The sequence below is a fragment of the Eleginops maclovinus genome, chromosome 6 (assembly GCF_036324505.1).
Source record: "Eleginops maclovinus isolate JMC-PN-2008 ecotype Puerto Natales chromosome 6, JC_Emac_rtc_rv5, whole genome shotgun sequence".
In the NCBI taxonomy this organism is placed as follows: Eukaryota; Metazoa; Chordata; class Actinopteri; order Perciformes; family Eleginopidae; genus Eleginops; species Eleginops maclovinus.
In genome coordinates, this window is record NC_086354.1 from 18,063,814 (window position 1) to 18,185,103 (window position 121,290).

The window sequence follows — 121,290 nt, forward strand, 5'->3', positions numbered from 1 at the left end:
GAAAAAAATGGTAAATAAACAGAAACCTGAGACGAGTAGAGTGTTTATATAAACTCAAATATTATACAAATATAGTATTAAAATATCTTGGTTTGTCATTCATAATTGATCAAATGTGTCAATCTTAATTGATAAACTAAATAATTGATGTTCCAAACAGTTTGTTAAATGCAAAACAATTCTTGAATGTTATATTTTATTTGATTGTTATTATGTGTTTTATTTATTTATTGTCTCTGTTAGCTTCCAACTTAACAGGGTGTTGTTTAGAGCTGATATTTTATGCAAATATCTCATTGTTAAATTTAAATCAAATAAAAAAAGACACTCTTAAAGGTGTTTACAAAGATTTGCCTACTGTTCTTAACCCTTAGATGCACGAGTGACTGGACCCTACACCCTTCCATAAGTGGGTCAAAAATGACCCATATTAGAATCAATGTGATTTTATGCCATTTTTGTCAATTTGGTTAAGAATAATCACTTGTATAATATTTAGTATTATATTTAGGACCACACAAGAATGATTTCATGTTTGAAATATCTTTATTTTTCACTTTTTAACATTTTTGAAAAAGAAAATTACCCAGAACAGCAATAGAAAAATGTGAACATCCATTGTGTGTGTGTGTGTGTGTGTGTGTGTGTGTGTGTGTGTGTGTGTGTGTGTGTGTGTGTGTGTCTGTGTGTGTGTGTGTGTCTGTGTGTCTGTGTGTCTGTGTGTCTGTGTGTCTGTGTGTGTGTGTGTCTGTGTGTCTGTGTGTCTGTGTGTGTGTGTGTCTGTGTGTCTGTGTGTGTGTGTGTGTGTGTGTGTGTGTGTGTGTGTGTGTGTGTTTGTGTGTATGTATGTGTGTAACTGTCCAGTCATTGACAGTTCCTCTGTCTTTTCCCTGTTTTGCCTTCTTGTCTCATCACTGTATGCAGTTTGTTTCTGGCTGTGATCATTGCACACAGGTACATTGCATTTCCCACACCTATTGTTGACTTTGCGATCTTTGTTACTTGGGCAGATCTGACACCTCTTTCTCTTTGGTTGGCCCTGTCTGCTTCTTTCCTGTGGCTGGGTTGTGGCTTTTGTCACCCCACACCTTTCCATTGCTTCAATAATCGGGGTTTGCAGTTGGGGGCAGCCTTCCAGTCGACTCCTCATGTGGTATGTGACAAGCTCTTTTGACAGCTCTTTGAGGAAGAGCCGTCGTGCATTGGTGATGCCGCTCTTGAATTCTGGGTGCTGGTCCTCTTATCATCGAAGCGCAAGGTACGGCGAATGTCTTCAAATCTTCCAACAGCCATAGTGGCCTTGTACATGGGATTATGTAGAGGACTCCCAAACAGCTCACAGACTGATACATCCCAGTTCTTCTCACTTCCTGCAAGCAGGGTCAATCCAATGAAGGCCATGAATTCATCTTTGGTGACATTTTTCCATTCTTTTCCTCTAGCTGTTGCTACTCTCCGTCCTTCCAAGTTTGTGCACTTCATCACCTCTTGTATTATATCATCAGTGATAAAGAGCTCCCATGCATCTTTTGGTGAAACAGTGGTGGTAAGCCCCTGACAGACTTGAGGATATTGTGGCTCTGTGTTCTGCCCTGGGTGGGAGGTAACTCCCTCCAGTATAAGCCCTTCCGACTCATTCTGTTGGACATGATTTGGACACTTTCTTCTTCAGAAGACACAGAAGAGGAATCTTCTGAGTCAGATTGATCCTGTTCAGTTGGATTTCCAGGTGGACGACTGCCACTGCCACCTTGACAATAGTCTGGGTCCTCATTATCAGAAATTTCAGACTCGGAGTACAACCCCGTTACTGCCTCTCCATCATCCAGCATCTGTAGGACCATTTCAGCTGTGTATCTAGCAGCCATGACACCTTGGATGAGGAAACATAAGAGTAATGTTTTCAATAGATCAATATGTAGCTATAAATGAATACACTCACACACACACACACACACACACACACACACACACACACACACACACACACACACACAGCACACACAATACATATAGTAATGTTAGCCATCTTAGTTAGCTAGCTAGTGTTAGCTAGTTATAAAGTAGGCTAATTTGTTGATACATAATAATAACAACAGTCATGAAAGACACACACACAATATTATATGAAGATAATACTTACACGTAACAGCTCTTGCTGTGTAAAATAATCTTCCTGAGGGGTGACAATTCTGATATAGTCTGTGTGGTCCACAGTTAATGTATTCCTGACAGCCACAGTTGATAAGAATCAAAGGTTCCCATTGGATTCCATAGAAAATGCATGCGGGTCATTTTTGACCCACTTATGGAAGCTTGGGGTAGTAATACAAAAACTACAATTTCTTAAAATGTATAAAAGGTAAGTTAAAAATGTAAATGGCATTATATCAAAAACATGTTTTTTGAGGAATACCTGGAATATGAAATGATAACAATTTTTCATTACGAAGATATTTCAAGAAAACAACCTCACCGGGTCATTTTTGACCCACTTGTGCATCTAAGGGTTAAGACAGAAAAATAATAATAAACTATAGCCCAACTGTGTACATATTAGAGAGGGGAAAAAAAACACATTTAATACATGTGTGTAAGGAAATTGGAGAATGTATAACAAGTTTAAAGGAGAAATCCACACTTGGGACAGTGCTGTTCGTGTACTTGTGGCACACCTAAAAGACAAATTCAAATGAATTAGAATTATTTTTACTTGTAGTTCACTTCTGAAAACAACAAAAACAAATACTGAACAAGTATGGTGATGTCGGTTGAAACCAAGATCCCCAGCTCTGACGTTATTTGATTTCGGTTCACCTTTGGAGTAAATACTTAAGGAACAATTCCCTATTCCAGTGATATCTGCAGGAAGGACTCTGGTGTGTGCAGGTACCTACAGTAAGTTTCTAAATTTCTCAACTAGTTCTACACGGATTCACTATAATTTTTAACAATATCTGACATTTTGTCTATTTAATGTTTTTTAGTTTAACAAAAGTTATGTTTTACTTAAAATGTTTGTCTTTTTTTAATTTCAATCAGTTACTGTATATAAAAAACATGGACATTGAAGTATGAATACTTGAATGCTTTTTCAGCACAAATATATATATATATTTTAATGTATTAACCTTCTCCCTTTCCTTTAGTGGTAGCCATGCAAACAGTTTTTTGGGGGGTAGATTTGTGAAGAATAGTTATTAAACTGTCCAAATGTTACCGTTGCCCTGAAGTGCAAGTCAAAACAACATTTCACAAAACACTACAACATTTCACAAAACACAATGACCTTTCAAAAAACACTACAACATTTCATAAAACAAGTAAACATTAAAACAATTAGGGAAAGAGTATTCCTTTAGGGCAGGGGTGTCCAAACTTTTTTCCTCGAGGGCCACATACAGAAAAATATACGGAGAGCTGGGTCACTTATAGAGGTGAATATTGCCTCATTATAAATTATAAGTTAGCAAAACAAATCAAATGTAGGTGAATAATGCGCAATACTTGGAAATGCTTGAAGGAAAAAACTGCCTACATCCCGTCGGTCTTTAGGGTTTTATTTATTTTGTTGGCAGCTCATTCCTTAAAACAGAAGCCCCACATTGCTTATAATAAGAGTAAATATGGAGGTTCAATTTCAAGCTTGTTATAGAAATAAGTTATTGGGCTTATTTTATCAACTAAGATTTGTTAGAAAATGTTTAAAATGTGAAATGACTGATTTTATTTGAAAATTCGGGCTTATTAATTTATTTGAACACATATATTTGAGAAGTACAATATAAGACAAGCTAATTTGTTTAATTTGTGGGCCATATTCCATTATACTTTTAGAAATGGCAGGGGGCCGATTCAAAATGGCCTGCTTTTGGCCCCCGGGCCGTAGTTTGGACACCCCTGCTTTAGGGAGAACACTCCTTGTTTGTGATTGGACAGGGATAGCCGGAGAAACACTGCTGTGATTAGCTGTTTGACAGCCCTGCATCTTTCCTGTTTGGTAGTACTCAGCTGTGTCTGCACACATTTTAAACTGAGTTGGAAAAAAATACAGGAGGTGAATTATGTATAGTCACTACAACATCACAACATCAACCCGTCCCTTAGAACTCTGAAAGCGTAAGTAATAAGACCCGCCAAGATCAGATAGTTTCACACAGTGTCCGAACTACGGGGGGACTCGGGGGATCCGAGACCCCCTGAAACTGACACGAGACCCCCCGAAAACATGATTTGGGAAATGTTGTGGGGTCTCTAAAATAGTGTTTTCGAGATCCGCGCTCTGAGTCAAGCACAAGAGCAAGCGCCCCCCCCCGAGAGAAAAATGGGACCCCCCGAAAATCTCGGCATAGTTCGAACACTGGTTTCACAGCCTGCAAGCAATACTAGCGATATACATTTATTATGGTGCACAAATTCCCAAACTCTTTCCACTACGCTTTCAGGGTTCTAAGGGACGGGTTGATGTTGCGATGGGTTGACAGCATGTCTAGGACAACTTCATATGTTATTCTTTTTATTTAAATATATTCCCTTAAGATTTCCATCTCTTCTTCCATTCTTTTCAGCTCCGTTTAAAATGTGTGCACACACAGCTGAGAAGTACCAAACAGGAAAGACGTAGCGCCGTCAAACAACCAATAACAGCAGTGTTTCTCCAGGTAGCTCTGTCCAATCACAAACAAGGAGTGTTCTCCCTAAAGGAATACCCTTTACCTAATTTTTGAAATGTTGATGTGTTTTTTGGAGGGTTTTTGAAATGTGGTTGTGTTTTATGAAATGTTGTGGTGTTTTATAAAAATGTGGTTGTGTTTTAAGAAATGTTGTGGTGTTTTATGAAATGTGGTTGTGTTTGAGGAAATGTAATGTTTCGTGAAATGTGGTTGTGTTTTAGGAAATGTTGTGGTGTTTTAGGAAATGTTGTGGTGTTTTTTGAACTGTCACTGTGTTTTGTGAAATGTTGTTTTGACTTGCACTCCAGGGCCACCGTAAAATGTATTAAGACTGTGGATAATTCAAAATACAGAAACACTGATAATGATAAGAGCCTCTTGTTTAAACCTTTAAAATCAGGTACTTCAGTTGCACTGTGCTGGAATAAGAAAACATAGAGATGTGTATCTCAGAGTCTTAGCACATAAAACTAAAACTTTCATGGCTAAATACCAACCGTAATACTTGAAAACTTGTAGTTTTTGACATATATCAAGAGAATGTCATATAAGAATGTTATGAATATATGGACATATTAAACTGTGGAAAGATTTTAAAATGTGATCATCTCATATCGTACTTTAACATTAAGTCTGTTTAACCCCCTATACTTCATAAAACCCTTTTTTCTCTTCTTACTGAAGGAATATGGCAACAACTGACTCAGACTATGACCAAACCATAGAAAGTTATGACTATGACAATGGAACCGTGGATCAAATGTGCAACATATCAAGCATCATTCAGTTTGGAGAAACCTTAACTCCAGTGGTCCTCTCTATTGTGGTCATCCTCAGTCTGTTCGGCAACATCCTGGTCATCGTGATCCTGGCCAAGTATGAGAATCTCAAAGCCCTCACCAACGCTCTGATCCTGAACCTGGCCATATCGGATCTCTTCTTCACCGCAGGTCTGCCCTTCTGGGCCTACTATCACATCTACGGATGGACTTTAGGGCAACCTGCTTGCCAGATAGTCAACTTTTTCTTCTACATTGGTTTCTACAGCAGTGGGATCCTCCTCATCCTGATGACTGCTCACCGTTATGTAGCCGTCATGAACCCTCTGTCTGGCATTGTCTCCACTGCAGGCTCCTACAGTCTTATAGCGTGTGTGATTATCTGGGCAGTGAGTATATTGATTGCCAGTCCGTCCTTCTTCTTCACCAAAGCCGAACAGAATCACTGTGTGTGTGCGAATTCTTTTTGGTGCTTATGGGGAATCTACCAGCAAAATGTTCTCTTCGTCTTGAGTTCAGTGGTGTTTATTTTTTGCTATTCTCAGATAATCTGCAGGTTGCTGCGTCCTACTGCCAGGAGAAGAAAGAACAAAACTTTAAAACTCATTTTTGCCCTCATGGTTGTTTTCTTTGTTGGCTGGGGACCTTTCAATATAGTGATATATCTAAAGTCATTTGATTACTGGCCCAAACCACCTGTTGACCCAAATACTTCGGAGGAATTGTGTGAATTATCAAAGCCACTTGATTACACCTTTTACATAACCAGACTTCTGGCCTTTTCACACTGCTGCCTCAACCCTGTGTTTTATGTGTTTGTGGGAGTTAAATTCAAAAACAACTTGAAGAAAATGCTGAAGGGCTGGGGACAAAGCAATGGCTTCCGCAATAGGAATAGCCGACTAACAATTACATCGATAACAAGTGGTGAGGAGTTTTCTATGTAGTTGATATGGAGAGAGGTGAAACCAGAACTTCTAAACCAGAAAAAAAATACAATCTAAAATCTCATTGATATTTGTGAATTAATATGGAACAAAAATGTAAAAATCCAGACTTGTGGTAGTATTTGTCATGGTTCCAGTGCAAAGAAAAAAAAAAAATCTTGTGATGTTGTAGTGATTACTGTTCTAAGTTGCTTTTAGTGAACACTATTTAACCAGCCCTAGACCTTTGGGATCTTCATGCACAGGAAGAGCAAGAAACAGTATTTAGCCGTTTTTCTCAGAGACTTCACAATGAGATGGCCTTTTCTATAGAAAAACACCTCCCAGAAATTCTGAAGAGTCATTTAACACTTGCAAAATAGCCCTATACACAAATCAACCTGAACAACAAGCTCCTCCTACTAAACAGGGCAAGCATGGTCCCTGCTAACCATTAGGGTTTTTTGCCTTGTCGTTCAGTATAGCAGGCTGACGTTGACTCTGCTTCAACTATAGGTATATGGCGCCACATTCCTTTTTTTTATTATTGAGTCAACATCTTCATCATCCTCATTGACATCAACATCATTCCACAATCAACTGCACATCCGTCTATTGAGTTTGCAGATAATCTTACAAAAACATTCAGTTAAAGCTTATTCTGCAGTCTTATTACTAAGAGAGGTCAGAGGAGAATAAACTGGTGCAAGCTGACAGAAATGTGGCACTAACTTAAATGCCAAAATGATAAAGTGGAAGGGCATACAGCAGACGGAGAACAGGCTGGTTTTAGTCTTGGCCCACCAAAACTGGGTGGAAGATTATAAAAAAAGCGCCGGCTCTGACAAATCTCCATGTCTGCTGCTGGTCAGGAATTGGCGTAAACAACATGAAGCCATGAATCCACCCTGCATTGTGTCAACGGTTAAGGCTGGTGGTGGTGGTGTAATGCTGTCTGGGATATTTTGTTGGCATATGTTGGGCCTTACAAACCAGCCCTTAAATATTATCAGTATAGGCAACCTTGTCCCAGAGTACACATCTTACATGTGTTGTAATACACGCACTGACTCTGTAAGATATTTAATTGGTCCAAAAATCATGTAATATTGTCAGAAATATTTAATCAAAATTGTAAACCAGTTCCATTTATTTCACTTTTTCATTTCCAATCAAGCTGTGCTAACCCTAACCCTAACCTGTCCAAATGGCAAACAGCTCTGTATCATTTCAATAATATTTATATGAATTCAAATGATTGTTGATACATTGATTATACAATACGTACTAAAGTTAATATGTGATACATTGTGTTTTACTGCATTTTACGTTATGGGTTCATATTAAATCATTTATCTCAGTTGTTCGTATGGTCATCTTCAAAAGCTTTGCATGCAAGAAACTAAACATGTTTTTCTTTTGAACATTGTTGAATTTCAAGCAAAAATGTGTTTATTTGTTATTGATTATGTCATTATCATTTTTATACTTTACAATAAAATAGACCAAAAAATATTTCTCGAATGTCACCTTCCTGTTATTTTTAGATCATGTTAAATCTGGAATGATGATGCAACACCTCTGATTAAAGTGAAACCAAAGGAGGAGCTTCTTCATTAGTTTGCTCTTATATCGCACAGCTTCTCCATCACAATGAAACTCACCACATGAAGTGACAGTCGTTGTTCAGGGTAAGTTGTTAATATTTACTGTACTTGCTTTCCATATCTAATGGTGATGTTACTACATAATGTTTTCCATATTGTAAGGATGTTCAATGAATTACTTTTTTTAAAAACTTCATTTCACTGAGGGCCATCTTCTCATTTATAATTACACTTTGCCAATTGTCGTTTTCTGCTTATGTTTCCCAGAATACAACGTACAATGGCATTCAACAACTCCACAGTGAACAGCGATGAACATTGTGAGAGGTTGTTTGACTTGTATAATTTTAGTGGTGCCTCATTAATTTTGATCTTCATCCTCAGTATCATAGGAAACTGCCTCCTCTTATATGTTCTCTTTCTCTATGAGAAGTTGAAAAATGTCACAAATCTATTTGTCCTGAACCTTGCCTTCTCCGATTTGATGATCGCATTCACATTTCCGTTCTGGGCCTTCTATAGGCTGCAAGATGACTGGATTTTTGAGAATTTTGCCTGCAAACTTGTGACTGCTGCAGACATTGTTGGATTGTACAGTAACGTCATTCTACTGACTGCTATGACTGTGGACCGTTTCATAACAGTGGTGCTGCACAACATGCCAAAAAAACAAGAAAAGAGGTGGAAGTTTGCGGGATTTAGCTGTGCAGCTGCATGGATCATCAGCATTTCAGTTTCTGTATATGCTGCTACCAACGTCAGTGTTGAAACACTCTGGTTTGGTCGCTCCTGCTATCTTACGACATCTGATAATGACGAAGCATTTTATCTTGCAGTGTCTGTGCTCTTCTTCTTCCCATTAGCCATCATTGTTTTCTGCTATTCTGCCATCCTCAAGACAGTGTTGCAGGCTTCAAACAGAAGAAAGCACAGGACAGTAGTGGTGGTGTTATGTATAGTTGCTGCCTTCATCATCTGCTGGGTACCTCACAATATTATGGATATAATCGTGTTGCTCTATAAACCTAAAGAGTGTTATGCACAGAAACGCTTGACAATTGCCTTTCATATTTTTCTGATACTTGCTCATTCTCACTGCTGTATGAATCCTTTTCTGTATATGCTCTCAGAAAAGTGGCGAAGGCATCTTTTGGATGTTTTTAGCTGCAAGAAAGTCAGGAGGATGAGAGACAGGGAGAAAGGCACTGGCTCCTCTGTGAACCAAAATGTAGCTTTTATATCATAAAGCTCTGCTGTTGTGTTGGAACCCACCTGCAGCTAGACATTTATTGCTAAAAATGAAAACATCAATGAATACTTGATATCATTTTTGTTTTGAACTTTATTTGAACCTATGGTGTTCATATTTCCTTAAGGATATCAGGGGGTCTATTTCTATATAAGTCTCCATGTTAATGCTCAACTCTGACTACATTTTGCACATTCTTGCACACATGTTTGCGCAGCCCTCCACCTTAAAATACAATTCACTGTAGTTTGCCATATATTGCCATGTCTTCATTGTTCTCTCGCTAGTTAATTTAGCTTCAGTAGCTTTGTGAGTAGGTGGAAAACACTGTCACTGGCTGTCTTAAAGTTGTACAGTTTTAAATGACTCATTTAAAAATGTCAGTCTCATGAAAGGGTCTTTAATAAAGACTTGATGGCTTGAAAAGACTGAGGCTAAAGATTTGCAAAAAGGTAGTTTCCTCACCAATTGAGGATCAATGTAAAGGAACATTAAAGGAACGTTTATAAAGCTAAAGTGACTTTGTTTCATGTTCGATGACAGGAAAAAGCAGCACAACTACATGTGATTAAACAACTGTAAAACTGTTATCAAATCAACTCTTAAAAGGTCATGGTTATAATGATTTTACTGCACTAAACAAATCAACCTACTAGATGGAATTGAACCAGTTTTCGGTTTCTAGCTAATTAATTAAGCTTCATTGGCTTTGTGAATTGGTTCTAAAAATGATATGTGATGTACACTTTTTAATCAAACATGTAAACCAATTCCATTTATTTTCCCTTTTAATTTCCACTCAAGCTGTGTGCTGAAAAACAACAACAATCAGCTCTGTGTCATTTGGTAAATATTCATGTGATTTCAAATTCTTGTTGATACATGTGTCATGCATTGTACAGATAATATGTGATACACTGTGTGTTACTTCACTTAACTTTATGGTTTCATATCAAATCGTTTATCTCAGTTGTTAGTGTAGTTGTTATATTGTCACCTTTAAGAGTCTTGCAAACAAAACAGAACATATTTTCTTTTCAAAATATATATTCTTTTATCAAATTGGAACTTGTAACGTGTGATTTATACATGTATTTTAATAGTTGCTAGAACACATTATCATTATTTCCTTGCTAGGATAAAAAAGATGAAAACATCTTTCTAGCACGGACCCTTCCTTCCTGTTTTGTCTACGTTATGTTTTATCAGCAGAACATCAGGTTACCATTTTTGGTTAATCTAAAAATATTCATGCTTAAACTGGAATGATGATGCAACACCTCTGAAAAATGTGAAACCAAAGGAGGAGCTTCTTCATTAGTTTACTCTTACAGTGGGGCAAAAAAGTATTTAGTCAGCCACCAATTGTGCAGGTTCTCCCATTTAAAAAGATGAGAGGCCTGTAATTTTTATCATAGGTATACCTTAACTATGAGAGACAGAATGAGAAAAAAAATCCAGAAAATCACATTGCAGGATTTTTAATGAATTAATTTTCAAATTATTGTGGAAAATAAGTATTTGGTCAATAACAAAAGTTCATCACAATACTTTGTTATATACCCTTTGTTGGCAATGACAGAGGTCAAACGTTTTCTGTAAGTCTTCACCAGGTTTTCACACACTGTTGCTGGTATTTTGGCCCATTCCTCCATGCAGATATCCTCTACAGCAGGGATGTTTTGGGGCTGTCGCTGGGCAACACGGACTTTCAACTCCCTCCAAAGATTTTCTATGGGGTTGAGATCTGGAGACTGGCTAGGCCACTCCAGGACCTTGAAATGCTTCTTACGAAGCCACTCCTTCGTTGCCCTGGCGGTGTGTTTGGGATCATTGTCATGCTGAAAGACCCAGCCACGCTTCATCTTCAGTGCCCTTGCTGATGGAAGAGGTTTTCACTCAAAATCTCACGATACATGGCCCCATTCATTCTTTCCTTTACACGGATCAGTCGTCCTGGTCCCTTTGCAGAAAAACAGCCCCAAAGCATGATGTTTCCACCCCCATGCTTCACAGTAGGTATGGTGTTCTTTGGATGCAACTCTGCATTCTTTCTCCTCCAAACACGACGAGTTGAGTTTTTACCAAAAAGTTCTATTTTGGTTTCATCTGACCATATGACATTCTCCCAATCCTCTTCTGGATCATCCAAATGCCCTCTAGCAAACTTCAGACGGGCCTGGACATGTACTGGCTTAAGCAGGGGGACACGTCTGGAACTGCAGGAGTGCGGCGTAGTGTGTTACTGATGGTAGCCTCAGTTACTTTGGTCCCAGCTCTCTGCAGGTCATTCACTAGGTCCCCCCGTGTGGTTCTGGGATTTTTGCTCACCGTTCTTGTGATCATTTTGAACCCACGAGGTGAGATCTTGCGTGGAACCCCAGATCGAGGGAGATTAGCAGTGGTCTTGTATGTCTTCCATTTTCTAATAATTGCTCCCACAGTTGATTTCTTCACACCAAGCTGCTTACCTATTGCAGATTCAGTTTTCCCAGCCTGGTGAAGGTCTACAATTTTGTCTCTGGTCTCCTTTGACAGCTCTTTGGTCTTGGCCATAGTGGAGTTTGGAGTATGACTGTTTGAGGTTGTGGACAGGTGTATTTTATACTGATAACGAGTTCAAAAAGGTGCCATTAATACAGGTAACGAGTGGAGGACAGAGGAGCATCTTAAAGAAGAAGTTACAGGTCAGTGAGAGCCAGAAATCTTGCTTGTTTGTAGGTGACCCAATACTTATTTTACTGAGGAATTTACCAATTAATTCATTAAAAATCCTACAATGTGATTTCCTGGATTTTTTTTTCTCATTTTGTCTCTCATAGTTGAGGTGTACCTATGATAAAAATTACAGGCCTCTCTCATCTTTTTAAATGGGTGAACTTGCACAATTGGTGGCTGACTAAATACTTTTTTGCCCCACTGTATATCGCACAGCTTCTCCATCACAATGAAACTCCCCACATGAAGTGACAGTCGTTGTTCAGGGTAAGTTGTTAATATTTACTGTACTTGCTTTCCATATCTAATGGTGATGTTACTACATAATGTTTTCCATATTGTAAGGATTTTCAATGAATTACTTTTTTTGAATTTCATTTCACTGAGGGCCATCTTCTCATTTATAATTACACTTTGCCAATTGTAGTTTTCTGCTTATGTTTCCCAGAATACAACATACAATGGCATTCAACAACTCCACAGTGAACAGCGGAGGTGAAAACTACAGCGATGAACATTGTGAGAGGTTGTTTGACGAGATTACTTTTAGTGGTGCCTCATTCATTTTGATCTTCATCCTCAGTATCATAGGAAACTGCCTCCTCTTATATGTTCTCTTTCTCTATGAGAAGTTGAAAAATGTCACAAATCTATTTGTCCTGAACCTTGCCTTCTCCGATTTGATGATCGCAGTTGCACTTCCGTTCTGGGCCTTCTATTGGCTGCAAGATGACTGGGTCTTTGGGAATTTTGCCTGCAAGCTTGTGACTGCTGCAGACATTGGTGGATTGTACAGTAACGTCATTCTACTGACTGCTATGACTGTGGACCGTTTCATAACAGTGGTGCTGCACAACATGCCAAGAAACCAAGAAAAGAGGTGGAAGTTTGCAGGATTTAGCTGTGCAGCTGCATGGATCATCAGCATTTCAGTTTCTGTATATGCTGCTACCAACGTCAGTGTTAAAACACTCTGGTTTGGTCGCTCCTGGTGTGTTAGGAAATATAATAATGACAAAGCATTTTATCTTGCAGTGTCTGTGCTCTTCTTCGTCCTATTAGCCATCATTGTTTTCTGCTATTCTGCCATCCTCAAGACAGTGTTGCAGGCTTCAAACAGAAGAAAGCACAGGACAGTAGTGGTGGTGTTATGTATAGTTGCTGCCTTCATCATCTGCTGGGTACCTCAAAATGTTGTGGATATAATCCTGTACTTCTTTGGACCTAAAGGCTGTTATGCATGGCAACACTTGATAATTGCCTTGAGTATTTGTCAGGTACTTGCTTATTCTCACTGCTGTATGAACCCTTTCCTGTATTTGCTCTCAGAAAAGTGGCGAAGGCATCTTTTGGAACTTTTTAGCTGCAAGAAAGTCAGGAGGATAAGAGACAAGGAGCGAACCACTACCACTTGTATTAACCAGAAGGTAGCTTTTATATCACAAAGCTCTGCTGTGGTTTTTGAACCAACCTGCAGCTAGACATGTATTGCTAAAAATGAAAACATCAATTTATACTTTGAATATTAATTGTTTTGAACTACTTCAACCTATGGTGTTCAAATGTCCTTAAAGATATTAAGGGAACTATTAATATAATTCACTATACATTTTAACCCACCATGTTCATTTTAAACAGTTAACGCTCTTTTCAGTATTTTTTTAATTTGCTATCCTTGATTCGGGACAGGGTGAAACTTGTTCATATTTTTATTCAAATTGTGATTCATCAGCATGTTTGTTTTTTTTACAATTTTTCGGTTTCTAGCTAGTTAATCTAGCATCATTAGCTTGGTGAGTTGGGTGAAAACACTGTCACTGACTGTGATAAAGTTTTAAAATTTAAAATGAATACTTTTAAAATGAGTCTCATTAAAGAGTCTTTAAAAAACAGTCAATGGCTTGAGGACTGAGGCTTTTCAAACATAGTATCCTCACCAGTTGAGGATCCATGTAAAAACTCAGTGTCAATGTTTATACTTTCATCCAAATGTTATTTGGAAAGACATTAAGCAATCCCTGGTGAAGTTTGCTGCATTTTATTTTCAAATACAATTAAGAACAGTAGGCTACTGCCGCTAACGTTAATCCAACTCTGATAGCATTTATGGCCAGCTTTTATTTGTTTTTTTTTTGTTTTTTTTTAAGCTGCAAACAGTTTGTGATATGCTGTTATGCTACATTTTAATGTAAGAAGCGGGCAGGTGCTGTTGGCGTAATAGTTTTCTCTTGTGTTTTTGCTTTTGTGTAAAAAAAATATATATATATAAAGACACTGTACAATTAAATAAATACAAAGCTTGACTGACACTGCTAAAATGTCCTAATTTGGCCAAAAGTTGATTACATCAGAATACTGAGAACAGGCCGGAACAAGCACATTGAGTCAGACTGATGAGGGAAATTGTAAAGCGCAACACAGAAAGCAGCAAAACGGAAACCTCTAACCTTATCAGATGAGGGAATGGCCAGCAGTGTTCCTCGTGCACACTAACTCCAAGTTAACATTTTAAAAGTATTCGTTCTTCTTTCTGGCTCGTTTTTTACAGAAGCATTTCCCTCTGGAGTAACCTTGTCAATGTGACAACAAACATCTTTCTGCCAAAGTATCAATAAAACGTACCATTCTGCATTTTTGTGATTAAAATCATAGCCAGTCAAGTTTGACTAACTCAACCATCCCTATGCTTGTAGTTGTTTTCCTTAAAAGTTGTGAAAGAAATCCCGACAGTTTTAGGTAATTTGGCTACATTATTTCAGTAATTAATATATTTTACAAGCCCTTTTTTTTTTCCTTTTCTGTGACCCAAATCTTTTAACTATTATATTTAGTGTGTTTCACCAGAGCCCTGTCAGTGTACTTGAACATGGTTGAGTAGCGCGGCCCTGATGGCTCCACGGGGGGTCCCGAGAAGAGTGTATAGGGACGGCTCAGTGGGCCACTGTAACAGCACTCATATCCCTCTCTGGGGGTAGATTAAGCTTAATTAACTAAACCATCCAGCACGCTTGGATGAATGGATACAAGTCAAGGGCAGAGCAGTCACGGGTGTGCTCACACATCCCCTAGCAGGCACTGGGAGACGTTTTTTTTCCCGGATATTATCTGTGTGTATTATTGCAGCATTGAATTGCATACTGTAGTTATAATAAAGTTAACAATATTAATGTTTATTTGTATTTAGACTGCTATGTGTGTTTATTCAGTCAAAACAATATTGACCTCTGAATAGAAAATAAACCTGTGTTGTACGATGCACTTTCAGTGAGATGTCCTCCCATAATCTTGAATAGGGTTCTTAATGTAACACCAAATTATCATTGTTTGCAAACAGCTTTTAGAATAATCAGAAGGAAGGGATCATATTAAGCATCAGCTAGTGGGAAAATAAGTCACATTTTGCTTTCAGATTTTCTTTCTAGAATATGCTAATGAAACAACATTTTGTGAGAATTAATACCATTAAAAACCACAGAGAAAAAACTAATGAGAACAATACCTAATAAAACACACCCAACTGAGCAAAAAGAAAAAAGACATTCGAAGGCATCCCATTTCATATCTTCGAGTCAGAACAATCTCTTTTCCCGGATCATTTTCTTAGCAAATGATGTTGTTGTTCCATCCTGTTTTTAGCCACAAGCTAAACAGCTGTTGTTGTTTTCTTATGTCGTCTCTGCTACTAGCCCTCCTTAGCCCTATAACATTCACTCCCTGCTCTTCTTTTCTCCAGGGCAACTCATCCTCCTTTTCATATTGATATCTCCCCTTTAAATCCAGCTATCTATAACGATAATTACTCCAACCATATGTGAATTTAATTGATGCCTTGCAAATGTGTACGTGTTTGTGTTTGTTGCATATTGCTAATAAAGTCTTATTGCCTGTTAATCTGGACTGTCAGGGAAATGCGTGCAAATCGTTTAAGTGTGTCAGCCTTATCATTACAAACAACTGTTTTGGTGAACAAATATAGATGACTTAATCCTCGTATGACAAACACTGGCATGTATGACATTCTGCTAATGCACCTTATCCTTATTGAATTTGTCACGGGAATAAAATGTTTCAAAAAAGGATTAGATCCAATGTTTAACACACCTGGACAAACACATCTTTGTTCAATCATGAAACCGGGACGATGACTGCTTTGGAGTACATACTTTAAAAATGTGCATTTGAAATATTGACAAAAATATCACACCTCTCATGCTGCCTCTTGACTTTTCTTTTGTCACTGCATTGCAGCATGTCTCCACTAGAGGGGACATGGGTATTGGCATTGTGTGGTTTGTTTCAGCTGGGCCACATTAACGATATCAATCCACAGCTTACAAAGAATTAAGACAAGAGATGTACTCTCTTTTGGACAGACAAAAAGACTATGAATCCACACAAAAGGGTTGCACGTAATTAAATTCATGTTCACATTTGTTCCTTTTTTTAAAACATTTTTGGTTCTGTGTGTTTTTGAAAATGTTCACCACAAAGAACAAATGCAGCTTGTCTCACAGCATATCCCACACCATACTTTCTTTGTATTTCAGGGTCATTGTCCTCTACTTACCTGCTGTTGTACAATAGAAAAACACAATGATTAACTACCACGGAGACTTAATTAACTAATCAAACATCTGGATATTCAGACTAGGCCTACTGCAAAGGCTTAGCTGCCTCTTGTAAGACTGGCCATTTGATGTATCAAACAGTGCGTCCTGATGTTTCTTGTTACATTTTTCCCATCTGGCTTGTTTTGTATCCTAACATATTTATTTTTTTAACAGCATCTCTCGCTTTGAAACTTTCACTTTTAATGTTTCTTATTTAGAAATAGTTCATGTGTTTTTGTCCCTTTGTGGCATTGTTGACAATGACTGGAGGATTGTGGACGAGGACAAGGCTCTAAAGACAATACAACATAACATTCATGGCATGGGAATATATACCTGAAATGTATGTGGTTAAGCTGCATATGGGCCTCCAATTAGAGGCAATAGCTGTATTCCCAGGACATTATATTTTATTTTATTATCTTTTACCCTCACACCAGATGTTATGTTTCTATACACATTAGTCAAAGAGTACCATACCATACCATACCAACAAAACCTTCAAATTACTGATGTGTAAGTTATTTTATATTTTTTTGGTAAATGAATTAAACAAAATGTGTGTACAATTATTTTAAATACAAACGTGTAGGCTATTGAGAAACAGTAAGGCATGTAAAGGCATACATTGCTTACTACTGACATATTGACAATAAAGAGATCAAAATGTGGAACCAAATTAAAAAAAGAGAAAATTAAATAACAAGTAACCCTGAAAATACATTAACTTAACGTGAAAAAATGTACTGATTTTTACAGAAAATGACAAGTGAAGACAACAATCAGATCAACAATGAACAGAAAACTATTGCAATATTGTGTAATATAAAACACAATTACACCAGAAACTATAAGGGCACTTCTGAGTGTAGACCTCTGCCAAGGTTGTTTCCATGAGCGGGAAATCATTTGTGTATCCGCCCTGTGATTCTGCTCCAAAATGTAATGTTTTTTTCATTGGCCAGTATTACACAATTCTAAAAATTTAAAGAAATGCACTTTAGTTTTTTCCTTTATCTTGCTGACAAACAGACACACACACACTAAATAAATAACCTCACTGGCAGAGTCCAACATCATATAAATGCTATCACATGATCTCTAATGGTTAGATTCTCATTGCCATTATTTCAAATTAGTGTTAAGATTAAGATTGCAAATCAATCCTCTTAATTTGTTTGAAGAAGCTATTAGTTAGATGAAAATTAACAGGATGAAGCCTGAAAACATTGTATCTTGATTAAGTTTAGTCATGTAATAGATAGCACAACAGGACATGACATAACATAAGATAGCATAAAATGACACAACACAACTTAACCTAACATGTCAAAAGATAACATCACATCACTTCAGATATCATAGCATAACACAATGTGACATAAAATAGCATAGCACAACATAACGTAACGTAACAACTTAACATAACAACAATAACTTAGCATAGCATAGCATAACATAACAGAGCATAGCATACAGTAGCCTAGCATATTATAGCATAGCAAAGCATAACATAACGTTCCATAACATGATATAACATAACATGTATTGTAATATATTTTAAAATGATGAGGTGAAAACTTACAGTAAGGCTATTAATATAGTAAAACAGCTGAATAACCAAGATGTGAAGTGAGTAAGTGAAGACAACAATCAGATCAACAATGAACAGAAAACTATTGAACCAAGATGTTGTATGTATTTTTTCATTTAGCTCATAGACATAATGTCCAACAGTATTGCCGTCCTCATATTTTCTGTCTACCATTTACAACCTGACATCATTAAACATCATATAACTGAACATGTTTTGGTCTCAAGAGGTTTTGCAGTGCTTTGAAAGGAAACATTTTGAGAACTGGACCTCCAGACCTGGCACTGACTCTTTATGCTCTACCCACTGAGCTAATATCCTACAGACCTTGCTTTTTGGCTTCCTCTTCCTTATCCTCAGGCTGCACCAGCTGCCGTCTACCTCCGACCACACTCCACGCCCCTGATATGTTGTCCTCTACCTGCTTTGTCCCTCCTCCTCCTCATTTGTAGGTGTTCTATCCCGCTTTTTGGCCGCAACTTTCCAAAAGGTGAACAGAAGTGATTTTCAATAGCACCGTGCATGACTAATGGTGGAAACATGTTAAAATCATCGCAGAAATGTCCTTGGGAAGACAAATGAATTTTCAGCAGAATAATTAACTTAATTAACAAATTTGCATGCATATTCATCAGGGCCATTGAAGTCTTTCCAGCTCAGCTTGATGAACGTTGCTGTGTAATAACCAGCTCATTTACATTCTGCCATCCACTGCCATTTGTGTGGATTACCGAGAAAAGGCAGTGTGTGTTTGTGTGTGTGTGTGTGTGTGTGTGTGTGTGTGTGTGTGTGTGTGTGTGTGTGTGTGTGTGTGTGTGTGTGTGTGTGTGTGTGTGTGTGTGTGTGTGTGAGATGCAAGGGTTACATTGTATGTGCACACACTTTTCTCTTTCCCTTAATATGTTGCAGAGAAAGGTTGATGAATTGATTTGAGATACTGTATAGTTGGATATACACCCCAATATTGGTCTCAGGTGCCACACACACACACACACACACACACACACACACACACACACACACACACACACACACACACACACACACACACACACACACACACACACACACACACACACACACACACACACATTGATGAAGAGCAAGCATTCATATATGCACATATTCATGCACACATACCTTGCGTGAATATAACTGTGTGCTCCACACCCATATCTCCTTGCATCCTCATCCCCCCCCTCCCCTCACCCCCTTCTCTCTGGTGGGCAGTTCTTGGCACCGATCCTGAGTCGTAAACCCTCCTGGGTTGCCAGACTGCGCGTTGTTAAAAACGTGAGGCCCTTCGTACCCCCTCCCCGTCTCTGCAGGGCAATCTTTAAAGGCAGCAAGGTGTGACGGCACAGACTGGCAGCTTGGCAGCCATGCCCGAGGATACCAAGGCTCCGTCAGCCGTGAACGGGCACCATCACATGGGCTCGCCTAACTAATACGCTCGCCGTACATGTGCCTTTCTCATGCCTCATCTGTGCCAGTCAGAGACAAAGGAATTCATTAAGAAATTTCACATGGCGTTGTTTTGTGATTTTGCCGGGATATAGTTAATTGGGAATTTCACAAGAGCTAAGGTAACTGAGGAAGAGATTAACCAAATGAGTTTGAAAAAAGTTAATTACACTCACTTGGCTGTGTGTGCTCTTGATCAGGTTGGGCAGGGAACAACAGGAAAAGTTATTTTACGGAAGCTTGTGCTGGATAATACCCTAACAATATGTTTCTCATTCTCGTCATGGAGTTTTCCTCAAATTTAGGTACCACTGAACAGTGTTAGAAAGAGACACTTCCCAGCAGGTTACCTACCAGCCTGTCAGAAATCTGCTGCATTACTAACATTAACATACGAACATAAAAAGAAATGCAAAGCAAATGCTTTTGGCACCTTTAACATTACCAATATGGTGTGCTGTCCTGATATATTGCAGGAGCAATTATCACATTTATTGAAGAAGAAAAACAGGCATTAAAAAAACAGCATCACCTGACACATAAAAACTTGTGATATTCAGCATACTTTCTTCCCTTTGCCTCTCTGATACTTTCTCCTACGCTTTTTATGCAGACATATGTTGACACTTGAAGCTGTTATCATAGCTGGAAGTGTGAAAGAGGATTGTTGCAGTAATATGCCGCTCTTGAGTGTTATGACAGTAAGATGCTTTTCCGATACAGAATTGGCATTTTCAAGTCTTGTCTGACAGTGTTTGTTTCCATACTGATAAAAGCAAAGCCAAGTCCTCAGATTAATTCCTCCAGAAATGCTTTCATAAATTCTTGGGTAGAAAACTTGTGTGATAAAATAATTCCCACACTCATAGAAGACTTATTGTCATTTTTAATTACATGTTTTACTCATAAAAAAAATCTCATTTATTGCGTCGCTTGACCCTCTTTGTTTTGAAGCTTCCACTGAAGCAAGACGAATACAAAACACAAACGGACCATTAAACTGACCTTCAAACTGGGCTCTATGAAAATCAAATGGCTGTCAGTACACCGATGGAGAAATTTACAGAACTACAGACCGTTTCCCTCAAGTGAGAAATACGAAAGATAAACATCAGATGCTCGTTTTCATGATCCTCCTTTTTGAAGTAACAACAACTCTCACAGCTCGGGTGAATAAATCTATGAAAGCTTCCATGACAGAACATGAAAGCAGGTTTTGCACGGATGGCAGCAGCAGACTCCCCTGCAGACTTGCTATGTTAGCCTGCTGATGTGATTGTTGCCTTTTTTTAATAGCTGCAGTACATTTTAAAACTTGCCGTCTGATCCCCTGCTGAGCTACACACACAAACATAGCCAGCCCTGTTTTACTGTGTTATACGAAGATAAAACGACACCTGGATTTGCCAGGACGGGATGAGGATCGTGCCTTCGAGGTAGATCTGCTGTCTGTCAGTTCCACAAACACTAACAGAAAAGTGTATTTGCAACATTAGCCGCAGAACTTGGCAAAGTCTAACAGGAAATAAAATGTTGTAACTTCTATGCATTCCTGCTTTTGATGTAGAGGGGGGGGGGGTGTATTTGACGATGGTACTGTTTGATGGTGCAATTGATGAGAAAGTTCTGAAGAAAGTCCCAAAGCCTCAGAGGAATTTGATTACCTCCATCCATTATCTGCACAGTGAGCAATCGCGAAGCTCACCATCTGTCATCCGTTTCATTTGCATCGTCAACACCTGCCCTGCCTGTTTATGCCTTCACATTTTTTATAAGCTGTCTTTCATGGCAGGGGGAAAATGTTGACTTTTCTTTCTAAATACATTAATTCCACAAGTTCAAAGAACATACTGAATGCAAACAACTTGGTTTATATCTTATAGAATATGGGATCTCTCTTTTTATTGCTGCAGATTTATTTTGAATATACATTCAAACTGCTTTTACAGCTTAGTGAACAATAAAGTGTAACATTTCATGGATAAATGGCCACAAGATAGAACAGATAGATAGATGGATGGATGGATGGATGGATGGATGGATGGATGGATGGATGGATGGACGGATGGATGGATGGATAGATAGATAGATAGATAGATAGATAGATAGATAGATAGATAGATAGATAGATAGATAGATAGATAGATAGATAGATAGATAGATAGATAGATAGATAGAGACAGACAGACAGACAGACAGACAGACAGACAGACAGACAGACAGACAGACAGACAGACAGACAGACAGACAGACAGACAGACAGACAGACAGACAGACAGACAGACAGACAGACAGACAGACAGACAGACAGACTGACAGACAGACAGATAGATAGATAGATAGATAGATAGTTCACTCAGTTTTCTTATAACACTCATCCTTCTGTTGTTATGAACGCATTGTGCTGCATGCACTCCCTCCTCTCTTCCTCCCACCCTTCTCAATCCTCCCCCATCCATCCATCCCGTCTCCCATATCCCCAGGTGGTGCCGACGGCTGCGGGGCCCATTAGCGACAGAATTCCTGCCTCCAGCAGGCCATGCGTGTCCCGAGTGACACATTTTTGGACCGGCACCAAGAATCCAACCCTCCGCAGACAGCTCACTTTCCTCTGCAGTCACCACAGTATGTGCATGTGTGGTGTAATACATGTGTGTGTGTGTGTGTGTGTGTGTGTGTGTGTGTGTGTGTGTGTGTGTGTGTGTGTGTGTGTGTGTGTGTGTGTGTGTGTGTGTGTGTGTGTGTGTGTGTGTGTGTGTGTGAGGGGGAGAGAGGCCTTGCGAACACAGCATGAGTCCCATAGGAAATGCTTGAAAGGCAGTATGGGACAGATTGGTGATGGCGCAGAATGGGCTTGAATATTAAAAAGAAACACCAAGATTTTCTACTACAGAGATTGTACATCGATGAGATGATTCTCCTGCTGGGTGGGAACATTTGTTACAGTCTTAACCTCTACAAAATCTCCAAATGTGCCTCTGCATGTCTTACACTGCATAGAAGTACTATCTTCGATAAAAACAACAACATTTAATTGGATTCTGCTGATGCACATTGTTGTTTGGTGATGCTTTTTGCCAGCTGATGCTTGTGTACTAAACCCTGCAGGGAAGAAGAGATCTACCTCAGGAGGAGATTGTTTATTAAACTTTGCATTCATTGCATTGAGTTCAAAATAGCAGTAGAGTGATTACCTCATCTGAATTGGGTGATATTTGATGGTCTATCAAGATTCTTATCAATCATAAGGGGAAGTGATTATGAAACAATACGTTATGAGTTAAGAAAGAGCAGCCAGTCTTTTTAGTATAGATATTATGAATGGATTCTTTCTCCATACTAATAGATAGTTAATTGTGAACCTAATGACTCCTCACAAAGTATTAAATAATTAGTCTAGATGAGCCAAGAAAAGTTCGTACTTGTTCTAACATGTTTAATGTAGGTGATTTCTCATTTCCAAATGTGGGAGATGGTGGTAAAACATTAGTGTCAGTAGAGCTTTCTAGAGTACTCATGTCTATCTATCTATCTATCTATCTATCTATCTATCTATCTATCTATCTATCTATCTATCTATCTATCTATCTATCTATCTATCTATCTATCTATCTATCTATCTATCTATCTATCTATCTATCTATCTATCTATCTATCTATCTATCTATCTATCTATCGTGGCGAAGTCCCTAGGGAATTGGCTTGGGAATCGGAAGGTCACCAGTTCAAGTACTCAGATCTTGTACTTGAATAAAAGTAGAAGTACCAGAGTGAAGGAATAATCTGTTACAAGTGAAAGTTGTGTATTTGACTTGTGTCCTCAAGTAAAACTACAAAAGGATTAGTATCAAAATATACTTAAAGTACCAAAAGTAAAAGTACTCCTTATGTAGATTGGTCCATTTTAGAATAATACATATTACATGTTTTGATGATAATTATTGATGTGTTTATCAAGCTAATTTTAATAACTTAAATTAGCTTGTGAATTTACTCCAGGTCTAACTAAAGTCTTATTTAAGAGTTAATCGAAATGTAACTAACAGTATTTAATAAATGTAGTGGAGTAAAGTAAACAATTTACCTCTGAATTGTAGCACAACATGAAAATACTCAAGTAAAGTACAAGTATATCAAAATTGTACTTCAGTAAAAAACTTGAGTAAATGTTTAGTTACTTCCCACTTCTGGTATTAATGTATAAATTATGACAAAGTGAAAACAAAACTTATAAAGTGAACACAGTGCAGTGCTGAACCCTACCAGGTGAGTCCCCTCCCCTCCCAAACAAGGAAACGTTAAGTGTCACTCAATTGTCCTATCTCGGCTTCCCTACATTGATAAAGGCTGAAAAGGTACAACAAACAAGTATTTATTCAACTCGCATCATGCCTAACTTCAGTGTATCATAACTTACCAAGAATCGGATTCATCAGATGTTACCACGGATCAAAATGAGACCATATCATCTATGAACGTCAGTTTTTAAACGACGATAAAGAGCAAAGTTGGCCCACAAAAGACCAGGTAAGTATTGTTTTTAGCCTAGCCGACTATGGGAAACGCTTTTGCTGTGATGAAGCAGTCGTGGTTAACTTGCGGACCCTATCGGCCAGAGGAGGGAGCAGTCAGCGGTTAAGACGTTATTAATATAAACAGTCATTTAAACGGTGTCTAAAAATCCCGCATAAATACAGGTTGTCATTAAGGATATACTCATAATAAGCAATATATATATATATATATATATATATATATATATATATATATATATATTATGCTGATGGGTCCGGTAGACGCAAGAAAATCCGTATTCAGACAGACAGTCAATCACAGATCTCACGAACTTCTTTTGTTTATGCCTGACGTTGATATAAAATATAGACAAAAAAGAAAGAAGTTATCCTGCAGAGTGACGGTAGTTATGTTAAGGGTTGTTATTATCTCTAATACGAAAGCTTCGTTTTCTCATTCTAAAATCATCTTTAGCCTATACAAAAACAAGGTAGCAATCTGAAAAGAATGAGATTTGAGATCTTAAACAGGGGCTATAGGTTTAAGACCCCAAACAGAACATTGTTGTATTCTTTAAACTTCTAGACTTCATATATTTTTTAACAGGAGTGGAAGTTGGCCATCTATCTATCTATCTATCTATCTATCTATCTATCTATCTATCTATCTATCTATCTATCTATCTATCTATCTATCTATCTATCTATCTATCTATCTATCTATCTATCTATCTATCCATCCATCCATCCACCCACCCACCCACCCACCCACCCACCCACCCACCCATCCATCCATCCATTTTATCTAAGTGTAATTTTTCCTAACTTTTTAACTTCCAATATGTTGATGGGTTGTTAAGTGGTAGTCCTCCACCTGGCCTCACTTGGACTTGCACAGTGCAGCCCAATGTGTTCATAACAACAGAAGGGTGAGTGTAATGCAAATTCCCGTTGTAACCTGCAGTTGAGTGAACTGTCTATCCATGTATCTTTCTAGCATCACTTTATCAGTGACATTAATGCCGTTATTGTTCACTAAGCTGTGAAAGCTGCTTGGATGGATTTTTAGTTCCCATATTCTTCTAGATATAACAACATGTTGGTGTTCAATGTGCTATTTAACCTTGTGAAATTAATACATTTAGAAGGAAAAAGAGTCCATATTTGTCCCTGACATTTCTCACACACCACAGTGCAGTCATGACTACCACACGCTCCTGTTCACAGTCGAGGGAATCGATTCCTCTCCACCCAACAGCACCGTGTCTCTCAGTGTGCCCTGAAATAGGGTGTTGCTGGGGTGTCAGAGGATCACACCCCTGTCTGCCTCCCACCTGCTCTAAAGCCCACCCGATACTCTCTCATAATGTAGCCACACACACTTTCTTACACACATGCGTGCACACACCAGTCGGAGTACCCCTAGACAAAGAGCACAAAGCACAAAGGTGATGTAGTGACAGATGCTCCTGTCACATACTTAGCATATCTCCACCTCCAAAATAGTGCAAGTGGAGTCTGACTCTCTCACTCCTCGGAAACCAACGCTCCTATTCATCACTCATTAATTTCCCGGATGGATAAAAGCAGCTCTTAAACCACAATCCTTCACCCAATATTTATCCAATCTGACCAAATATTATAATTAATGCCTCTGCCTCTCCTCTCTCCTTCAGGCCAATATATTCCCCTCTTCCTCCCTCCCTCTCTAACCTCTCAGTGCCAAGTTCACAGATAGAGAGAAAGTACTTCCTGTGAGAGGCCGGGCCGTCTGCCAGAGAGACTGATCCACCAATCTGACACGTTAATGAGATCCTGGCCCGTAGTACCGGAGTGTCAGGCCTCCTCTGCTGCAGCATCAGCCCTGCCGTGACCTGCAACACACACTCGCACACACACGTGTCTATACTCATGTGTAATTCTTTCACACATGCACCCACACACACAGAAATATAGGCATAAATGAATCCTAGTGAGTCTCTTTTCCAACACACACACACACACACACACAGTTTGAGGGGGGGTTCAGCTCCTTAAATCTGTCTAATTAAAACACCAAATCCCTCTACTCCCCTCACCCACAAACCCAATCCTCACTTCCCAGCCACACACACACACACACACACACACACACACACACACACACACACACACACACACACACACACACACACACACACACACACACACACTCGCACCACACCCTCCTCCATCCCCTCTGCCACCACCCCCGATTCCGCGGGAGAAATGATTATTAGGAATTTAATGGGGGAACGTTTCCCATCCCACACCATCTGGGGCTTGGGAATGGCACAAAATTTGAGGATGCTTGCCGACGTGGCGGGAACCATTATTTTCATTTTTTCTTGACTGGTGCTCCGATTTTCAGACATTGCTGTAAAAAAAAGCTCCTAATTACAATAAATTACCATGATATATTTCAAATATAAAATACATATACAGATTCATTTGTGTTCGGGGTTATAGGTGATTTCATAAAACTTTTCTCAACTTCTGAGGTGACTGTAGTCCTTCTGTAACTTCTCCCTATAGAAACACATTGTTTGTTTTGCACTAATTATGACATTACATCTCAGATTGCAGATTCACCTCTGTACGATATATATCCTCCATTCCTGTCCTTCACCTCCCACACAGAGCCGGGCCATATGCTCCCCCTCTCTCTTTCCTTATACTTATTTCTCCCCCTCCCTGCCTCGCTCTCTCTCAACGCAGCTTTAATGAGCTGCATGAATGTAGGGGTACGTGTAGACGTTTGACCCCTTGCTAAACTGCTGCACGCCGCCCTGTGGACCCTGTGGGCGTGAAACTCCCCCTCCCCTTTCTCCCTCAACTCCTCCTCACCCTCGTCAGCCTCTCTGTGAGGCCCCAGGAGGGATTTAAATCCTCCCGTGCATACGTATATTCACACACACACAACGCCTGGTAGGAACAGCAGTAAGACTGACATGGTGAGAATTTTACTGAATGGGATAAATAAGGCCTGGTAGTGACGGATGGAGGGGGCTAAACAGCTGATTTTAGGGCCCCAGAGGGACCTCCTGTAACCCGGACTTCCAGTTTAATGATGATATAGGGGAGAGAGGGATGAGTGAGGGAATGAAGATGAGAAAACAAAACCTTTTCTCAATAAAAAATCAAAAACCTTAATGTTTCTTTTTTTTTTTACAAGTTGAGTTGCTGGAAAATCAATTCACAAAAAAACAGCACTGATATCTAAATCAACAGAATGCAAGCTTTAACACCGTTTTACATTATTTGAAGTTAAATACCCAGTTTTCTGGTTTGTGAAATCAGTATCAGTAAAACTGATTCATTATATGAGTAGTTCCATTAGGCTTACTTTGGGTTTCCATAGTTTTTTAATTAAAATGTTTGCTCTTTTAGCTCTCAACAATTAAATTAGCTCAAATGTTGGTACGGATTTGATCTTAATGTCGTGTGCATCTTTAAAACAGATATGATGATGTGATTTAACGCTAGAGCACTATCAATTTCTCTATAGAGATTAAAGAGAGCAAGAGTTTTACGATTATTTGCAAACCCTTGTCCATGATTCTCATTAGTTCAACTTCCACGTAATTTAATAAATGCTGAAATAGGTAAATTTCTTCCTCTTCCTGTTTCTCTTCTTATCCTTTTTCTTTTTCTTGTGTCATGTCACATACAGGTCTGTAGGTTCTTTCTCAAACTGCTTTTCATGTAGTTCACACACTATTTCTCACATAGCTGTCTTCCCCTTAAAGTCACATTTAACTCATTATCAAATGTCAAAAAGACAGCCAGGGTTCATTACAGAAAGGTGCTGAAAGCTGTTCAGATGTTATCTGAGGTTAGTTTCTTGACGTTAACTTTAATTTCAGTGGCGTCTTAAGCTTTTAAATATTGCTTTATATTAAAATGCATTTTGTTCCTGTGTTATTTTAGATGTAGTTTTTGAATTAGGAATACATTAAGACTTGGATATATGTCGGTGCCTTATCCAAATGGTTGAATGATCCGCATCTTTCGTGTGGGTCGCTGAAGTTTCTCTGAACGCTTTCCATGATTGGAGTGAGAGTCACATAAATGAATTTAGCTGTTTCACCCGGTTTTAATAATGACACATTTGGCAGGAAACAATATTTGTTAAGTGAAACCATTTTGCGTGTTCTTTCTTCCACTTATTATATACAAAGTATAGTTTTGTTTACTATAACATGCAAACGGTGCGTATCACCAGGCGTATGTTTGTATATAAACCCGATTGTTTAGGATCATCTAAAGAGCAGGAGAGCGAAGTCAAAGAGATTTTTACGCATACTGGAGGAAAATAAACTTTTAGTTTTTATTTTAGAGACGCGGGCCAGATTTAACTGACGTATCTCCAGGGATTACCAGAGGACTGTGATCTCTGGCTGACATCCAATACCTCGTGGGCAATTTTTTCACAAATCAGCCATCTGATCAACTGAAATTAAATTAAATTATATCGACAAGCCCATTTCAGACAAAGCATTAAAAAAACTCCGCGTTATATTTTTGTAGCGTAGCTATCACAGATGTGTGTTTTTTACGTCAACTGTTTCATTTAAAATCCCAATTTAAGTCAAGCTACATTTGTCTCGTTTTAAAAGATAATTGATAAATGCCTTCTTACAGTTTGAAACTCAGCATATATTAAATATATACCTTATCCACATCGTGTGTTGCTATTGGCCTACACGCAAGGCCTTTACGCACTGTCACCTGAAACCCATACGGTTACAATGTTATTAAAAGAATCACTTCCGCAAAATAAATACAATTATGCCCGGGGCTTTTTTTTTAGATTTATTAATATTACATTTATTCAATTGCCATTTTCTTCCTGTCGATCGTTTCATAGAAAGTCAAGAAGCTGCACATAAAGCCCCTCACAGCCTCTTCATTTTATTGAGACAAACACATCACAAAACATTAACACATTACTTCACGAATATTTCGATCCATAACGAGTTTTCAAGAGTGTGTGTGCTAAAGAGAGAAATGAAAGTTCGAAATATCATCCAATAATCATTCTTCAATCGGGTAATGTTACAAAATCAATTTATGGGGGCACAGTCACCAACATTGTGCAGGAATACATGAAGTGCATCACTCTGTAAAAAGTTCACATCAAACTATCCAAAACTGTCAATTCGTTGCATATTGATGTCAGCATCTCTTTTTTTTTTTAAGGCATGTTTTTCAGATCCATATAGTTTGGAAACATCTTGTTCACCTCACACAAAATTATTTTACTTCCATCTGCAGTGAAATATACAACAATGCAACAGAAACAAACTTTAACTGTATGGAAATTCACATGTCAACTTTTGAATTTTACAATATTTGTTTGAATTATATATTATCCACATTCAAATTGAAGGACTTTTAATAAATAAGCTTAAATAAATAAATGAATACAATAATAATTTACATTCACCGAGATGCCACACTATTTACTCCAAACACAAATGCATTTAGTTTCTAACTTTCTTCCCCAAAAACCTCCTGTATTTATAGGACCAGTTCAGATGACATCATCATCAGGTCTCCTAAACACGTGCACCAAACAGCTATTTTTATAATTCATTTTGTGTAGGCCCTAATTGTCATCATTTTTTATATATATTACATAATGAGAAACGCCTTGTGAATGGAAATAGACATATATCATTGTTCAAGCAAAGATTGCATTTGGCTGCCTTGCATAGCTCAATTGACCTTTATTGCTAACAGACTGAATCTCTGAACTCCAATCATGTTTCAGCAAACTTCCCTGATGAGGCGAAGCGTAAATATTCTTCCCCGGTTGTTTTATATAGCCGATTCTATTTCGCCACGAAAATCATTTTACTGACTGCTGGGAACCTTATTAAGAAGCAGAACATCGAATTAATCGTCACGATATTAGCTTCAGATAACCCACATAATGGCTTACATCTGCAGTGCAGCCATTAACAAATACATATAATACATTCCTACTGTAAAACAATGTGTGTACTTAACGAATTTCTCTCCATTTGTGGTTTTCCATATGTAAAACAAATGGGCCAGTGAGCGTTTATATTTTAATGTTCGTTGATTGAATCAGAGATCTGCCTTTTAGATGGAAATCCTTTCACTTGTTTCCAAAGCAAAAGCGTCCGTTGTCTTTTTTTCCTGCCTTATTGACACACGTTTTGAGAAGTAAATGATCATATCGAATTTGCGGACTTATCATGGCTCAAAGTAAAAACAAGACATCATCATACAATGACTTGTTTAAATGGGCATGTTTTGCAGTGCATCAGCGTGTCTGGAGTCCACTCTTGAAATCTGCGGGGGGAAATTGCATCGCTTCTGAAACCTGAACTTTGTCCAGCTGATTGATTAATTGTGGAAAGAACCATTAACTTCCCCTTGTGCTTGGAAGGACTGGCTGCGGACGTGCAGATCGTAGGGGAAGCGGCCCTCTGGGGAGACTCGGTACATGGAGTTGTGCGCAAGAGCCGTGCGTCCTGGCGCACTGCAGTAGCGCATGCCATAGCTGCTTTTCCCGTAGTCTGGCGGATCATCGTGTTTAAGGGAGAAGATCCCGTTAAAGTTCATCGGGGGGCTCATCTGCCCGTCGAAATGCGGACTCCCGCTCTCAGGGGATGGGTTTTCGTAGTAGGGCTCATACGCACCGCTGTAGCTGTAGTGTCTGAACGGCTTGGCACCTCCGTCCACGCTGCTGCCGCTGTGTCCAGGGGGCGTGTTCACGTCTGAGCCGGGGTACGGGTACATGGCATCGTATGGCGATCTGCCAGAGAACATGACCTCTCCGTTGTGGTCTGTGAGGAAATTTCTCGCGTTCAGCTGCAAACAACCGGCCACCAAGTTGGTCGTGGGCTGAGATAATCCTTTGCACAAAGTCTGAACGAAGGCGAGCAGGTCCGGTCTCTTCCCCGCGCTCAGAGTCTCTGACAGGGCCCAGATGTAGTTCTTAGCCAGTCTCAGGGTCTCGATCTTGGACAGTTTTTGAGTTTTTGAGTAGCAGGGCACAACTTTGCGAAGGCTCTCCAACGCGTCGTTCAAGCCGTGCATCCGGCACCTCTCCCGGGTGTTCGCTTCATGCCGCCGTACTTTGGTCCTGTCGAACTCCTTACCGGACTTCTTTTTTCGTGGGCCTCGCTTTTTAGGAAGCCCGTTGTCATCCTGCTCGCTCTCCCTCTCCTCCTCCTCTCTGTCGGACATGTCGTCCTCTGCCTCCCTCATATCAGAGTTGGACCTGTCGTGTTGTCGCTCCTTCTCCAGGCTCTCAGGCAGGCTTTCACGGGGATAATTGGCACCGAACCGCGGCTCACGCATCATATGAGGTTCCTCGAATGGCAATGTCAACATATTTCCTGTAAAATCAAAGCCACAAAACATAAACCATGAGGACAGAGTACAACACAGACTCCGTTTGAAGGTTGCCAGTTAATTACATAGGTCCTCCCAAGAGGAAGAGGAACAAATTGGCAAGCAAGGCCAATGTCACCTTTTCAAAGACAACCAACTTCATTGTAAAAAAAGAACCTTGTTTAAAGGCTTTTGTCACATATTTAGTGATAATACTTGATAAAGCCACATTGGGTTTTTTTTTGCTTCTGTTTAAAAACAAACATCTTCATTAATAAATAAGACACATATTAATACTAACCTCAAGTCAGTTTGCACCATGCATGTTCCCAAATATCTCCTCTGAATCTGCGCTGCAGCTTCTTCTCTTGCAAACCACAGATTATGAGAAAAAGCAGAACTGTGCGCACTCTCTTCTCTCTGCTGGTTGTGTTGAGCTCTCCCTCTTCCACTGCTCTCTCTCTTCCCCTTCCCTCTCTCTTTGAGGAATGACACTCATGCCAACAGCGGGTACCCATGCCATCTGCCGCTGACGTCTTGTGGCAGGCGAGACCACGTGTTCACTGTCCCACGGGATCTCCATATCGTACCGATCATCTGGCAGCTCCGGTAATGGGCACCGGGAGGGCCGCGTTTACCGTCAAAAAACACAGACCGGAGAGGATAACAACTAATATCTGCATCTCTGTGTCTAAGAAAGATAAATTAATGTCGTATTGCCTGAAAAAAAACGGAGATTGTGCGAGTTTGAAGGCATTTTCAACAGGTCAGATAGACAGATACATAGATAGATAGATAGATAGATAGATAGATAGATAGATAGATAGATAGATAGATAGATAGATAGATAGATAGATAGATAGATAGATAGATAGATAGATAGATAGATAGATAGATAGATAGATAGATAGATAGATAGATAGATAGATAGATAGATAGATAGATAGATAGATAGATAGATAGATAGATAGATAGATAGATAGATAGATAGATAGATAGATAGATAGATAGATAGATAGATAGATAGATAGATAGATAGATAGATAGATAGATAGATAGATAGATAGATAGATAGATAGATAGATAGATAGATAGATAGATAGATAGATAGATAGATAGATAGATAGATAGATAGATAGATAGATAGTTTTTAATTGAAATAATAAATAGAGAACACATTTAATTAAAGACAACTGGAAACAGTGATGATTAAGCTTAAACTAAAACGACATAATTAATAGAGCAGAACTCAAGTTTTGGGGTAAATAAGCCCCTGCTATCAAAACTGAATGTCTTCTGAATAGTTGGAAATAGAAATCCTCTTTCAACACACATGTGCACAGCCCCTTACACACTTAATATGTTTTCTCCGCATAGTATTAAGAGTAGATATTAGAACATACAGCGCCCGGGAATCCGTGTGTGAGGGGTGCCTTGCTCAAGGGCACCTGGTCAGTGCCTATAAGAACTGGCACCCCTCATAGTACTCGTCCACAGTCCTTACTTGGTCCATTCTGGCACTTGAATTGACCACACTTAGGTTTCCAAGCCAAGTCCCTAAAGGCCATGTATTTTTTTCCAAAATTATAAAAACTAGCAACAACACACACACTGTTTAATGCTACCATACAGTATAACATCGGTTGGAAAAGCAAGATATTACATTAAACAAAACCGATTAGAAATGCATTTCTGACAAGAAGCTCAAGGAAAACACAAGGCATGTTGGTACATGGAAGATTGAAATTATAGAGAGATATACTCCAGCCTAATAATTCTAATGTTGTGTTCAGGGTCCTGTTAATCAGCTCTTAAAGGACACCAAACACTGATTCTTAATTTTATGAGAATTGTTAGATACAAATTTAAAATAGTGAAAAATGTCTGTTACATTTTCCCGGAGTAGAGAGTTTTTCTTATCCAACCAACAATTTGAACCTAAAATATTCAGATTATAAGAGAAAATCATGACACCCTCACATTGGAGAAGCCACAACCAGAGAACCTTTGGCATTCATGCTTTAAAAAACGCCTTCAACCATTAACCAATTATCAAAATAACTGTATTTTAGTTTTGTAATTGATCGCCTAATCGATTAATTGTTACACTTTTATAATTCCTGCTGGCCCTTCCCGTGCAGAGGATGGTGTGGTACCGGGGAGGCGGCACAGTGTTGGTACCTCAGGACCGTACACATTAAGTACACCCCGTGGAAAAGGCCCAGTGGCACGCTGCCAAATCCACACAGGGGCACAGCTGGCACTCGATATGGGTATATGCACTCCTCAGTTATGTGGAACACACACACAAGCGCACACACAATGTCTTCCGGTGAATGACCTTGTTGCAAGGAGAATCAATTACAGCGGCTTATCAATCTCTCTGTATTGGACATCGATCAGCAGTACAATGATGACACCTTAGTGTGAGGTCAGAGTATAAAGGGACCACACCGAGGCAAAGATAGTGAGCAACAACGACAGCATATACACACACTGGTGATTCTACATACCTGAGACAGAGCATGACACATGTGTGTTAATAAAAATACAGGCAATAGTGTGTGAGCGTGCATGTGGACAAAGATACTGTACACACACCCAAAAAAGAAAAATACTAACAAAAAAAATCCTTTCATCACTGCCTCCCCCCAAAAATGCCTCAGCTGGTCTGCTGTTCGTTCTGGTCGAACACACACACACACACACACACACACACACACACACACACACACAGCACACACACACACACCCACCCACACCCTAGCATCTGATGAGTCAAACTCCCCATCTCAGACTAATCAGTTGACTGCACTAATTGCAAATGCAAATATGCAAATTTATATTAATTAATTACTCCACTAATTAGTTCTCTTGTCTTTTCAGGTAATAAATCACGGTGTGGTTGAGAGGGAAAGCGAGAGACATGGCAGTGATCTTTTGTCTGCTAGAAATCCTTTTTTTTAACAGGTCCGAATCGGATGTTTTGAAGATGTATTTTTTTATCAAAAAACTGTCCTAACTTTTTTTGTTCCTAAACTAGTTATTTACTTCAATTGATATTTTAAGTGTCCTATTTCAAGAGTGGAAGCTTTGTAATTTGAGAGGTATATCAAATAGCAGAGGATGGTAAATCAGGGTATCTCGCTGACAGTTCTTTGCTGTCAGCTCTTTTAATTATCACATTATCAGCTTTTATAGGCACGGTGCGTGGTGCGAAGCTGCAAATGAAGGCGCCACTGATCGCACGCTGAGACGCAAGCGTTTCTCAATCACTGTCTGTAGCTTATGACAGCGAGGTGGAGTGGTTGAGGGTGTAGTAATGGTGATGGTGTGGTGATACAAACGTGATTCTGTCCAGGATCTAATTCACTGCATCACTTTTTATAGATCATTCCTTAAGTGAGGCAGAAGAAAGCTGGAAAATGAACCCTAAAGGCAAAGCATGTCTTTTTTTAATCCTGACACTTACTCCATAATGAGCCTTCTGCTGTCAATTTTCAGTTCCTCAACAATTTAACAACTCCCCCTCTTTAGTTTGCATTGCTTTATGTTGATGTGCGTGTTCACTTTCACAAAGCCAAATAAGGATTTAATTTACTGGTCTCTAAAAGAAGTGCAACGCATTTATTCTGAGTACTTTATTATACCTACTACGCGGATGAGTGCCTCTGTCTCTGCTGTTAAATTTAAAATGCTCGCTCAGACACTATAAACCTGTTGTTGCAGGATTAATATCTTATAAAATGCTCGTAACATTAATGTGTTAATAGATAACGGCATTATTCTTCCTGTAAAATCAATTTGCTGTTGCAGATCAGTTGTATATAAAAAAGTGTATGGCAGACAAAGTTGTATGAAACATATCAGGTGACATAACGTTGCAAATTAAACTAGTTTAATTAGTTAATGTCTCAGACTGGGTTGGTTTTATATGCAAGAAAAATGAACACAAACAATGCATGAAAGAGCTCAAACAGTATTTGGTTGAAATGTACTGTCAGGTATTTAGGGAAACCTAGCATTTGTAAAAAAAAAAAAAATCTCCCATGTTTAGAGTTTTCTTCATACAGAATAATATGAGGGAGACACGACTTTTACACAACATGTATGTTAAGGAACAAGAGCTACATACTTATAGTGTGTTTAGTGATAATCTATTAGTTGTACAGGGATTTCAGTGGGACTGTTTGGTCAGAAATAAGCCATTAAATTATAAGGAAAAAAACCAGTCAATTTGTAGGGGATTGCAAGTCATTAAGAAGAACAGCTAAATGTCCAGGATGTAAATGACGTGTCACTATTTTAATAGGACATTGACATGATTCAAAAGGTAAAACACTCTTAAGTGGACAAGTTTCCTCTCGGTTTCAGGAGTGAAACACATCCCCCCACCAGCCAGCGAAGGCACGGTTGCAGCGCGGTGGATGTGCAGAGGAGGGCTGAGGATTGTGGGACTGATTACCAGAGGCCAGATCCTGGACTGGTGTCCTCCAGCTGTGCTGTTCTACCCAATTAGAAACTCCATATGCTGCCCCACTCAGCTGCCTGCAGTGGCCACACCTCCCACCCACACAGGTGGGAGCACTGTGTGTTTGTGTGTGTGTGTGTGTATGCATTTGTTGTGTAGACAAACAACACAACAGTCCGCTCACAAGGTAAGAAGCAAAGTTTCTCCTGTGCCCAATATTGTATCCAATATTTTTCAACATACAGCAAAATAATCAACCCACAGATCTAATTTAATTTTGTGTGATGGCCCATAGTACTCTCTTAATCCCAACCCGTTTCCTTACACCCAAACAAAGTAACTGACTGTCACTGCTCCTTTGATAGGAAACACAGGTATTTAGGTGGGCGGCATAGAAGTGCTAATAGTATTAAAATATGGGGATATGAATAATGGATATGTTTTTGAAGATGTATAATGTAAAGATGTTAGTCCCATTTTCAGACAGAGATGGGATGCAGACGTGAAATGTTGCTGCAGGCGCCCGTTTCTTTTTCAAAGCACAATCTGTTCACACACGTTCAAAGTGGCTGTGACAATCTGTTGTGGTAGAAAGCGACACTTCCATACCCAGAAAGTGATAGGATAAATGAAAGTGTGTCGGATATTTTACAGAAAATAGTCAGAACTCATATTGTTATTGTTTGAAATGTATGATAAACTCGGGATGTCTTTTCTGACCGTGACTTACAGACTAATGTCAAGAAATGTCAATAAGGGAATTAACAAAGACACATTATTTATATTCTATGACACCAAGGGCGTTTTTGTTGGTAAAACTATCTTAGTTCAGAAACAAGAAGCTAAGGAAAATAGCTTTTTAAAAGTGTTGTATGTATTTGTTTCTACTGACTTTTACGCTAGTAGCAGCTCTGGTTTTTTAACCTGAGCCTGAAGCCAGGATAATTGACAGGGCTGCAAAGTTGTTTTCTCACCTAATCGACACTCTAAGTGTTGATATGAAATCTTTTTCTACTTCAACTGTCCTCAAATCCCCATCGCCTTGTTCGTTTGAAACTATCTACTCTTAACAGGGTGGCACAGGAAGAGTTTTGTGTGTTCAGTGCAAATTAAGCTGAAACCAAGTACATTATGTTAGTGGAAAACAGTCATCTGTTAGCTTACATTTATACCATTGTGTCACATGCTGCCATTGGGATAATCCACATTGAGTAGATATTGATTTTGCTGGCACCATAACAAAGACAAGTATTGTTTGAAATGCCACTTTCCATCTTTTACTGCAGAGACAAGGCAGAAGCTGTTGAATTACCTTAACTTTCTTGAATGATAGTTCACAGTGAAGCTACAGCCTGGACACTGTTAGCTTAGGGCAAAGACAAGAAACAGGGAAACCACAAACCTTACTCCATAATCATAAAACCTATTTCACACGTCTATTTTCACCAGTCCTGATGAGAAGATCGCCACCACTGTTAATGTTTAGACTATAGTGTAAGAATTTAGCTTACAATGAATGGAAGTAAACACACATCTCTTAAACTCACCAAGTTATCATTCAGAATTAAAACAGCCCTGCGTTGAGAATGAAAGATTGAAAAAACTCATCATTCATTTCCACTATATTCACCCCTGAATGTATGGAATACCTCCAACTACTCCTCCACTCTATTAAACCCCATTTTAATGCTGCTGGAGATATCTCGACATGACATCACGCCATCTGTGTTTAACCCGTTTCAGCGAGAACGAGCAACATGGCGTGGCTGTGTTAAATTGGTTTGGAGGTTTATTTAAAGCTGAATGATGAAAAACAGATTTCAAATAGGGTCAACTTAAAGACAGAAAGTTAAATCCATAATAAATGTTCTTTGTTGGCTGTTTGTTTGAATGTTGTGAGTACCTGAATCAGCGGCTGATGAGAGGAGATCTTTTGGTCAAGTTAACAAAAGGTGGGAGAAGTAATGAGATCATGTGGTAAAGAAAACAGTACAACACTTGAAAAATGATCAAACAATGCAACTTAACTGCGGCTGATTTGCATTGTGGTTGATGTAGGTGCCAGATACTGAAATATATAGAGAAAGAAATGAAGACAAACATTTAAATGAACCAAACGAAAGCCCTCTGCTTGCTTGAATGTCTCTGATCCCATCCAGTTTATATGAGTTTTACATCCATCAGTTGATTTGATATAATCAGTCGATAATGTGCCTTTTTATATCCGAAAGGACAACATGAATCTTAGGTAATCTCCCAAAACATTCTGGACCAGGACAGCCGGGGATTGTCTTAACATCCACTTAATTTTATATTAGCAAACCAGCCTAAATCACAGTAATCATGAAATATGTAGCAGAGAAGTAGTTTAAAGTAATGGAATTAGTCAAGTTTAGTGAATCAAAACTACACTGCAGTACAGTTAATGTACTTCTAGTGCTCAGAGTTAATGCCTAAACACATTCGGTAACAACTTTTCATTTTTCTAAATTAACTCCTCAAATATTTCTGTACTTCTATCAGTGCCATGGATTGTACTGGAGAGATTCCCACTTTCACAGCAGATCTTTGTCTGCAGACATCAGGGAGTTAAATGCCCTCTGTAGCTTCTGTCATCTGCTGTGTCTCAATGCTGGAGCCATGACGGGGATCCGCCCGGCCCCCTGTGCCCACCTGAGGGGGGGGTTACAGTTGGCAGCCACGGCCCCTCACCTGTCAGGCTTCCAGAGAGGATCCTCTCCGCTGCCAGCAGAAATAGCTTCTTCCTGTTCGGGGTTTGCCCCCCCAGTCAAGATGAGGGACGCTCGGCTCTTTAAGAGTTGGGCCAATTCCCAGACACACCAGCAGCTCGTGCCACAGGGCCCTTTGATTCTGGGCTCTCGATCAGTCACTCTAAATAGTGCTCTGTGCTTTTTCCAGTCGATAGACAGGGTTTAATTTTTATTAAACAGCTTGATATGCGATGTCTACTTTACATGTTGCGTGATGTGGCCGTGTGTAGTTAAGTGGTAAGAACATGCTGTCCGTTCTGGTTAGGTCAGAGGATGGGTTCCCAAAAGGCCAGTCAGTCAGCAGCCTTGCTGTGATATCATTAGATTTTATTTACAGTATATATTTGCTTTATATTTGGCCGCATTTATTTATGATTTTTTATTAAGTTAATAATAATGCCAAATATTTTTAAGTTCCAGCTCTTACATGTGAGGACCTGCTGCTTTTCTTTTTCTTATTTGACAATAAATGAGGTGATATGTGGGTGTTTGTTGGACAAAACAAGCCATTTTCAGACTTCACATTGAGCTATGGTTATTTAAATGAAGACTTTTTACATTTTCCAACATAATTTTATAAGAAACTTTTCGTCAAACAGATTATCAGCTCATTGCTCCATCATGAAAACAATCTTTTACTGCAACTATATGTTATTTACTGTAATATCTACCATGTGATAGGAGGACAATAATTGAGAGTTTTTTGTCTTTTTAGATGCCTTCACATTTGCATGCCTGCATATGTTTTACATGTATAATGTGCAGTCGAGCTCATCCTTCTCACAGGTGTGGCTGTTTTCCTTTTGATGAAGGAAAAGCAAACTTATTAGCAGGTCCAGGTAACATCAGAGCAGCAGTTCCCGCCAGTGGCCATGTGATTAAATCACAGCGCAAGTCTCAGGGAGCCGGGTAATGAAGGGACAGTCTGGATGCCTTCACACCCCTCCCTCCTCCTCCTCCTCCTCCTCCTCCTCCTCCTCTTCCTCCACCAAGTCGTACTGGAGCTCAGCCAGAGCATGGGACAGGAGGTGGGGTGGAGCACAAATACCAACACTCTCATAATGGACAAACTGCATTTGCATGTATGAGAGCAAATGAGGACCAAGACATACATGTTGTCTGTTCAAAGCGTGCTAATACACACAGTCTTGAGTATATAAATCCACAAGAACACACACAAAGAAAGAGATTTGATGTATCTGTAAATTGGCTTTCACAAAATCATAGTACTGCCACCACATGACACACAGTCGTGTTTATCCAACCACTCTTGACTGGAGCTAATACCAGGAAAAGAGAAACTAATTTGCACATTTTACTTCCAAGCAGATTGACTATTTAAAAGAATAATGACCAAAAACAAAAGCTTTATAAATCAGCGAGCCAAAACTAAAAAAATAACAACCACAAATCTTACTTTGCAGCCTCACCATATTCCTGAATCATGCCAAAAATAAGCATTAAAAGCTCTTTAAAATACGGTTGATAGCTTTTGGTTACAGGCAGTCTCCATTTTCATGCCTGGCAATGGTCTTTTATGGCGAGGGACCTAATACAAGATTTCTGTTCTAGTGCAAACACAGTGGCCATGGGCACCAAGGAACAGCTGCCGTATAATTGAATTAACATTCGCCTTCTGCTGCGGCACTCAGCACTGTGCTGAGAACTCGTACACATCCCTCCACCAGCTCCATCAACCTGCCCATGAATATGCATGCTGCTTGTGATAAATATGCGTTGGGTGTGTAATGTTTGTGGAGCTGCCTATATGGTGGATAAAGAGCTATATACTGACTGTCTTGGGAGTGTGACACGGTATACATCAAGTCAGTTGATCATTTTTTAGTGCTGCGGGCCTCTGAGCCGGAGAGACGTGGAGCTGGTGGAGATTCAGTGGGATTTAAAGTCTAACAGAGACATCTAGTGGATTATTGCATGCTTAACAAATGTTCAGTTATAGACGCTGATGTGTTTCAGTAATATAAGTACTCCTGTTTTAATTCTAATAATAGATCAATTATATAAATGTATCTTTACAGATTAGTTGCATGTTTTCTTTAAACAACTACTCATAACATATCTGAATGCCTGAATTCTTCCTGTCAACCCACCACTGGCTTTGTTTATATAATGTTTCGAAAAGGGTCAAATTTTCATATAAAAACAATGTAATGATGTAATCTGAAGTATTTGACACAAACTCATACGAAAAAGCTACTTTTTAAAAATAGCTTTTATGTGATTTTATTTCGTTTTATTATTTTCTATTTATTTTAGATGCTTTTGATTGGTACATTTTTTGTCTGTATTTTAACAGTGTTCTGTTTTATATGTAAGCTAAAATATGTCAGGAATGCATTAAGCAAAGTTCACGTCTGAGTTCAGGGATGAAAGGGTGCTAGATGTTTACGCTAAAGTAAAAGTACTGTGTTACTTATTCTAGTACAATTGTATGAAAATGAAAGGGAAACTATCAAAATGCATTGCAAGTAAATGTTGCTGCATTATATTTGGAACGAAGTGAAGGGCCTTTGAATGCACCGCCGTTTCCAGAGAACTGCAGCAATTGAATACTGCCTCAGTGTTTATGCAGGACTTTGCATTTGTTTTATATTAAAACTTGAATATTGAATGTTTTGTTTCTACCACACATCAGAAAAACGAAATCAATCAATCACGGTGTTAAGTGAATTGTCTGTGGTCTACAGAGTGCATGAAGGCCTTTTTTCCCAGGAGAAATGGTTAAAATGCCGCCTAGAAACAGGTGTAGGTAATCAAATTAACGATGGCTGATTTATCCATTTAGCTTCCTGGTTCCAAGGTGCTGTTATTGTGCTTGCGGCTCACTGTCACTCTCACTGGGACGCTCGTTAGAGTTATTAGTAACACCTGAGCTTTCCTAAGATAAGTCAAAATGTCTGCTGTGAGAAAAGGCCCATGGTGTGTGAATACTAAATGGATATTTTAAAAAGAATAAGGGGAAAACAAGGGTCTAAAGCCCACACTAAATGGTATTGTCTCAATGACTTTTTTAGCCAACCACCAAACAATATTAGAGTTGTTTAAATTATTCTGACTTTTAGCGTTAGTGTGGGGGTCAAGCTTCAAAAGGAGAGAAACAATGCAGAAATGGTTGTTGTTTAATCAACTTTTCGACCGATTAAATGAAAATGAACCAACAATTATTTAAATAATGGATTGATTGTATGTTTATCAAGCAGAACATATCGAATATTCCCTGTTTCCAGCTGCTTGAATGTGAAGATTTTATGGTTTTTTTCTGTCATTAGATATTAAAATAAGCAGCATTTTGTTTGACATCACCTTGAGCTGTTGTAAGCCTATAAGCAAAATGAGGAATGTGCCATCCTTCATACTGACAAATATGAAGCTCAAATTGCCCTTCAAACGGGGGACCGACAGAATGCAGTTTATCTGAAGTTAATATGGGACTTCAGCATCTTGTTTCTGTACCAACTTCCATATTTGGCAAATTAGTCTTAAAATTCTTAATAATTTAATAAAAAATGGTGGTCATAGCTTACTGTAATACTACAGATCTGAATGTCAATGAAACTATCGACTTCTTAAGTTAAGGAAAGAATTGTACACTTGATTGAGAGGGAAATGCACTCGTTCTGCATAAGTAAGACAGATCAGATGCCCCAAGTGAACAATCGACCTCACTAAGCTCTAAGGAAAGAGCATAAAACACACTCTGTATGGCCAGAGAGAAATCACCAAGCTGCTCTACCCCCTCACACTCAATCACGGAAACACTGTATGTGAAAAACTCCAGCACATTAGGATGAGATCTCTCAGGAGTCGTTACGAATTATTACAGCAATTAAAAAAATCCAGTTTTGATGCTATGGCCACAGTTTAGGATATTGATGGACATTTTACACAGTTGATTGATTAATTCCAAGAAATGTTGCAGCCCTAGATGCTACACTTCCCAGATTGATGTTTAATGTGTGCGATCAGCAGCGTGCCTCTTAAATGTCATATATAGAAATAAAGACAGGCGGACATGATCTGAGCCCTTTGAATCCAGATTTATTGATACAGCTGTGCAGTCACAGAGCATGGTGGCACACACGGCCGCCCGGCCGGCATGGGACAGTGACACGCACATGCATGCACACACACACCCCCATACACACTAAGCCTTTCTTTCTGTTCATGGATGTAGAGGAGAGTTTAACCCAAGGCGGTTTTTTTCTTCTGTTAGCTAGTTTGACTACTCACCTTTTTATTACCATCACTTTTTATAATTTAAACTTTATAATACATCTACTTCTGATGTATATATGAAATCAAATTCTATGGCATAAGTCTAATATGGTATATACAATATATGAGAATTAGATCTTAATTTTTAAATGTTTTTGGCGGTGAGAGTTGTTTACCAGCTTTAAACAGTCCACTGCGTCACTTTTTGTTTCTCATTCAATCCTTCATTCAGACACACACACTTGTTTGTGTACACACACACACACACACACACACACACACACACACACACACACACACACACACACACACACACACACACACACACATTCAAACTCTCATCGATAGAGCAGGTCACAGTGAGGAGATCAGAAATGCACATTAAGTATTTTTCGGCAGTTTCTCATACACACACACACACACGCTTTACATCCATCTAACCTCAGTCACTAGAACAGTTTGAGATCGATCATTATAGAGTGATTCAGACTAACTAAACAAGGAAACAAAGCATTAAACAAACAACACAATCTGTTCCGTAGTAACAATTACAAAACACCGTGTTTAGAAGTCTTTACAGGTCATAAATACAGCTATGTTTCTGATTATGGTTGGTATAAACTCTTGTTAAATATTCATACAGTAGGTTATCACAGTAGCAGGTGAAAGATTGAGCAAACTACAAGACTGTACATGTGTTGGTCCCTTGGTACAGAAAATATAATCTGCTTCACCAAGTATCAGGCAGGCTGTTCGGAGCACACGATGCGTTTGTATTTGTTCTATTTATAAATCCATTTTTTTATATGATTGTTACATTTTAAATGTACAGCTTTGAGCCAATTACATTTTTCTGACTTCAGAGCTGGTGGAATTAAACATATCCAACAGACACACACTAAACTAGACACTAAAGGAGACACAACTTGAAAAAAAAGAAGTAAAATGTCGTTACACGTTGAAGACGTCATTTTGGACAATCCAGGGAACAGTACAGTAGAACTAAAATCAAAATACACAGCTATAAAATAGATGAAAAAGAGCCAAATAAACCACTATAAATACTTCTGCAACATCAAACAGACTTTTCAACAAAATAAAAGTCTTGACTCAAGACTGGAGTAATTGTAGGAAGATATGAATTGTTTTGTTTGACTGTACCTGGATCAGCACAGATTCAAATGACATCACACAATTAATTTTCCTACAGGTGTCAAATGGAAAGTACATTTATATAGGCACACATTCAGCCAGCTGGCCTGCTAACCACTGACTGTGTTCTTTAGGTAAAAGTTGCATGTGGTTACATTACGTGATAAACTGCTTTTTATCCATACCAAAGTCGCTGGTATAATATAAAAACGAGGAGTGTGTATTAAAACAAAGAGGCTGAAAATAAATCCTACATTTGTATATAAATGTTTAGGTGTTGAGTTGCTTAACCCCCATATGCCAGTATACTTTCAAACAATAATAATAACATCAAATCCAAAAAGTGCCCTTACTTGATATTGGCACAATAACAACAATTTGGGGATTTTTCATTCCAAAATCATTTAAAACAAAAGGGAAAAATAATAACAGTGCACAATTTATAGGGGAAAACATGTCAATCATTATGCAAATACTGCCAAAATTGTATTTTTTCTTCCAATTACACATATTAAGTATATAGTAAAAGCTTAACCAGCATTGCGGAGGTTCAATATGTTACATATGCACAGTAAGCAATATTTGCATCTCCTATACACAACATTACAAGCCTTAAAAACCAGGCAAACGACCAAGAAGCAGATACAGGTTGGACTCTTAGCCTCGGATGCATCACAGAAGCATGATGGATTCAACTGGCTGACAGGAGAGCGAGCACACTGTAAATATGTCGATCAAAACATCACGCCAGCAGCCTCGTAGGCGAAGCTGCTGTAACATATCTGCAAAATAAAAGACATATATTTCTCTAAATCCGCAACCATGTTGACTCTTTGCTACAGCTTAAATACATATAAGAAGGCATCGAGAAGAAGTCTTTTGACGAAGAAATTACATACAGTGTGAGGATAACTAGTGCATGATTCATATGGGAAACAAGCAAAACAGTTTTACAAAAAGAAAAGGACTTTTTTTATAATACAAAAAAACCCCAAAACAATGTGTGATATGTTTGAAACGCAGAAGTTGCATTCTAATTTTTGGACATTTCTCACAGCGATATCTTACACTAAATCCAAAACAAACAAAAAACATCTGTTGGTGGATTGTATTCATACATGTACAAACGTTAAATATTTACAGTAAAGAGGACAGAAACACACACACAACAAATATAAACATGGCTGGGAGAATTTCACCATGTCTGAAAGTCATAGGAAAAGAAAGTATTAAGGGACATAAAACTGGACAAGCTAGCACAGGAAAAAGTCAGGTTTTCTACATAGAGTGGATGAGTTTTCTAGTAAAATAGTAGTGCTTTTAACCTGTGAATTTAACTCCAACGTACTCTACACATAATAGCATGCTGTACATCCTGTGTAGCAGCTACAGAAGTCCTTCTGCTCCGATACGTACCAAAATAAATAATCGTGATCGTAATTTTGTCTCTAAATAAACTTTTTTTAAACTACAAAGTTCTCGAAGTGTTCAAATCTAATAGTGAGTTTAGACAGCGATACATAACAGCGGTGGGACAATGGCTACATGTCTGTGGCTGAGTTACAAACACAACCCAAAGCAAGATTGGCAAATGAAAAATAAGCCCATCATCGTGTCGTAGTGAGGTCATCTTCTTCTGTATCATCTTCATCAGTAAGCAGGAAGGTAGGATTAATGCACGTGGGTAGAGCTCTGCGAACAGGAGCCTTGCAGTAAAATAAACAGTTGCTCACAGAGAGAAACGGAAGAGAAGGTGTCAGTTTTCTTGGTGGCCTGTAGAGGGCGACACAGCCCAAACAATGGACTTTCCTCTGGTCTGAGTTTGAGTCCTCTCAAACAGCAAAGAGTATCTTCAGCAGCGCAGCAGGGATGCAATGCAGCTCATTCCATCGTAACCTCTGCTTTAGAAACAAAAACATGGAATATTAAAGATGAGATTATCATTTGACAAACTGTTCTGAATTTCAGGAGGATGGCTAATTATCATGGATTGTGTTTTCTTTTAAACCATAGCGATACAAACTCAGAACAACAGCATTAGGTAGCTCCTCAAACAGTGCATTTCTCCTAAAGCAGAGTACTCTTCTGTGCATATACTATCTCTTTATAGTCCAAAGAAGAATTAGGGAGATTACATTGAAACAGTTCAAAATACACCTAGTGTTTTGTTTATTAGTAACGTTTTTTTGTTTATTTAGCTCAAGAAATTATTATTTATTATTTATTATTTAGTTAAGATTGTTTCGATAAACTCCATATTATTATTATTCTTGCAGGACTGATGCATTAGACTGTATTAGTTATAGCTGGCTCTACCTTAGAAAATGGCATCCCAGTGTAGACACTTGTGTTTATTTAATTCTTTGTCAGAAGCCGTGGGCTGCAGGAATAAACTCACCATCGTCTCCTTTGTTCTTGTTTTCTCCCCCCTCTGGAGATTCAGTCCCTTCAGACAACTCTCCTGAATGAGTGAGAACAGTCGTGTTATTCGTCACACTGACTCACATTTAGTGGCGGCAAACATTTAGTCTTTGTAAACTACAAAACAAAATCCTCAAAGCATCCTCTCCACCTCCACCTTCCTGACCTGCCAGTCAGCCATTATAAATCCATGCTGTGCAGCTAAACACTGTTCAAACCCACTGTTTAAATGCTAGTGGAGTCTATTCTAGCATTGAATACATCTGGTAATGAAATCCTTTTCTAACTTAATAGTGTATAATATAAATACACAACAAATCTCCTACAAACTTTGCTATAACATACGGAGACCCATTTATATAAGGGTCACACAGGATTTGTTTTTTCCTGTCGTTCTTTAACTTTCATTACGACAGGCTGACTGTTCCTATGGATCGTATAGGCCTTCTCGAGGAATCGCCTTCTGTCACATCATGCTATGGGATTTAACATTTAAAGGGACGCACCGTTCTGCAGGGGGGGAGTCTTGTGTGAGGCGCTCTCAGGCTGCTCATCCAGCTCCGTTTCCTCCGTGTTACCATCTGGTGTTTGGCTGACCTCTGGTGACTCAGGCTCCTCCCCCTCCGGTTGGTCCTCCGTTGGTTCAGGCTGTTCTGGTTCTGTCTGGACCTCCTGGGGCTCCATAGCCTCTTCCTGCTGGGCTAGCTCCTCAATTTCCCTTTTAGCTCTCTCCTCTGCCTCTGAGGTCACATGGAGGGGGGAGGCATGTTAGCATATGAGTGTGCATTAATTCAGCACTACGTAAAGCTAAGTTAAAGTTGGAGATATTTGTTCTGTTTATGACCTGATAAAAGACTTCTATGATTATTTACCTAAACCTTTAAAGACTTGGAGGCAGCACAAACAAGCTTGCGAACACATTCATCACCTGTTAAGTTGACATAGTAAACATCTGCCTGTTAACACATCCTGCAATTAAAGAGGAACTTCAGCATTCATTCAGAGTTTCGTTTTTGTTTCTACCAACTCCTGAGGGAAGTATCTGGATCTCTAGCTGCTAAATGCTTCACTAACTATTCTCTTACTGTGTCTCTCTGCTGTTTGGTGCTGGGCAGGAAGTATACAGTGGGTTTTTTGAAGCTTTTTTGGAGGAACAGACTCTGTTGGTGAAAGTTAACCAAACATTAAAGTTGGCTTGAAACCGGAGCTGAAAGAAGCTAGAACACTGTGTAGATCCGCAGACTGGGTATCACTACAAGCAAAAGGTTTTGCTTACAGATTCAAATCAGATGATACAACTATTTATAAGGCTTTAACTTACAATGTATGAACTCCTACTTGTGGGTGCTTAATTAGAAAGTTGTGCCATCTTGATTATGTGAATATTCAAATAAAAACATATGCAAGAGGACGCGCTGTTCTGTGAATATCCCAAACTAACGCAGGTCCGTTAAAAGGTAAGCTTTGCAGATGTTAAGAGCATTGCAGCTTCATGAAAAATATATCCCCATCCTTGTGAATCTCAAATCAGGCTTACCTGGACGGTAAATGTCCCCAAATGACCTTTATTTTTCCTGTATTATATTTTGGTGGCTATAGGGGGTGTACTGTACCTTTAGCAGCTTGAGATTTCCACCTCTCTCTGTTCTGGTAAACCTCTTCGTTCCACAAAGCCTTGAAGTTCTTCAGGTCCACCATCAGCAGAGAGCTCTGTCCCGACGAGCTGCTGTCGGAGCTCTTCACACTGTGCCTCTTGGGCTCATCTGAGCCAATACTGTTTAGACTGGGGAGGAAAACAAGAAGAAGGAAGGAAGTTTAAGTTAAAGTAATGCATTCACTTGAAAGAATATATTTGCTCTATTTTAAACAAGATTACCTCAAAACTCAGAGAACAAGTTTTGTGTTTGAATATTTGCTTGCTTTTCTGAATAAACGGGATGTCATAAATTCCCAAAAGGATCTCTAATTAACTTGAGAGCTCAATTTCACGGAGTTCAGGTTTGAGACACTGGATATACCGGTGTCTTTAATCAAAGAAAGATTGAATGTAGATGGTACGGTTTACATAGCGCTGTTGGAGACGGAGGTGAGTTCTTCTGCCATGATTTTTGAGATAAGTAATCTATTCAGAAACAAGCGCAGATTTTTGACACCGGATGAAAAGTTAAAGGAGGCACCCGGTATTGTTTATTCGTCATTAAGAGTGCTACTCAGCTAATCATGTCCAAAAAAGTTTAAGAATGTATCTTGTTCTTCTGGGATGAGCTCTAAAAAGTCTCAGAGCGTGGTTTGAGAATCAATATCTTTAAAAGAGGCCTGCTTTACAATAACATAATAAAAGAAGCAGGTACTTAAGGCATATGTCTGATGAAAGATGAACCTGTCCCATACTTTGCTTTATGTCGCTCTGTGCTGCTTCAACTCTGTTCCTTATATTTCCAAATATGTCTCTTGTGAGTCCCACATCTTTATGGACATTTCTGTGTGTTCCTTTTAGGGATTAGTTTTTTCAATTCATCTCATGGGGCACACAAATGCCTGCTGGAGGACCAACAGATCAACAGACTGACATTTCTATTCCTAGATCTGCTAAAAATAACATGAGCTTTTCAGATTCAGAGGCACATTAAAAGAAGAAGAGAGACAGACAGGTAGATAATCCAAAGCAGGCCGGGAAAACAGATATAGTTACAGATGATTGAAGGCAGCTATAAATGTTGTGGAGAAACAGTCTGAGAAAAGTCCATAAGCACCCAGGTGTGTACGAGGAGAAGGAGAAAGGACAAATGGTAACACTATCTGAGATTTCCACGCTGTTAACTCCGGCTGGAGGCCCACTGAGTGATGCTAATGACTGCTGTTGAGGAGAACAGGGAGCCTGGTATTGATGTGCAGGTGCAACGAAAGATGCAGAGCCAGACTCCCCCAGTACTGCTGTATTTCTTCAAAAGACTCACTTTAAAAGACACCAATTACAGTCTTAACTTATATTTAAATACCTTTCTCTGGATGGTTTAACGGTTTAAAAAGTAATGCCAGAGCGAGTAGAATTTACTTTCCTATTAGCATGGTTTCAAAGCCTTGCACATATCTGATTAAGTATGCGAAAAAAGAAAAGTATTCAGCCAATTAATTAAGCCAGTGAACACAAAAAAAGGTTGTTTTGTACCAGGAGAGGCTTTTGTGAATGCCAAACCTTCAATGAAGCCCACTCTTGCTCAGAGACGACGAGAGAAGGGATGATGAGTTTAGCATCTCTAAAGTATCAATTTCAAGGTGTGTAGCTTTGCCCAAATGAAAGGTGGAGACATTTCCACGCACGGAAATGGATTATTCATGGCAGACTCATCTGCTGTTCTCCCCTCTTGCATTAGATATGCTGTTATTGCAGAGAGATGTTGAGGTTTAATCACGTCATTGAGCCAGCAGTTACTCAGACAGGTACGAGAGGTGAAGGGTAGAAAACAGTAGATTTTCCATCCTTGATTAAGCTGGCTGCTTGATTAAAATGTGCCCAGATTTGCATACAGTCACCCCCCATCTGCTTAGTCCTGCTACTGAGCAGCATCCAAACTTGTGGGGATGCAAATGATCTCTCAGTGAATGTGCTGCAACCTACCTTGAGCGTCTAAAGCCAGCAAAACCTGAATGGGAGGCTTCGTCGATGAGCGGTTTGACGATCCGTTCCATCATGTCCGTCAGCACAGTGAAGGTGGGCACCACGATGAAGTCGATGAACCCTGGGGACAAAGATATCAGCAAACCAGTTAATCTATTACAACTTTTTTAGGTGTTTATATTATTTCATGCAGACTTTCACGAAAAGAAGAACAGAAAAATCCCTGTAAGGCTGGAATTTGTAATATTAAGAATAATAAACAAGATCCTCTGGTGAGCGTTTCAAAATGGCTTGAAACTCTTCCAGTCCATATTAAATAATAATGTTGTTCTTACAAGAAACTATCATGACTTAGAATTGTGTGGAGGTAGAGCCGAGTAAACTTTGGTGAAAGCCAAAAACGATGACTAAGCGAAAAAAAGAAACAACAACAATTACAAACTTGACAAGAACAGCAGAGCGGCTTACGGCAAGGAGGGGGAATGAATCATTGTGAAACCTAAAGAATAAATCATCTCAAGGTAAATTCCGGTTAAATTCCAGCGATATGACACCAAAATAAAACAGCCTGGGCAAAGAGAGCATGTGAATGATGAAACATATGCCCAAGAAGTAAAAAGACATATTTAATTCTCAAAGAAAAAACTGATTCTACACATCATATCCTGCAAAAGCTGAAGATTTAGTAGAACAAGCCATGGTTGAGTGAATTACGGAGTCTCTGCCCTGGATTTGGACTTTCAGGCAACATCCAGGCTGCTTTATCTTTTTGATGGAAGTTGTTGTGTTTTTTTCACAAACTGAGAGGAAATCTGTTGATACTACTCAGGGTTTAAAAAGTCCTGCCACAAACCACTGCAGCCAGTCAATAAATACATTTAAACAAACATCCAGTGACATTTTATATTTACTCTTTAAAGACCCATAAAATATATGCTGGTAAAGAACAGAGCTCTTGAAGAACAGACAACTTTATCATAAATCTGGTCTCTATTGAGTACACTGTTCTCTGTCCTTTTTGTTATTTGGCAGATCGAAATACACACACACACACACACACACACACACACACACACACACACACACACACACACACACACACACACACACACACACACTCACACACACACACACACACACACACACACACACACACACTCGTGCAGGTGGTGTAGGTGAAGATGAAGAAGACACTCACCGATCTGGGACTGGGCCACCATTGTGGACTTTCTGTCGCAGAGTGGAGAGAACGGCAGGCCCAGCTCTGATTCTTTGTCCCCCTGAAAATACAGCAGCCACCTCAGTCAAAGCCAATCTCAGTTTCTCTATAAAAATGTGCCGCAGCCTCCAGACATGCACATTCAGATACACACTTGTACACACCGACATAATACCGCATACACTCACACTTCCATCATCAGGCTTTGGATTTGTCTGGCCCTCGCCCCGAGTGCTTTTGGGCCACAAATGTGTTTCATTTTCTCCCCTGACTTTTTTTGTCACAAAGAGATGAGATGTGTAGTCGGGAGGCAATGTTCTTTGGCGGAGCTATTTATCGGGGATTCGTATCCCGGGAGATAAAGGCATCGTGAAAAAAGCCACAATAACAATAGCACTGATAATGAGAACAATGTGGATTAATAATGGAAGAGATGAAAGCAATGTGACCCCAGTTAGACCCCTGTCCTTCTGTTTGACATAAACAAATCCACAATCTATTATTTATAGCTGAATGCTTTGTTTTGTCAAAGAGGTCCTACACTTGAATCTGCCATGGAGCAAAAATAATGGCATGGTTTCTAATGATGACAAGGAGAAGAGTGTCTGCAATTAAACTTATAAATATGACTGCAGATCAAACTAATGTGGAGTCCTTTGGGGGCTATAGTTATTTAATCAATGTATAATTAATATAACCATTACGTTATTCCTAGTCTGAACACACATTGCAGTTTTTGTTTCATCCAGCACCGAAGGAGCGGCTAAAAGTATTGAAAGTGAACTACTGTGAAAAAAAAGTGGAATCAATATCAAAACTAGTGTTTCATCTTTTGGCAATCCTGCCAGGAGAATCGTTTCTCAACAGATCGTCCAATAGCGGATTTTGTTCACATTGCAGGAAAAGCACAGGTGTGACATGAAAGTCAAGGATTCTCCGTCTCAACTTTTGAAGCCAAAGTATATAACGTTTTTTTTCAAAATATCTGAAACTTACTGACAAATGGGTTGAACTCCTTCTGCTGATGAAGATCATGTGACACAATCAAAAGCTGAATTTGAGCTACTTTATTTAGGATATTTTCAACAATAAGAATGAGGTCTTAATGTCAGGTTAGGTTTTACAATGGTGAACTGAAAGTGGGCCCTTCAAAAGTGTTTTATTTGTCACAAAGCGTATAGATTTGTTCATCTTCACGGGCATCTGTGTTTTGTAATGCCGGTTTATTTCTAGTTTTATTTTTGAGATGTTTTATAGTAGATAGTTTATTTCTACTTTGTCAATGCCTTTTCTTTTTTTATGTTTTTGCAACAAAGATTTTCCCAATTTTTGGAAATGAATAAAGTACATCTTATCTTAGCCCATTCAAGGGCTCTATAAGATTGCGTGCTTACAGTAATGGCATCATTTAAATGGTTGTTTCTCTATGAAAATGTTTAATATCTATGTCTGTGTGTGTTACTAGTTGAAAATCCCGCCATGTTACCTCTACATATTCAAAGCACTGAAAAACACACTGGACCAGCCTCATATGGAGCACTTTGACCTGGCAGAGAACACACACTGACCTGTCTGAAGAACTCCTCCAGTAGAGAGGTGGTCCAGCGGTGGTGGAGGTCCCAGCTTTTGGCTGGATGGCTGATGTCAGCTGTGTGCAGCAGCAGGGACAGGGCTTTGGGTTTGTCAATGCTGAAAAACAGACCAAGATATTCCAATTTTGTATCAATTAAAACCTGCAGGAAGCCTTTGAATATGACACCTCAATGACTACAGGTGCAGCCCAATGGTTTTATTGTTACTACTGTATAATAACTCATCTAAATTGTGAGGCCAAACACCTTCAAGACAAAACCTGCATCAAGGTCATTGAAAAATACCAAGCAAGGGAAGTATACAAGAACATTTCTGAAACACTGAGCGTCCCTGAAGACTGAAGGGTCAATCATAAAAGAAAAATGGGATAAATGTGGCACAGCTGCGAATGTTTTTCCATCAATCTGTCAAAATGACACTCTGTGCAAGAACAGCTCCAATAGAATATAAAAAAAATTCAATAGGAGGAAAACATTTCCAGTCTTGTATATGTTCAGTAAAGTCTTGAATTTTGCCATTTTATGAGGTATGTATTCAGACTGATATTACGTTTAAAGGATAACGTCCTCATTTGGCTAACTCTGAATACATTTGTTAGTTTTGACCCAAGTTAAAATGCATATTTACGCAAAATTATTATAGAATATATCCCCCATTACTTAAATTGGAGTTTCATGAGAGAGGGATCAACTAACAGTCAATGTGCATGGATATTGTTTTGTAATAGACTCTGCAAAAATGTTAAACCTATTATCCTAGCGTGACATGTGCAGCGATAATCTCTACTGCTATATTAAACAGTTTCAGAGCAGAGCAGCAGATGGAGTCCCACCATTGCAGGTTGCATATTTCAAAAGACCAGCGATATACATTGACATCTATTAGCATGTGCTTTGAAACGCAGATGCACAGACATCTAAAAAAAAAAGAAACTTCCATCGAAAGTGTCTTTTGTTTTTAAACCCATAATAATTCCCCATCATACTGCCTCCAGCAAATCGGTTCTCCACACCAGAACAAGTGTGAAGACGCATCATCTCACCTCATCAGACATCAGTGGTGTCTGAGATATCACCTGATAATAACCATATCAAAATATCATGTTAAATGGACTGACGCATGAATGAGCAGACACAGTCCAATATGGAAATAGGCACACGATTGAAAACACACACACACAGCACAAGGTTAAACAGAGGTGAGAAAGACCGGCTCAAATTTCCCCTCATTCCATTTGCGGCAGATTGGGTCTTAAAGTGCACTCAAAGCAGGCCGGGATCGGATGGGTCTGAATTACCTTACATTAAAGTCTATTCAGCAATACAGCTTCCTGCCGACTGCAATCTTGTTTATGTGCGCTTGTGTGTGTACCCTATACCATAGCTTGGTGATTACTTTCCTGTCAGCACTCTTTATAGCATATACTCATGAGCAGGAATCTCAGTGTTGTTGATTCGTACATGTTTTCTCGGGAAGCTGCTTCTCGCCACATCACTGCTTTCTGAGCCTTTTTCTAAATCATGATTAGCGCTGTGCAATATCACAGTGAAAAGAAGTACCGGTACCCAGAGGTCAACGGGTTTCTTCCAGCCTCCTCTCAGTCAGCGTTGCAGCTCTATCAGCAGTGATGACTCATCTCGTCATATGATAGCTTGCTTGATAGCTCTCTCTTATTTCTTTTTTTTTGCAATCTGCTTTTTTTTTTGTCTGCATGTTGAGCAATCTCGGCTTTCAGTCACTGTGGAAAGTGCTGTGATAAAAATGTGTGAAAAGGAAGTACTGGCTGCAGTCTGGCTGCTCCGTTCTGTAAGGAATATTTATCTCTGCAATAAAGCCTTTTTATTTGACACAGGACACTTTACTACAGAATAGGAGCAAAAATGTCCCAAAAAACAGCACTCTTCTTCACCAGACGCTGCTTTAACGAGTCCTTCAATCCTTGTAGTGAAGTGGAATGTGTACTGGACCAGTATCTATTTAAACATTGCTTAACAGTTACTGTGTTTTCTACGCCAACAATTGGGGCAGGGGGAAAGGGGTTACACATTCAGAAAGGTCTCATGGCCAAACCAAGGTTGTTGGCATGTAACTGTAACAGTAGCTTTAACCACCACCATCAAATTTTACAAAACAGAGAGTAGTTAGTCTACTTTGTGACAGTCATGCTAGCTCTTGTAAGAATAATCAATATATTGTGACGGAACATTAAAGGATATTATTCACTGTTTCCCGACAGACCAGATTTTGAACTGTTTTAAGCCTCAGTTAGCATATAGCTTATACTGTATCGTATATATGAGTAGGGGGAGAATGACGCGTGGTTACACACTAAACAGTCCGCCACTACCTCTCATTCATTGACGCTGCATTAATACTATTAAGTGTTTAATAATCAATAAACCTCAGAAGAATTGTATAATAGAATATCATAGGTGGAAGTGTCATGACTACATCAACAAATGGCGCTGCAGACATCATGAGAAGCAGAACGTCATGGATCCTCCTCCGTTGACATCAGCCAATAGAAGAGACGGGGATATGCCCATGTGACGAGAGTAGAAATGCGTGATTTTAACAGAAGATCGATGCCTTTTCTCCACGCTGCTGAGAGACAGCTAACAGCTTCAACGTGGTCTGTGTATCGTATGTTTTTTAACACATTCAAGTTTATGTTGAAAGTTGTTGAAAAAAAACAAGAAGCAGAACATCAGTGCTGGGAAACACAATATTTTATATCTTGTGTGACGCAGCAGGTCATCTTAGCTCTAGCCTTCTACAGTGTGCCAAAGAAGCTGGCAGCAACTTTTGTGCTGCCGGCTGTTTTTCACCGCAGTGAGCAAATAAATTTCACCATGCCAAATCTGGTGAGATTGCACTATAACTCTTGTGGAAGTCCTGTGCAGACTTCCAGCACACAAACCATCCAGTGTTTGGGCCTGAGAGGGCCTGTAGTATTACCCTACTGTATACCTGGACTGAAAAATGCATGATCCTGGTTCTAGTTGGCTACAAAATACTCATTCCTTTTTTATTTGGAGCAAACAACACATGAGGAACAGATATCGTCCCAATCCCCATCTGATATTAACATTAATGAGTGTTATGTTTGAGTGCATCCTCAGGGCAGGGTTAATTGGGTTGTAAACAACTGGAGGTTAGTACACAGTGGCTAATGACAGGGTTAATGAGGATGCAAATTGCGGTGATGAGGGCAGAGAGTGTAAACAATAGGAAAGGAAAAACAAAAACAACAACAGAAATGAAGTCAACTGACCCCTCGGGCTGTTGTAGGAAGTTCTTCATGGCCTTAACCTGCTGGAAGTGGCAGGACATGTCCGTGGCCAGCACCATCTCCACCACCAGAGCCCGCAGCTCTCTGGATGAAAACAAAGACAAGGAAAACATGAGCCATGTGTTGTGTAATGAACTGTCAAACTCGCAGGTAATAAAATCTGACTTATTTTGGATGAGGCTAGAAGTAAATGAAGCCAGCCTACACAGTTTTTGAGACTCTATTATTATATTTATAATCAGATTGCAGCTTTCTACTTCAATGAATTATCACACATAACAGTTCCTTTGGTCACAAAGCTGTTGGACCTTGAAGGTAATGTAACTCTTCAGAATTTCGCTCCACTGAGCATAGTTGTGAATCTTGTGAAATAAGAGATAAGGTCATGTTGGGGCGATAGGTACATCTTGAAACCGTTCCGCTTGACCTGCCTCTCGATCTGACTTGTACTAGTAAATCTCTTGAGTTTTTTCTTCTGCTGCTGTCACTCAGCTCTTTCACCACCCTGTCTCTCCTCATCTTACTGTCTGTCTTTTATCTGTCTCACTGACCTCCAGTCGTCCTTGGAGAGGTTGTAGAGGATGTTCATCTCATCGTCGTCCTGCAGCAGGCGGTAGGCGGCGCTGACATGGTGACTTTCCAACACCGAACGGTCGTTGTACAGGATAGCCGTGTCTGACCTGCCAGAGAGAAAGCAAAGCAATAGTTATATTAGCCTTTATTGGCAAAAACAGCTTATACAGAGATAGTAGACCCCTCAAAATTGTTAATCCTTCAGTGTATCTTGTGTCACTTTAAGGGAGTCCACTGTCTAAAGGGAGAAAATCAAACAACACAACAAAGCCCATGATTGGTTAACATCTACGGTATCAATAATATATCAAAAGCGACATGCCTATTGTCAAATACATACAGTATGCAAACAATACAAACCAGATTAAGTTAATGGCTCTCCATTTATTCATTGTATGGACCCTCAGTATGTCATTGAAAATTGCCCACGGAACGAGATGTTTGTTAAGATAAAAAATTAGAAAACTAGCTTGTTGATCAAGAATAAATGTGTAACATAAGACTTATAGAATTCAATATTTATATAAGGTTTTAGAAGTTCAACAATGTGAATGAAAGGAATCTGGACCATTTTATGAAGGCTAGGCAAGGGGTTAGGGTGGAAATAAGGACTCGTTTCAGAAGGCTATGAAGACAGTATTTGTCAACAAAAAGTTTAATTTATTCATTTAATTATATGTATACAAAATGAGTTTGTTACAATGTTCTTTCAAACCCAAGTTATCAAGGGCAAAGAGTTGGGAGTTCATTTGGACTCCCGTCCCGCCCGAGTGTTATTACTGCACAGCACTGCAGGCGATCTCAGTGTGACTGTGAAGCCCTCTTGCTGCAAATGAAAACATTGATCTGGTGAGTCAGTGCCATGCATTTTTGATTTTATGATCCATTACCTTGTCTGAATGTGGAAGTTGTTTGTCGTCCCCGTATGCTCGTAGTCGTGCACAGCCGCCGCAAAGATCATGGCAAAGATCTCAAGCTCAGTCAACCAATGCTGTGAAGAGAAGCAGAAGAAGACGAAGAAGAATTAGAAAAAGAAGAAGGAGGAGGAGGGGGATATTAGTATATAAAAGAGGAAGGAGGGCAACAAGATGGAAATGACAGGGTCGACGTTGACAGGAAAAAAGGAGGAAAGATTAATGAACAGAAGAGGAGAGAAAGGACAGAAATTAGAGAAGAGAAATGAAAAGCCAGAGAATTTAAAAAAGGATGCAGGGAGCACTTTGTTGTGACAGCATGATGTAGAGGAGAAAAGTGAAACAAAGGATGCCGAGAGAAGCATTTGGCATGGGGAATATATTACCGTTGGGGATGAAAGGAAACTAATGGGGAGGAGATGATACAGGAAAGGTCAGAAAAGCTAAAGGGATGCTTTGGATAAGACAAGGTCTATTGACTATCACATTTAAACTGTCACTTTAAAACTCCCTCCTTTCCTCCAGACAGAGTCTCAGTTATTGGATGGTCATTGTTACCAAATATAAATGAAAAACCTGGGTACAACCTTTATTTATATGATGTATATGATTTATCATTACAGCAAGAGAAAGGACTACGTGAAAGTAGCAGCAGCAGCTCCTTAAGCAATAGCTAAAGGTTTGTTGGAATACACTTATTGTTTTTCTTGCCGAGAGTGAGATGTGTAAATGAAAACCAGTCTTATCACTGTACTGTTAATAAGTAGTTATAGCAAGCAGCCAGTTAGCTAAGCACAAAGACTGGAAACATTTCCTCCTGGATCCAGTCTTTATGCCCAGCTATGCAATGCTACGCTAAGTTAAGCTAAGCTAAGCTAATCAGATGCTGTAGTTAGCTCCTTAATAACTGTACAAACTTGTGTTCAGGCACATTTTGAGTTCACTTAAACCTTTGTTGTAGGGTTGTACTACAAGGTGTCGTACACACATAATTGTTCCTAATAGGTTTACTGTCTTCACAAATTAAAGATAAGATGAGGAACCTTTTTTTTTACCCTTTTTTAAACACTTCGAATTGCTTTGCGTTGAAAGGTGCTATATAAATAAACTTGTCTTGCCTGGCCCTTTTGGTACAAAGCAGGGACATTTTGAAATGTTATTTGATTCACCTCGTTTTTCATCTGCAGATTTAATCCTTGTCAATCCCATTAGCAAAATGAACACTGCATTCATGAGTGGTATTGATCCCTTAGTCTAAGTCTTGCATGGTTTTCCTTAAATGCTAAACTGGCAAAAACTGAAATGGTGAAAAAAAAAGGTTAATCATATGAGCAACAACAACATCTGTATTCAAAGATAAAGACGTCCATTTATAGCCGCACATTTTTAATCTGTGAGTGTTTCACACACCTGTGAGTGGGTATTTTCCTTCTGAGATGTGCATGAGTGCACTCACAGAGTGGGGATTTAGCTCAGGAAACCCAGTCGATATTGGTGAGTAATCAACAGTGGGGGATAAGGGAGTCATTAAGAACAGGGGGTGTGGGTTGGGAAGTGGGTCGGGGCAAGATGGCCGACCCATCCCTCAGTATATTTCCTCATGGGGCCGGCTTTATGAATGACCTGTTGATCGTTGATTTAATGGAGTCTGGAGGGCATGCAAAATGATAGATGCTGTTCTCCTGCTCCCCCAGGAGCCCGTGGTTCTAGCAGTAATGTGGTTTACTCTGCAAGGCACCGCCCAAAGAAACACACCATGTCGACAGCTGTCGCAGCCACCTTATTAGGGTGATTAAATAAAAACAATGGAAGCGGGGGCGGCCGGCTGCTTGGTTGGTTGGGGACTTTGAACTGTGCTTTAGCGAGTCTCATGTTTGTTTGTTTTTGGAATAATGTGGTATCAGAAAAGGCCCTTAAGTTACTCCAGTGGAATATAGGTCACCAGATGGAAAAAGAACAATAGTAATATGAAATATGAAAAGTAGAAATTAAAAAATGTTTTGGCAAGAAACATGTAACTCAAATCTTTGACAGATATTTTTGAAATGCGGGTTGATGTTTTTGAACCTGCCCCGAGCAGACTGAGTTGTCTTTTGTTCTCTTAAAAAAATAGCCATATTTAGAAGATAACTTGTCAGACAAAGTTGCCATTAGGCTCGCAGCTGACAGAGATGTTCCGAATATCATGTGGATAAAAGGATTCCTTCGACTTGGCTTTGCTACAGGGATATACACCAACGCCTATTTGTTAAATTGGTTCCTCTAGGATTTGAACATGTGTTCAGTCAAATACTACTCACCACCATGCCAGTCTTGAGTAGCAAGTAGTGTACAGTCTGTGTGACATCAGCAGCGTGCATCAGGTTGTGGTAGGGGTTTTTATGTTTGCTGTATCCCACTTCTAGGGCCTCCACGAATGACACCACCGCAGAGATTGGGATCTGATGGCAGACAAAACAACAGCAAATGACTGCCAGCTAAAAAAAAAAAACCTTCTTAAGTCTATTCAGTTATTCAAATAATGAGCCCATAACATTTCAAAGCACGCATAGCACCCTCTGCATCTGAAATTGATGTCATAAAATCATGGATCGTGAATCATTGAGGTTACTGCTGACTATAATAACGTATTCATGTCGGCTTCATTGCCCGTGTCATTTACTCTTAAGATGCTGTCACTTAAAGTTGAGGGTCCTCAGCTATGACACGCTGTGGTAAATGAGCTTCACCACTATCAGATGAGATACAATGTGTCCAACCCCCTTTATAATAAGGTCATTGGTAAAACACAACAACACGATCTAACACTTAAGAGACAGAGACATGAAGGGGACATGTGAAGGTCATTCAGATCTGAATAATTCAGTTTTTCCTTGTTTTAATGACACAATGGTGCAGCAATAACCATTGGTACCGTATACATTATTTTTATAGGTATGTTATATCCTTGTGGCTTTACCTTGAAACGGCTAATCAGGTCGTATCTTGTAAGCAACTCATAGAATATGAATTTAAGAGCATGATCTCCGCTGGCCTCATTTAGAGCGAAGACGTCAAACGACCACTTGTCAACATGCTGTTTGAGGAAAAAAAAAAATCAAATATTGCTGTGACCTTCAAACAATGCATTCATCTTCTCAAAAACATTGATAATATGAAAGGTGCTGCAAATCAAATCCTTGTAAATAACTATTCGTGGCACATAAGTGTACAAAGTTGTTATTTCATATCAGTGCGCTTCAGCTCGGATGTGTGCCACATGATAATACCTTAAGCACAGATATGACGGACGGGGGGTAGCTGAGTCCCACCATATTGGAGGTGCGTCTGTACATCCTGTGTGGAGGAGATAAAAACATCAAATAAAGCGCACCGCTGAGTTTAAACACCAGAGGTTACTATACCACACTAAAGCCTATAAGGTTACCCACCAAGAGTCTCTATAAATCCTCCAATCCACACATCACAGTATGAAACTGAAGGTTAAGTGAGACAACAATCAAACCTGCAAGTCTGTTAAAGCAAAAGATTTCAGGCTTTGTTGAATATATGAGAATATATATAAATAAACCCTGAAAAAAAAACCATATTCTATGGAGTCAATAGCTGGTTTACATTGCTCAGCAGCATCTAAAAACATAGCATAATAGAACTAAATATGTCATATTTTCTTAGGTACATCCTTAACCTGGCTTCCATGAATGCACCTTTGTATCAGCTGGCCATGCTAGAAATTCAAAAATGTTGTCAAATTTAAAAATGGTGGACGCCTCATGCTTTATCACTGTTCCACCTTTTATTTTTCATCCTCCCGAACCCAATGCCTCTTCATTGTAAATGTCTGAAAGCAGACAGACCTCTGTAAAAACAGATTAAAAAAGATTATAGCTTACATGTTTGAGGCTTACTGACATGAACAAATGCATGTTGCATGTTAGTGTGCGATAAAGCGTAGCCTTGGAGAGGGAGCTGTTTTCAACTCTCTGAATGATTGTGTTTACATGTAGCTGCGCTTGCCAAGGCTGGGATGATGTATGGTCGACTCAGGTGAGTGAGTCACTGTGCAGAGGACGCACACATATTTCACACAGATTGAAATGTTAAAGAACCACGCCAGGGCTAAGACCAAGTTGTAGCTCACTGGAGTTTTGAATTGTCTTCTCCACCTTCTCAAATGCCACACATTTTCCGAGAGATGTAAGAAACATGCACTGCGTAACCAATCAATAACAATCTAACCCAAACGACCTCGAGAACATCTCCCTTCTTCACTTACATTATATCGGTACTTCTCCCTGTACAAAAGACTGTTCAATAATTTACTTACTTATATTTAAGTAAAATATATGTATATATTTCAGACTATAATAAATCACTATTTGCTTTTAGTGTTCGTGTTGGCATCTGTAAAATGAAACTTAAGACAGTGTATGATTGTGAGAAGAAAGGTTCACATTGTTAGCATTTCACTACAGCAAATCCTCTCAGAGAGAATAATATTTTTTACTATATAATAACGTTTATAGAAATAACATCTGATTGATTTGATTCAATCAACTATTCAGCTTATTTTTGCAGCTACACACTATACAGTAAATAGAATTACATTTTGGGAGCAGTCAATTGTTTTATTGCTTGGATAACTTTAGAGAGCATGTATCAAGTCCCCATGCTATTTCTGCCTGAAAGGTTACAACTCTTGAATACAGTGCTTTGCAAAATGTCTGGAATGTATAAGCGAAGATAATGCACTGAAACGTTTAAGAACAATGTGGTTGTCCATTCATTATCCAAGGCCAAACCAAAGATGTTGATAGGAAAGCTTTAAGTCTGTCGCGTCTCCACCATAGACTGTATAAAGAAAGGCTCTGCACAGACATTGGTCTGGTCCAACAGCGGAGAGATAAAGGTGATGATCCATATGAATAATTGATCTGTGGCTCTATGTTTGTGCATCACATACGGGTTTACCTCTCAACAAATATGCCAGCCTGGACGGCGTGGACGATGCTGCGGAAGCGAGGTTTCTCCTCATTGCGCCGCAGCATCAGGCCCATCTGGCGGGTGAAGGTGGAGGCCAGCCAATCCCGAACCTCGGAGGGCACGGACTCTGACTGGATGTCACTGAGCTCATCCTCTGTGTCCACCAAACGCCTGAAAGAGGGGAGAGGAGAGGGGTGTAATGGGAACGACACAAACAAATGAAAAACAAAGCTTGGTAAAATCAGACAGATGCAGAGAGACTAACGGCTTACTAAAATATTTAGGATTTATCACAGCTCTGCTCTCACAGGGGATCAAACTCAAAATCCCAGCGCTGTCAATCAAATATTATCACTTCTTACATAACATCAAAACATCCCGGCCCGTTGAAACACCATGATGGGGAGTATTCAAATCCAATTGTGTGACATAATGCTCTACAGCTACGCTGTTGTGTTGACATGGACAGGGGATCAAGAGAAAAGCCTGTTGGTCTCCACCCTCTGAACTGAATACATGTTCTTATGGCAAAGTGAAAGCATTGACATTGCAGTGATAATCATGGTGCTACATGGATTCTGCCCCGGGGACTTCATCATCCTCCATCCTGGAGTGGTCGTGACATCGCTGGCCCTAATCTGGTGGGATCTAAATGATGGGAACATAATTCCATAAGCCTGGTCATATCTTGGATTCTGGACCTGCATTAAACTACTGACATACACTGACCTTGTGTTTTCCCTCAACCTAACCATACCTTCAAATATATTTGACATAAGAACCTTCTTTCCAATCCCTCAACCTGGTATGTTTTGGGGTTTTAAGGGATAAGAAGATGTTGACTGTGCATACAACATATGGGACATAAACATTATATTACATGTTTAACGAAGTATTTAGGTGAGAAAAAGAAGCAATACACATGTCAGTGGAAACATACAGGTACGTCAGTGTTATATTGTAGTAGTATCAATTATATTAATGTAATAGTAATTAAGTAGCAAGGATATTATAGTTGGTCAATGTGGGGTTCATTTTAACCGTTTGGTAGTTTAATCTATAACTACTTTATCAGAAAAGTAACGGATAATGAAGCTGTTGAAATATATAGATCAGTAAGCACTTCAGTAAATGTTTTAGAGTAAGAAAGGGTTTGCAATGTGTTATACATTTCTGTCTATCATCCATCATAACGTTGAGAGATTCTGTAACTACCCTGATCGACAAAAAGGGTTTAAATGAAACTAATAATTACAGCACAGGTAAACTGCCATGCTCATGATAGTTCTCCATTTTCCAAAGCCTTGCTTTTGTCATTAAAGCGCTGTTGTTCTCAACAAATGAACCATGTCAACACTTTGTTTCCTTACCTCGTCTCCTCCACATAAACGGATTCCAGCACCAACGCAGCATACTCAAGGTTCTTCTTGAGGTCTGTGAGCGAAGCCTCTCCTCTCTCCAGTTGCTTCACCAGACATCGTAATCTAAAACAGAGATTCGACAGTCATTTAACAAATTGTATTACTCCCAAGCCGTCTTGACATGATAAATTAATTGCAACTGATATTGGATTAATCTGGTCTGGGTTCCTTGTGCACTAGAGGACTTTTTTTTTGGAAAATGGTTTCAATTACAAAGTGGGAGAGTAATAGACAGCAAAGAAAATATTAAATAAAAAATAAGGAGAGGACTTAAACATTTGCAGACTTTTCCATCCACAGAAAACTACAAACCTTGGCAGTGAGCCAACAGAAAAACAGATAAAAAGGTATTTTATTTTAAGAATATATTAACTCGCCTTTTAAAGTAAAAATAAATGAGTCACTTTGGACCCAAAGGTGGGGTTTTACTTTCAAGTCCATTTAAGCTCTAATAGGAGTCTTAATTTAAAACAACATTCCTTTTTCGAATATCTTTGACTGGCATAGGTATTTTCTCAAAATAGACATCCTAACTTGTCACACCCAGATGTATCTAATAATTGGTGTATGTATCAGCTAGATCTGGTTTCAAGCATAATTGGAATGAAGCCATCGTTAACGTTATTAGTTCCACCTGTGTCAAAATGTCTGGACTCATTTGCATGTGTCGGCCTTTTTTTTAAAATCAAATTGGCTTTAGTTTTGCGCTCCTTTACTATGTGGCTTTCATCTCCATTTCATCAGACTGCATAGATGAATCGGTGACGTTTGTTTTGCCCTGACTGCTTCAGATTGTATTTCAGCCTTGAGCACTTTAACAGTAATTCCTAAAGACAGTAAAGTGATTTATAAAGGTAGCATAGCTTTCAAGGTGGCAGAAATGTCCCGAAAACGTTTTGTGGGAAACAAAATCATCACATAAATCAATTGGGTTATGATCTGTTGGATGTCTTGTTGGTTTACCAAAAAAGAAACTAGTAAAGTGTAAAATTATTTTTGATGGATGCAACATCACTGATGTGTTAATCGTCAGTACTTATCCACTTGAAGTTCAATATGTTCAGTTTTGTTCCAAATATTCTCCAGCACCTGCAAAAATTCCACTATAAATAGCCACCAAAGAGCAAAACAAGCTAACATCATTTTCTGCACACTGCTAGCGCTTGCACTATGCCACCTGCTGCTGTGCTGGAGGTCACACGCTCCCTTTCACAGTGAATGCCCACAGAGGCTACGCTTGCTGTTGAATTATTGAGCAGAAAGGTAGAAGAGAGAGTATGAGGTTTCAGATGCTTTCATTGATTACATTCCCTGAGAGCGGTTGCAGTTGTTGCAACGGTCCAAAATGTTTCTATGAAAAAGGTGGAAACAACAATAACCCAAAGTTTAGGTTGGGCTCGAAAGTAATAGAGGAATGGTATCATTTCAAGCTGCAGGACTTCAATGCCAACCAGTGACATAATGTCTGCTCTGTAATAACACCATGTAGTGTGGAATATATCCATGGTACCCCTAGTCCCCCTCTGCAAAAGAACACAGTCATACTTTCCATATTCATTCAGAAATGACTGGATTTTCCCCAATTCAAAGGCAAGTCATTTTATAGTTTTCCAGACATTTCACTCTGACTACAATCTCGCACGAGCCCACCAAACACTGTCTGGGAACCATGAATGTAAAACTTGTATGGGCAACAGAAAGATTTTTGCTATGAAAAAGGCAAAAAACATTTGATTGCACGAACAAGATGAATCCGTTCCTGTGGAGATTTCTTGTAAACAAACCTAAGTTATGCTCACTTGCACAGGAAAAACCGGATCAGAGCACACTTAGAGTCTCATGGTGTGTATCTTTGCGGTCAAGTGAAGTTATTGTACACAATGTTGGCGTCGTGTACAATAACTTCCAAATCCAGCATTGTTTACATTTCGATACTACTTCTTCCTGGCTTTTGCTGGCCCGTTGCAGCATATCTTTCCTGGTTTGCCGTGTGATGAATAGCGTGTCACCACTGCTAGTGCAGAAGACAAACCAAACAGGGACCCTCTAAGACCTATAAAATCAAATTTGACTATAACAACAGCTCTAGATGCAAATCTCTCTCTTGAGCTATCATCTGAAAGCTATTTAAAGAATCATAAGGAAGTGAATAGATGGCGGGTAAGCTGCAACTCTAACATCACTGCACATATCAATTGGTTGGATCTAATGATGGTTATTAAGAGCAGCTGTGTGCCAGTGTGCTTCCCTGCTAATTCACAAGAATACACTGAAGATCATTTAATGGAGCTCCTTGACTATAACCCACCAGAAAGGTTTAAATTTGCTCAGTTGGTCATTTACGTTGATTTTATATCTCGGATTGCAGTGGTGCAGGCACACTGTGCTCACTTGGAAAGCCCATGTTGAGTTACATTAGCACATGTAATGATAGAAATGCCTCTGGTGAACGCTTCTGCAAAATGGCTTTGTCACAGGCTCATTGCTTTTGTTTGTCTAACACTACGCTAAACTAAATGGCTAATCAATTTTTGTTGCTCACTCAAAAGACAATTTACCAGATGTGGAGCCTCCAGGACGTCTTTATTGTGAGAATTAATGCCTTTTCAAAGAGTAGAGATAACAGAAGAAACAGTTTCAGAATAACAAAGACTTTTATTCCAAACAACCCTTTGTGCAAATACAAAGCCAGACATAATTGGATGGATACAACGATTCAGAAACAAACTTTGTTGAATAATAACAAAGAATTGTGACGACGAAGCAAGTGCCAACACGTATGATAACTCAATGTCTCTGCCAACCAAAACTAAATTGGCTCATTTCAACTGCAGTCATTACCAAGGGAGCGACGCGCTGGGTTAATCGCACGGGTCAGACCCAGAGTAACTCCTGGGCAGAGAGCCAACCTGGGGAAATCAGTTGAAGCCAAAAAAGAAGCTAATAGGGTGCAGGAGCAACAGCCATGTCATTTGATATGGCTTAAAAATTCTCACCCTGGATAGATGTGCTCTACAAAAAAATTAAGGGAAACTACTTTCAGTCAATTAACAGTTTTGCAAGCCAAACAAATTGAATAACTTAACATTAAGAGAAATAAAGCATACAAAACACACTAATAGTCCAGCAGTGGCTCAGTCAGTAGGGGCTTGGACTGGGAATCGTAGGGTCGCCGGTTCAAGTCCCCGAACAGACTTGAAATATGGAAAGTGGACTGCTACTTGGAGAGGTCCCAGTTCACCTCCTAGGCCCTGCTGTGGTGCCCTTGAGCAAGGCACCGGACACCTCCAATCCCCCCTCCCCATTGCTCCCCGGGCGCTGCACAATAGCTGCCCACTGCTCCTAGTACTAGGATGGGTTAAATGCAGAGGACTAATTTCACTGTGTGTGCTCTGCTGTGTGCATGCATGTGACAAATAAAGAGGGTTTCTATTTTCATCCTCCGATTCTAATAGGATTAGGACATACTATTCCAGCCTCTGGAACTCACTCACACAACGAATCCGAGACTGTACTGACCTCCCCACCTTCAAAACACTGACCGAAACTCACCTTTTTAGACAAGCTTGTAATGTGTGACTGACGCCGTGTCCTTCAGATAAATGTGGTTTCACTGCTTGATTTTAATTAGACTTTTTATCTTATCCTATCTTTTTTTCTTTACCTCTGATTGATATTACAGTATAAGATGCTTTTAGAGCTGCAGATAATACAAATTTGTATATTATGTAATGTGATAAAATGGTGAAAATGACGATGAAGCAGATGATTTGTGTTGCCTTTTTTATCCAAAAGTCAAAAATAAAAAGATATTAAATTCCCAATGATATAAAATATGGAAAACCACCAAATATTTAATGTGATAAACTACTTTAGCGAATAGTACATTTGCAAAGTATCTGATTTCTGTCAATCAGACAAATTGCATCGTGTCAGATTTAGGTGCTTTATGAAGTAATTATAGGGGTTTTCCCTTGAAATACAAAACTGCTATCCTGAGAATATTACATATAAACGAGATGCAGCTGACAACAGGGATAAATAAGCAGGCAATGGTGTGATCTGTCTTCTTTATATGTATGTTTTATACAGGTTAGACTTTACTTTAGTATGTTTGAAACATACTGAGCAAACAGAAGGAGAGCAGGCAGGTGCTTTATAAACATTTTGAGCTCACTTTTGAAATCCATTCTAACCAACATGACTTCAAGCTGATCACAGCTTCTGTTCTCCCTAAAGATTCAGATACAAAAGCTGGTGTTTTCTGGGGAAGATTAAACCAAACATATTTGATTTAATATGGTAATAAAAAAAAAGATTTTGGGTGGAGTACCATTGAAAGGTTTGGCACGGAAGTTGTGGGTCTTTTATTGAAATCTACAATCATCTGCACACACAGTAATGTGTAAGATAAAGAGTCTAAAGAAAGAGACTGTCCTGTGTTTTGTACAGATTGTAAAGCCCTCTGAGACAACGTTTTGGGTTACAAAATAAACCTGTTGTAGCCACAAGAGAATACAAGCAGCTCATTTTTACTCCGAACAACGCTGTGTCATCTGCAAACACATGCCGTTTGACAGAGAGCTTTTATTACAGCTTTGATGTGTGCTTCTTTATTCTGTGATGTCTCCTGTTTGACAGCTCAATATTTCCCTGACGGCTGCAGCCAGATGGGGTCAGCTGGTAAAGCTTGACCTTTAGGAGTATTATTATCTAAGGGTTGAAATACACCTTAAAAAGTCCAGGCATGTGTTGAGCTGTGATTGTGTCAGGAAATTGAGGTACAGTGCCGAGTTCATTATGTCTTTCCAGACCTTTGAGCTTGTAACTAAGCAGGCTTATATTGAGTCTCTGCTGGCTGGAAAGGGGATTAAGACAGTTTTATCAGAGTTGCGGAGGTCAGTGTAACACAGGGAAAAGCACAAAAGCATGAGAACCAAACGCATTGTGATTGGAATAGCAAAATTCACAGCAAAAGAGACTTTTAATTACACACTTATTATTAATGTTTGGTTTAAGTAACAATAATCACCATCTACAGTCATGCACCATCCCCTTAGCAAATTGTTTAAGTAATAAAATCCCCTATATATGTATATTTGTTTTCCCCACTAAAATGACTATTCCAGCGGTTGTGAGGTTAAGCATGTCGGTGACAGAGAGAGAAAATGAGGCAGATGTATTGGTTTTCCCTCAGATAGGATGAGCAGAGAGCAAAGAGAGTAAATTATAGTTGGTATTCAGCATCCATTCCTCCATTCATATTGCCTTCAGTTCTTTAATCTCAACTGGCCCGCTCAGAAAAATAGAAATATAAAAGAGGAAAGTGCTGGTGTCAAACTAGAGCCACTGCAGGACTGCACAACGCTCAACCTCTCGCCAGCTGTTGTGACAACCAGAAGTGAACATGAAAAAAGGAAAAAATTAAACAGCAGAGGGTAACGTAGCAACAGCTTTCTCCTTCTTCATCTAACAATTGCTTTGTCACTCAAGCAGAAAACACTGCCTGCATACCCACAGGGAAAAATAACATTACAGAAATGAAATGTATCCTTCTGACCTAACTCGTAACATAAGCAAGTCCATTTCCTGCTTTGAAAGGGCCGCGGCAACATTCACAACCTATTTTTCACACCGCAAAAAGCAGGGGAGAGGATAAATGGTGCTGGTTGAGTAGAGAGTGCTGCCAGGATGCAAAAATTGGTCACTGGCTGTGTTCGAATGACATTCTAGCCTTGATGGTGTGTAATCAATGGCCCAGGGTCAATGTAATCACCCGGGGAGATTAGCGTGTTTTCAGGGAACACACAGGTTTCCTGGCTGATAAGCGGAACAGGGCCTGTGAAAACATGATGACTCAGTTAAGCCGAGTTGCCACATATTCTGCAGCCTCAACCGTGATTTGTGACTGCAGCTGAGAAGAGGTTTGTCAATAAAATACTGGAGTCCTGGGACGTCGACGTTTTGGCAAGACAGATGGGATGGAGCAGGAATCTGAGGCTAGGTTTAATCTGAAGTTGGCCTCGGATCCACAGGACACGGCTCAGTGTTACACGTGTTTGCTATTTGATTGTGGTGAACACTCAATTGTACTCTATTTAGCTCATTGGATTTCCGCTACAACATACCAACCCCTAGATCAATTATTGGATTGCTGTTGGAAAAAGTATGATGGTGTTTTTGAATGATATAACCTCAAAAGTGTTTGTAGCATCTTTAAATTATTCCGATGTGTGGTTTTAGATTGAAGGAAGAATTTGAATTGGTGCTGATATAAGTATTTTTATTCGATTGAGAGAAAATAAATACTTTGTAAACTGTGTAATCGTTTAAGGCAAATATCAAAAAATGTTCTGGTTTCAACTCTGGAACTAATTTGAATCGAATACGTTTTTACCCCAGAAGACGGATTGGAGAATAAGGGAAAGAAAAGGGGTTTTCAGAGATGTTACTATTTGAATTAGATTTTTATTTTCTGTATTAATTTTCCATTTGGATGTAGAATGAATGCACCACTGGGCAACACTTTAAATTGCATTAGCACAAAAAATTAAATCAACTTAAACAAAAGTGAAACCAGATATTTTCACTGCCTAGCAGGCAATTTGATTTTCATATTTAACTGAAATGAATACAAATTCAGCAGCTAGATGAATAATATATAATTTGTGGAGTACAAAACTGAAGTTTGAGAGGGATAGAGTTTCTTTATATTATGTATCACCAGTTACCTGAGATATAATGATTGTGTTTGAACTAAGAAACATCTCTAGCACGGACAGTACAGCCAGTGTGTCCTGTTCAAACGTCTTCCTCTCTTAACGTGAGCTAAATGCCTTAATAGTATGTAAATACAAATGTTAATGTGACGCCCACACCGAGCGTTGGTGGCCATTCAGTTTTGGGTGGGAACAGCAACAGCAGGCGCTGGCTGAATGGCTCTAATTAAAATTACAAATACTGTTACACTGCAAGCGGGCAGCACACTCTGAACAAAATTGGTAAGTCCTTCAAAAAGTTTGGATATCTGTTCTAAACAAAGCCTTTCCCGTGGGAGGTGGCAAATGACAGATGTGACAAGAATGGCGGGGAACAGAAGAAACCTTAAAAAAGATCAGTGGTTGGCTGAATGCAGCCCCCTCATGTCAGAGTCTGCCAATCAAATCTGAGATGAAGTTAAAAAAAAACATCAACGCTATACGAACGAAATGACAAAGAGAGAGAGTCACTATTTCGATTAATCCTTTGTTCATATTTAAGGTGAAATGAATTCAGGGAGTTATTGCAACAGAGAGAGAATACATTTGGGGAGAAGAGCGTGTGGTATTTTTAACATGTCCATTCTTTGAGTGTAAAGGAAACCCATGAGATATTTTGAGAGTCTTTCTTTTCTGTACAGAAATAGCAAAAATGTTATACACAAGGCACCTCAAACTTTGACCCAGTTTGGATCAATAAAGCATAGACCTTATAATGTGTTAACTAGGCCCACGTTGTTTTGACCCAGGGTCTGTGTTAAAGCTAGTTGTTGAATATTGTTGAAATGTTCCTTCATGCTCTGACAAAGAAAAGGCAATCCGAAATCCAGTTCCTGTAACAGCGTGCCTACCTGTGCTAAGTCATTGCCAGTCAGCGGATCCATCCTCAGGCAGCTAGCTGTGTGTAGTAGCCATATTGATTGTTAACATTCATTATAATATCTTTACGATTATAATGACACTTTTTGGGGAGTGGCTTGTTAGCTGGGCCTTAAGGGAAGGGTTTGTTGCCAACTTGGCGACTCTCTCTATATTTAAGGACCTCCGGAGCTTTTGCTGCCAGCTACTTTTATTGAAAGAGTGTTGGCAACATCGGGCTGGGTTATCTGTTGGAAATGTATTGTGCTTGGGTATAATTGGCTTCTCCAATTTTACCCAAGCTTTCATTTATATACAGGAATATTTACTCATCCCAATATTTACCCAACTGGTCCTGACCCAATACCAGGTTTTACTAAAAACACTGAAAATGACAAACGCATACATATGAATCTGAAAAGAGCTAGATTATAACAGATAAACAACCCAACAGTAATGATAAACAGAATAACACCCATTGTATTGGGTGGTTTTCTAGTCTTGGCTACTGGGAATATTTCATCAAGTCTTTCATATTTACTGTGCAGATACAAATGTACCAAGACTACTTATAATGTGCCAAGATATTTCTACAAAACCCAAAATGGTGTTTTAGCTGTATAAAACAGAGACGATGTGCAGCAGTACACAAATTACAACTTGACCCTCGACCTTCAGTCGTCAGCTCCATGTAAGATAATGGATTTTTTTTACTTCCTTTAATAGAGCTGCAGGGGCATTTGAACTTCAAGTTCAAAGCGGCTCAAGGCAGGACTTTTGAGTAAAAAATGTCTTATCTAAAGTGGTTGTGAAGGGCAAAGAAGGTTAGTTCAGATGCTTTTAATCCTCCCTCTTACTCAAACGAACTTCAGTTGTCTGCTCTGACCACAGGGTAGATGTCGTTTGAAGAAGGCATGTAATATAAGCAGACTGTGAAGATTTCCTCACATCGTACTGCAATATTTCTTTAGCTTCTTTTTATATTCACTATTTACTTCTTGCTGCCATCTGGAGCTTGGCATATTAAAACATGATTTGGACAGATTTATGAAGTGGATTTTAGCATTTAGCGTGTGAAAGTGAAAAGTAAATGTTTTCCACATTCACTGCATCAGCAGCATTACAGCGCACTGGGAAAAGGGCAATAATGATCTGTGTATGTGTCCATGGTCACACCAATGTGGACATAAAGATATAAAGCTGTAAAAAAAAAAAGACAGCTTAAGCAAATTCCAGCCTGCACACAGTGACTCAATGAGAGGCGATGGAGAATTTGGCAACAGCAGAGGGTGGGTGTTTGATTTACCAGCAGCCAAGTCATCATTTAAAAAGGTTGAGCATTCATCTGCCATATGGGCTTTTATCACCCTGCTCCATTCTGAAAAAAAGGACCATAAATTCATATTGCAAACCAAGAGTCTTGATTCTAGTGCAATCTCTGACACCCATATAAGTAACTTCCCAGCAGATAATAAAATTGAGGGAAAAAAAGGGCACAAATGGTTCTTTGTTCAAACAATGAGTCTTTTTTTTTTTGTCCATCTGTTGTGATTACATTGTATTCTCCAGAGTAATTGCTAAGTTCTGGGAACACGACAACATTACTACAATGAAATCTCATGGAGCAACAAAATACACGGTAATTTGTTGCTCTGATCTCTTGTGATTAAGCCAAATGATCTAAACCATTTTTTGGGACGTAAAGTCACAATTGAGTGCACCCATAATGTTTGGATGTCTGGCTGCAGAGGAAAACTGAATGGGTAGGCATTATGCACGGAGCTTTGTGTTTTGCAGGTTGCCACATCCAATTGGTTGCGTCTGGATCATGAACTGTGGTTGTTGCTATGGTCTTTCTTGGCGCCCACACTATTATTTTTGGCAGCACCTTGAAGCCGTTTGACATAATTTATATACCTGTCTCGTTATCATTTCTGTCATATGGATTGTTGTAATTTAATTGTTTTTTATTCTCTAAACAGGAAATCTATTGCATGATGGTCTTTTTCTCCCCCCTGTTAACAGGATGTTTTGGTAGAGTTTGTCGATCTCAACTGCAATCGTCTAAACAGAGAGGGTGTGAATGCTTTACAGATTGTGAAGACCCCTGAGGCTAATGTATTGGCTATACAAATAACGTTTGATTTAAATGATTGATGGCAGGTCAAAGTTGCGCCATAACGTAACTGTATTTTTGTTCACGACCTATCTGATCAACTCACTGCTTGTGATTATTTTCAATTTTATTTGTTTATTTAAATGTTTTGTGTTGCAAGACCTATCAAAAGAAATACAGCTAAAGACAGCAATGAGCACTTTTGGGCTGTGCCTGGAGGAGTATGATTTGACCATAATAAAGCATTCAATAAAATCGTCTTCCATTCAGTTTGATCAGACCAAAGCGAGACTGAGGAACAAATGTAAATGATGCCTTTATTGGCGAAATTACATTTTCCAACAGTCTTTTTTGTTGAAAAGCATCGAGTATTCTCCATGCTGACTGACCACATAGAGGGAGAACATTTGCTTTTGACAAGATATTAGAGAGGCTATTGACTAATAAGAATGTGGTTGGTTTAAGAGTGTGTATCTGGCTGTACCATGTGTGTTAATGAGCAAGTGTAGAGTATATTCGTGTTGTGTCTACAACAATCAGATGCCTTTTTCTAAATCCAAACTACATTTCATTTAATCCCAGTAAGCAATTTGTGAGTTCTTGGAAGTCTTTTGTTCTGCAAGGGAATACAACAACACCAGCTTAACGGAGTGCGTCTGCATTTAATCAGCAAACGACAGGCAACGATGGAACACATAAGCTCTGTGTAACTGTATGTCGGTGAGAGCGTAGTGTATGTATGCTGTATACGTGGGAGTCATTATGACCTCAACAGGGTTATGGCCTATGGCTGAAGGAACACTTTACACCTGCTTGTTAAATACTTGAACGAAGGATACTTCAAAGATCAAAATCTGTAATGCAGACTTAAGTTTAAGACGCAATTGGGTCATCTCAGTGGTGAGAAATTGCAAATAGAAGCTGATTCTATATGAAGTTGTGTTAATGTTTCTAAATAACCAAAATTATTTTGTGTGTCAATGGCAAGACAATTTATACAGATGAAGGAGCAGTCATTGCACCTAAATATGAGGGTAAATAGTTTGGTTTAGGGCCTCTCTTACACTTCTGTTAGAGTTTTAAAGGTGCCATAAAATGGAAAACTGTATTTACCTTGGCATAGTTGAAAAAGGAGAGTTCGGTACATTGAACTGACCTACCGTGAACCTCGAACACCATTGTTTTCTCCTTCACGTGCAAATCATGAATATGCATATCACAGCAGTAAAACGGGCGAATTACAACAATACCTGTGTGTGACGTAACACACGGTAGTCCAGCCCCAACATTTGCATACACCAGCTGCCTGATACACTAACGCTAACACTTACCACTCCGTAACGTTACTTACTCTCCAATCTCCGACCAACTGGCTGTTCTTCAAATTCATCGGTTCCCTCCTCCGATAAAGGCTCAAACATGTAAGGTCGGATGCCAATAGCCTCCATGGTTCATCTCTCACAGTTTTGCGAACTTCACTTACTTCTGTGGGCTCTGAGGCAGCCATGGATTGCTCCTTGTAAACCAGCCAATCAGAGCAGAGCTCGTCATAATTATTTAAATGAGCCCCCAAATAAGGCAATTCAGCTTGTTCCATTCTAGGACCAAATCCAAAGGTTATAAATGGGTCTGTAAAACCACATCTGGACATTTTTTGGATCAACTAAAGTTATATACCCTCTTTGTAGACATCAGAGAACAATTTAAAATACCAGATAGATGCTTTCTATGGCACCTTTAAAGAGATAATGCGATTTAAAGAAATTTCAAGGTAAACATGTCCTGTCTTTTGCTTCAAATTTGACTTCAATATTTAACCAAAACTATGAGGTTTCTCTAACATTAACCAGGTATTTTAAGAGTTATAACATGCCTGGAACATTGATACATTGAAACTATTGTATTGCAATAGTGACTAGAAACAAATGCAATACGTTTTTAGTGATTACTTTTTTGTTTCTCTCAAATGATCTTTTTCTTTTGCAATATATAGTTTACCAACATCATTTCTCGAAGACCGGGTCAACTCTGTCAAAGGATAAGTGGTTGACCTTTGACTCAGCACCATCACACAGCTGGTTGAACATCAGTTCTAGACTGTTTAAACAAAAGTGTGACTAAAAATGAAATTATGATAACCTTTTACAAATCAAGTAGGAATTTCTGTGCCAAGGTGAAATCTTCACAAAGCTACTCCCTGTGAATAACACATTTCACCACGTCCCTCTTCTTCCCTTTTTCAATCTATCTCTCCACCAAAGACTGACGACAATGATCTAAAAAAGACAAATAACATAATGAAACCTCAAAAAGCGGACATGGCCAATTAGTGCGGTGACTCACGCCATTAGTTATCAGAAGAGGAGAAATGGGAAGCGAGGGAGGAGAGGTCAAATAGAAGTAAATGAATTCACAGCAAAGAACGCGAGTGCTGGAACATAGACACCACTGCAGGATCGCATAATTAAGGATTTAATGGACTCACTAATGACTGTAATAGTCCGCCTTTCGTTTTAGGGTGTTTGAGAAACACATTATAGAAAAGGCAAAGTGGTTTTTCAAATTGACTGTAACAAACCTACTATTTCAGAGGGTCTGTGCTGCCAGGGACTTAAATGTCTGACATGCTTACAGGTACAGCATTTCATTAAGAAGGACACTTATTCAATAGAAAAGTGCAGTACAGTTCATCCATAAACAGTCTTTAAACTCTTATTATGTGTATTTCTGCTATAAATCTTATCTGGCTGACGAAATACCTTTGTGAATCGTGATCCTGCCTACCTCACTCATGAACCTAAAAAGATGAATTAAGCCATTGATGTAACTTATATAAAGTTGTTAATATCAGATGGTGAAATCAAGAAACAACTCTGCTCTTTTGAAATGCTAAACATGACATTTAACAGACCCTATCTGTATTAAGTTATTTCACTCCACCTTAAAACTTTTCTTTGCAGGAAGTACAGAGAGTACATTATCTAAAATCACCACTGTGAAGCAACATGTAGTCCACATTTGCATAAATTCCTGGAAATGCTACTGCAGCACCAAGATAATACGTCTGTTATTCTCACCATTTTTCTTGATTAGCAAAGCCAGCTGAGTGAAGCAGCTCTATCAAACACGCTACCGCACTGCAACTGAAGGCTGTTAAAATGCAACAGCCCGTTAGATATCTGAAATAACAGAAACCTTGGTGTGTAAGCAGCTCAGTGGCCTGACACAAAACAACCCAACTGCACTAATTGACCTCACTGAGCTACAGCTCCTGTCAATCCAACAATTCACACGGGGAAATGATAAACATATACAGTTATGGAACATAAGCCTCTCCTTAAGGTATTTCCGATACATATTTAGTATGAAAGCCTTGTCCTTGTACCATGTGTCAGTATAATATCCACTCCGGATGCACTCAGTGTTTCTGAGAGTTATAAAACTCAAGAATTAAACACAATAAAACTAAATAAACACTGCGTCGCTAATCTCACATACAAATCTGCTTCTTTATTTCTCTCCAGTGACCATACTGTAACTGTTCTGTCAAATATGCTGTCACTATGACACGTGTCAGTGCTGTAAATATAATCCCGAACACACTGTGGTGCACAAATTACATAAACGGAGAGATTAAAATATGAATCCCATGGCCGGTGCTGGGCCTGGCTGAGAGAAATGATGTCTACAGTGAACAATGAGCTGTCTGATTACGTGTGTATTGCTTTAAGCTGGAATTTAGTATGTTTGACACAGTAAATGTGTTATGTCCCCTTAAAAATGTGGAGAATAGTGTTGTTTGATATTTTCGGTTGTAAATTGGGTCCTCTATGTCCTTGGTCAATCGTGTTTGGTCATGTTATATCGATTTATTCAGTGTTCAGTTCACAAGGTCATTAAATGCAGTAATTCACTTACATTGATCTAATAAGGAAAAACAGGCTTGAATTCCTATGTCAGATGAGTCATTCAGGCAAGAGATGAATACGAGTCTCTCTGTCTGTGTTTATCAGCCACTAATATGCTAACCCTCACACATATTATACTGTAGTAGAAGCACAAACACTTAGACCCAAGTTGTGTAAATGAATGCAGTGGTAGAATTTGGAAAGTGCAGCTTCATATCTCTGCAAATTGGCTTCACAAGTCACAGATTGTGAAATGAGGTTCCTCAACACACCCATACTGCCAAATCGATGCCCTGGTGGCTTCATTAATGCAGCTCAATGGCCAACAGTTAAAAAACTGTGAAAATATCAGGCAGCTACCCAAAGACAAATGTGTGTAATGATATGTTAATTTAGGTGTTCCAAACCAACCAATATTCATACCTTGTGAACCCCAGAACTAACTGGGGTTGGAAAGCAGCTCCCTGGTCACTAATACAATGTGTTCAAATTCTACCATGGTATCAAATTTCTGTGCAATGTATAAAATGTCTTAAGGGTCCAAGAATAGTGATCAAGAAGACTCTGGTTTTACCATCAGATATAGTAACTAGCACTGCACTCAACAGGTGTTGTCATTGCCAAATGCTACTGCTAAGCTAATGATTTTAACATGGATTTTTCTCCCCCAGCCTCACGGGCATGTGAGCACAGCAAAGTCCAATCTCTGAACAATAACAACCAATCGCTGTCATTTGAGATGTGTAAAACACTTATCTTGCCCGTGGGATCTGGAGACGACTTTGAGAGCAATTTAAAAAAGCACAATCACATTTGAAGACTTGGGAGTAAATAGGGTGAAGCAGCAAAAAGTATAATATGAACCATTGTAACACATTGGCAGATGGATGAAGGGGATTCGCTGGCCGGAAGACAGGACGTTCACTAATGTGTATTGTGTCACAATCAGATGTGAACTCATTTCCTGACTTGATTGTAGATATGATACAATTATATCAGACTTTTCTTCTGTGAAAGAACTGTTTCATACTGCTGTTTTGGTCCAGGAGATGATTATATCAGAGGGCATTGATGATAGTAGGGTGCACAACTACCGTAAGCAGGAAAGGTACGTTTCCCCCAAAACGCCATTAGAGACATTTGGAAATATCTTTGTAAAATCTACACAAGAGTCTCAACAAGCAGGTTCTCTACAAGCAAAAGCCGGGGCTAACATTCATTAAGATGTGCAATCTATACACCTGTTATCCCAATTTGACTTCTTTCCTCCCCCCCTCACATTTGATGGCCTTCTATTTCAGACCAGCTTCACCTCCCTGATGGTGTTTGACCTTTGCTGTAAATGTTGGAACCCCCGTTATTCTTTTCCTTCTTTTGCCCTGATCCTCCTGGGAGAAACTGACATATTTATTCCAGCCTGAAGACCTCTTGAGTTTATTCTCCATCACCCAGCTCGATTGTTGCACACTCTTCTTCGATCAGCTGACAGTTTTTGTTTACAATATGCTGGTGGATTTGTGAGCTCGTCCCTCTGGAACCTTTCTTTGATGGGTTGCTCTTTGGGGGTATCTTGTTCTGGTACGACACCTCCATACTGAGCTCTTCCCTGAGCATATTTCCAAAGCCTTTAAACATTTTGACACTTTTTAGCTCAAGACAAAGCTTGTTCTTTATCCCAACAACCTTGATGAACAGATTCAGGTGCCTTTCTGCTTCAAGAATTTCTTTGAGCTCTTGAACATCTTCTTGAAGGTCTTCCAATGTTGGCACACTGCATCTTGATCCAGCTACACCTCTGGTTTGGTTTCTCCTGATTTACTCTCCAGTGTGGTATATCACTTCACACACTAAACTCCATCTACTGTAGACCTCATACTTGATGGTCGAGTTAAAGCAGCTCATGTTCTGCATTTTTCCCAGGCTGTCCATGACCTTGAGAGGTGTATCCTTTTCCCTCACAGTTCTTCAGTTTCACCCTGAATTCCCAGGATTTGGATTGCTCTATTTCCAGGAGGACTTTGTTGATGTCCTACAGTCATTGGATTTTACTGTAAAGGTCACCGTTTCCCAGGTTGTTGTCTGACCCTGGGTTGTCAGATGTTGCTCTTAAAGGGCAATCCCTATGGTGGAGGTCACTGATCTATTTCTGAAGACCATGTTTGTCTCTATGGAGGGCATTATTGTTGTATGAGGGGTCTCTGTGGGCAAATAATTACAGTGTTTCGACTGAGCTTCTGGAAGTGGGAGTTGTTGGCTTGGCAGAAAGACTCAAAAGCCTCAAGTGTGATAGTCTGCTCTTGGCAACTCTCTGCCAATAAAAAGGCAGTTTTCTGTCATTAATAAATGCTGTGTATCTTTTCTTTTCCAGCCTCCACATTAAGAAAGGATTACAGTATTTTTAATAAGCAATTTGAATAGGACATAGCATCCAATTTTCTGGCACAATTTCTCCAGTATGCCTTACAGGGCACTGGGGGAAATGTCCCACCTAATATACAAAAGATTTAAAGTCGACACCCCCACCCCCCCAAAATATTGTCATCCATCAACACAGGTTCATGCTCATACTTTTCTCATTTTAATTACACTCAGTCAGTGGAGGCAGCATTCATTGTACTAAGCGTATAAAGGAAACAATAAACGAAGACACGCGCGTGTGTGTGTGTGTGTGTGTGTGTGTGTGTGTGTGTGTGTGTGTGTGTGTGTGTGTGTGTGTGTGTGTGTGTGTGTGTGTGTGTGTGTGTGTGTGTGTGTGTGTGTGTGTGTGTGTTCACACCTTCAATTAAATAGAGACAATGGGGAGGAGGAAAAGGAGGCAAACAAAAAAGTGGATGCATCTGATAAGAACGCAGGTTTGAGGTGAGCACCAAGACATTGTATGACTCAAACACATGCATAATAATATTGCTGACAGCATGTTGCAATGAAATTAATAGTTTATAAGTTTGTACTAGGTGTGAAAAAAAAAGTTTGTGGAACTTTGATTGCAGCCAACTTGCATATCAAGTGGGCATTAGTCTAAAGATGGACTCATAAATGAAGTCATAAAAGTGCAAAGTTGTGCGCATGGACAATTATTATGAGTTGCCTAAGAGTACAATGATGTGTGAGGGGTACACAAAACGAAAACGAATCACAGAGCTCCGTGATAAAGCAGCGATAACGACTGCAGCAAAGGAATATACGAGCCATAAGACAGCGTAAGACGGGTTTAATGTTTAGTGGGACTCCAGGGTGTTGTGTCACAATTGACTTTGACTGTGCTTTCATGGCTGATTTAAGTCTCTCATGTTGGAGATAAATAAAGACTCAGAGGCCCTGAGAAGTGCAGATGTGAAGGTTATTGATAGATGCACGGGGAGTGGGGGGGGGGGGGCTGGGCTGACATAACCTTATACTGTAATTACTGTAAAGGTAATCACATCCCTGAAGCAAAGAAAATATACAATAGGTGACTTCTGGATGGACACTCTCTCTCTCACTCACACACACACACACACACACAGGTCACTGAGCTAACATAATGAAATAGGAAAGGGAGAAAAAAACAGCACTTCCAATTAAATTACCTTTTTGACTCTAAGCCAGAACATAACGGGTTGTGCACAATACCCCGAGTCTATCAGAAGTAAATACACCATTAATCCAGATGTAGTGATAGCCAACTATGGCTGTGTTACTTTGATGGTGAGAGATCCTGTGTGAGCTGATCCACCTTGATGATCCTATCATGGGAACAGATATGTACATGTAGAGGTAATTCCGTTTAATTCTAAAAAGAGGAAGAGACAACGAGGTACAAAGAGAGGCCGGGCTGTGAAGACAAAGCGGTCTCTGTCCTTGTCACACACATGGACACACAACCACACGGATGGATCAATTAAAGCTGAAAAGTGGTGGGAGAGGTCATCAGTGGTCTGTCCTTCAACCCAGGAAAAAACAAGGACATCAGAGGGCACTTTTTTGGCAATGCGCCACACCACACATATAGAAAATACCTGGCAACCGCAGCCTTTATTCCAATGAACCATTATTCAGTCCAGCTGGAGTGCCTCACATATGGGCATTTCAGGAACCCATAACTGTCCCTGGTAAAACACAGTATGAATCATAATAAATGTATAATGGGATTACCAGTAGGGAAATATAACATTGAAATACATCTCTTGTTTTGAGGGTTTGTTATCCGTGTGTCCTTGGGTATTATGTTTGCAGCTATACATTCACTACTGAACCTTTCACGGTGAAAAGCACAATCACATTATGAGCTTTCAACACAACGGCCAGCTCCAAATAAAAAGGGGAAATGTTACAGAGGTGGAACATACAGTTTTTTGCCAATAAAGTTTCAAAGCCCTCTTTCTTTGAATGAATACATGCGTAATTAATCGTGTAGAGAAATAATTTAAATAGATTTTAAAGCAATAATGTATTTCCTCTCCCATTTATCATTTCACTACTTCATATGTACCGCTCCACATATTAAATCATTTTCATTTCCCACTTTCTCTAAAATAACATTTTTTCTCCAGTGTGTCTAGAACCCCTGGGCATCTCTTGTGAAGTCTGCCATTTCTCATTTCAAGTTATTACATTAAAAAGTAAAAGAGTGATGCAAATCCACCCTAAAATACCACTATTATCTTAAGAATATCTTCTGGTGATGTGTCTGGGTACATACTGTTATGTAAGATATTATGTTAAGATATTTAAAAGGAAAAGCAAAAACAGCATCCGCCTCCAGAAATAAAACACGCTGTCAGCAATAATTAATGTATTTAAAGAAGCACCTTAGATGAAAACATCACGAGATTAAATAAACGTATCAGTGTGGACAGTATGTGAGAATGGGACTGTTTTAATTTCATATTACAATATAAAACATAACGCAGTGTACAATATGAGTTAGTGCAAAATCCCTATGAAGTGAACTGCTTTGCTCAATGTATATTTTACTCCAGCATGTCCAAAAGAATAAAGTGAAAGTGTGTTTCTTATCTTACTAACAGGCTAGCTACAAGCTGCTTTATCTTTTTGCCATAACACATTTACACATATTTAAGTAGAGAAAAAAAGTAAATCCAATAAATCCAAGCTTGCCCTTTAAGGCATCTAGAAACACCAAACGCCTCCATGAAACAGCACACTCGGCAAAATTAGCTTTTTGTTTTTTACGACTCAATTAAACTTCATTATGTTCAGCAGGAGCAAACAGCATGAGAGGATTTTTAAGCACGCTGGCCACTTATTAAATTCCGATTGTCAGACTTGGAGAGGAAGTCTCAGTTAGATAGTTTGATGAGAGGATGTGCTAATGAAGCGTGTAATAGAAGACCCCCCTCACCTGAGACACACTCATACGCATAATAGGCTCCATCTTATCACAGATATTGTATTTCTGTATAACATGTATAATTATTAAGAAAGATAGACAGGAACGTAACATTACATGCTTTAAATCATCTGTATTTCTGTGGGAGTACTGTAGTGAACAACATAATAACATTTCATCAGCTTGCACATTGGTCCCATGGTGTGGGTGTCCTTTTGCTAAGGGGGTAAAAACCGAGACAATACACACAGTAATGAGTCATTCTACACCAAAGTAGAATTTGTCACAGTGGAATACGTTTTAAGGGCCCAGGCTGGCTAAAGGACTCCCTATGGTAATAGTACCACCCCACTACTTGTCTTCTTGGTTACATCACTCCCACTTTTTGGCATGTACTGTTTAGGGAGTTTATGAAACTGTTTGGTTGTGCAATGAGATTGTGGAAAAGGAGAAATCCTATTAACAGATATATTGTTATAATATATTTAATCAAGATATTAATGTCAGTATCTGTTTCGACACAGTGGTAATTCAATGGTGTTTTTAAATGTATTTTAAAGATACGACAAGTAGCAGAAAGTGCTTTATTCCTAGTGATAGAAGGAGGAAAAAGCCCAAAAGCAATCATTTGTGTTATCTCAAAAACATCTGAATATGTTATTACTAAAATATTGTATTCCATTGTTATTAATAAAAACAAAAAGGCAGCTGCTCAAAGACGCTTTACAAAAAATAAAAGTCAAAATAAAATAGCTAAGACAATTTACACTAGGATATTAATCAAACGTGAATTGCCAGTCTAAAACAGCGAGTAATAATCAATGATTTGAAGGCTGGGAGGTTGGTGCAGTCTCTGATCTGTTTTGGGTTTTCATTAAAAAGAAACGGCCTTCAGCATGGAAAGATCTAATCATTTGAATATCAACTTTGAATGCAGCATACTGTAACACTGGGTCTGTGTTCAATTCTAGGGACAAATGCTCCCTAAAACCTTCTGTGTTAACACACGTGTCTGACATACCATAGGTCTCATGATATTAAACATGACAGAGGAAGTGTACAGTATGTGTTATGCATACAGTGTGAAGTCACCATGAGTGTAACTGTGTAAAAGTCAACTTCTGTGCTCAATGTTTATTTTCTGGAGAGGATGTTTAGTCCAGCGTGTCTAAAGGACCATTTAAAGGACTGTGACAGGAAACAGACACCTTACCGTGTCCCTGCTGTGACTCCCAGCATCCAGTTTCATTCATGCTCGGACATTTATACAAGGCAATTCATGCATTATAGTGACAGACAGAAAAAAAGAAGGTATGATTAATGTTTACAAGCATGTCACACTCACATTTGACACACACAAACATAAGCCGATGTGTTTATCACCCGCTACATATTTAACAAAAGAGTTTCTTCCAAGTGACTAACAACATGTGTCACGGTACGATACCAAGTCCATCACTATCCAGTGTTTACATAACAGCTAAGCAGCATCATGCTGCAAAGCACCACATCACTAATCAAGCCACTATTGGCTACCACCCAACGGTAGCTGAATGCTTGTTCTTTTTTTGAAAGCGTCCTAGAACGACACTGTGAGAGCAGTCAGAGAAATAAAGAGCTGCTGAGCGGAAACTCTTTAAAGCTCCATAAATCTGAGCAGGGCTGTAAACTCAGGAGGCGATAATCTCTGTAGGTTCATCATTACTCTACATTGTTTTTTGATAGGTTGTCTGAGAAATCCTTTTTGAACCTCATAATGTTTTGTTGGAAAGTATTTATGACGTTTTATTACACCGCTCCCCACATTTCCTATACCCAAGAAGTTTTGGGACATACAGTAATATGTGACGATACTCGATTGGATGGATTTTTGCACCTGCGAACCAATAGCTGCTAACTAATCTTGTCCAATCCAGAAACCATATTGATGCACATTAACCAAGGTTTCACATGATGTAATCTCCCTGACGTCACCCATACTATATGTTTCTGAAGACCATTGTGAAGCTTAAATTCCAGCTGCCGCCAACATGGCCTTCCCAACGCCCCCTAACTAGTGGCTAGCAAACCTACTGCAACCACCAGTCCAACCAGTCTTTATATAATTCAACAGGGTGAAAATATACAGTTGTCTTAAAAAGGGTTATTTGTTGTTGTACAAAAAATGCATGTTTTTTTTATACCAGGCTGTTTTATTTATGCTGCAAAGTAGGCATTTTAGTATCCGGATTTACTCTCTTTTGAACTCAGCTTCAAGTGACCTTTCCAGGAACTTCCTTGTTGGCTTAATTTTTCAGATCCAGAGTTTCCCGCTTGAAAACATCTTTACCTTGTCTCCAAATAGTGACTTTCCTTTGAGTTTGTATCTAATTTGCAACCAAACACAATCCATTTCCCGTTATCATCATGAAGAAAAGTGACTATTTCACATATCTGACAATAATCTTTGGCAATCCTTAACAAATGTTGTTGTGGCCTAAAGAATACCAGCTCAAGGAACGAGCATGACAAGGTCCTGCTTTTTGTCCGCCCTCCATCCACCCATTCTTTCACTCAAATAACGTTGCTTCTGAACACAATCAAGGTTAACACCACAACGTAACCTTTTCTCAGTAGTGGACATGCAAGATCACTGCTAGCTCATTTCCTAAGTGCTTGTATTACCCTGCAGCCTACTTTCACAGCAGCTGGAAGCTAAGTATACATAAGCATCGCCTCGATCCAGGTCTAGCTTTTGCAAGAAAAGTTCATTTTGTAGAAGTGGTTTTTCCACATTGGTTGTGATGGAGGCTATGGGCCACACAAGGTATTAGAATACACTATATGGAAGGTCTGCAACTCCCACTAGGACCGACTTGACTAGGTTAGCTAGAGATGAATGAGGTATGATGATAGAAGGCTGAATGGAAAACACACACACACACACACACACAGACACACAGATTGCTGCAGGGCATCACAGGATGCACAAAGCTTCCATTCTTTTACATTTTCACAGTGTGACAAAATATTTTCGCTCTTTATCTGTTATACACAAACTGACACTAGGAAATAATACCACATTCCTGCTCTATCTCTCCACCGACCTTGAGTAATACCCTTTGGACAAACAGTCAGCAGGGATCAGGGTGGAGGTGGGATGGAGCGACAGGGGGGGGGGGGGTTGGAGGAAGGATAGATATAAACAACCAGATTAAGGAGACAATCTGCACCATAAATCTGCTATATTATCTTCTGGAAGCGGCAGGAAGGGAAGCTTGTGGTGAGCGGGGCTGGCATCAAGAAAGCCTGTGACGTTTCTTTTCTCATCTCCGCTGTACTCCCAATTTAGGATAAAAGCCTATCATTTAGGTCTTTGTAATCAATCTTCAGACTTGCAATACACTTAGCTCAATAATGCCATTCTGAGGTAGAAAAAGAGGGGGAATATAATCAGTGTAGAAGCCCTTTGCAACAGAGAGAAAAAGCAGCACTTGTGCATTTTGATGTTACCTTAAGATTAGGAGAGAAACAAAATCTATTTCAAAGTCATTTGCCTCATTGTGTGCAGCCATTGAGTGGTTTTGTTTCGGTTTGTACAAGCAGCTGTTAGTCTGTACATGCACATGTTGCATATGTCTGTGAACCACCTGTACCAGATAATGTGTAATCCTCTATGTTTTTAGTTTGTGCACTTGTATCGATGCACAAACTGAAGGGTGTCTCTCGGCACCTGCATGGTTAATAAAACTGTGAACCGTGCTAACTGAGGCGTTTACCTCGGTAAAGAAAGGAGCACCTGATGTGGAACAGAGAGGAAGCAAAAGGGAGAACGAAAAAGATCGGTTAAGAAGAATGTAATTAGCCCAAGCTTGGAAATTCGTTTGAGCTGGGCAATTACCCCTCTAATCATCAGGTAGTAGGAGAGAGGAGAGGGGTGAAAGGAGGATGAAGGAGGAGAAAAAGAAACAGCAAGAGAGGTATAATCATTGGTGTATTTGTGCTGCAGACCACAGTGAGAATATGAAACACAAAAACCACAACATTTTCTCCTAAAAGAGCCAGGTGTAGTGGCTTTATAATTTAATAACAAAACAATACATTTACTGCTGCAGTTGGCACCATACCACACAACATGTGCACTTGAGCACAGAATAAAAACCAAAACAAGCCACAACTCATCACCACAACTAGAAAAACAATTACAAAAGCAACAGCGAGTCACTGAGGGCTGAAAGGTCTTAAAGCTCTCTGCTGCAGTCTGTCTAAACATCCACAAATGTAAATGAGGAACGGTCACACTTTCTTTATCATGACACTACTGACTACGCCACAGAAGGTGCTCAGTCTGGCTTGCTTCCTTCTTAGATGTGAAAGAGATACACTGTAGGTGTTGTAAGAAGTATCTCATATTAGAGCTACTGCCAGCCTTATTACAATGAAATAACTAACTATTTGTATTTAACTACGCTAACTGGTGATGGTACCACAGGTTTGTCTACCTTCGTTCGATGCAATACTTTGTTTAGTGAGATAAAAAAAACACGTTTATTTTTAAACAGGGATGACAAACAGAGTTGGCTACTCGCATACACACATTTAAGTTTGCCAGTGTGAGTGCAAATAAATAGTTAGCATGAAGATAGTCTTCTTGATTTAACAGTTTTTTAAAAATGTTATTTGGTTTGTTTTTTCCAATAACTTCTTATGTTTCCATAGATATTATTGTCTTGTAATCCTAGGTGGTATGGGCTAAAAGTTTGGCATAAATCCGACAAAAAAACGGTATAACAAGCTTCTGCAACACTTCTAACAGATATCATCATAGGACATTGTCAAATGTGAATTTGTTTGGCAGAACAGGAGACAAATTCTTTTTCAATATTTCACTAACTTCATATGACTATAAATACACCAACAAATAACAAGGCCAACAGTGAAACTATTTTATTTTTCTTCCTTTATCAATTAGCCCTAATGAGTGAGATTCCTGCCTGAGTAAGCATGACGTGACTATTCTTCCCATTATTGTATACAGAGCATCTCATCAACTCTACTTCTATTGTATTTTCTGGTAATTATCGCTCAATAGAAATGTGTTGGTCTCAAAATGCAATTGCATTTATTCTGTGGCCAGCAAATCCAAAATAAAAACTAATAAGTGTATTGCATTGTTGCGTAGTTGAATCATCTTCAATAGCCCAGTATCTTTGGTGACGAATGACCACGAAACAACAGAAAGAGAGAGCGAGAGGCCCGGGTAATGGCATCTAATGGGCTGCTCTTGAAAAGCGGCCGGTGCATGAAAAGATTTGGTCCCTGATTACTGACATTAACCAAAGAGTTCAATTTTCCCCGTGTGACTCTCAGCCTCATGATTTCTGACCTCATCTCCATTGCTTTTTTTCTTGAAATGTGGGGATTTTCCATTCACTGTTCCTTGTGTTGGTTTTTTATGCACATTGAATGACACGCTTCATCGACCAAGCTTACAATGAGCTAAAGGTTCTTGAGATATGCTCCATATATACTCCAGTTTGTCAGTGGTGTTGCCATTTTGAACGCACAACTTCAGACTGTAATAGAAAACATGTCATGATTTGAAGCAGAGGACAAAATGCAAAAAAATATCATTCAATCCAGCCATGATCACTGGAAAGTGTGGGTGTGACAACCTTTATAAATGCACTTCAATTCCACCAATAATCTGAATACGCTAGAATATCGTTGTTGCTGAGTGTGGCTTTTTGCAAAGATCTTAGGGTATTGTACCTTTTTTTTGCAATGAGGCTCGTTTAGAAACTGGATAATTTAAATTGGTGTAAATAGCACAGGAGAACTAAGTGGCTATTTGCTTGGAAATGTAGTAAGGGAGGTTCTTTAGTCTTGGCAGGCACTTTGAGAAATACATTATAACATGTGTGATCCTTTTGTGAATTCCCCCCTCAGAGGATGAAGAATGGAGCAAAGTGGAGGAAACCAGGCTGTAGATGCCTGAGTCATTACTGCCCCTATAAACATGTACTGTAGCCCTGCATAGCCTCCAAGACTGGAGCCTGAGCAAACATTGCAGCCCTGTGAGAGAGAAGAAAAACACACAGACATACAGACTCTCAACAGAGTTGGCAACTGGGCAGACTGACATAAGGCCATTTAAGGCTGGAGGCTTGCCTGGATCAGATGGCAAAACACTTAAAGCTTTTAGAAGCTGGGATACAAGGAGTGACCAGTGTAGCATATTTACAGGCTTAAGTAAAAGCCAGTTTCATTCAGTGCAGTATTCAGGCGCTTGTCAGGGTATACAAAGAGGCGCACAAACCATCTACTTGACGCTTTGTCTGTGAACAATCACTTTAAGTGGTGATGCTTGGGAAATCTATCACTTTCTTTGTAAACATCAGAGAAGTGGTTGGTATTTTTTTCTTGTCAGATGAATCGAATTAAATTGCTCTTGAAATTTCAAAAGCACAAGATCAAGATTTTTCAGAGAAGTGACACATTTTGAATCGACCGTTCACCAAAGCCATCCCCTGTCCAATCACAGCTTAACTACCATAAATAGTGGGTGTACAAAAAAAAGATGAAACTCATCCAATGTTAACGACTTTGTCCTTCTCATTAATTAAGTTTAAACTCAATCATCTACTACCAAACTTTAAAATGATGACAGTAAATATATAGCGATTCAGAAAAACCTAAGTCTGAAATATATCTTCTCACCGCACTGATGTATTTTTCCTTGTCCATATAATACTAAGACCAACTACTTAGGATGCTGCTATTTGCTCCTTTAGGGCAAGTACATTTAGAAAAAATATATAAGTGCAAATTTAAGACATCTTGTAAAGGATTCAGCCACAGGCAGTGTTTTTAAATAATGTATAGAGATGGAGTTAGCCTTCTTAACTAGCAGCTAGCTAGCTATAACCAATAATATAAAGGTCTCATTTCAAAATTGACGGTCAGCCGTTATAATCATGAAGCTTGCTATTGTATTCTGTACCTCCGTCTATAATCAAGGAATCATGTTTGAAAGAAAACCAAAAAGAAAAGGGATTATGATTGTAAATTGCTCTGCGTGAATGGAACGTTTGTCAGGCATAGCAACAGTAACTAAGTGGCTTAGGAACTGTTGATTGTTGAAATAGCACATTAGTGACCGTGTGATTAAAATACAAAATAGTAACAGGCAAACTGTTTCCAAACCCACATAAAACACACAAACAAAGACCTAAACAGACCTTCTTTCCTTTCTTAAAATAATTCCTTCCATCTCTCTTAACTCCCTTTCCTCACAAACACTCCTCTCTGCCATCCCTCCCTCTGAGAAGAAGGCTATCTCTCCCTCCATCTACATGTGTGAGGGGTTGTACTGGTGTGTCAGTAATGACAGTGTCCCAGTGTTCCTCTCTGCCAATTAGCCCGGCCGTAATTACACAGACGCATATGGAGCTGTCAATCACCCGCTCCTCCACACAGGAACTAACCCACCCAGCAGAGAGAGCAAGAGACAGCGCCAGAGAGAGACAGAGAGTGAGAGAGTGAGTGTTTCCAACAGCTCACTCTATACCACTCCAAACGACCACACACTGTGCCAATAAGTAGCATGATGAGAGTTTCGTTCAATTACTCCAACTGTGCGGCAATCCCACAGTTCACAGGAAAATGCTAAGAAACAACATCAGAGTGCCGCTACCCTAACCTAGTTCTGTTTTCGAGCCTTATCTGTGAGGAAATGACAACTTCCCATTCACTGAGTTAACACAAAGAGCTTTGTTTTTCTTGTCTTTAGTTAGTTCATGTTGTTGACACAATAACCAGAAGGGCACTTGGAGAGCGCAGACCTCTGCCAATGCCGTTTCCATAATTGAATAATAATGGGTTCTTCCTTGGCTGATGCTACGCCCTTCAACCAAGTTACATGAACTCCGGTCCGGTATTTCCCATAATGCTGTTGGACATACAGATAAGGAGCCAAACCAAAACATAGCAACCTTGGTGGGGGATATTGTTAAAACTAAAACTGAGAACATACTGTAATGTGTTGCACATTTACTATCCATGTCCCCATTTAAGGATAAGTACAAAAGAGTAAGGACAAAAACAATGTATGTATCCAACTTAAAGTACCTCTGTAGCAAAACACCTCATTCCTATGTGATATAGAGCTCCATTGTCATCCAAAAACTATTAAAAAAAAACCATCAATGAGCCACACTGTTATGACATGTGACATGGTCTTCATTATAATCAACAAGGGCAGTGTTGTTTATTTTGATTAAATCCTTCTTTACGCGGGCCGGCTGCAGTTAATACGCAATACAGCACCCAATGTGTATCCATCCTCGTCTAAAAATAAACCTTGAAAAATGAACTCCTGTTTGCCAAATACTACAGTGACAAGCTGTTTAAGGGAATCAATTTAGGTATAATAACATTGATTTTGAAGGTTTACACCTTTGAAAAACCCAATGCTTTTCAAGAATTTCAGAGTAGAGCAACATTAATTTAATTTAGATGAGGATTACAATTAAATGTGTTTCACTTCTACTACTTTCCATTTTAAAACATTGACAAAACATTGGAAAATCTGGGATTTCCCCGAATGGGACTGGTTCAGAGGTCGCTTTGGGTCCTCTAAAGCATAATATATTACTGTGCAGTATGTCCTTAGCTTCAGAAAAAAAATCATTACAGGGGAAGGTGAAATGAATAATGAAAGACACTGATCGCTTGCTTCAGATCAATACAGAAACAACTTTTACAAATTGCAGTTAAATCTACATAGCCCATGCTTCTAGTTGCGTGAATGAATCCCTGCTTTCGAGATTGTAAATAAATGCATGAAAGTCCCAGTTAATAAAAGGACCTGATTTCCCCGGAGCATCTCCAACAAAACTAAATAAATGAGGGTTTCATAACGAAGACGAAAACACTGAAGTTATTTGTCAAGATTCCAAGTTCTGTGAGTCGTTGATGGTTCTCAGACAACTGCATGCTTTTCATCCGGTAATGACGAAGAGAGGGAAAGAAAGACCCTTCATAAATGCATGCAAGTTTGACACAGTGTGTTTGAATTATTAGATCTGTGACCATGAGGGTGGATTTAAATAGGGGATAATAATGATCATAATCATAGCAATAATAATAGCAACTTTTATTCCAATTCCACTTTCATAACAGAGCTGCAAAGAGTTCTGCAAAACAACCAACAATTGAATAATGAGGAGAGAAACAAAACAGGTAGGAGTAGGTCCAGGATTAGGTCCAGGTAAGTAGGAGAGTGGGAGGAAATCAGGAAATCAGAGGAAAGTAGGAGGGGGAAGGAGGTTGTGGTGTTAAGGAGGGAGAAAAGAAGGGGAGGAGGAGGAAGTCCAGTGTCCCAGCAGCAGGTCTTACCTCTGGGATGTCTTCTTGTACTTGCGCCTGGGAGAAAAAACAAACATGAGGATGATGAGGCAAATTGAAACGTAAGTCTTATTTTAAATAGACAGACAGGATTTAAAGACAATGCGCCTCATGCAAAACCATTCATACAAACAGATGCACACATACGGTAAGAGTGCGTTACGATAATCAAATACAACCAATTGATCGGAAAGTTGATATTCTGTTCACCATATCATCAACATAACGGCTTGCCAACTACCTGAAAGGTATGACAAGTTTATTATGATTTTATTTAAATATTTTGGCAAAGCAACTTTTAAAGTTCAGTAGATTAAAACTCAACACTCTTCAGTTGCCTCAGGGTCTTTATGCAGGTGGCTGTCCACTATCAAGCTCTGTCTCACCCACCAGTGCCTCCCATCAAAGTCATGGACCAATGTGCTTTATTAGCATATAAACTCTATGTCAAACCTGTCTCTCTTTATTGCTAGTCACACCACAGCGCTGTTCGTGTGACATGTTGTCAGCTTGATATATTTTAAATAGTTTTGGGTTTAAATATACAACTACTGGCTCTGCTAAAATGTGTTATTTTTTAGAATGGAAGACTTGAAACCCAGCCATGTCTTCTTTTTACTCTTTGGTAACACATTTATTTAAATACAATTGTCATGGAAAAGACTGCCTTTTTGACACACCTCTAGTCATGCACAGTTGGCTTTTAGTGACTAGAATCACCCAACAAAAAGGAGCCATGAGATTTTGGCTGCTCTTAATGTTCAGATGTATGGCAATTATATTTAAATAAGTATATTTTCTTTGATTGCACCGGTTGTTTCCTTTCCCTATTTTGGGAGGGATAACATCTGTACCAGTCATGTTGTTCGGTTGTGCTCCCACTGTAAATGTATAAGGAAGCAAATGCTCACAATCACTTATGCAGATGAGGCATTTAAGAGAGGCATAATGATGTGCAAAAAACCCATGCAGACTCACACACCACTCCACCCCGACAGCCAACGTACTTCACTACACACATACACACACAGGGGGAACTTTTCACATTTAAACACACCTACTCTTACAGTTGGCCTAAAACACACCCACACCTCTATAAAGAGATAACAGCTGTTCTAAAAGCTCAATTCACACACAAACACACACACACACACACACACACACACACACACACACACACACACACACACACACACACACACACACACACACACACACACACACACACACACACTTAAGGCCCTCATGATAGCAAAGTGGAGGAAAGGATGGACCCACTGACGTTTGGACATGGATTGAAATTCCAGTCAGGCAGAATCCACAGCACTTAGCTTGATTTGATTCACTATCAATCTTTCCCAAGGCTCAGTGTAAAATTGCAAGCCAGAGAAACTCTTCCCTGTAAAGATATGTTAAGAGCTCCCTCAAGACCAGTAGGAAAAAAAATATTAAAATAATCAAGTGGGTTCTATTAAACAATTACAATTTTAAAAATGATATGCAGTATTTCCAGCAGTGTCTTAAAGTCTGAGTAGGAGATACAGAAAAGGGTGTTTAATGAGATATAACAAAAGCACACAGATAAATAAACACAAAATAGTAACCAAGACATCATAGAGAAACAGAACTACGGACATTTCCTATTCTGCGACCCTCCCCTTCTGTCCTTTATCCCCCCCCCATCACTGAGCTTAACATCCAAATGTGTGTCAACAAGACAGCGCTTCTTCTAATTAGAAGGCTTTAATGCAATGTCCTCGGTATAATGAGGATGTGGGTTGAAAGAGGTCATGGAAATTCCAGGAATGATTGTGTTTATTAAGATCACAGACAAGCCATATTTAACCCTGTTAGAGTAAAAAGCTGCCTGGAGGGCAAAGCCTCAAAAATCAGATTGTGTCCTATAGCGGTCATCTGGCCACCTTGATCGTCCTTGGACCAAATCTAACATGCTCTTACCTAAAGGGAGCTCTCTGTGATGAACTGTGGATCAAGTGATTAAATAATTCATCGATTTCCATTAATCAGTAGGTGATGTAGAGGCTGGGTGTGTCGCCGTGATTTAATTTATCAATGGAAATCTATTGGAATCCATTCACTGATGCAGAAACATAAATGGTAGATCTTTCATGGGGGAAGTCATAAAACACACCATGCCTTGATCGGTGTGTGACACCAGCCTTCAGATCGTGTCATTCAAGGTTGAGCCGAGGGAAAACTGTCCAAAGTAAACGCTCTCTCTGTCTATCCGTAGATGATTGGTGTGCTCTGTGGAGTACACTGTGCCAGAGAGTGTGCTGTGATAGCCATCCAGTACACACACACACACACACACACACACACACACACACACACACACACACACACACACACACACACACACACACACACATACCCCCATGCATGCAATACAGCTGCCAAACAAATCTCCTAGGATAAGCTGGCAGCACATATAGTAAATGTCACCAAGCTGCCAAATATTCAATCTATACCATGCACACAGGCACATGCATGGTCAACCTTTCCCAATCACACACACACACACACACACACACACACACACACACACACACACACACACACACACACACACACACACACACACACACACACACACACACACACACACACACACACACACACACACACACACACACACACACACACACACACACACACACACACACACACACACACACACACACCATATACTGTGAAGCGCCAACATCGGTGGGGGCTGCCTGTCAGTTATATCTCCCTCTCTTCTGACGGAGTCTCTTTGTGAGATTAAAGGCTAATGTGATCTCTGACATGCTACAGGAGACCTAAGAGCGCCCAGCAGACTGCGGTGTAGTCGTGACGAGAAAAAAAAAGAAAAAGGCCGGGCCCCCGTTTCATTCATCTGACTCACTATCCATCAACTATCCAAAAAGACAGATGGCTATGATAGGGAATTTATGACAGTGACCAAATGGAAGAGACAATGAAGTCATCCGAGGAAACTAGACGTGGCAGAGGATGATGGTGGAGGGACCAACATAGTGGGCTTCTGAGAAACAATGACTAATTAGGGAACAATGGAAATACCATGACATAAAGTAACTGAAAAATGAAATGACGTGATAGAAAACGGATGAACTGCAGCCCCATGATATAGTCCATTAATTCAATCATAGTCTTTGGTGCAGGAGCAAACTGCTTTTCATTTAGACCTGCAGCAGCAACATACCATTTTTTTTTCTTAATACAACCCTCTTAGCAACATCGCCGTCTCCGCCCCCTGCTGTGTAAGGAGAAAAAGAGCTGAAAATGGAAAAGAGAAAAAATGTCCGCTTCAACTTGCATTCACGACGTGTGGGGCTCTCCTCACAGGCAGAAAAGGTCGTACAGGTGTCGATTGGATGGTGGATGTCAGAAAGACGTATAATTGTACTGGGGGGTTTTGAAAAAAGGATCTGAGAGAAGGCTCGGGGAGGCCTTTTTGTCAATAAAAAAGAAAAGGGACTTGTGCAAGTTCGTTTAGGATCAATACCTCACGAAAAAAATGCACATCTAGTCATGCTCAACCATTGTTGCCTTGTCATTTTACACGGCAACCTTTTAAAGAGCTTGTATAGACCAACGAATATCAGAAATGCCTTGTTTCTTTAAAAAAAGGAATTTCCGTTGATTTAAATACAGATGCAATAATGGTGCAAGTGTGAGGAAGCCTCCCTCAAGGTAACACTTCAGCTCTGACGTACTTTCCTTTTCTTTCTCGCCTTCATATGAAGAAGAGAAATCATTCAAATAGTTCAAAGAAAATCGCTCAGAGCTGTTAGTTAGAGTAAATCAAACCTCTCTATCTCTCTCTCTTTCATACAAACTGACACACACAAATGCAGACACACACAAACACACAGTAACACACTGTAAACAAAACCAGTGTGAGTTCTAGCTCTTACTATCACAACACACTGTATGTTTGTGATCCTGATATGTGTAATTAGGCTTTTATAGATAAACTACTACAGATGAATGTACTTGAAATTATTTAAAGCCTAGCTCAAGCACAATCTTCACTCATGCAAAGACACACAGATCATATTCAAAGACATTCACACACTTGTTGAAAACAGTAAAAGTGGATATACTCACAGTCCTCGGAGCCTGAGCCAAATCTTTTCAATCTGTTCCGGCTGCAGGTACTTCAGGGCCGTGCTTTCAAACTCCTCGATCTCTTTAGTGGGAGACTCCATGACGGAGACTCAAAGAGTTCCGGATGTGCCAACAAGAGATTTAAAAAAAAAAAAAAAGTTTAATCCCTCTTAACTGTGAGCAAGAGGAAGACGCAGCATGGAGCAGAGAGAAGTTGCTGTGTGGTGGAACCCGGGATGTGACCGAGGTTTCCTCTTTCTTCTATCACATATGCACCCAAAGCTGCGACAAACTGGCCGTCATCCTTCCTTTTTCTCCTCCTTTTCTCTCCCTTGTTTATGTGACAGAGTGTGTGTGATTGGAACTCAACAACACTCAGTGCTCAAGCAGCTGTGACAGCCGTGAAACAGCCCGACTCTACCTATTCCCTCTCTTGTCACTCTCTCATTCGTTCACTCCTCTCCTGTGTGAGCACAGGGGTCCTGGAGCCGTGCCATGCTCTCCCAGCAACAACGGGATGCAGACGGCAGGGCAGTGCAATCCGGGATTAACGCACACTGCCGAGCTCTCCACACAAGAGGGCGGGAGGAGGAACACCACCAGTCACAGAGAGGGAGGAGTCTGGCTGATAATGAGAAACCATGCTCTGTTTCATCCACTGGAGAAAAAAAAAATGAGTGGGGAAGGATGGAGAGGAATCTGAGGGAGATATCTATAGGAGAAAAGGTGTAAGCGCCCTGGATTAATGTAAGCAAATATCTAATTGGAGATATCAAACGGGACCTTGTCAAGTGCTTCAAAAACGACACAGCTTCTATTGTTATTTTTTTACCCTCTGATTCATTGAGACGGGTGCTTATTTAATCAATGTGTGAAGGTTAATGTATTGATACAAATACAGACTTCATGAGCAGCGTAGATCGACATCAGAAAACCTTTGCTGCATAGGAGACAGCTGTAATGCATTTGTCTATAAACTGTAGATAATACATTTGCTGCACAACACAGTAAATGTCATGCCAGAGAGGATTAAAGAGCGCGCAGACAAGGCATTGACTCTGATTGACTGAGATTACTCTGATCCATTGAGCGCATACAGGACCGTCCCATATTCAATCCCTCCCCAGATACAATATTATTCTCTCTGTCTCTCTTTCTCTTTCACACACACCACTTTACAGCATATGTTTAAAATGTAAGATTTGAGGTTCTTTGTTACCTGCAGCCATCCGAGCAATCACGGCACGACGGGTCCTGCATATAGTATGTGTTATATTCCATCTAATATGAGTTCTGCATTAGTAATAGCGTACTAAATACAGTAGATGTTGAATACTCTGTAAAGGTATGCCACTGTGAAAGCTGTTATATAAATGATTTAAACATTGATGGATTTATTGCTTTAATGAACCATCACAATGTCTTGATGCCATGCAGCTCTCTGGTTGTGATATCAACATTGCTGGATATATATATATATATATATATATATATATATATATACATATTTAAACATCTTCTTTTGAAATATATATTTAAATACAAACCTCTATAACCTTTTGCGCCCTTTCTGTTGCTTACTTTTTTTCTTCTCCACTTTAGCAGCTTTCCCACTGAATGTCTAGCAACAACAACACAACAACAACAATGAGTTTTCTCATTTTCTGCAATCCAAAACTTGCAAAGATGACTCAGGCCAGACCCCCCTTTTCTTCAAGCTCCCCACCATGCTCTTAGGTCTTTCAATTACCTGATGCAGGATGCAGGGATAATGCTAGGGCACCACCTCAAAGAGGCTCCTGCTTTCATCTGCTGAGAGGGGTCCTCCGTGAGGAGGGAGGAGAGAGGTCTGCCTGAGAGCCATGAAGCCTGCATGCTGATGCTCTCTTCAAAGGCGCACTTATCGAAGCCTCCCTCTATCTTTGGCTGTCTTTCTTTTTTCTGGCTGTTTTTTTGAATCCACTCTTCATCACTATATTTTCCTTCCTTTTTGAGGAGGTAGGTCAGCCCCCAGGAGATGGCCAGCCACCGGCAGAGTTGACAGGTCAACTGTAGGGGAAACCTCAGCAGTGGCCTCATGTTTCACTGCACACTGTTCACAGGTTCACACCCCAGGGAACTAAAGTCTTGTGTCATCTGTATGTGTAAATGTGACACTGAACAAGGTTGATTCTAGGGAGAAAGGTTTGAAAAACACTTCAAGGACCAAGAAAGTCAACTTAAGCTGCATTGCACTTAGAATCGAGTGTTATGCGCTCAACATTTTTTTTTGTGCGAGCCAAAGAAGAGGAAGTTAAACATTGACAGATTCTTGAGAATCAAACATTTTAATTGCTGCCATCCTTTAAAGCTCCAAACAAGCAAGTCAGTATTGGATGATTGAGCATTACATGGTACTTTTTTTCTCATTTCTAACTCTATGACAAAACTTTGAATAGTAACTTCAGTATGGCTTCAGTTTAGGACAGTTTGTTTTTATGGCAAATAAATGCTAAAGCTGAAGTTTATCACATGATCGAACAAAGTCTGAAGCCACCTCCCCAAAGCTTCTCACACATCATAATTGAATTGAAATACTCACTTGATGCAGTCGTTGCCAGGAATGTGGAACGGAGAAAGTAGGTTAGGTTGGACAGAGTTTTTTTCCATAACTACTAACGAGTGCAACATGATACCGTCATCCCTTCTTTGGAACAAAAGTGAAGTGTCCCGGCGGACATGTCAGATGTAGTCATTTGGTATGAATTAGTTCATTTTATAGAAACGCCCTAAATAATCTTACATAACGTTTAAAAATGCTACACAAAGAGCTCTCTACTTCCTTTTTTCTCCTGCCTCTCAAAAGAATAGGAATACTACTTCCTGTACTTGTTCTTAACGTAGGCCCTGGACATAAACCCCCCATCTCTGTGGTAACATTAGGTACATCAGTGTCTATGATGTGGATCTCTCGGTCTAATTTGACAACTTTCATTACAGGAATTTTGTTCAACAAAAAGCATGTATGTATAGCATCCCCAATTCACCAGCAAAAGAACATTTCTCTGATGCAAAAAAACTAAACAGTCGCAGATTGTAGAATGCGATTGTCTTGAGAGAAAGGGATGTGGGCCCGGGTCCTTAGCACTGAAGGATTCTCAGAGATTTTTGAAATGAAATTGCCAAATAAATGAAACACCTTGCGGAATGGTTTTGACTATTGGTGGGTGGACATATTTTTGAGCATGGAATACATGGAATTCTATTGCTTGTTGCTTTAATTGCATCTGAGTAATTAGTGGACACACCGAGAAACAAAAAATGTGTCACATGGGATCACAAGCAAATACAGAATGAGTTGGGGGCTTACACAACAATAACATATGTCTGAATGCATTTCTTTCAATTCTAAGATTGATACAACAACACCAAGAGCCAAAATTAATTGTGTCCCTTCTCATAATGATCATCAAAATATGTCCCTGATTAATTAGAACTGCTCACAAAAAAGGCCCTAATGACTCAAGGAGAATGAATTATTCGTATGACTATGACAAAGGGACTCGCGGGGAAATTACGCCCTGGTAACGAATTCTTGTCAGTGTGCTCGGGCTCCCTCGAAGCTCACACATCGAAATCAAGACATTAACAGTCCCGGTCATTTGGAGGTACATGAAAAATTTAAATCTCATTTAAATTCCCTGGCAAGTCGATGGATATCTATGCATCAAAATACCAATCGCCTTTGCAGTAATGACCACATTTTGGTTAACATCATCTATCACAAAATACAGTATGGTTTTCCATCTATACTTAATTTCTTTTTCTGGATTGGATGTGATGGAGATGGAAGGATGGGTGGGACAGATTGGGGGCATCTGGCCGTAAAGCTAAATTTATTTGCAGAGTTATGAAAAAACCCTGAGAAGAAACTTTCCATTACTTCCGCCCCAAGAGAGCTTCATATAGGTCAAAGGTGAGGCTTACAACAGCTCAACTGATTACTGACAATCAGGGTAAAGCATTTGAGTATGGATGGTCAATCAAATATTTTATTGACTATAGAAGTAAATCAGTGTCTTGAACACTTAGAAGAAACAGTCTGTCTGGATGTGAAAGTACAGTGCAATAGCTAATGAAACCTATGGTGAATTACCTCAGCACGTATGGTATGTAGCACCAAGCTAGTAAAAGATACCCTTTAATCAGATCGCTAGGTCTTTAGCTCAGAGGGAAGGCGATTAAAACATGGAGATTTAGGCAAATATCAGTCCGTTTTTGTTTGAGCAGCTGTTAAACAGCATCAGACGAAAAACACATCTCTCTGGACAGATTTGTTTGAATGTTAAAATGCTTAATATTTAAATCTTCTTTTCCTCAGGATTTGTTTGAAGGTTGATGTATTTCTTTCCACTTGAGTTAAACGTTTTTCTTGCAGATCCTGCAGATGTTGCTGCCAGTGAAAACCATATGGTATGTATTGTGAGTGACGACATGTGCTCCGCGTAAGACCTTTTATTGAATTGGCTGTTTTTTTCCGTCTAATGACATGGAGAACGTGTAGTTCCTCTGCAGTGGAGAATGTATTGAAGCAGATGTTTAGAGGAAGACATGGTGAAGATGGGATGCACTGAGTCCATTTTGTTTGGGTTTTTGGTGTGCAGTAATGAGATTATGGGCGTTTTACCGTCCCCATAGAATAAATACACTGTCACATTTAAGGAGGAGAAAGAGCCCAGGGGCGGGTTAGCCAGGGTCATGGCAAATCGATAGTTAATTTTCTGGAGAATTTTCATTTTGACAATTGAAACACGATCAATTACAGAGAGTGGGAGTTTATTCCATCCATCCACGTCTTCTCTGATGATTTGTTATAATGATGTATAATTGAGTGTGACTGTGTCATCTGGGTTTGTTGATTCATGGATTCCAATGTATTTAGTAAGTGTGGGTTATATTTAGGTCCCTAACTTCAACATCAAAATGGCTTAGAGGCAGTTTATTTGCTTAAAGGTGAGTTTACATGTGAGGTGCTACAGAAATGGTGTCTTGTCTCCTTCTGCCTAAAATCCTGAATATGTAATGATAATCTATCCAATGATTGTCATAGTATTTGCTACATAAGCATTATTAAAGTCCCTTGAAAAGACGATCTAATGACTTGTGGTCTTACTATTAGTTCTAACAGCAGTTTCCAGTTTTCATTCATTCAGCAAAATATCTCAGAACCTGTACTGCTGTAAATCCTTACAGCTGCTAGCATGGCTGTGCACACCTATTTAAGTTGAACTGACAGTCTGATATAATAATGGCTTACTGAGTCTGAATTTATGGCCAAACATGTCGACTTTCTACTACTTTAGCAACATTACAGTCCCATTTCCGCCATTTACATTTCAGACCACCTTATAAATATCACATCACCATAACTGTGATTGGCTTTTGATTTGGTCCCTTAATGTTGTCACTGGAGAGTAAATACTCAATTGTCCATGGGTTTACCCGTCATTCACACAGGACAGGTAGAGTAAAGTAGGCTGGGGTTAGTGAGAGCCATTGGTAGACGACTGCTTAGTCTAAATACAGACTGGATAACCCAAACAAACGTCTTTAAAGCAGCTTACAGGAGGTGTAAATAGCTCTGGGGTTGGGTGTACTATCTAATTAAGATTGGCAGTACTAGAATCCTTTTCACAGAACAGTTATTTAGTCATTGACAATATCTATTTAGATCAAGTAAGTTTCAGATTGTTCTTTGTATATAAATGAACTATGGTTAGGGTTGGTTGGTTCTAACATGTGTTGTCTTTCTTTCTGTCTGCTGTGTGCACCTTTATAATTAGGTAATAATAATATTAGGTAATAATAGAGAGATAAATGAGGTTTTAGTGAATTTTATATCAAAATACCACTTCATTCAGCTCTTATATAAACTGGACAAATCACTTCCAAAGAGGACAATTGTATCTTTAAAGACAAAAGAAACAATGGGGAAAATGTACACAGTTAGTGTTGCTGATATTTAGTTTGTATTTCATTCTATAAGCTTCTGTCTCTGTCCCGACTGTAATTCTGACCACCATGAAAATAATCCATGAAAGATGGTACATTTCTGTCCATAAGGTCACTTCAGGGTCAAGGCTCTGGACACCACACTGTAACTCACACCGCTCAAAGTGACAAACATCACAGCAGAAAACTCACTCTGCTGCCGCCCTTAAGTACCTTCAACCTTTAACTGTTTTGATCCTATTACTATTTAACCTGACAACGACATACTGTATGCAAAGCCTGGAAAGAGAGGACTATTCATGGATGAACAATTTTAAATACATTAGTTGAATTACAAAGGAGTTGTATGTCATTTGTATTAATATATGCAAATTATAAAAAAGAATACAAAGATATATTTGAATAAACCAAGCTGGAAAACCCCCAAGAGCCTCTATTGATGTACCTCTAATCAATAATCATAAAAAGTGTGAAAGGTTGAAGGCTGGACAGAAGGGAATAATGCCTTGATCTAAGCAAACCCAAAACACCATTTATATGTAGCAAGAAGTTCAAACTTTGAAAGTCATTCAAGGATTGGTACAGGTACAGTTTGTATATTGTGAAAACACAGTCCATTCATAAACAGGATAAAGCAAAGAGTATAAAAACACAACGGAGAAATATGTGACGTCATGTGACACACGGCAGTCGTACGGCTCTTTAACATCATAACTGTGAGGTCACGCCTCAATCACTTTGATGGATAGCGCTGCCATTCGCCCATGTGCTCGCAGTCACACTGGCCAGCGGAGGCTCATTAGCCCGGCTAGTGAGGCTAGTGATGGAGGCTGTTGCTGCGCAGAGGGATGTCAGCGGGGGTCTCTGAACCTGCAGGTCAGCCTCCAAAACTGTGGGCTGCAAGGACGGAGACAGCCGCCTTAATCAACTGTAAAGTTCACAGCGGCACACAGCATCCAATTAACCAGCAGATAAATCACGCCGCTGACCACAGAAGACCGTCTTGAGTTTTCAGCTGCTTGAGAGTGTGCCTGTAAGGCTTCTGGTTACTGAATGTCCGTCTCTGTTAAGGCTTTCTTGTTTCTTGTTATGCTCTTGTTATTGGGAGGACAGGGGAACACATTCCTGGACATGAAAGCAGTGTTTTTGTAAATATCTAAAATACAAACACATATTTCTGTCACTTATCACCACTTGGTAAGGCTGTGGTCACCTCTGTATTCTGACTGTCCATTGTTAAACCTCTCTCTTGCTATAAGTGCTTTAGTAGAGATTTACAACGTGATTTGTTTGATGGTTAAGTTTGCTGAAAATGCTAATAATGCATGCTTCAATCCTCTACTGTTTTGGAGTGGACACATCAAGATAAACAGTTTGAGCGCTTATTCTTGGTTCTTAACTTGTTATTCTTTCAGTAAGAGCTTTACGGTACTTCTTATTAAGTAATTAATAACACGTTTTATGGTTATCAAATACAATCAAACTGCTGGTTCCTAGCATCATATCTCAATGGAAGATGTACTAGTGTGGAATTCAACAGTATTTAGTTTCGAATAAAAAGCTCATTTTGACCGATGAGTTATAACCTATACTTCGTCCCTTTCACTTCCCCTTCTCTTGCGATCAGAGAAGAAATAACCTTAATGGCTTTTTCTGTTGTAACCCTTTAAAAAGGTCTCGCTGTGACAGCAGAGTCGCAATTTTAAGATTGCTGATGGAAATCATGGTGAAATCAAAATTCAAATCACATGCTGATATCTAAATGAGAACCATTAAAGTGTGTATCTGGTTCATCAGCAGGCATAATGAAGACCATTTAAAAAAAACATTGATATGCTATAATGGAAAACATCAGGGGGGGAAGTCCCAGTGTAGTAATACTCTCACATTTAAATTGCAATTGGTGAAGAATCTCCTCACAGTTATAACTTGTACATGAAGACAAGTAAGTAGTCCACTAATGATAACAAGGCTGCATAAAAACATGAGTGGACTACAAGTGGCAAATTATGAGTGAGCCGCTCTACACAAAGCCATTGAAAATGTTGCTGCGTTGAAACTCTCTTGTAGCCCATTGTGCAGCAAGCAAGTGCTTTAAAATGCATAAGGCACCCCTAATGAGCAGAAACAACAGCATGACACCAGCCACACAGATGAGTCAGCGTGTGTTTATACACTAATGGCTCCATATTCTGTCCCTCACTGTGTGACTGGTAGGCATGCACTCGATTGTGTTGTAGCAGCAGCTGTTATGAAGAAACGATTTCAGCAGCTGCTATGGATCATAAGTGTAAGGCAGCAATTTGGCTGATCAGAAAATAGGAAAATAGGTGAAAAGATTTGTATGGAAAAATGCAACCAGCAAAGCACACACATGAGATTAGAATACTTGGGAGAGAAATTCACTGAAGAGCAATACCAAAACAGTGCAATGGCCAAAAAAAATGTTCAAAATGTTTGCATCCTATCAACCCACACTTCACGTGATGCCTCTCTCCGTTCTCCAATAAAATCGAATTATCATCGCCTGGGAGGATGCCAACCAGCTCTGGCTTCGTAGGTGACATGGTGGTTACATCATTTTATGGATTACTGCAAGTTCCTTGGTCATTTAATCACCTTGTGCCATAATCTTGCCATCTGTCATTCAGATGTAGATCGCTGCTACTCCCTGTGGGTTTGGCCTCTATTAACCACTGCTTGCTCGGGTCGAAGACTGTCTCTTATCTTAGTCGGATTTCAAAGATGTAAAGAAGAAGATAGCTGGCTTCTGAGGAGTATGAATCGTACAGACAAACAAACATAAGCTTGGCGGAGGTAACCAGCCGTTGGCAGGTAGGGTACTGAATTCAATCATTCCCTAGCAGGCCAGAAGACAAATGCAAATCGTTCAGCCCCAGCCAACGATTTAGCAGCATTTGGCTTGAGCCTGGCATTGTTCCCCATCCTGATTAAAAGCTAAAGCTATGTCTTAATATGACACTGAAATAAGTCAGTGTCTCTGCGGACAAATGAACTGTTTCCTCTGAGGAAGGTGAGAGTGCTTTTAGCTTCCCTCAGCTGACTATGTTTTCTTTAAAATCTAGGCTGCAGCTTTTAAAATGAAGGAACAGGCTGAGTCCAGTCAAGTGGAAAATCACTTTCTCCTTGTCACCCCCCTGCCCTGGAAAAACGGCCTTCGTTCTGGGGAAGGAACTATGGTGAGTAACAACAGCGTTGTAATTTGAGATAGCATGGAGAAGCACTACAGAAGAAGCGTGTGTTACAGCAGTGAGACACTTCAGAGAAGGTAGAGAAAGAAAATGAGACAATAGTCGAATGGGATTTTCACAATCTCGTACCAAACACCTCATAAATTATAAATCTCTTTGAATGATTGCTCTACAGACGCGTGGGGAAAGAAAGAGGTCTCTCCAAATCGGCTTGCTATAACTCCTGGTCTATTCTGCATACTATCAAAAGCTTGTTATCGCTCACACTAGGTGCATTTTTAGTATCCTCTTACAAACGCTCTATTCTCGTCACCTGCGGCATTTGTAACTGTCTCCAGAGCCATCAAGGTTAATTGGAATCAGGCGTTAAAAGACGTTCAATATTCCAAAAGTGACATCAAATTATGTTAATGGTGGTTTGAAGTCCTTGTTATCAAGGTGGAATCAATCTTGCCCACGTCCCTCTGGGTCAGCAGCCATACATAGCAATTAGCACTGTGTGTATGCATACATGTGTGCGTGTATCAAGTATGTTACATTTTAGAAAGGAGGTTTCCGCTTCATAAAAAGCAAGCAGGGCGTACTTCAAATCAACTGGCACCTTAATAATCAAGTCCACAAACCCCATATGAATAAACAAAGCAAAAGGATGCCAGCATGTATATATTTGCTGTCTTTGTCCCTATATGCTAAAAGGAATATCGACTGTATGCAAATGACACCTGTGTGAGATAATGAGCAGGACGTGGCCGTCGATGTCCCGCTGCACCCTGACACAGGACTGAATCCATAATAATTAACGGATAATACACTAACTTTTTGTTTTTCCTTTATGGCTAAAGCAGCAAACCTGATGGCTGTTTTCTCCGTGGCGTCTGGTTGATCGGCTGCAGGGAGATCGTCGGCCAGAATCTCTTCAGGACTGCGAGGGTCAGACATGGGGGGCTTCTGCTCTTTGCCTTTGATCCCCATCCCCGCCGTGATGGCGTTCCACAAAGCGCTCTGGGACTTTGAGCCTGCAAAAAAACAAAACAACAAAAAGAATGTGTCTGAATACTGCGGGATGCTGGGATGTATTTTGTTTGTATTTGTGAAATGTATGTTTTTGTGTTCAATTCAATACATTAAAGGAAGAGGGTAGCATTAGTGGTATAAGAGTTATTTTTTATGGTGCCTTGAATCGAATTTCAATTAGTGACCCAGGTGTTAGCTTGTATACATTACTGTGTGTAACAAAAAGGAGTATTATTAAATCTCCACTGAATGGCTTTCAGGGTCCCGGTGAAAGGGAGTAGGAGAATCGTATCCCTTTATAATGCTGCCCCCATGTGGCTGTAGGCTGTCAATGCTAGTTTTAAAGGATCACTTTTAGTATACTATGTCCACTTCTACTACCACTACTTCTGCTGTAGTGGACTGTCATTGTAACACATTATACAACCTTTATCAGCTTATAAACCATTTTGAAGTCCCTGTTCCAACGCGTTTACTCAATTTTGCACCCAATAGAATATACTAGAATATATAGATAGTTAATCCTTCAAAATGTCTTTATCTTGTTATTAATCAGTTTACATATTATTAGTATTAAGAGTATTTGTTTATTTTCTATTCATTTACTTTTGGAAGGGAAACAGTCCCAATAAAATACACCGAAAATGTGATGATTATTAGTAACAGCAAAATTATTTCTAGTGTTTTTTATTTATTTGTTCTGCTTTAATAACATTTCAATTTACAGATTTGGTGTGACATCTCAGTGGCTATTATCTAATTATTTCTGGGTAAAACAATCATTAAATCGTTTGATTTATAATGTATTATAATTTGAATTGAATACATTTTGTAAAATGCGAAAATAATACAGTATGTCTAAGAGTGAGAACACTTACGTGCAAAACTGGCCTGTGGTCTGTTGGAGCTCTCCCCATCTTCATTTGCCACTGGAAGAAGAAATATAGATGGAAACAATCAAATAATGGCAGAGAATATGAGTTATGTAAGGCAGAATGAACTCTATTCATCCGTAAGTTTTGGTTTGCTGCTAAATGATGTGCCATTTTTAAATGTGCAACAAAAACAGTATGAGTTCTCACAGTCCACATGGGAATTTTAACTATGAAGAAAGGCTATTAGTTCAGACTGTGACTTGCATAACCGCACTAACAAATATATACTACATGCTGCCCAATTATTTTAATGAGCATCAATGGCATCTTGCCCTCACAGGATTTTCCATTTATTTTGAGTCTCTGCCTACTAAACACTGCACACAGTATATGCTCCCACATCTAGAAGCTGTTTCGAGGGTAAAAAGCAGCTGGTACGAGAGCAGAAAGACAAACCATTTTAGCAAGTCAAAAGTACAGTATGACAATATAGTACAACAGAACATGCCTGACAGACGCACACCGTAGTCAGTGTTTCTGATAACGCTGCATCTGTCAGTGTTTGAGGGCAATGTGCCCCAAGATGCAGTTCCTTTATCAGCCACTAGATGCCAGCTCCATAAAATAGAAATTAAGAAAGACAGAACCCTCCCTCTGACAACAGAATGTCCATAACTGTGCTCCTCCATTAAAAACTAAATATTAATTTGGTACTTTGTGGTATTTTTTCTATTCTTGTTTCATACCGAGTCAGGTTAGAGCTGAGTGTCAAGTGTCAGGACTTCTCAGTCTCTTAGGAACCAACACTCAACTATATTGTTTTAGGTTAGTTTATCTTGCTCTGAATTCGGTGTTCTTCACATTTTTGGGTCAATTTCAGGGTTCTTTTCCCAGGACTTTAACCTAGGAAGCTAATAACAAAAGCACTCAGAAGAGATAACAAGTGTTTCAGTTCTAACAAAAACGTACTCAAGGTGAAGGTCTTTCACGCCTGATCAGGTTTATGTTTCCCACATAGCGCTCCAAGTAAATGAGGCTGACTTTGTGCAAAAGAAGTCATTTTACAGCATTAATGTGCAGCTGAAGGCAGAGTGGGTTGTCATCTCCTTGTAAAAAGCTTCATTTCACAAAACACTGCAACTATTTACTCGAAGCTTACATCATCACTGATGTTGAAGCCAAGTGTCTGCAAGCTTCAAATCACAGATGTATTTTACTGGATCCACTTGATGTCCAGGACAAGCAACATATATTTTGTAAGGACAATTGGGTATTAGAAACAGAATCTCTTTATTATCGTCATATGGGTAACAAAAGGACGTAGGCTTCTCTCACTGCAGTAAGTGAAATATATATAAGCACAAATAACTAGAAGCGCTGATAAAAGCAGCAGTAACAGCAATGAGAAAGCAAAAGTTAGATTAACTTAAATACCTATTTATAAATTGTACCAACAACACAGTTTTAATGTGACTGGGTGTTCATAAACAGACCCTAGAAATATCCATATGTGCTACAACAAAAATTAAAACGTAACTGTTGCTCTTGTATAATTGTTTGATGATAATTGATGGTGTCCTAGTTGGTGACGGAGCATCACCACGAAGCTCACTGAAGCACTGCCTCTGCCTCTGAGCCTGGCTCACAGTAGGACTGAATCCCGGAGTGAGCCGGATGTCTGCATGCTCAAAGCTCAGTTCCACAACGTGTGGATGATCAGGCTTTCTCAGAGATGGGGCTTTTTTTCTGTCCTTCGTGGATCCTCATAAGAAAGAAAATAACTTCCAGGTCTCTGAGATAAAAGAGTCCTAATTTCCCTATTTTCTAATTGGCCCTCTGCAAACTCACAGCTGTCGTCAAATTAAGACAAATTCATTTAATTGTGTTGATTGTAAGATATCTTTATTCCTGAACAGTCTGTGACAAAAAGCTTTAATATTCTGTTGTCTGTAATTAACATCGCCTACACTCTCCTTCCCTCCTATAGTTCATGTTCCAGTTGTTGTATTTGTAGTATTGTCCTTGGGATCTGGACTCTATAGCGTACCATATGGACATTGCATTCTTCACGTTTGTGTCCGTAAATGGATCTGTGCAGGCAGCAGAGATGAATGACCTTCGCTTCAGCTTGAGCTTTTTCTACAGTCTTTTTCTGTATCGGTCTGCAGCCGTACATTTATAATTATATCCCTAAAATGAACATCCTATTGTGACACTTCATAAGGACAGCCTTGCTCTGTGAGAGGGCATGCGCATTTTAAATTGGGATAAAAGACTTAGAAAAGACCATTTGCGATATTAAAGATGCATGTGTTTGTAGACATCATTAAATCTCCTCCGCTTGCAGAGCATATAGCCAGTGATGAATATGAGCAATACTGTTTGATTTAGGCTTACCACAATAATCAGATTGTCCACACATTTTCCATGTCCAGTAATTGGAACAATCTATAACTATTAGCAGATAAACAAGGTTACATGACCAGGTAGAAGTTTTTCCAAATCATTAAAAAGATGTAATTGGCATATTTTTCTTTGGCTCTGATGACTGTGCTTTTTAAACCATTTCAGGCAATTTCAATTTTTCCTATTGGCAGACAGGAATTTGAACCACGTATTTTGATTGGAAATGTATCTATGAATGATCAGAAAGCACAGAGATATAGAAGAAATATGCCGGAGCAAGATGATTTACCTCATAAGAAAACTCTCTCTCTGACAGTTGCGCTAAAAACAAAGCTCACACTCTTTACAAGATGGCCTTATTTTCTGCCCTAACGTACGGGATTATTGCACATGTTATAAACTCATCATAACATCATGTTACTGTATCACACATGTCATTAGAACCTTTGGGAAATCTCTATTTGCTTTCTATACAATCTGTTCACAGGTGGCTGTACTTTTGGACTCCGATCCTGAAAACGAACACAAAGTGCACTTTAGTTTCCCATCCCAAAATGAACCAACATATGGTTTAGAAACCGTCTGGTAAATATTGACCACGCTTTATATTCCTAAGGCTGTTAACTTGTTGACATGGTAAGTATTATATCTTCCATACCAAACTTCACCTGTGTTGTCTTTTCTACTGCTTTCCAACAGTAGTGCAGATGCACATTCGCTCCTGTGTTGCCCCACCGGAGTGAAATTCCAAGTGTATTTAATGGGTGCTCAACTGACAACATGTTTAACATTCACGGTGAATATGATTTAATCAGAATGAAGTGGCAAAAAATGTCTATTATCACCAACTGAGAGCTTAGGAATCAGTTTGTTGCTGGAGACAGTACTTAGAAAGACAACAGCATCAACATTAATTACAAGTCTTATTTTATGTCTTAAGTCTGTCTACGGAGGGTGCACACATCCACCAATGGAAATCCGTTTCTCTGGGAATTTGAAAGATTAGTATATTTACCAGACAGAGAAAGTCTAACAAATTGATGCTGTTGCTTTGATTTGGTAATATTTAGGATTTAGCCACAGCCAACAATAAGTTAAACATAGAAAAACAGCACAATGGTCTCACCATGGAAACAGTCATATGGTTTCTTTCATGTGCATAAAGTTTGTCTGTGAATCTGAACTTCTCCCGTTTATGTTTGAGCTAATTTTCCTCTATGCAAAACAAGACAAAGGGCATGAAACAGACAGAGAGAGTGAGAGTTGGCATTATCTTCCTTTATGTTCCCTTTTCCTTGCATAAAACATAAAGAACCTCCCAGCAACTCATTTGAATTTGAACATTTTGACACGATGCATTCAGTCGGTCACAGTCGGAGGTATTTTATAATGTGTGTGTGGCAAAGTTAGAAAATTAGTCATTTGATTTCATGCTGTATCACTTCACGTGTTTATAGTGGTATATTTGGTGAATACATGTATGCTGGTGAGTTGACAAAGAGAGACAGACGTTGTGAAGTCTGATACAGTACACCAAATCAACACACGGTTGGGTGCTGCACGTACAGTATGTTTTAATGAAACTATTGGGAATTTAGATCTGAAGTTGTCTTTTAAAGGTACCAACGACTTGAAGGAAAGTAGCATTGGCACTAAGTGGATTATCCTCTAGAAATAAAACAAGTGGAATTGAATTGAGTAGATTGCAAAATGTCAACAAGCTACCTAACTGCTGGTGGCTGCAAACAAAAATGCAAGTAAAGAATGCGAAGAAAAATGGAGAAAAGGTCGGTGGAGATTGATGCAATGTCTCTAGGAAGTCAACACCTTGTCAAAACCTGGAAAAGTGAGATATTTATTTATTAAACTGAATGCATTGCATGACATATACTGTAAAATGTCTGCATCATTTATAATATTCCTGAAGTAAAGGCAATAATTCCCAGAGCACATCTACAGTACAGACATACTGTGTCTATTTTAGGAAGAGCTCAACAATCTGTAAGCCTTCACTGATACTGTTCGCTAAATACATGTTTGTTTTGATGCACTGATACAGTTTAAGATGACTTAATGCAGAGTCTTTAGGAGACAATATACAATCATTTGTAGTGAATCTGTGTCTTACACTTATTTCAGAAGCACAACTCAAACTACAAATTTGTTTTTAATTTAAAGCCAGAGAGATTCTATGTCAAAGATGTCTCAGAAAAAAAGATCCATAACCGTGTGTCAATCACAAACATCTTCAGAATTGTCACCAAGCAAAACTGCGTTTGCCATAATTAGGATAAAAAAATCAGGAATAAACTACAGACACAACAAACTAAAGCCTGAACGCCCTGTTCCCCAAATATAGAGCAGAAAAGTTCAAATGTGTGTTCTCCACAGGAGCCTTGTGACATCCTCAAAAGATAACAAAGCTAACAAGCCGTAACACATGACTAAACACCTCAGTGGGAGCGAGCAGAGGCTGCCAGTTACAGTTGAGGATCATTGTTTAATAGAGGAGTGAACACAAGGTGTCCAGCGCTACCAGCGCTGAGGAGTCACGCTTCAGAGGAGGTGATTGGTAAAAAGCTGTGCAGACTTAATCCTAGCCCCAGTGATCAATTGATTGTGACACTTGTTTGTTACCATGACAACTGCCATGCTTCTCGGTAGTATGCGGCTGATATAGGCCACATGTGATCGAGGCAGAGGGTTTTCAACAGGATGTGTCCAAGCGAGCGGAAAATCCAAAGTCTATTTTCTGTGGGATCATAAAATCTTTCAGGGCTGCTTTTTAAAACGATACCTGGAAATAGTTTGAAGGCGTCACTCTCTTCCCGTTGTTGTCACCTCGTGACATTAACCCTGAAACGTTCAACTTCTTATCAGTATATTACAGATCATAGAGAAAGTATGTCTAGACTCAAAGCAATAACAACAGCAGCAAGCCAGTGGCTCACAGTTCAACCAAGGGGAGGCATAATACAAAGCACTATGATGTAACCTGGTAGGCACTGACCAGACCAATGTGGAGTTGCTATTCTAGGAAAACGTCCATCTCAAAATAACCATTTGCCAATCAATAATTCAACGCATGTTTACCTTGAATTCAGGGGGAAATACTTAGTTTGGGTTTAATTTTCCTCCACAGTGAAAGCTATTTTTCCATCACAGTGGAGGCATTCATGAAGAATTTAAGATGACACAGGAAGTGGAATAGTCACTCAAATGGTCATCTTGCATTTATTTAAGTTAACTTTAAAGTCCCTGATTCGAAAAGAAAAGTCAAGAGCAGAATGTGTACAGTATCTGATAATCCCATGCAGCAACTGGAAGGTTTGCTAGAGTAGGTGAGTCTAGCTCTTTTAAAAGTTCCACTATCTTCACCATTACATAACCTCATGTGTCATTTTTGCTAGGTGGGTTGTGTAGGTGTAGCAGAGCTTTTTTGCTGAAAACAGCTGCTACATTCAGTGAGACTGAACCACAACAGTAAAGTTGGGGGATGTAAATCCAAAACAAAGAAGCTGAAAGGCCGTTAAATGCTTGGCAAAGTTTCAAACTGGGTGACAAGTCCGACGTATGTTCACCTTTTGAAGACACTTTTGAAGTTTGGGTTAGTCGCAGCATATCCAGATTCCACAACACGATTTAAAATATATCAACCAGAGTAATCCACACATTACCAGCCCTCCTGCACCCTGAAAGAACATGAGTTAAACAAGTTATTTAATCTTAAAGTGTCCCCATCCGTCTGTTTGGTGAGCTGGTCGCACTTTATGTCCCAGCAGGTGTCCGCTGTAGCAAACCCCCTGCTGTGACCACACGGATTGGGGTGTGTCAAAAAGTGGAGTGACAGGATTCTGCTTTGAAGATTCAGTGTTGGATTCAAAAACCCATGTCCATGAGCAAAATCCACTTATTAGGTAGCGATGCGATGTAGACAACAAAGCTGTCAAACAACTTCTCATGAAGTACCGATTGACAGAGAGAGGAGATTTAAAGACACAGTTCCTCCACCGTCTCCAGCACAGGGCACATGATACCCCTCTATGCTCAGCACAGTTTCAACACTCACTCCTATGAGAGTTTTTTTAGAAAGCACACAAAAGCAAGCCAAGTGGCACATAAGTTCACCAACACTGTGGTTGTCAAGACAATAGAATGAATTCCTGGTGACGTCAGCAGCTCAGAGCTTTGGTCTGAAGTCTCCTTGTTTCCATGGTGTGGTTGTATTACAGCGACAAGCATCAACTTTAGGAGAAAGGACTAACGTGGCGAGCTGTGCAGCGGGGCTGAAATGTGATGTGTTTAACGATGTTGCCTCATTGCTCGGCTTCTCGCTCTCTCTCTCACACACACACACACACGTAATTATGCTCCTGTCACACACACACACTTTCCTGCATCTTGCTCACATGCAAACACACTTCACTTTTCCTCCTGTGCTGCCTACCCTGTGATGTCTTACCTATGGTGATGTTGAAGCCATCGATGCTGAAGGTTGCACTCCGACCCTTCCTAAATCGATGCTTCTTGGAGTCAGCTTCCATCGCCTTTTAATCTGCTTTAATGCCTCTGGTCAGTTTCACTGTCTTGTTTCAGTTTTGTTTGGGTAACTCTCCTCCTGGAGGGAGAAAAAAAATGTAGTCCTCCGGCAGGCGCTGGAGGAGAACTGTCAAAGACTCACCACTTTTCAAAAAACACAGAGCTGGAGAAAGTCCCTCTCCAACCCCTTGTCTTTGTTGTAAATCTTTTCTCTCCCTCTCTCCGTTCCTCACACTTCAACAGGCTCATTTCAAGGAGCTTATAGCTCTTGATTTGTTTTTCTTCTCTCTCTTTCTCTCTCTCTCTCTCTCTCTTTCTCTCGCTCTCTCCCTCCCTCCCCTCCACGCTTTCTCTCCTCAACTCTCTTCCCCAAGAGGTACAGTAGGTGTGAGTGGTGGGTGGCAGTGTTAGTGGTGGTGGAGGTTGGGAGGACAGATCATCTCTCGAGGTCTTTAAATGAACGTGACTCCTCCTACTGTCAAGATTTTATAGCAAAAGCATTGGAGGCTCAGAGTTTGTATGACACAGGTCTATTGTAGTCTGTTCTAGTTTTGCTCACACACACACACACAGACACACACACAGGCACACACACAAACACACACACACACACACTGTTAAATTGTGTTGAGCTGCACGAGCCCTGAGAGGAAAGGGTGAAAGACAGATAGCGACAGAGTGATTATGTGTACTGAGTCATTAAATCAATGCCACTGCTCTCCATTTTGCATGAGCTCCTCAGGCTCAGAGCTCAAGCCAGTAAAAGAGTAAATAGCAGGGATTTAAATAGAGAAAAAAAAAGGTTATATTTGAAAAAAGCCAAGCAGCTGCCTTCAATATATTCCTTTTTTCCCTTCAAGTGTCCATGGCTGGAAATGACACTGAAGCGAGAACACTTCCTTTTTCATCATTTTGAGTGTTATCCTTGAAAAATCCTTTCTTTATGCTAATTAAAACCGGCCTTCCTCTACCAAGTGCACATCTCCTCACCTATATACACACACACACACACACACACACACACACACACACACACACACACACACACACACACACACACACACACACACACACACACACACACATCAACAAAGGATAAAAAGCTCCCCTTATTAGCACCATCTGACATTTAGCTGAGGGTTTTCTCCGTGTTTCCTTTCCCCCCTGATTAGTGTCTGTGAGTGCTCCTTATGAAGGCGTCTGGTGTGTTCTTGCACCTTTTTTCAAATGAGCTAGATGTGCCTATAACACCATGCACTCAGGTAAGGCGTCATAATGTATTGTAATTGTTATTCCGTACTTAATCTATGAACAGGGATAGCAGAAAAATAAACCAATTTATTTTCCTTTTCCCACTAAATGCAGAATCAGCTCTTCTTTGAGCGTCTCTTTCCCTCTTTGTTCTTGCCTTAAGCCACTTTCTAATAAAAGACACGATAAATCCATGTTATTTATGTCAGTGGCAAGTAATATAATGTTGGCAATGCGACAAGAAAGCCAGGGGAATTAGAAGAATTAACATATCCCTACATTAATAAACAGTTAGTAAGTCCTCCATGATGACAGTGTAGCTGCAAGTCTCAGAGGCAACATCCATGTCGAAATGATGCTCCACAATCACACACTGAGGAGTGATCCAACACTGAAATGAGAGTGCAGTCTCGCAGGGGTGAGTGATCGCAAGTTATTAAATAAACCCCAGATCTGTCAAATAAAGACATACACTATAGTACTATAGACAGTAATTCATGCGTGGTTTCTGAGAGTCGTCACAGTTAAGGTGTCTGAGGAAAAGGAAACCCATAACATTCAGGAGATCTGTCCAATTACAACGGAGCGAGTTGAGTCACTCCAGCGGCACATTATGCACTTGTTAGATAATTACACTCCATCTCATTTAGTTTGTGTGCTACAGTAAGAGCTCTTTATCCCCTCGCTCTGCTGTCACCCTGCTCTCCACAGCCACCAATTCATATTGTATGTAGTCATTTGAGAGGATCCTAATTTTGCAACACTCTCACTGTGCAAAATCAAGTGGCTGCCACCTCCTGCAAAAAAGCTTTTATGCTAATAAGTACGTGCTGGAATACTGAAACTTTTTTATTCTTTCCTATTTGTCAGCAGATTCCCTGGTCACCGTTCTTGTGAATTTCTTCAATTAGTGACAATCTTGTCAAATTGTAGATGATTTCTGTATTTATTTAGAAACCAATGAATGGCTTGTTGACACCACAGCTGGTCGTGATTATAGAATTATCTTTTGCTGCAGAGTCCTTCCACGGATTTTTAATTCAACCACAAATAAAGAGTGTCGAATAATAAGTGCAATTAAAGAAGTCGAAAGGTGCTAAACAGGCAACATTTCCTTTGAGAGTGTATGCCGTGAGAGTCAGCGTTTGTTCAAGCGTATCATGGCCGACATTTGCTGCAGTAAGCCCCCTGTTTAATGCATTTAGGGTTATATAAGTAAGAGAGAGGATTACATAACGCACTTAACTGAAGGAGTTCTGCTGTTATGATGCTTTGGGAGGCTATATGTTGCCCTTGAACATTTTATATGGCCCTTACATTGACATTGAAGGCTTTTCACAAAACATTCTGTTAAAAGCCTCCATTATTTAAGCATGGTGGAGGTGTTCAGATGACTTTAACACACAAACAACAACACATACTGTATGGCGTTCCTAAAGTACCACCATGAGGCCAACAACTTCACCTGAACACACTCCTCGCCTCCTTCACACACAAACCCTTCACAACTGAAGACTTTCCATGTTTGGATACCTCTCACCTGTGGGTTGAATTGTCAACACAAGAAGTTCATGGTAAATATAAATAGTGCACAGATAACTAACAGAAATATAAATGCATACCTATACTGAGCCTCTGTCCTTTCCTCAATGCTACACTGAGATCTAAAAGTCTGCAATTACACATGAAGTTGTGAAAGGAAGTGAAAACTCGTATTGATGCTTTCCACAGGAGAATCTAAAATAACATCAGCTTACCTCTGGTTCCACCCTCACGCAAATTCACAATTAAGGACGGTCATTTTCCCAGAGAGTAAAAACCATGTTTATTTACATCTAATGCATTATCAGGACGTGCTTCACATTTATTAGCAATATGAATAGCACACTAATTAGTATGGCAAGTTAAATAATGTGATTTTTACAGAAGGTCTGTGTTTTGCAACTGAATTGAAATATTTTATTTCTAATGCAATCAGTTTTTATTGAATATTTCTTTACGATATTTCAATTATTGAATTCTTTCAAAATAATCTCTGTCTCCTTGTTTTGAAAAAATCGTTCACCCCGACTACCGAGAATTGCATTAAGCCAATTTACTAAGAAAGATGTGACTCAGGTTTTCCGACACAGCGTGACAAAACAGATTATAGGTTTTAATTGGAGAGCACAAATTAAAAGGAGCACGGTAAACAACCGTTTTTCTGAGAGGTGAATCCTATAGCCATACATCTGGTGAGTCCTTGTCAAGATCCATTTTCTTCAAGGGTCAATATGAGGTTTACGCTGCTGTCACTAGGCAACCTTTAAGGAATATCAAGCAGCAACCCCCTAGGCAGTGAAGAGCCAAAAACTGCATTTGGCCATTTCAAGCTGGCTTGAGGTGACAATGCCCAACTCTGCAGCAGAAATAATACTTAGTGTCTATAGAAAAATCCCTATATTCAGGTCAAAGGTATAAGGAGGACATTTTTATTTACAAAAACATGCCTGCTCTGTTATCTCCATTGAAGGACAAATATTGCGCAACCTTTGATCTGGCCTTCAAACACCAGGACATGCAAACACCAATACATGTAAATTAATCCAAAACAGTGAAGGTTATAACCCTATTATGAATTCAAATCAACATTGTATTCCTACTTTGTCCTCATATTCTGGATGCTGATAAACTGGCATTTCCAAGTCATTTAATTGTGTAATTCATTCAAACACATGATCCGTATTGGGGCTGTTTGATTGGGTGATTTGTCCCAGTAGCATGTCAATTCAAGACAACAACTCTGCAATCAGACAGAAAAACAAGCTCATTAGAGGTCTCCCCTAGACTGCGGAACGACCTGCACTTTGTCAGTCCCCACACCACTGTCACCACAGTGACACAGCTGTGTAATTAAGACACACAGGGTGCCAGGGAGCTTTCCTTTTCCCCTGCTAAATACTCATTAGAGTCACCTTTAAGGGTAATGTAAGCCATTGTTGCAAACTTAAGGGAAATGAGCTGACAAAACAGAGAGCTACATGAACTGTCATCAGAATCCTGCTGCAAAAACGCTGAAGAAAACGGGGGGGGGGGGGGAGTCTTGGGCTATATGAGCACAAGTTTAGCTAATGATTTTGGCACCAGCATGGTTCCAGATCAAAGAGGCAAAAGCAGTTGGGTTGGTGTGAGCAGGGCAAATAGATCTTAACTTACACACGTTGGACATCCTCCTCCACACCGACCAGAGCAACTAATCAGTGTTATTAGGTCAGTCAGAAAAACAAGACCAGTTGTGCTCTTTTCATGAAAATGTCACACATGTAGTGTTGAACAGCCTGCAGATTATTACTGTGGTCACAGAGGCCACCAGCTCATCCACCACAGCCTGCCATATGTGTTGATTATGAAAACAACACCTTACACAGCAAATCATCCGCTCAGCTGCACATCCTTTTTTTTACAAGGTTAACATGTGGATAAAAAGACAGTAATATTAGTAACTATATGTAGGTTCTATATGTGAAATGACTATGCAGCATCTTCACTGAGTTTGCACTATCGCTAGCACGCCCCAACGATTTTGATCTTAAGTATCAGCACAAGTGTTTGCAAATTGGCTATTCCTAAAGTCATTTATTTTGACAATTATATTATGAGGTGTATTTTTGACAACAAAGAAGCCCTATGGAGTTTTTTTGTCATCAGATGACAAAAGTTGACATTAAGAGTTCCTCACCAATTGCATGCATAGCATCCTTGATATCTAAAGAAAAGGTTGAAAGCATGTCCGTCCTCACATAACATGCAATGTTAATTTCCATTTTTACTAGCAGCTATAAACCGCCTTTAGAGGCACATTGCTGCATTTCTTGGCGCATAACTGCCACCTGTAAATCACTATCATCAAGTGTGAAACCATTTATAAAGAATAGCTGCATGGCACTAATAGTGGTCATAAGCTCCACAGGGTATCTTTATGGCCAACACTGACTTTCCAAATATACATATATAGTATATGACAGCAGAACACATTGTACTACTGAATGTGGGTATGGAGGTATTTAAATATGATTATAAATCACATGACAGCAAAAGCTACACTACAGACACACGACAGATTTTATTTTCTGTTTTCTTATTCACGCTTCCCTTCTTGCTTCACATGCATTTTCTCCCTGCTCTATACAGTAGGTCCTTCCCTAGCTGTGAAAGGATGACATGTGAAGAAGAAGGAATACATTGAACACCTCATATGGGGCACACTCGCTGGATCCAGTATTATTTTAAACAGATATAAATTTCCTGATCTGTCACCGCTGAAATGCATGTCACTGGGCTTGTTGTGAGTTATTCTGAATTGTTTTGAAGTCTCACAGCTTCATACTGATTATTGGTTCTGATAAAGTATGAATATGAAAGGACTGTTTTCAGACAGTATAATGAATCCTGATCAAGGAATGCAGTAAAAATGTAAGATATACAGATGTGCAATGTTCTATTGATTCATACAGACACATCATAACGACTTTGTGAATAAAGATTATTCAAATGATGAACCAGATTAAAGCCGTCAATCAATATATATTTTAATTAACCAGTTGTATGATTACAATTCAAACGCATTCATCTTTGATTTTGTTGTGTGTCTTGTGTGTAGCGTCCAATTACAGACAGATTTAAAGCTAATAGGCCCAGCTAATGAATGTATTAATGAAGCATGCATCATCATGTATTATCAGAGCCTGTAGCAGTGTTTTTATTATTATTACACATTAGTCTGACATTCCAAACACTCTAATCATCATCTACACATTTTTTCCTTCAGTGCCTGATGCAAATTTATACATGCTGCCTTTATTTGACACTCATACAGATTTAATGAAGATAATAACTTGCAAATGCTAGTATCACTATACTTTGTGTCTCCATGTTTAGAATTTGTTAACATAAGTAAATAAACATTGAATGAATTGTGCGATATTTCCCCTCAGAAATGTGTCATACTACAGTCTCAAAAAGCACTTCATTCAGCTGCTTGTGATCCAAGCGAGCTATCTATTAAAAAAAACATTCATTAGGATTTATATATGCATTTAGAGCAACTCTAGCTCCTTGTCATCCACAGTGAAACGTCTGATTACCCAATTCTTGTGCCAGAAATGCAATAAATAGCATGGTAATTGCTGCTCTTCAACATCCCTATCATCATATTATCCCTCCAGTAGTTTTCTGACTCATAGAGCTACTGTTACTGTTCAGTTGTCACGTATTTTGGGTAACTTAACCCTATGGTATCACTCAAATGCACCACCCTAATTGGCCTTTCAGGACAAAAA

At 39.4% G+C, this 121,290-nt stretch overlaps 4 protein-coding genes and 1 long non-coding RNA gene across 7 annotated transcripts; 3 read left to right on the forward strand and 2 right to left on the reverse strand.

Moving 5' to 3' along the window:
* The first annotated feature begins 2,873 nt into the window (after window positions 1–2,873).
* Window positions 2,874–5,970, forward strand: LOC134865991 (C-C chemokine receptor type 4-like). The gene is made up of 3 exons (XM_063885873.1): window positions 2,874–2,889; window positions 5,358–5,623; window positions 5,721–5,970. Exons 2-3 carry the CDS (start codon window positions 5,362–5,364, stop codon window positions 5,741–5,743), a joined length of 285 nt encoding a protein of 94 aa, XP_063741943.1. The 5' UTR covers window positions 2,874–2,889; window positions 5,358–5,361; the 3' UTR covers window positions 5,744–5,970.
* Window positions 5,971–8,044: 2,074 nt separating this feature from the next.
* Window positions 8,045–16,084, forward strand: LOC134865990 (chemokine XC receptor 1-like). Of its 2 annotated transcripts, XM_063885872.1 has the most exons (5): window positions 8,045–8,069; window positions 8,253–8,305; window positions 10,039–10,080; window positions 12,169–12,219; window positions 12,401–16,084. In XM_063885872.1, exon 5 carries the CDS (start codon window positions 12,414–12,416, stop codon window positions 13,431–13,433), a length of 1,020 nt encoding a protein of 339 aa, XP_063741942.1. In that variant the 5' UTR covers window positions 8,045–8,069; window positions 8,253–8,305; window positions 10,039–10,080; window positions 12,169–12,219; window positions 12,401–12,413; the 3' UTR covers window positions 13,434–16,084. The 2 variants fall into 2 exon arrangements, 1 of the variants encoding a protein (XP_063741942.1); XR_010166011.1 differs by lacking the exon at window positions 8,045–8,069 and having other exon boundaries at window positions 8,088–12,219; window positions 12,401–12,471; window positions 12,646–12,738.
* A 12,967-nt stretch (window positions 16,085–29,051) lies between these two features.
* neurod6b (neuronal differentiation 6b) lies at window positions 29,052–31,997 on the reverse strand. The gene is made up of 2 exons (XM_063886371.1): window positions 31,825–31,997; window positions 29,052–31,528 (listed from the first exon to the last, which is right to left on the reverse strand). The coding sequence occupies exon 2, from the start codon at window positions 31,521–31,523 to the stop codon at window positions 30,531–30,533; it is 993 nt and encodes a 330-aa protein (XP_063742441.1). The 5' UTR covers window positions 31,524–31,528; window positions 31,825–31,997; the 3' UTR covers window positions 29,052–30,530.
* A 10,816-nt stretch (window positions 31,998–42,813) lies between these two features.
* Window positions 42,814–97,195, reverse strand: pde1cb (phosphodiesterase 1C, calmodulin-dependent b). 2 transcript variants are annotated; one of them, XM_063885870.1, is made up of 17 exons: window positions 96,685–97,195; window positions 92,539–92,565; window positions 64,138–64,251; window positions 62,756–62,938; window positions 61,054–61,120; window positions 60,744–60,860; window positions 60,085–60,225; window positions 57,761–57,861; window positions 56,849–56,977; window positions 56,280–56,381; window positions 52,981–53,101; window positions 51,392–51,473; window positions 50,194–50,314; window positions 48,188–48,357; window positions 47,081–47,314; window positions 46,552–46,614; window positions 42,814–46,051 (listed from the first exon to the last, which is right to left on the reverse strand). In XM_063885870.1, the coding sequence occupies exons 1-17, from the start codon at window positions 96,783–96,785 to the stop codon at window positions 46,035–46,037; spliced, it is 1,890 nt and encodes a 629-aa protein (XP_063741940.1). In that variant the 5' UTR covers window positions 96,786–97,195; the 3' UTR covers window positions 42,814–46,034. The 2 variants fall into 2 exon arrangements, with proteins under 2 accessions (XP_063741940.1, XP_063741939.1); XM_063885869.1 differs by having other exon boundaries at window positions 42,814–46,054.
* Window positions 97,196–105,358: 8,163 nt separating this feature from the next.
* LOC134865992 (uncharacterized) lies at window positions 105,359–106,947 on the forward strand. The gene is made up of 3 exons (XR_010166012.1): window positions 105,359–105,510; window positions 105,762–105,875; window positions 106,730–106,947. It is a non-coding gene; the product is annotated as an uncharacterized LOC134865992 (long non-coding RNA).
* The last annotated feature ends 14,343 nt before the right edge of the window (window positions 106,948–121,290 follow it).

Coding starts and splice junctions, on each gene's coding strand:
- neurod6b (XM_063886371.1), bottom strand. CDS start 31,523: ATGTTGACATTGCCATTCGAGGAACCTCATATGATGCGTGAGCCGCGG.
- LOC134865990 (XM_063885872.1), top strand. CDS start 12,414: ATGGCATTCAACAACTCCACAGTGAACAGCGGAGGTGAAAACTACAGC.
- LOC134865991 (XM_063885873.1), top strand. CDS start 5,362: ATGGCAACAACTGACTCAGACTATGACCAAACCATAGAAAGTTATGAC. Junction 5,624..5,720: donor GGATCTCTTCTTCACCGCAG/GTCTGCCCTTCT, acceptor TGGTTTCTACAG/CAGTGGGATCCTCCTCATCC.
- pde1cb (XM_063885869.1), bottom strand. CDS start 96,785: ATGGAGTCTCCCACTAAAGAGATCGAGGAGTTTGAAAGCACGGCCCTG. Junction 92,566..96,684: donor TGGCTCAGGCTCCGAGGACT/GTGAGTATATCC, acceptor TTTTTCTCCCAG/GCGCAAGTACAAGAAGACAT. Junction 48,358..50,193: donor GCTGGCTTTAGACGCTCAAG/GTAGGTTGCAGC, acceptor TTTCCTCCCCAG/TCTAAACAGTATTGGCTCAG.